Genomic DNA, 144,179 nt, shown 5'->3' with positions numbered 1-144,179 from the left:
AACATGTAGCGAAATTCCTGTGTCCGAGCTGCAGATATTGCTGCACCATTCCAGGGCTTGGTTTTAGTATGGCAGGTCTAGCCAGGACGCTTACTGGATACCGGGTGGAAATCGAACTTGTGACTCTCGCTCCGAAGGTGTGTAGTCTTATCACTAGACTACACATTACTAGATGTATGCACACCACTCAAAATCAAGACGCATGTATACTTTAATGTCTTTCTGGGTTACCTCCTTCCAACTGTCTTTGTTGTACCTGAAGTTATTTACACTCATTGTTACACAAAATGGAAGTGTAATGGAAGAAAAGAGAGAAGGCCACTAACCACAGATCATCACACACTGAGTGTACGGGTCACATACAAACACATTCATTTATACAATTAATCATTTCATTTCCAAAGGACCATCTTCTTCACATTTTTTATAAACAACCCTTTTTTAAGTTTATAAACTATTGCAGTAGTGATACTGTTACGTCTACACTCTTAACCCTGGACTCTAAACTAGACTTTATAGAGTCTGTGTGGAAACTTTCAATTAAGCAACAACTTGAAGTCGTGACAGCACGCAAACTCGTTTTAAGAGGCTGATGGCAGGAATTTCAGACAAACAAAACTGAAACATACAAAGGTGTAATCATGTTGTCAGGATTGTTTTGTTTTTATTTTCACAGAAATGAAACTCCTGGCTGACTGGATACATTTTCAATGATGAGAAGAAGTAACCAGATAACATGTTTTACTATACTTGTCCAATTTGAATGTAATTTGTGTTCACTGTAGTTGGTACTTTACATTTTTATAGATTCCTTTTTGTGGTAAAAGTTGTTAGAGTGTTCGCACAATGATTACAAATTTAAATCACATTTTAAGGCGACAACTTAATAAACTTGCCTTTTTAAAAGCAGAACTTTCAGATTAAACAGAAACCAAACACATATAATGTATTTTTTTGTCTCACACAGTCACCACAGGCATTTTATTTTCTAAGGGTAAAGAACGTTCAGAGACAACCCTTTGTTATGTACATCAGATTCATGACAGCAGGGAGAAAATGTGAGAAATGTCACAAGACACCTGCTACAACCAGTTTCACATGCATACCAGAGAAAATGACGTAAAAACAGTGAGGTGCCACCGTGAGGATCTGGGGCCGGAGAGCTTTCAGTGTGTGTCATTGAATGTGTTGTGCTTATGGGTTGGTAGATCAGGTCACCAACTAACCGGAAGCTTGGGGGTTCAATCCCAGTCTGTTCCAGTCTATATGCCAAGATAGTACCCCCATGTTGCTCTCCGATGCATCCATCAGAGTATGAATGTGTGTGAATGTTAGATAGGAATTAGAAACAGTGTAGAAGAAAGTGCTTGGGTGAATGCACAAGTTGTGTAAAACGTTTTGAGTGCTCAGATAAAGTAGAAAATCGATGTATAAGAACCCGTCCATTTGCCATAATGCATGCGACTTTTTTTTTCTGTTCAGCTTGAAAAACCAACACAGCATGTTGTGAGAATTCACTGCATCCTACCACCTGTGTAAATCATGATATACGCTATAAAAGAAAGCCACATGTCATTTGGATCTTTGGTGTTGCCTGACCACAAAGCCACAGCAAATCCAAAGAGGTCTTCTGTAATCCATAAAAAACAAGTATGTCATGTCTGTGTGTTTCGTCTTGGTTTATCCCCAATCCTGTGTCAGGTTTGGGGGTTCGTGTACTTCCTGTTTTACTTTAAAGCCTTATTATTTTTATTTGTAACTTACAGCCTCGCATCCTGTGTTCAGTGGGTTTAGTTTTACTTCCTCCTGTCTCCTCATGCTTAATTCGTACCCCTAGTGTTTCCACTTCCCCCATCACCCTTCTCCATATATATTGTGTGAGTTTCGTTTTTTTTCTTGTTAGGTCATCTGCTTATCACGCATCATGTTCTCTCAGGAAAGCTACGTTGAATTTAGTGAAAGTAGTGTTCAGGAGTAGTTCTCCAGGTTTTTTGAAGTGCATTCAAAGCTCTTCTTTTGATGTTTCTTCCTTTTCTTCTCTTCTATGTCAAGATGATCCCACGCTGCTACAATAATATAAAAATGTTGAGGTCCACAGTCTTCGGAGGCCAGTCCATGGCTGACGTGTGGTTTTCTTTTATCGTTTTGATACATGCTCAATCATCCAAATAAGGAAACCCCCAAAAGTTGATTCTGTCTATCTGGATGTAACGTTTTCATTGGGAGAAAACAAAAGAATATTATATCAAGAAGGCCCTGAGTAAAAGTGATCATCCCAGCAGGATATTTGTCCAAGCTGGGAAGGCTGCTAAAGAAACCTCGAGGTGATCCAGGAGAGAAGAAGGACAACTGCTGTCTAACCAAAAACTGTTAGTCATCCCATATGTGTCAGGAGTATCAGAACAGCTAAGACACATTTTTTCTAAACACAGAGTCTCTGTGGCTTTAAACCCCAAAACATGCCGTGCCAAACATTGGTCCACTCCAAGGATCAGGTCCCCTAATGAAGCCATTGCCAGTCAGACAATTTCCAGATAGTTTTGCATGTTGGATCAAAATGTGATGGCAGTTTTCTGAGTTTGTAATTGAGGAGGTGTTTAAGATCTCTTATTGGAGTTGAGAACTGACAGAGGAACTTTCAGAGAGATGATTACAAAATGTTTGTCAGTCCAGGAGAATGCAAACATTTCCTTTAGTGTTTAGTGTGAGTACACAACATTGTCTGTACACATAATGCAGCTGAACCTGGTTTTGGAAATGGACAGATGAAAGCAGTTTAATTTTTCTAACTAAAAGGTTTTTTAACTCTTGTTTCAGACATCAGGGCTCGAGGGGGTTCACCTAAAACATCAGGCTTTTGCAAGAATATGAGTATAAGTAGTCTTACATTGTCTATTGTAACGTGAGGGTTCACTAGATGGTTTGGAATCTCTCTGAATAATTAGGAACAGCAAGATGGAGACTGATAACTTTCTTAGCAGCCTCCTTACTCTCAGCACACAGCAACAACAACCAACACTTCCTGTGTACCGCTCTCATGAATACTTCACTGGCCTCTCAGAAGCTAGGAAATCTTATACTCAGATCAATGCACGGAAAACAAGTACCGGTAGGTAGCTATAATACATACTTATTACTGCTTTGAACATGCATGTGTAAACATTCAAATGTGTAAACATGTAAATATCAAAACACGTAACCACCAAATAGCTACGTAACCAGCTCTATAACCCTTGTAAACACCTCTTTGTATATCAATTTATATTTAAATTTACTTCTACACTTTACAGTATATATAAGAATTTTCAATTAATCAATAAAGCCCTTAGGCTTTATCTACAGTGATATTACTGTTCTGATCACAGTAATTTCATAGAAGCTAAACTGAAAGTAAACCTGTTCTACATTGTTGTTTCCTGGTTCAGGTGATTGTGCTTACTGAGGGCAAGTCATGATACAATCTCTGATTTTTAATGGAAATAAACTTGTGTGACTGGATACACTTTTAGTGATTAGAAGATGTGATCACAAAACACACTCTACTATTCTCGTTGAAATTTAAGATAATTTGTGTTCAATATACTTGTGAAATGATCAGGTAGAAAAGGGGAGGAGTTAGTGTGGTCACATGGTCAGAAATTGTTATAAAATCCTGTCAGATCTTCCAAAACGTCCCTTTTGATCAGCGACCCACCTCTGCTGCCTCGTAGGTAAGTTTCTTTGTATCCTGTTTTTATACTTATACTTTGTCACAAGGGTTAAAACGCAAATCAGAGTTTCTGTGGCAGCTTAGGCAGTGAAGTGAACAATGTAACAAACTCTATGGATCAAAAAAGCATGTTTGTTTCAGCTTTACTACTATCAAAACACAAAAAGAAAAGCAATGATTTGGTATCAGCTTATTTGGCTCATAGCTTGATGAAGTAAACCTGTTCAGTACCGTAGAGCAGTTATCTTATCTGTCTACACAGATATAGATCTCTCTGTTCCTTACTTTACAGATAGCTATATGTATACATGCATGTGCACACAGATTAATCACCTCGGGCAATTTTAAAAGAAAGCTTGATAAGACAACACTTTCCTTGCACAAGAAACTGAAACAGCTGGGAGGACAAAAACAAGAAACATCTATAAAAGTAGGGCAGATACCTGCTGCATGTAGTTTCACAGGGACACAAGAGTGAATGATGCAATAAAAATTAGATTTGACTGTGATAATATGCGACTAGAGAGGGTTCAGTGTATGGTATCTAACATGCTGTGGTAATATGTGTAATATATTTTCTATTTAGGTTGAAAAATCGTAACAACTTTTTGTGAGAATCCAGTGACGTAAATCAGCTCAAACCAACTACAACCACAACCACGATTCATCAGTCCGTTACCATGGAAAAGTATCTGTTTTTAAGCCATAGAAAGCAAGTATTTTACATCATCTCAGTTTGGATATTAACTGTAACTGTCTCTAAAATCTTTTCTTCTTTGTTTTTATTCCAAGTGTAGCATATACAATTAGGTCCCTAAGTACTTGGACAGAAACACAGTTTTTGTGAATCTCCCCTTTGTTTGATTAAAGATGTGGTTGAAGTTCAGACCTTTAGCTGTAATTAAAGTGTTTTATTAAAATTTTGCATTCAGTCATTGTTCAAATAATTGCAAACCTGACTGTATATTCTGTTTCCCCATATTAAGTTAAAATGTTAATGATCTCAATTATCTGTTACAGGTACATGGCTATACATACCAACGGTAGGTTAATAACGCTTGTTTTTATGGGCTCAAATTGTGGTCATAAATATTTTGTACTTGTAAATCAGGATTTGTATGTGTAAAAAGAATTTGTGTGTGTAAAAAAGGTTTGTGTGTGGACTTAGCCAAAAAATACGTGTGTCAATCACAAATTTAACTATCCAATCAGAGAACAGGTGGGTTTGGCTATTGGAGGGGTGCTTTATGGAGCTTCAGGTCCTTCACACATACTTTTTGGCTAAGTCCACACACAAATCTTTTCTTTACGCACACAAATTGTTTTTACACATACAAATCCTGATTTACAAGTACAAAATATTTATGACCACAATTTGAGCCCATATGTTTTCCTTTACATTTTCTTGAAACTTGGAAGTTAAAAAAAGAAAGTAGTAGTTACTTTTATCTTATTTTTTGTCTTATTTTTACTTGTCTTTTTTAATTAAAAAAAAACACTTTTAAGTTAAAGTTAAGGCACAAATCATACAATGTTTAATTAGACTTTTTTTTTTTTCAATTATACCAGCTTATTTTGAATTTGATGCCAGCAAAACATTTTGCCTATAACCTCCTGTGGTTTGTCTTCTGTCCTGGTTAAGGCTATGTAAGAAACATTCCTCTGTTCTAGTCAATTAAAAACAGTTATGATGATGAAATGGAAATCACATTGTCAGGAGATAAAGCTCATCAGCGCATCTGTTTAGACTAAGTCCAAGCTAAGAGCAAAAATGCTGTCAGGAATGCTGTCAGGTTTTTGGTCATACACCAATGAGAATCATGATTTTTTTTTTTTTTTTTTTTTTTTATGTATTTACTGGTGCTTCATTTTTGGAGAACATTTGTTGCTGGCAACAAATTCAAAGAGAGTAAATTCAGGTTTTCTTCTTTTCTTTTCTTTTTTAAAGGAAGGAAAATGCAAAATATCACTGGTAAAAAAGTTGATGTATCATATTATTAGTTTAATGTTTGTTCAAACAGTTTGCAAATTCATGGATTGTGTTTTGACTCATTTATTTACTTTCTGAGGAAAGTTGCTTATTGTGGTTTTAACTGGGATACCATATAGAAAATCTTTTTGTAATTTGGATCATCCAACCCTTTAAATAATGCAGTTACAGCAGTTGTGAATTCCTTAATCATACATCTTTTTTACTCTTTTTACAGCTAAGAAATCAGCACCCTTGTTCCATAACAAAGAAAATTACATTTTTAAACACAAGCAAAAAAAACCCACTGCATTTACCAAAATAATACCACAAATATCATTCAGTTTTAATTATCTCCATAAAGGTGACTTCAACATTCGACATGTTGTCTTTAAAAATTGGTGTGATAAATCAACTCAGGTTCATACTGTATCTAAAACAAAATCTAATAACCTCCTCAAAAGAAATTACGCAGTTTCAAATGGTTTTACCGTTCCTAAGAAATCAAAAAGAAATCATGAATATATGAAATTCTCTGAAATTCTTTTTTCTTCAAAAATTCTCAGCATACCCGGCAATCAGATTTTTTTTTTATCCGAAGTTAAAAGTTTCAATGCACAAATTTTTTCTGAGATATTGACAGCAGCTGAAGTGAAACATTTAAATGATAAACTCAATACTTGTAGAATAGAAGAGCAGAAAGAACTGAAGCTTAAGGAAGAATGTAAACCGATTCATCGACAGAATAACGAGTATGAGAAATTTTATCATTTAATAATTGAAGAAATGCAGAAAAAAATTCCAAGTGTTGATCCAAACAGATTTTTTCCATTTCTGAAAGAATACCTTCAAAGTAATGAACAAAAGCAGTATGCATTTGCTATTGTTGTCATGAAACATAGTAAAAATATCATTGTTTCTCCAGCATTTAGGCCAGATTTTAAAACCCAAAAAACCCAGAAAACAATAAAGCATAGTGAACCTTGTTTATGTGAAGCTTTGGAACCTTTTTTGCAACAGTTTGGAATTTTAGTGGAGGATATTCTGATTTATACATTCAATAGTCCTTGTTTAGGATGTTTGTGTCTACTTCTTGAAAAAGCTTATCTCTGGCGCTTTAAATATGGATTTTCCACAACTGTAGCATTCACACAATTTTATAAACAAAATTGTTTCCAAACTCTCACCTACTCATCTACCAACATGTTAGGTCCACGCGGTGTGTTTTATGAAGACAGTCAAAGATGTAAGCGTGATCACTTCAAACTGAAGTCTTTCACAGTCACACGTAAAATCTTCCAATATATCACAGAACTTAGTGAAAAAGAAGAAAAACACAGCTTCTATAAGAAAATAAAATCCTATGTGTCTGTGCTGAAAACACTGGCAAAAAATTCCTTTTGTTCACGTGAAACACATATACAACATGGTAAAGACACAATTTCTTCTTTCATATTTCCCCCAAAGATCCAAGATGCATGTAGAGTCAGTCTTTTAAGCGACTGGTGTGAACTGGTGAACGAGTCTCCCAAGGAGAAAATTACTGTGCCAAAAATTAGAAATAAAATGGCCATGAATTGCACTAATTTCACACTGGAACTTATTTACCAAAATCCTATCTCCTCTTGTGAGACCAACAGTCCTTTAAATCTTTACCATCTTCAAAATAAACCATAATTACACTCAAATTAATGAAATTAATATTAATTTTGATTAATAATAGATTAATAATAGAAAAACAATTATTAGTAATTAATTAATAATATAATATAATATAATAATAATATAATAATTATATATTATATATTTATTATATATATTATATATATATAATAATTAACCCTAAAACACTATCACTATAACACCATCACTAACGCCGGGTGATTTTTACCCAATATAATATACCCAACAAGAAGTACTTGGCATCAAAATATATCAAAATATGACAACACATTATCAATTAGAGTGGCCGTCTTTTATTTCCAACTGTGCCATGTCAAACAAAATGGAAAAAGAAGTGCCATGGGGGACCCTAAAAAATGCTCCAACATTACTGAAAAATTTTGAATTTGAGAACAAAAAATTCTTTAACAAAAAAATAATTAATGGAAAATTTTAAACTTCTCTGGTGAAGGCACAGTCTCCTCGACAAGCGAACAGGTGCAGGATAGAGAAACAAAAAATTGTACTTTGTTGTATTGGTGGGTAAAAACTAAGTGAAATTCACCCAAAACCTGCTTTACCCTCTATCACTATTGCCAGGTGAAAATCATACATGGCTGTAAAAAAAAAAAAAAAAAAAGAAAAGAAAAGAAAAGAAAAGAAAAAAAAGAGAAAAAAGCAGGCTGTACCTTCAAAGACGTCAAAGACAATGCTGAAGCTACCCAAGGACCCATGACACTCAGACAAACGCAACATATTCAAAATCATTTAAATATATTTGCTCAGGTGAAAATCACCTGGTGTTGTTCTAGAGTTAATTAATAATTAATAATAAAACCCTTTTTAAAAACATATATTAAATTATATATCATAAGATATATAATTTAATAGATATTTATATACGTCCAGAGTAACAGCCGTAGACCGCAGTTTGCCGCCTGTCAGGTAGTCAGTAATCCAGGGGAGCTGAACTCTGAGAGCAAACAGCCTGGTGACTGTAGCGTGCCGAGGGGCTCACGTGGATCTGTGGCTGACTCTGGAGCTGAGACTGGAGGTGTTCAACGAGGACTCCTACGAGGCAGCAGAGCTGATGCGCTGATCATTAATGGCCGAGGCTGCTCACACCAAAGGTGAGTTGATGAGTTATTAACTGTAACAATATCTTGTAGCTTGGAACAGAAAAATCTCATCTTTGTTCTCTGTCTTGCTGCCTCCTCCTGTTGGTTTGTGTGTTAGTGAGTGGCAGGATTCTCCAGTCCAGTGAGCACAGCTCCATCAGCTGGTGGAGTTCAGTCAACACACCTGCTCTCAACAACCAGCAGTGTGCTCAAACATCGGTTTCTCCTCCATCCTGCACGATGTTTTACACTCCAGAAGCAGTAAATCAGGATTACATCACCTCTCTGTAGAAGGAAACGTTCCTAGTGTCCTTATTTTGGATTCTTGTGTCCTTCTCAGTTCCTTCCTGGTGTGTGTGCTGGACTGGATCCTCTGGCTCTGTGCCATCTTTTACTTATAATAAAAATCATTGAAACTTTTGTCGCTTGTCTGAGTCTGCATTTAAATCCATGTGTTCTTGTTCCCCATGTCAAAGATGTGAGCCACAACCACAAACCAAACTAAATTTAGTCCATAAAGGCAAAAATTGCAAAGAGAATGGGTATGAAAAATCTATAGTAAAACAAAAGCCTGAATGTTTGTCAAAAAAGATGGAAAATTGTATGAAGTCCTCTTTGGGTGGGTGACTATAACCTACTCACGGTGGCTCTGGAGGAATAGATCCACCCAGAGGGAGCAGAGAGGCTTTTCCTAGATTGAACTAACTGTAAGAACCTCAAGTTCCTTCACTTGCCAAGAAGCTAAACCCAAGACAAGCCAGGTGGGCTCATCTTTAATATATTTAATTTCACATGTCATATTGACCATGCTGTAAGAACACAAAACCTGATGCACTCTCTCACCTATGAGTCAGATTCTTCCACTGAACCTTTGACCACGGTTCTTCCAGCCTGCTGCTTTGTGGAAGTCGTTACCTGGAAGAATGAGGAGAAGGTCAGGCAGACTCTGAGGTGTCTGTCAGGAAGAATGCAAAACTTTCTTTGATGGGCTTTGATGGACTTACAGCAGACCATTAAAACTGAGGTTAAATATTCAACCTCACTGATATGTTCAAGTACTCGGCTGTGCCTCATTACAAATTTGAGGTTCTTGCACTTTTCTACACTGCAGTTCAAGTTAAAATATTCTTCTTCTTCCTTTTGGAACACATTTAGCTTTATCTCTTCTAATAACTGGCAAAGCATTAAAGCACACCCACACAGGTTTTTCTCGTGATGATGTCAGGGATTTCAGAGAAACAAAACTGAAAGTGAGAGTATTGTACATTATTGTCTCCTGGTTCAGGTGATAATTCTCACTGAGGACTAATCAAGATGTAATATCTGGTGAGTTTTTGAATGCTTAAATGATTCAAAGTTTAATGCTGAGTGGCTTAAACAAATTAATCTGAAAATGGAAAAAGGACTGGATTGAGAATGAGTGAAAAAGCAGCCAATGACCCAAAACTTAAAAACAATTGAAAGACCTTCAGAAAGCCTGATGAACTATTATTCAAGACAACTTAAAAAAATTTACAAGAATGGCTGGTTGGCAAAATTGAAAGGAGCCAGCTGAGGTGGTTCGGGCATCTGACAAGGATGTCTGCCCGGGGCAGACCCAGGACACTCTGGAAAGGTTATATCTCTCGGCTGGCCTGGGAACGCCTTGGTGTTCCCCCGGATAAGCTGGAGGAGGTGGCTGGGGAGAGGGAGGTCTGGGCCTCTTTGCTTAGGCTGCTGCCCCCGCGACCCGGCCTCGGATAAAGCGGATGAAGATGGATGGAAATGAGGAGCAGGTCAAGACTTTTGCACAACACTGTCCTCATATCAACTGGTCGAAGGTTTCCAGCTGGTGCTACAGAACCTTTACAGAACCAGATACTTCACCACACAGAGCATCTTTACTTCCTGTCAGCTGATGAACTGGAGACCATGGAGACCAAGTACAGCAACGTGTCCCTGGCATCATTCATTAATCCTCCTCAGCAGCTGATTCTTCTTTGTAGTATATAAGGATGTCAAGAGATTTATTCTAAAGACACTTCTTCAGCTGAGAGTCAGAGAGTAGAAACACACACGCTGCAGTTTTTACTTGCAAGGGCGGTCACAGAGCTCTCACACCAGAGTGGGGGCCCTTTTGTTTTAAAATATTAATTCATGAGCTGCAGCTCGTTTGCTTAACTGACAGTCGTAGCTCTCAATTCTGCTGGTCGTTCAGTCAAACTGCTTCTGAGATCTATACAGAACTATAACACTACAAAGAGTGTGTGAGCATCACTGTCATGCTGCATTCTGTTTAAACCTGCTGATGGCAGCTTAAAAGTAAAATTTAAACTCTTTTTTTCAGACTCATTGTGGTTCACCCAGAACATTACAATGGTGTTTTGCAGAGTGTACACTAATATTGACTCACCCCAGCTCTAAAGTAGACCTTATGAAGGCAATATAACACTTTTCAGTTTGCCCACAAAGCACTTAAGAACATCCAGAGTGTTCCTGCAATGACGACAGTGATTTCAGAGAAACAAAACTGAAAGTCAGAGTGTTGTACATTAAGGTTTCCTGGTTTGAGTGCTGAGAGCTTGTAAACATGTAATGTCTGTTTTTTTTTTTTACTGAAATAAAGTCCTACATAGTAGATACGCCTTCAGTGGTTAGCAGAAGTGATCACATAACACACACAGCGCTGTTTAGAAAGCTGTGAGAGTTGTGAAAAAACCAGGAAGGAGGGGAGGAGTTAGGCTGACCACATGATCAGGAATCCTCATAAATTCTGTCCGACCTCCCAAAACTGCCCTTTTTGATCAGCGCATCAGCTCTGCTACCTCGAAGGTAAGTTTCTTTGTTTATTTGAATCTTTTCTTTGAATTATAATCCAGTCACAAGAAGGAATAATCTGACTTATTCCTTCTTGTGACTATAATTACTAGAGAAATGTCACAAGGGTTAAAGATACAAATAAGAGTTTGTGGGGCAGCTCAGACAGTCGGATGAAAAAAAAAAACCGTGGCTGAATCAGCACAAAACACTCAGGGTTAAAGCTATTAGACAAAAAGAAGCCAAACTATTAATGTAAATGTGTTAGTTTTTCATACATCTATAAATCTCTCTATATGTCTATATGAATACAGAGCTCTGTCCCTCTGTCACGATCTCTTGGTGAGTGCAGATCGTGTGAGGTTTGTACGAGGACCCAAACATAGACCGCAGGAGACAAGGTAGTGGTTAACTAAGGGCGTGCTGTTTATTTAGGCAGATTTTCAAAATGTGAACTCAGACAGGAAAAATCCAAAATAACAAAAAACTAAACCGAGAAACACCTAAACTGTGAGAACTAAATAAGTAAACACAAAAGTTGGAACACTAGAAAAATCTTGGAGGCAACACGGAAACACGAGGAGGGATTCACTGGAAGAAACACAGACAACTCCCGGGAGGAACATAACACACCGACGAAGACCAAGGCAAAACTGACACAATAAATACACACAAGAGGGTGATCGGGGAAGTGGAAACACATGGGGGGAACAGCTGGGACAAATTAAAGGTGACGAGACAGAGCGACGCAAAGCAGAACACATTGAACATGGGACGCAAGACTGTCAAAATAAAACAGGAAACACACAGGCTTGACACAGCAGCCGGCGTGAACAGGGAGGGAAAAGATGAAACACGAGGAGAGGAGCAGGGCAAGACAGGTGAGACTAAACACGGTGACACGACTAAGACACAGAGCGGGCAAAAAGAGATGAAAACATGGAGACACAAGACACACGGAGGGGCGAGAGACAAATGCAAACACACGGGGAGGAGACAAACACACAAGAGAAACCTCAGGGAATAAATCATAATAAAGGAAAAACCAAAAATCTCAATACAAATATGATACAAAGAGCAACATGCAATAAGCTCAGGATGCTCCTGACACCCTCTCTCATATAGATGTACGGACTACTCAGTATTTGGGTAAAACTACATTACATTTTGAATATGAATGGCACAACATGACTGCGTCATTTATATTCCCAACAAGTCATCTCACGGCATTCAGTTTCTTTTGTGTAAGACCTTAAGAGGAACAGAAAGTTGAGTCAGGAAACTTCTGTAAAACTGCAGGGTGGTAACCTGCTTGGACATGCAAACAACAGTGAATGATGCAAAACAACGAGGTGTGTCTGTCATGATATGGGGCTAGCAGCTTTCAGCGTCATTCAAAGTGCTGTAAGACTGTAATATTGTAACATGTAATATTGTTTTTTCTCAGGTTGAAGTCATCACATCAGCGTCCACTGAATGCACAGTCAATCAACTGTGTATCTCAGTGTATACCATCTATACCAACACCAAGTTAATGAAACTGATGTTGCTTGACCTCAAAGTCAATTCAGCATGTACCCTTGGGATCCACAAAAGGCAAGAATCTTATAACAGTTTGGATATTAACTATAACTGTTTCTAAATAGTATGCAGATCATAGGTATTGCAAAAATTGCAAAGAGAATGGGTATGAAAAATCTATAGTAAAACAAAAGCCTGAATGTTTGTCAAAAAGATGGAAAATTGTATGAAGTCCTCTTTGGGTGGGTGACTATAACCTACTCACGGTGGCTCTGGAGGAATAGATCCACCCAGAGGGAGCAGAGAGGCTTTTCCTAGATTGAACTAACTGTAAGAACCTCAAGTTCCTTCACTTGCCAAGAAGCTAAACCCAAGACAAGCCAGGTGGGCTCATCTTTAATATATTTAATTTCACATGTCATATTGACCATGCTGTAAGAACACAAAACCTGATGGTTCTTCCAGCCTGCTGCTTTGTGGAAGTCGTTACCTGGAAGAATGAGGAGAAGGTCAGGCAGACTCTGAGGTGTCTGTCAGGAAGAATGCAAAACTTTCTTTGATGGACTTTGATGGACTTACAGCAGACCATTAAAACTGAGGTTAAATATTCAGCCTCACCGATTTGTTCAAGTACTCGGCTGTGCCTCATTACAAATTTGAGGTTCTCGCACTTTTCTACACTGCAGTTCGCAGTTCAAGTTAAAATATCCTTCTTCTTTCTTTTGGAACACATTTAGCTTTATCTATTCAAATAACTGACAAAGCATTAAAGCACACCCACACAGGTTTTTCTCGTGATGATGTCAGGGATTTCAGAGAAACAAAACAGAAAGTGAGAGTGTTGTACATTATTGTTTCCTGGTTCAGGTGATAAGATCATAGGTATTGGGAGAGTTTTTCCTCTGTATACCACCACAGTGAATTAAAGCAATCAAGATGTGGTTGAAGTTCAGACGTTTAGCATTAATTTAAGGTGTTTAACAGAAGTATTGCATAACCAGAATTGCAGTCTTTTTTTACACTTTGTTATAAAATTACAAAGTTTTTTCTTACTTTTTGATCTGTTTTCATAGACTGCATTTCCTCAAATCAAGTTGAAAATAATCTCAAATCTTTGTCTTTTTTCAGGCCGAAAAGGCAAATGAGAAAGATGAGAAAGCTGGCACGTTACAGCTGCGAGGCTGTTCGCACCAAAGGTGGGTTGGAAGTGAAAAATCTAATGTAGTGTACTATTTTAAAAAACAACCGTAAAGTCAAAGTTTTTCTGGGTGTTTGGGTGTTCTAGTGGAGCGTATTATTACATGATTTACATGTTACATGCAGCCCTAGTTTTATATATAATATATATCACAGGTTCTGGTTAACAAACTGCTTCTGAATGTCACGTAGAAAGAGACAGGCGACTCAGTCGCAGACTCGGTTTGGCAGTTCAGTTCGTTTACAGTGAGTGAGCAAATGTGCCAGGGAGTTAGTGGTCCAAGGGGGTCCAACCTGTCCAATATTTACAGTGCTCTCAACCACACCACTGGTGGGGTCCAAAACCTGTGCACAGAGATACTGGGAGGTCAGGCAAAGCACAACGAGGGACAATGTCACACAAACACAGAGAAACGATAGTCAGGGTTGCAGTTCAACGATCCAGCGAAGACAGGATTCAACCTCAGCTTAATAGTGGTCTTATCAGCCAGGTGGTCAGGAACAGGTGGAGCCTCACAGGTGCGCACAATCAAAGGCGGGATGAGAGACGAGCCCAAGGACCCGGGGCAAAACACCAGACACAGAGAGCAGAGAAACCGAACCCCTGACACTGAAAATGTCTCTGTGGGACCAGAATCATTTTGTTTTTACATTTTGAAGTTGTGAGCAACATTTAATTACATAGAGAGACAAATTATTTTGAAAATTAAGCCAAATCTTATTTTGAATTTGACTCCAGCAAATTATTGTGTCTGCACTCAAGCAACTTGTTTTTTTCTTGTCCAATGAGAAGCTTTGTTTTGTTTTGTAATAGTACAAACATAGTAAAAATAGATTTTGTTTTTCAGTTTAATATCATTGGATTGTGTTTTTATTTATTTCCAAAGTGTTTTAACCTTTCGGGAAATGTTGCTTAACGTGGTCGTTGCTGCATTGTGACATCTCTTTTGTCATTTGGACAAATCAACCTTTGAATTCCAGTTTCTAGCAGCTGTGAATGTTCTCATCACGCCTTTTTTGTCCTCTCTTTCTTTAGTGAAGAGATCTGCACCCTGGCACCAGAAAATAGAAGATAAGTTCAAATTCACTTTCAAATACAAGTTATATAAATTTAAAAAATCAACCCAGATCAGCACCTTTGCTAGCAAAAAAGCGCAACAATTATATTTTGGAAATCTTTTACAAAAATCATTTGCAAATGGCAAAAAGTTTGAATTCAAAATTAAAGAAGCTGAAAACTCTACCCATAAAAATGGCCATAATAATCTTCTTGTATCCAAAAATAGTCACTTTCTCAAAAGAAAGTTGTCATTTCCGGATGATCTTGCTGTTAAACCAAAAAGAAATCCTGCCTATCCAAACTCTATCAATCCTTTCCGTTCAAAGATTCTCCACATATCTGGTAATCAAATTTTTTTTTTATCCGAAATTTTCAATACACACAATTTTTCCGAGACGTTGACAGCAGCCGAAGCAAAACATCAAAATAAAATTCTACCAAATTTACACCACAACAAATGTAATACTTGTAGTACGGAAGAGCAGCAAAAAATGAAGCTGTTTAAGGATGAAAGTGAATCGATTTGTCAACAGAATAAAAATAAAGAGAAATTTTATCATTCAATCAAAGAAATGCAGAAAACAATTCCAGAAAAAATTCCAAGTGTTGATGCAAACAGATTTTTTCCATTCCTCAAAGAGTACCTTCAGATTCATGGACATAAGCAGTATGCATTTGTTATTGTTGCCATGAAACATAGTAAAAATATCATTGTTTCTCCAGCATTTGAGCCAGATTATGAAAAAAAGGAAATTCCTGGAAAAATAAAGCACAGCGAGCCTCGTTTATGTGAAGCTTTTGAACCTTTTTTGCAACAAAATGGAAATTTAGTGGAGACTATTCTGATTTATACATTCAATAGTCCATGTTTAGGTTGTACTTCTCTACTTCTCGAAAAAGCTTATCTCTGGCGCTGTAAATATGGATTTTCCACAACTGTAGCATTCACACAATTTTACGGATTAAGTGGACAAAATTGTTTCCAAACTCTCACCTACTCATCTCCCAACATGTTAGGTCCATGCGGTGTGTTTTATGAAGACAGTCAAAGATGTAAGCGTGATCACTTCAAACTGAAGTCTTTCACAGTCAGCAGTAAAATCTTCCAATATATCACAGAACTTAGTGAAAAAGAAGAAAGACGCAGCTTCCATAAGAAAATAAAATCCTATGTGTCTGTGCTGAAAACACTGGCAAAAAACTCCTTTTGTTCACGTGAAACACATTTACAACGTGGAGAAAACACAATTTATTCTTTCGTATTTCCCCCAATGATCCAAGATGCATGTAGAGACAGTCTTTTAAGGGACTGGTTAGTACTGGTGAACGACAATGCCATGTCAAACATGAGACAAAAAATAACCCTGAATTTTAATGTTGGGTTAGTTGAAATTATTAACCAAAATCTTAAGTCCTCTTGTGGGAACAACAGACCTCTAAAGCTTTGCCACATCCCTCTGAATCTGCAATGATTGAGACGACTCTAAATCAATTATAATTAAAAGAATTTTATGTGTCTGTGCTGAAAATAATGCAAAAATTATCCTTTTGTCCACATGAAACACATTTACAACGTGGAGAAAACACAATTTCTCTTTCATATTTCCCCCAATGATCCAAGATGAATGTAGAGACAGTCTTTTAAGGGACTGGTGTGAACTGGTGAACGACAGTGAAACATTAGAGAAAAAACACATGAATTCCAATTTCATAATAGTTGTGGGAACAATAGTCCCTCTAATTTATGAAATTATATATCTATAAATCTAGAATTGGATGTATAATAAATAATGTATATTCATTTATTCTAAATAAATGAAAAAAATTAAAAACATTTTTTTTAAAATATTAAATTATATATCATAAGATATATAATTTAATAGATATTTATATACGTCCAGAGTAACAGCCGTAGACTGCAGTTTGCCGCCTGTCAGGTAGTCAGTAATCCAGGGGAGCTGAACTCTGAGAGCAAACAGCCTGGTGACTGTAGCGTGCCGAGGGGCTCACGTGGATCTGTGGCTGACTCTGGAGCTGAGACTGGAGGTGTTCAACGAGGACTCCTACGAGGTAGCAGAGCTGATGCGCTGATCATTAATGGCTGAGGCTGCTCACACCAAAGGTGGGTTAATGAGTTATAAACTGTAATAATATCTTGTAGCTTGGAACAGAAAAATCTCATCTTTGTTCTCTGTCTTGCTGCCTCCTCCTGTTGGTTTGTGTGTTAGTGAGTGGCAGGATTCTCCAGTCCAGTGAGCACAGCTCCATCAGCTGGTGGAGTTCAGTCAACAGACCTGCTCTCAACAACCAGCAGTGTGCTCAAACATCGGTTTCTCCTCCATCCTGCACGATGTTTTACACTCCAGAAGCAGTAAATCAGGATTACATCACCTCTCTGTAGAAGGAAACTCTCCTAGTGTCCTTAATTTGGATTCTTGTCTCCTTCTCAGTTCCTTCCTGGTGTGTGTGCTGGACTGGATCCTCTGGCTCTGTGCCATCTTTTACTTATAATAAAAATCATTGAAACTTGTGTCACTCGTCTGAGTCTGCATTTAAATCCATGTGTTCTTGTTCTCTGTGTCAAAGATGTGAGCCACAACCACAAACCAAACTAAATTTAGTAAAGGTGAACATTTCAAAGGGAACAGGTTTTAAAACCAAACAAAAATCCAAATTCCAGTAAAACAACAAATCTGCTAGTAACAGATACATTAATGAATTTGTAACTTATAAAAATTAGCTTGTTAATTATGAAAAAAGTCCAGCACTCCTGCAAAGTTCAATTTTTGAGCTCACAATAATAAAAACCTTCCAAATGTTATATAGTTACATTTCACAATAAAGGTATAAGACAAACCCAGCATCAGCGCTGTCAAATCTAATTAGTTCCCAGAACCCAAAAAAATTATGCAAACTCAATGCCTCAAAAAAACTAAGGCTTACTTAAAATGACTAAGTTAGGGCAACTTATTCATTCTAAACTACCCCATACTAGCAATTTATTACAAAGCAGCTGGTGCCTCCTGTTGGACACGAGACCACATCAATTGTTCTCAAACTTTTTACATCATTCCCCACATGTCAGAAAGAAATATTTTCACTCCCCATCTAAACAAAACAATGATAGAAAAGGCTAGCAGCAACTTTATTTAGATAATAAACTTATTCACAATAATTCCTTCACTAATTTTTGTTTTCAATAAACAACTTTCATTTCAAAAAACTATTTGTAATTTTTGTCACTAGACTACTTCATTAGTCTGCGCCACTTAAAGTTAAACAGAATGTGAACATTGCCAGACGTCTTCATGCATTCTTAATCATACAGCTAAGTAAATCTCCAGAAGATAATTCTGTTCATCTGGACGCAGTGTTTTCAGTGGGAGAAACATTTCGTCACTCATCCAGGTGACTTCTTCAGTCTCAGCTGACTGCAGGTTTCCCAAATCTTATAAACAGGACATTTGCATAATGACTGAAACCAGCCCACTGAAGGAACAATGGGCTGGGAGGTCAGTTCCTTCATCTTAATTATGCAAATTCTTGTGACCATTGATCAACAATCACTGATCAATGGCCATGAGTACCATTAACAGAAAGTTCACCCCACTTTGCAGTTATGTATTTGTAAAAAATGTTTGGAATCATGTATGATTTTCATTCCACTTCTCACGTGTGCACCACTTTGTGTTGGTCTTTCACGTGGAATTCCAATAAAATTGATTGATGTTTGTGGCTGTAATGTGACAAAATGTGTTAAAGTTCAAGGGGGCCGAATACTTTTGCAAGCCACTACATATAATATATAAGTTCAAACACACTCAAGGTATGCAGCAGGGCAATGATTCGAGTCCACTTCTGAATTACCTCAACAAAACAAAACATAAATAAATACATTAATAAAAAAAAAATACAATTAAAAAACAGACAAACAAAGGATTTGGAGAGGCCTAGCCAAAGTATATTCTAAAATACTGGTGGTAAAATGAAAATATATAGGGAAGAATTTAAAGTAAGAGTTTAGCAAAGACAAAGTGGGTGTACAGTCTGTTGTTGGTGTAACAACAGAGGAATAAATCAGCTGAGCCTGTCGATCTTCAGGACCAGCAACCTATACACATCTGTTTGGCTCTCTGAGGTAATGCAGAGCTCAGATGGAGCCAGTGTGGGTGAAGGGAATAGCCCAGCTTTAACAAACTTGGTGTTTAGGTGTGTTCCTTGGATCCACTGATAACATAATCAAAAACCTGTGCATCCTTACAAGTCAAATCTTACCAGTCACACCTGTTAACGGTAGCTCTTCCATATATCGGTGCATTTACTAATCAAACGGGTTAATGAGGGGTCTGGACAGTAGGCCTCAAGTGACTCTTATACTTAAAAGGCTGGTGTAATCGGTAAGAGTTATTTATATAAATAAAGATTACTACTCAGATTTCTTGTCCTATTTCACAGAAGTCCACAATGTCCATAATTTAGACTTTAATTACAGGATATTTTATTAGAGCAACTTAGTAAGGGCAAAGAAAACTCAAAATCAAATAATAATAATCAGAAAACAATAATAAAGTCAGCTGAATCGTTTTATGGGAGAGTGGACCTGGCAATCTCTCTTTGTCCATTTTGAATTGAGCTTTATAAGTTTTCATAATTTGGAATTCTGTTGCTGTTTACCTGTTTGGACTTTTGAAGTAAATATTGAGAAACTATCAAGGAGCGGAGCGTCAAGCTAAGGCTCCATTTGCAGGAAACCTACATTAGTCAAAAAACTGTAAGTTTTAAATTGCTTTGCCCTTTTACAATTTGCTGAGGTGCATGTGTATTGATTAGTTTGGAATTTTGCTGCCCATGGATGAAGTCAAAGGAGCTTGCAAAGAAAAGCGTCTGGACTTCTTTAAGTTACTTGAAGACGTTTCACCTCTCATCCGAGAAGCTTCTTCAGTTCTAAGGTCAAATGGTGGAGAGTCCCAGATATAAACCTAGTGGGAGTATCCCCAAGCAGAGGGACAAAAGGACCACCTGATGATCCTCTTAGCGATTAGAGGATCATCAGGGGGTCCTTTTGTCCAACCGTCTTAGCTGTGGGCAAAAAGATGACAGTCAATAAAATTCTAAAAGATAATTTATTGACAAATAATCAAAAGATAAAAGATAAAACAGTCCAGTGTCCCATTTATGAATCAAGTAAAACGCACAGTCCCAAGGCCAGAGCCAGCTATGCCACACTGCCAGTTGCACTCCACGTGTTGAACCTCAACAGGGTTAGAAGTTGTCTTCTGAGACCCACCACCCTGCAAGTATATAGCCAGTGGTCACTCCAGCCTCTGTGTGGCATATAATAGGCCCTGGCCTGCACAGAGAGACAAAATGACACATTCACTACAGAATTCATAGCGCAAAACCCATCCAGCCCAAACATATCAGATTTCATCACATTACATACCTGCACAGAGAGACAAAGCACAGCAGTGTTTGTAGTGTGGGCTATAAGTAGACCAGTGTATCAGTGCAGTCAAGTACACCTGCCTCTAATTAGTCCAACCCCATTACAGCCATTGGCTCACCAAAAATGTGACACACACACACAACCACTCCCAACCCAGTGCAACTTCACACAACAATATGGAGCTGAATTAACACAGGCACATTAGTCTACCATGTTACAAATACAAAGAACCATGAGCTGTGTTGTGTGACTGCTAGGCCAGCTCTCTTTCGGCCATGCCGGAAGGAGCTGTGCATTTTATAGCTTTATAGACTCTACAATAATGTCATAAATGAAATGCAGTGAATTGATTGCTTTAAAATATCAACTTAAGCTCTCAAAAGTCAACAAAAAGCATAAAATATATAACATAAACTAACTGTTAACTTCTTCAACAGGTTTGACCAGCCCACAACCCCCACCCCCCCTCACCTCCAATCATCTCCCAGTGTCACAGTGGAACAGGTCAGGATACAGGTCAAATACAACAAGCTGAAAGTCAGTGATGCTGCTCGGTTTGCAGTCCTGAATATCACGGCACAAGCAGGATTCACTGCACTGTTAATGTGAGCTGTGTTATATTGCTGCCTCTGTTCGGTGGTGTCGAGCCAAACGGACTTTAACGTGTGTTTGAACGAGCTGACGGTTCACTCGTTAAGCTGAAAGAAAGATGCTTTAATCACAGCAGTCACACATGTGTCCACTGCACCATCTGGAACTCTTCTTGTTTAGCACTCGTAATAACACAAACACTAAATCCTGCTTCTCTTGTCCTGTTTTGTAGCAGTGTGTACACCTGAGACTGTCACCTGTCTGTCTGTCCTGCACTCTCTCTCTTTTTCTTTCTCTCTGATTGTGGAATAAAAGTATGAACATGTGTTTATAAGTTACACTTGTGTTTGAATCCTGCAGCTTATCACACATTTGATTTCCATGTGTGACAACTGCAAGTGTCCAGAGTGAGGACAGACTGAGGGACCCACTGCTGCACATCATCTGTGAGGCTTTGCAGCCCTGATGATCCACCAGGACAAACTCGGCAGTGTGTGAGGAAGAGGAGGAGGAAGAGCCAGCAGCAGCTGACAGATGGAGAGAATAGACAGACTGTTCCCTGTTTGTGAAGGACTGCTAGGAAAGTTTAACAGAACTGTCTGTCCTGAATCAGTCTCATTAAGTAATATTAATATAATTATATCAGTGTTTTCAGTGTGGGAGAAAAATATCAAAATCCAAAAAACAAAAGACAAAAAAACAAACAAAGAAAAAACATACTGTGTACAAACAAGCTCTCATAAATTTTATTTAAAAAGCAGACTTCTGTTACTACTCAGTAAGATATAAACTTATGATCACATTCAGTGTCTGACAAAAACAAAAAAAGGAAGAATTTTCCAAGCTCAGGTGTAAATCCAGTCATTTAAGGTCACACGTTTTCACAGCTTTGCCATAATCAAAGTTTAACATTCAGAAACCTAAAGTCTGTATCAGCAGCAGAATGGAGCTAAAAATAAATGTTTGTTTCACTTCTATGAAGCTTTGAGTATTTTGGATCAGTAGCACTGCTGTGTTTGTTGCATCATATTGCTGTGACTGTTTATTTGCTTTATATATTCTGAGCTAAGTTGATCTATAGTGTTACATCATATTCTATAAGGATGTTATGTGTTTGTAGACTTTCTGCCCAGTTTGACCCATTTAGCAGACGTCAGCCTGTTTAAGGCTCTGATGTCTATTCTGTGTGACTTACAGCAGTTATGACATGGTCTGATTTTCTCACCCAATAAAGGAATATTTCATATATCAGTCTACTCTTCATTCTATCAGACACAGTTATCACAGCTCGTACATTTGCTTTTTACACATATATGTAAGCAATGAGCCAAATTTAGTAATGCCAACATATTAAAAGAAAAATATTTGTCTCTTATATATGATACATATATATATACACTGTCAAAGATACTTGTCTTTGAGTGAAGATTTAAGGTGATAAGACATGTAAATAACTGCAACTTGAATCTTTACTGAAGCTCAGTGTTTGACACAGAGTTCAAACTCACTGCTGTAATAGCTAATAATGATTAATATAATATTGGCCATATTATATTTACATTACCACAGTGAGATGACTTTAGTCTCATGAACAACATTAGCTAATTGTTATTTACTAGCTAATCTTAAAATGACTGTTCAGCACAGAAATGAAGAATAAAGGAGTCGTGGTGAGCCAATCACATGACCACTTAAAGAAAAAGCAACAAGGTGACATATACCAGTTTATAAATTGTGTTGATCGGCCACGTAAAACCAGAGTCATGATAAACAAGATATACGCGGCGCTTTTTCCTCAATAGTTCCGTCACGTTTACTGTCTAAAGACAGCGCAGCGAGACCTCTCTGCTTATGAGCAAAAATTAAAAAACAAAAAAACGGGAAGTTTTAGGAGTGACGGAGAGAGAGAGAGAGAGAGAGAGAGAGCAGAAAGAGAGAGAGAGCGAGTTTTGAGATGTGAGAGATTTGAGGCGACTGCTGTCTCCAGGTAGAAACAGGAGTGATACACCTGCTGCTGTCAGATCTGCAGGTATCAGGCTGTGATGTTCTTCTTTATAGTGGACAGAAATTATTTTTTTGGAGTGGCACAAATAATTTGTGTGCATCTTATTGAATGCAGAACAGCTGATTGTTCTGTAAATAGTTTGAAATGGTTATTAAAAAAATCAAGGTAAAAGGTAAATGGATGCAAATAACTTTGTTTGCAAAACTTGTGCATAGGATTTTAAAATTGACATTTATATTTGCATTTAAAGTTATGAAATATGATCACTAAACATGTTTGTGGTTGTTACAGTAAAAATATAACTTTTTCTACTCTGATTTTATGTTTTTTGTCTGATTTTAGATCAATTGTGTTAATACAGTATGTCAAAATGAAAACATAACTGTAAATTCAGACACGTGAGGTTGTGCTGAAAAGGATGATACCAAACAAAGTAAAATGTGGAGGGAAAATCAAAAGTAGTTAAAAATGGCCAATTATACCCTGGACCCCAGAGGGTTAAACGTTTTTTAAAGTAACGCAATAGTTACTTTTCAAGTAATTAATTACTTCAATTCAATTCAATTCAATTTTATTTATATAGCGCCAAATCACAACAAAAGTCGCCTCAAGGCGCTTCATAGATACAGAGAAAAACCCAACAATCATATGACCCCCTATGAGCAAGCACTTTGGCGACAGTGGGAAGGAAAAACTCCCTTTTAACAGGAAGAAACCTCCGGCAGAACCAGGCTCAGGGAGGGGCGGGGCCATCTGCTGCGACCGGTTGGGGTGAGAGAAGGAAGACAGGATAAAGACATGCTGTGGAAGAGAGACAGAGATTAATAACAGATATGATTCAATGCAGAGAGGTCTATTAATACATAGTGAGTGAGAAAGGTGACTGGAAAGGAAAAACTCAATGCATCATGGGAATCCCCCGGCAGCCTACGTCTATTGCAGCATAACTAAGGGAGGATTCAGGGTCACCTGGTCCAGCCCTGACTATATGCTTTAGCAAAAAGGAAAGTTTGAAGCCTAATCTTGAAAGTAGAGATAGTGTCTGTCTCCTGAATCCAAACTGGAAGCTGGTTCCACAGAAGAGGGGCCTGAAAACTGAAGGCTCTGCCTCCCATTCTACTTTTAAATACTCTAGGAACAACAAGTAGGCCTGCAGAGTGAGAGCGAAGTGCTCTAATAGGGTGATATGGTACTACAAGGTCATTGAGATAAGATGGGGCCTGATTATTTAAGACCTTGTATGTGAGGAGCAGGATTTTGAATTCAATTCTGGATTTAACAGGAAGCCAATGAAGGGAGGCCAAAACAGGAGAAATATGCTCTCTCTTTCTAGTCCCTGTCAGGACTCTTGCTGCAGCATTTTGGATCAGCTGAAGGCTTTTCAGCGAGTTTTTAGGACTTCCTGATAATAATGAATTACAGTCGTCCAGCCTGGAAGTAATAAATGCATGAACTAGTTTTTCAGCGTCACTCTGAGACAGGATATTTCTAATTTTAGAGATGTTGCGCAAATGGAAGAAAGCATACTTTTAGAATATCAGTTACTAACTCAGTTACTTTCTTGAAGAAGTAACTAGTAACTATAATTAATTACTTTTTCAAAGTAACTTGCCCAACACTGCTGAAAAATCACTAAAAACGAGTCAAATATTAAACACATCAAAACGCAGCAGTTCAGTCATATTCAAATTACAACTAATGGCCATAGGAAACTTTTATTAGCTGAGGAAAAAAGGAAATAAAATAAATTATTCAGGGTTTATTTTAAGCTTTTCAAAGTTTCAGTTTTAGTTCAGATTTTTCTTTTTTTTGTTGGAATGTGTTGTTAGTCAAAACTTCGAGACAATTTAAACTTCTGTTATATTGCCAAAGCACCATTCTGATGAAAACACAACATTTGACTCCCAGCTTCTAGTTTCCAGCCCCGTGTTATTTACAGTAGTAACATCTGTAAATACTTCCTCAGGAGGCTGAGGTCTTTTAACATCTGCAGGAAGCTCCTGAGGATGTTTTACCAGTCAGTGGTTGCTGGAGTACTTTTCTATGCTGTGGTGTGCTGGGGGAGCAGCACAGCAAAGAGGGACTCATCCAGGCTGGAGAAACTGATCAGGAGGGCTAGCTCTGTGGTCGGCATGAAGCTGGACACTCTGGTGACAGTGGCAGAGAAAAGGACATTAAAGAAACTGATGGACATTATGGACAATGCTGGACATCCTCTGCACACGGCCATAAACAACCAGAAGAGTCTGTTCAGTGACAGGTTGCTTCTCCCCAAGACAAGAACTAACAGACTTAAAAACTCCTTTGTCCCACACGCCATCAGACTGTTTAACTCCTCTCTGGAGGGGAGAGGGAGGGGAAACAGGAGGACAAAGGAGGGGGGAACAACTAAGCTGTAGTGCCTCTGCACCTCACTGTACAATACCTTGTGCAATACTTTTTGTAAATAGTCAACAGTGCAATAGACTCAATACTTGAAATGTGCAATTCACTTGTATTTTTTTATTCCTATTTATTCTATTTATCCCCTTTGTATATTTTATTTATATTTGTCTCTGTATTTATATATGTGTGTGTGTGTGTGTGTGTGTGTATATATATATATAACAGTTCTGTAACTGTAACTTTGGTCGTTGCTGTGCTTTTTTTGGAAGTCGAATTTCCCAGAGGAACCCACCCGAGGGATTAATAAAGTTCTATCTTATCTTATCTTATCTTATCTTATCTTATCTTATCTTATCTTATCTTATCTTATCTTAACATCTCTCACGTGAACGCGTTAGATGCTGAACACAAGTTTACGCATGTAGGTTTTTACAGGATAAACAGGTTTATTACAGTCAAGTCTGTCGCTGTACACTGACAAACACAGATACCACAGATGTTTCAGAGACATCACTTTAAAACCAAGAATGAAAATGACTTTCATTTTACTACTGTGTATATCAGCCTAACATCATAAAACATGATGAGTGATGCAGTAATGCACTTTGGTATTTTGGATATCTGAAGTATGTTAGCGTCATACTAGATCTTTTTCTGTTCCTTTCTTTATGGAGCACCTTTTTGATCTCCTTTCAAGTAAATATGGCCCCATCCAAATTCAAAAAACCAACAAGGTGGCTGCTAATACAGTGTCTAAAACCACTATATGATGATCTGTCTTTTATATACAGTTTGTGGCAGCTGTTCCCAAACTTAACAGCTTGCACACATAAAATTCATCCTCCCAGCAGAGATTATTTAAATACAGATGGTTCAACCTCATAGTCAGTGCAAAACCTATTTACTGCATACTCCTTTGGTAAGTTGTGTTTGTTTGCAGTAGTGCTGTTGCTCACGTTACCTGTGAATGCTGAACACAAGGTTACGCATGTTGGTTTTTACAGGATAAACAGGTTTATTACAGTCAAGTGTGTCGCTGTAGACAGACATAACACAGATGCCACAGATGTTTCAGAGACATCACTTTAAAACCGAGAATGAAAATGACTTTCATTTTCCTCAACACCTCAGCAGGGAGGCTGATGACATCTACTGACTGGTAAATAACCAAACTCAATCTTTAATCCTGTGTTCCTGTGTGACATTACATTTTGTATTGTATTTACTTTTGTTAAAGAATTTTATTTATTTTTCTTCTTTACTGCATCTCAAAGCTAAAAGCAGGCTGTTTCTTTGAGCTAAATCTCCTGTTTGTTGACTGTTTAAGGGAATTACATGGGAGCAACTGCGAGAGGAAAAAGCTGTGCGAGATGCACATTTGACATTAAATCAGAACATGTCGGTAAAGCATAAATGCCTGGCCCTGGATGAGAATCTCATTTACCAGTGAAACTGAATGTGTAAACAATGTCAGGTTTTACTGTTCTGGTCATAGCTGTTATTTATTAAAGTTTGTCAATGAGTTCATTAGATTTCTGTTTACTGTGCCGTCTACATCCACAGATTGAAGTGCTAATGTCTCCAAAGTCTATAATGTAGTGCAGTAACTGCAATAAGAAAGAAAATGAGGGTTTTTTTTCCAATATCACTTTATTTTTACACCAGTTTCTGTTCTGAAAAGGCAAGCAGCATAATTAAGAACGTGTCATTGGCATGAAAGCTCACGTTTATGAGAAACAAGTGGAGTGTCTACGCCCAAAAGCAAATACAATTTCCTACAAGGCATTCTTCTTTTAGACAAAGAAACTCACAGTGAACCACTGTGTCTCATCTTAATTAGTTTCACACTATCTGAACATTAAAATGATCGATTCAAAGTTTTTCCAGATCATCTATATCCAAGCAGCCTCTCCTAATAATTCTGCTCCTAAAGCACAAAAGAACGACCGAAACAAATCAAGATGGTGTCTTCTGAAGTTTGTCTTTTTACCACCAACTCCTCTCTTAATGTCGGCACATGAAGTAGGAAAATAGATCATGAAATAGCAGTGTGAGGCCGGCAGATCACATCCTCCAGTGCAAGGGGAGTTTTTGATGTCCATCACAAACATTAATGAAGAAAAATAGTTTAAATGAAAAGTGAAACTAAGTGTTGAAGACTTGTTTTTAACACAGGGATTATAAATGTGCATCCTGTGAGCCAGAACCACCAGTGGTTCCAGTTTAGCCTGCAGCATGCCTTAGCAAAGGATGGAGACGTATTTATAGCTCTTGATACATTGTTTGAATCCTAAAGACAAATAGTGGTGCTGGTTAGTCATAAAATACTGTAAACCACTGTGATCTGCAAACTGTAATGGAAGCAGTGGAAATTTATTTTATTTCAAATGTTCTTCTGACGTCACACATAAGACATCTCATACTGTGGATAATTGTTTAAGCTTTTTTAACTTAGGTCTGTTTTGACTTTTAACGAAAGACAAAAATGTTGTGTTTTATCTACAACTTGAAAAATGAAAAATGTTCAGCTGTTCATAGGCGAGATTTCGTTGTTTGCATGATGCAAAAACAGCCTTAAAGGTAATCTTCACAGACACAGTGATGAAAGGCTCTAGTGAATACTTGAGTTAAAGAATATGTCTGAGATCAGTACTTATGAAATTGATTGTATACAAGACGGGGAAAAGCCCATCCAACCCCCTGAGCATGATGAAATGCAGCACGCAGAGGTGCAAGAACAAAAGGTGAGCACAAGAAACAAACAGATGAACTGACAGCTGACAAGGAGGACGCAGGACTCTATACACATGTGTGGAATGGGTGGGGCAGACAATCACAAAGGGCCCGAGTGGAAGCTCCACTATATGTTACTGTAGGGCGGGGGTAGGGAACTCCAGGCCTCGAGAGCCGGTGTCCTGCAGGTGTTAGATGTGTCCTTGATCCAACACAGCTGATTTAAATGTTAAACTACCTCCTCAACATGTCTTGAAGTTCTCCAGAGGCCTGGTAACGAACTAATCAATTGATTCATGTGTGGTGACCCAGGGTGAGATCTAAAACCTGCAGGACACCGGCTCTCAAGGACCAACGTTCCCTACCCCTGCTGTAGGGTCTTTACCTCACAATATAAAGTACATTGAATTGAATTGAATTGAATTGAAATGAACTCCCTCATCAGTGTAGTATATATCATGCATACATAAAAGTATGCAGTACTTGGATACTTATAGCATTGTATTGCTATTATTGTCGAGACCCCCCTTATCTAAAGCTGACCTTTGCATTTGCTCGTGAGCTCTGGGTGGTAATAAAGGAAATAACTGTGATGCTCTTGTACTCCACCAGGCTGCTGCACCTGGACTTCCACAGAGCGATCTAAAAGAGGCAGACTGGAAGCAGTGCAGAGGTGCACAAAGAGACCACCTTGAAGGGAAATCAAGTCTAAAAAATAGGTATGATTTTTTTTACTTGTACGGGCAGTTTTCCACTTTGTAACCACACATTCTATTTTTTCTAAGAATGTCTTGGGCAGGAGAAGTTGGAAAAGGTTACCAAAGATATTGTAAAATATATCCTTAAGTCACTTTGCATTATATCTCTCACATTCAGTCTGAACACACCTTCATACGTCTGACTGGAAGATTTATGACTTTAGTTTGCCTAACTAGCTTGACACAGCCATGCCTCTGCTAGTAGTGTCACGAGAGCTGACATGAGATTTTAACCCTTTTTGTTGTGTGCACACGTGAGGGCACATACATATAACTTGTGGAAAACTGCCATGTAGGGCCTTTAGCAGGCTGTATGAATAAGCGAAGAGGAAGTGACATATTGAGAATATTCGACAGTACAGTGCACTCCAGGCAGTCGCTGTTTCGCAGGTTTGGGCCCTGGAGCCCTTCTTCTGTGCCTGTAGCAGCCAGACAGCTAAAACCATTCTTATAGAAGTAAGTATCGGGGTCAACTGTACTGGGATGGGGGTCGTGGACTCAGATCCCACCACCCTTTAGTCGTTCAGGGCAGCCTGTGCACTTCTTCAGCCCTACATAGCGGGGCTAATAGCCCCTTACACACATACTTTCCAAAAGGATAAAGTTTGTATCAGGTTCAGCTCAGTTTAGTTCAGTCTGTTTGAGTTTACTTCACCGCAGCACCATTACAGTCACGTTAACTGTTTTACTTTCTCTGCAGCTGATCATGGACTACGCTGAAGGTATCTTGTCACTTACCACAACCATCAAAAAGATGGCTGACACTATGAAATCCAATAAGGAGCGCTGCAGAAGGATTACAGAAAGAGTCAAAGCTGTGGAAAGGCTGGTTTTAAACATCACACAGAGTGATCCAAGCCAAATATCTGATACTGTTGATGGAGCTCTGAGGGAACTCTACGTCATCTTGAATTCTGCCAAGGATCTGATAGCAAAATTCTCACAAACCAAGTCTGTTAAGACCTTCTTCAAGGCTGGAAACATTGAAGAAAAGTTCAGCGAGGTGAACCAAAGGCTCACAGAGAACTTCCAGGTCCTTTCTGGTGCTCTGCAGATTGAGCACACCACCATGCTGCAAAAGGTGTATGAAGCTGTTTCAAAACAAAGTACTGAGGAAGAGGTTTGCAGTATGATGGCTAATACTAGTCTCACACCCCTGATGCTTCCCTCTTCTCCAGTCTCAAGTCCCACAGCTTCTATATTTCCCCCTTCTCCAGTGTCACGCCCGCTATATCCTGAGCTTCCTCCCACACCTGTGTCCAGTCCTACAGCTTCTGTGCTTCCGCCTCTTCCAGTGCCCAGTCCTATAGGTTTTATACTTCCACCTGCTCCATTGTCCAGTCCTACAGCTTCTATGAGTCAGCCTGCTCCGTTGTCAGGGTCTCTATATCCTCAGCTTCCTCCCACACCAGTGTCTAGCCCTACAAATCTTATACTTCCCTCCATGCCAGTGTCTGCACCTTTTGCAGCCCAGCCTCTCTACAATACTACAACATCTCACTTTATCGTTAACAACAACATAGCCTCCACCCCTGTCATTCAAGCCATTTCCCAGGGGTCAGTCACTGACAACACGAACACCATGCCTGTCTTCAGAACTGTTCGCTCAAAACCCACCAGCTCATGTGGTCAAGAAGCTATGTTAAACTAAAAAAAACCCACAAAGGTTTTTCTAAGGAAGTTTGTTAAACTTGTTTACAGTTAAGAATGAAACTAAACATAAGACTGCAGTCAAGGTCAATTTGGGACCATCTTGCAATGGGTTCAAATCAACCACATCATGAGCGAAGCCTTCTTTTCGATGTCAGCTACACAGTTATGCTGAGTTTTGTGACTATTTGGTCATTTTAATCTTTAAAGCGGACCCATTATCACTCATTTGTATTTGTCTGTGTTTCTCCTGATTGGCTGCCATTGTGAACAAAGTTGGTGCAGCTGGTGGCTGGGACTTCTGCCCGACACGACCTTATTAGGGTTATACCCTCTCACTGGTGTCACATGCAGCAAAGAATAGAAAAAACACATGGAGTGATTTTACAGTTATCTTTCAGTACATCTCTTAGAAGCTAAATGTAATCTTTTACTCCATTCAGTGTACCTGCATGATGGTTATGCACACCACTTACAGCTGTGAGATTTTCATTGCAATGTTTTGCAAACATCACAGGTATTACTACTTTAGAAAAATCACTGCATGGCGGATAACACATATTTTGGTGACCATTTTCCTGAAACATTTGGTACTCACTGTGTTTAACAGACACATCTTGGCCAAGTAGAATGTGACTTGTTGGTATTTCAGTGTATTTTTGCTCTCACCTGGCTGGCTGTCAAAAAGTTAATGAGATATTCTGATCAGTGTTAAACACAATTTACTATCAGCAAAATCACATACAAATAACTGACACCATTATGGAATTATGGTTCTGTGTTCAACCATCAATATCCGTACTTTCAAATCATGCAGCTTGATGGTTTGGTGGCAGAGTTATCTTCTCACATTCACACTGTCACCCACTAATCTACCAAAGTTGAAGTTGGATCATGCGCACACACAATATTCAGACATGTGAACATTCAGTTTTTCTAGTGAAACTAGATTTCTCATTTATATACTGATCAAAGAATAAATAATAAAAATGCTTTATTATTAGGAAATAAGGAGAAGCTCTGTTTTCTTAATCACATAAGGCTGGATGAGAGGACTTTCTTTTTCTTTCGCATAAGAACTTCAGAGAAATAGAAAGTTGAGTCAGGAAACGTCTATAAGATGAGGGAGGTATCCTGTTTGCACATGCAGAGAGTGAATGATGCAAAAACAATGAGGTGTGTCAGTGATGATATGAGGCTAAGAGCTTTCAGTGTCATTCACAGCTGTCGAAAACGTCAGTGTACACCCACACCATGTTCTCGAAACGCCGATGTTGCCTGACTGAAAAGTCAAAGCAAATCAACATATACTTTCTGTGATTCACAAAAAGCACACATCTTATAACATCTCAGTTTGGATATTAACTGTAATTGTTTCTAAATAGTGTGGAGTTAGTAAGTATAAGTATTTGGACATCTGTATACCATCTTTGCTTCTGTACACCACCACAGTGGATTCTAACCTAAGCAATCAAGATGTGTTTTTTTTTTTCATATACTGTATATATGATGTATAGAGGGGCTATTGAAATCTGAGACAATATTTTAAGGTGGGAATGGAGGTCACATGTTTCTCCTTTCTAAATCATCCAAAATGTAACAATAAAGACTTCTTGCTTTAGCAAAACCAAGTGGTAGTTAAAACCTAGACACTAAGATCAGTTCTGGGGCCTCCTGCTGGACACAAGAACAAATGAAAATCAGTTGATTCCAGTTTCAAAATAAACTGCTGACAGAACAGAAACACGTTTGCTCTGACAGAAAGAGAAAACCTGCGTTAGGATGTTGTGACTGGACGAACAAACCAGCTAAATAAATCATTGATGTGCTCAAAACTGTTTGTGTGTGCGTCACAGTGAAAGTGGAGAGCTTCTGTACATCGGATGTGCAGCCGTCAAAAGTCAAAAGGTCAAATTTCAGGTCAAAAAACTCTCATTGTCTGTCTTTTGTCTTCTCTGGGATCTTAATGATGTCACAGAGAAACAGTATCAGTGATATCCACAATGCCACAGGCACAGAAGCCCCCCCAACTAGTTATTTAACCCTCTGTTTATAATGGGCAACCAATGAGAATGTTGCTTTAAAGAGGGGAGGAGCTAAAACATGTCCGCTCAGCTAGGTGATGGACTGAGCAGCTGCATCAAGGCCCAGTATAAGAAAAAAGTTGATCTTGAGCTCTTATCCATGCAAAGCTACTATAGTAGATTCGACTAATAAAAATACAGACCTGGAAATGAGCAAAATAACCCCAACTCCAATATTTTTAGCTGTAAACGTATAACCTACACCTGACAGATGAAACATAACAAGAAATGCTCAGTAAAACAGGTCCTGATTGCCAAGTGAAAAACTTGGACGTGAGGTGGGACTCTGGAAAAGCAAAGTCAGCCGTGGCTCGTATTTAAGTTTGAGGCAGGGATGACCTGACCCTCCAGCTCACTTTCAAGTGTCCCCTTGTTAAGGATGGACTGACAGAACTCTGGCATGTTGACTTTGCAGGCCTTTGTCAGCACGAGGTTCAACTCTGGAAAGTAACAAACACATAAAAGTGTATTTTTTTGTGAGTGTGTGTGTACCCCTGCCGTCTGTCCATGCTGTTTATTTGTGCCCTTGGTCTCTCCCCATTCTTTTCATTGTATAGGTTTTTTTTAGTGGGTTTGTCATTCCTTTTGTTTATAAGGATCATTTGTGTTTAAGCTTCGTTTTGTTTGTAATATAGGTTGTATTGTTTCTATTTATCCTGATGTCATTTGTTATGTCCTCCACCACTCTCTGTTTGTCTTTTGCCTTCCAAGTCCTGCTTCTTAGGTTATGTTTGGCTATGGCCTCTGTGTGTCTCGTCTATATAGTATTTAGTTAATCTCCTTTTATATTCCTATTCTGTTCCTCCAGTCTTGTCATTGTGTGTGTGTGTGTGTGTGTGTGTGTGTGTGTGTGTGTGTGTGTGTGTGTGTGTGTGTGTCTTTGACCTGTGTTACATTGTTCCTCGTGTTTTGAAGTCTCCCTGTGTTTCCTACTGTGTATATCAGCCTAACATCATAAAACATGATGAGTGATGCAGTAATGCACTTTGGTATTTTGGATATCTGAAGTATGTTAGCGTCATACTAGATCTTTTTCTGTTCCTTTCTTTATGGAGCACCTTTTTGATCTCCTTTCAAGTAAATATGGCCCCATCCAAATTCAAAAAACCAACAAGGTGGCTGCTAATACAGTGTCTAAAACCACTAGATGATGATCTGTCTTTTATATACAGTTTGTGGCAGCTGTTCCCAAACTTAACAGCTTGCACACATAAAATTCATCCTCCCAGCAGAGATTATTTAAATACAGATGGTTCAACCTCATAGTCAGTGCAAAACCTATTTACTGCATACTCCTTTGGTAAGTTGTGTTTGTTTGCAGTAGTGCTGTTGCTCACGTTACCTGTGAATGCTGAACACAAGGTTACGCATGTTGGTTTTTACAGGATAAACAGGTTTATTACAGTCAAGTTTGTCGCTGTAGACAGACATAACACAGATGCCAGAAATGTTTGAGACATCACTTTAAAACCTGCAAAAATGAAATTGAGCTTCATTTTCCTCAACACCTGAGCAGGAAGGCTGATGACACACACTGACCGGTAAAGAACCAAACACAATCTTTAATCTTCTGCATGGTATTAATCTTCTCCTGTATGTCATTAGATTTTATATTGTATTTATTTTTATTAAAGAAGCTAAATCCTGCCCTTCAGTAACTTTAATATTGTCCATTTTTAATCAGTTTTGGCCTGCCAGGTTCTAGCCGGGTGTACTGAGGCAGTGCACTAGGCAGACTGAGAGATGAGACTATAATGGGCAAAGAGAAACGTGTGTATGCATTTGCCTTGATACAATTTTTGTTTTCAGGAAACATATTTTTGTCTTTATTTTTTTTCTGTCTTAATTCACCCAGCAGCAAAAAGCAGAGTTTTGCAGAGATCAGAGGCTGTAGAGACTCACTGTTTGTTGACTGTTTCAGGGAATTACACGGGAAATACTGTGAGAGGAAAAAGCTGCGTGAGACACATTTTGCATTAAATCGGAGCATTTCAATAAAGCATACATGCCTGGACCTCGATGAGAATCTGATTTCCCAGTGAAACTGAAGGTGACACCCCTGTTTTAAACTATCTGATTGTGGATACAGCTTTACAGTCCCAATTCTAGCTGTTATTTTCTAAAACTTGCCATTAAATTCTTCACATTTTTATTTACTGTGTCATCTTCTTCCACAGATTTGAAGCTTTAATGCTTCAATAATCGCTAATGTATTCCTTTTACTCTTACACCAGTCTTGGCCCTGACAAGGCAAATAGCATAATCGAGTAGCTGTCATTAAAAAAATAAAATAAAATCAGTCTTGTAATTTAAAACTCTTCATCATGTCCTGCCATGAATGCTTTCTTAATGCTTGCATTTTTTAAAGAAACGGGTAGAGTTTCTACAGTGTTAAAGGACTGATTCAGTTTTTCCATCTATATCCAAAAGGCCCGTCCTAATCCCACTTAAACAATCAGAGACAGAAACAAATCGATCACGTATTGACAGTATGAGGCCAGCAAACTTTTCACAACATAGTTTCACTTTTCATTTGAACTAAGCCTTGAAGTCTTTTTTTGAATGCAGGATGCTGTTGCACAGGATGGAAATTTCTCTCTAGCTCTAGATGTGCTGTTTGAATTCTAAAGACAAAGAACAGTTGCGCTGGTCAATTATGAAAGGATGTGCAAGTAAACGTTTCGTACTTCTGTAATCTGCTGAAATGAAAGCAAAAAATATAATTTATGACTGAAACTGCACCCAATTTTCCTGTGACATCTCACACTGTTGTTGTGGGAATAAGATGTCTTACACTGTGGTTTATTGTTTTAGCTTTTTTCAAAATTTGGGGTCTGGTTTGGGTCTGTTTTTAATCTAAACAAAACCGTTTTATCCCCAGTATGAAAAATAAGCTGTTGACAGGAGGCTGTTGTGGTTTTCATGCTAAAAAAAAACGCCTTATCTTAAAGGAATGTCTCAACTCTGTATATTTTTATACATTTTATTTATTGTTTACTCTATTTAATTTGTAAAATATGTGTACACACACACACACACACGTAGAAAAATATTTAGTATACACATCCAGAAATGCATATACTATTATATATTGTACATATATTTATTAGTTTCAGATGTAGCCATTCTTGTATTTTGCTTGTTTACATTATTGTATTTTGCACAACTCTGTTGCTTGTGAAGCTCGCACACAAGAATTTCACTCACATGTGCTGTACCAATGTACCTGCACATGTGATGTGACAATAAAAGTGATTTGATTTGGCAGTCCTCACAGACAGACCGAAGAGCCGATTCTGGTGAAGACTACTTAAATGATGTGTCTGAGATCAAAGCTTGTGATACTGATTGGTCATAAGATGGGAAAAATCCCATCAGTTGTTCAATTCAATTTGCTCCAAAGAATGACAAAAAAATATATAATCTGACTTTGCTGAAGCAACCGCAGGAAGGTAAAAAACCCACCAGCTCATGTGGTCAAGAAGCTATGTTAAACTAAAAAAAACCCACAAAGGTTTTTCTAAGGAAGTTTGTTAAACTTGTTTACAGTTAAGAATGAAACTAAACATAAGACTGCAGTCAAGGTCAATTTGGGACCATCTTGCAATGGGTTCACATCAACCACATCATGAGCGAAGCCTTCGTTTCGATGTCAGCTACACAGTTATGCTGAGTTTTGTGACTATTTGGTCATTTTAATCTTTAAAGCGGACCCATTATCACTGATTTGTATTTGTCTGTGTTTCTCCTGATTGGCTGCCATTGTGAACAAAGTTGGTGCAGCTGGTGGCTGGGACTTCTGCCCGACATGACCTTATTAGGGTTATACCCTCTCACTGGTGTCACATGCAGCAAAGAATAGAAAAAACACCATGTGAAGCATCATGAAGGCTGAGCTTTGTGCTCACAGAGATTACTTGTACTTACCCAGATCATCATTTGAAACTTTGGTTTAAAAGTTTAAAATGAGCATCCACCATCGAAACGCGATATATAAGTGGTCACATCTGACTGCAAAAAAACAAATATACAAGCAGCTAAAATGCAAATATTGATGCTCTAAGTGACAGCATGGTGTGTCTTTACATCTTTTATATACAGTCTGTGGTTACGACTTAATAAGGCAATTTTATGATTTTAAAAAATCCAGAAAGGCTAGCAGCTAATAGATAATAATAAAAAGAGTTGTGAGTACTTTGTTTTGTGAAAATATCTTCTTTGCTGAAGCCACCGCAGGAAGGTAAAAATCTCTTTAAAGAGAAATCTGTCACGGTCCTGAGTCTGTGGACTCAGTGTTTTTCTGTTTGTATTAGTTATCTTTGTTTTCATGATGTGTTTTGATTCTCTTGGGTTTGATTTCTGTCACTGTATCCCCTAGTTTAGTCCACGTCTGTTCAGTTTCCTGTTTTACTTTGAAAGTCTGTGTACTATGTCAATGTGTTGAGTTTTGCCTCCCCTTGTCTTGTCATGTCTGATGAGTCCCAGCTGTGCTCTCCTCCTGTTTCACATTCCCTAATCACCTCAGTATGTATTTAAGCCCTGTGTTTTTCCCTGCCAGTTGTTGCGTCCTCCACGTTTGTTGTGTGTGTATCCATGGTCGTCTTCCTTCAGCATCTCCTGTCTAGTTAGTTTAAGTTGTTGTTTATGCATCGTCCAAAGGTGACTCTCCAGCAAATAAAGCCGTCGTTTAAGTTAATGTTTTGTCTCCGAGTCCTGCACGTGGGTCCAGCCACTGACAGCCACACAACTCATCGTGACAAAATCTGAGAACAAAAAAACATTCAACACACATTTGCCAGACAAGAACTTTAAAAAGTATTCGAAAGGCAGTCGAGTATTTGCAGAAAGTTTGCGCAAATGCAGCACACAGAAGCGCTTAAAGAACAAAAAGTGAACTTTCAATGGCTAATATGAAAACACCCGAGTTGCACAAAGTACAAAGGGCTAAAACAAAACAGGTAAAAAAGCAAACTGATGAACTGAGAGCCGACAAGGAAAGAGTTAAGACTGTATACAGCATTGCATACAATCATAAAGAACAGTGACGAAGGAAGCAAAAACATCGGAGGGCGTACAAACGAAGTTGTTATCAAAAAACAAGGACAGATGATTAAACTGATGAGCAAGAAAAACTGCGAGAACAAATACAAGAAAACATGTGAAACAAAATATGAAGACACCCAAAAGAGAATTAATACGATGCCAGGAATGCCTCCAAAACCAGACTCAGGGTTGAGCTTTGAATACCTTGGATAACTTACCAGTTCCTCATAATAATTAAAGCGAGAATATAGTAGAAGGGTGGAGTGACAACTGTTGGTTTTAAAGGAAAAGAGAAAGAGAATGCTTGAATGGTAAATGGACTGATTCTTATATAGCGCTTTTCTACTCTCCCAGAGTGCTCAAAGCACTCTATACAACATGCCTCATTCACCCATTCAAGCACTTCTAAACACAAGTGCAAACTAATCTACATTCACACTCCGATGAACGCATCGGAGGGCAATTTGGGGTTAGTATCTTGCCCAAGGATACTTGACATGCAGACTGGGAAGACAAAGATCGAACCACCAACCTTCCGATCAGTATATGATCTGCTCTACCACCTGAGCCAAAACCACCCCATAACTTGAAACGTTGTGTACACTTTGTCCTGAAGAACTAATTTTTTTCAAAGAATACAGGCGGGCTCAAAATGTGATTTTGGCCCACAAGTCCAGCAGATGAGTGGCATCTCCACATAGATGTGGCCTATATCACACATACAAAATAAATAAATGAAAGACTGCTGTGGTTGAAACTGGAAAAAAAGTATTTCCATCTCTGACCAACTCTGACCTTTGCCTTTGCTCATGAGCTCTGGGCGGTTAGGAAATAAATAACTTATCTTCTTATGATCCACCAGGTTTCTGGGCTTGGACTTCTACAGAGGGATCTAAAAACAGCAGACTAGGAGTGCAGAAGTGCACAAGGAGACAACCTTGAAGATAAATCAAATTTTAAAAAGGTAGGATTTTTTGTTTGTATAGGCAGTTTCCCACTTCATGACCACACATTGTATTTTTCTAAGAAATTTGGGGGATTTCCCAGACAAAAGTGGAAAACGTCACATATCCTTCCAGTTACTTTGCATATAAGCTGTCACATTCAGTCTGAACACACCTTCATACGTCCAACTGAAAGATTTCTGGAGGAGGAGGAGGTGCACAAGGAGACAACTTTGAAGAGAAATCAAATCTTTAAAAAAAAAAAAAAAAAAAAGGTTTTTATTTGTATTGGTAGTTCCCATTTTGTATTCACACATTGTATTTTTCCAAGAAGGTGAAAGGGGAAAGGGTTGCAGTGGCAAAAACAAAACATATCCTTCCAGTCACTTTCAGTCTGAACACACCGTAATACGTCTGACTGGAAGGTTTATGGCGTTAATTGGCTTAACATAGGCACATCCCAGCTTATCATGAGTGCTGAAATGAGATTTTAACCCTTTTTGTTGTGTGCACATACAAACTTTATCCTTTTGGAAAATTTCAGGTTCAGCTCAGTTTAGCTCAGTCTGTTTGAGTTTACTTCACCGTAGCACCACTACAATCACGTTAACTGTTTTACTTTCTGTGCAGCTGATCATGGACTACGCTGAAAGTATCTTGTCGCTTACCAAAAAAATCAAAAAGATGGCTGACACTATGAAGTCCAATAAGGAGTACTGCAGTCGGATTGCAGACAGAGTCAAAGCTGTTGAAGGACTGGTTTTAAACATCAGACAGAGGGATCCAAGCCAAATCTCTGATACTGTCGATGGAGCTCTGAGGGAACTCTACGTCATCTTGAACTCTGCCAAGAATCTGATGGCAAAATTCTCTCAAACCAAGACTGTTAAGACCTTCTTCAAGTCTAGCAGCATTGAGGAAAAGTTCAGCGAGGTGAACCAAAGGCTCACAGAGAACTTCCAGGTCCTTTCTGGTGCTCTGCAGATTGAGCACACCACCATGCTGCAAAAGGTGTATGAAGCTGTTTCAAAACAAAGTACTGAGGAAGAGGTTTGCAGTATGATGGCTAATACTAGTCTCACAACCCCTATGTTTCCCCCTGCCCCGGTGTCAAGTCCTACAGTTCCTATGCTTCCCTTTGCCCCGATGTCAAGTCCTACAGTTCCTATGCCTCAGCCTGCACAAGTGTCAAGTCCTACAGTTCCTATGCTTCCCTTTGCCCCGATGTCAAGTCCTACAGTTCCTATGCCTCAGCCTGCACAAGTGTCAAGTCCTTCAGTTCCTATGTTTCAGCCTGCTCCAGTGTCACACCCCCAACATCCTCAGCTTCCTCCTACACCTATTTCTAGCCCTACAGGTCCTATATTTACATCCATACCAATGTCTAACCCTACAGCTGCCATGCCTGTCACCTACGTTATGTCCCCTATGTCGGTGCCTACACCTTATGTGAGACAGCCTGTCTACAATACTACAACATCCCGCTTTATCGTCACCAACAACATAGCCTCCAGACCTGTCATGCAAGCCATTTCTCAGGGGTCAGTCACTGGCATCAGAACTGTTGCTCCAATCACTCTTCCAGCCCAAAACACGCCCATTGTGTCAGCTTATGTGGTCAAGAATGCTTTTTTACGTTAAAACAAGACAAAAGTTTTGCTAATGGAATTTTCTTACATTGAATACAGTTAAGATACTGCTTTCAAGAGTGCAGTCAGGCTCAACTTAGGACCATCTTGCTCATCTTCACATCAACCACATGTTTCCTGGTTGGCTGCCCTTGTGAACACAAAGTTTGTGTAGCTGGCAGCCGGGGCTTCTGTGCCTGACATGAAAATATTATGGTTATTCTCTCTCACTGGTATCCTATGCAGCAAAGAATAGAAAAAAACTGTGTGAAACTGAGTGTTTAATTGAGCTTTGGACTTACAGGGATTACTTGTACATACCCAGATCAACATTTGAAAGTTTGGACATGTTTGAAATGAACATCCACCATTGGAACAGGATATATGACAGAAAACCTGCACGCTCTTTGGACACAGCTTGCTAATTAAGCTAGCTAGCATGAGGTGATTATTGTGCCCTCCACCCTCTCATTCACTGGATCATCCAGTGGTCACATCTGACTGCAAAAAACAAATATAGAAGCAGCCCAAATACTAACTGGCTCTAACTGACATCATGGTGTCCACATCCATCGTTTATATACAGTCTATGGTTACAGCTTAATAAGATTATTTTATATGACCTTGTGTATTTTTATGATGTATTTTGAGATATTCAGGAAGACTAGTAGCAACTTCATAATAAACAAAGATTACTGACTTTTTGGGGAAAATATCTTCTTGGATTTTGGAGAAAAAAAAAAATCACTTCTGTAGTCTCTCCTGGAAGGTCTTCAGCGTGTAGCATAGTTATGCTTGGTGACTGGGTTTCACCAACTGGTGACATCCTACCCTCTTTGTTTTAAATTTTTCACTATTAACAATAGTTTCTTTTTGATAATAATGTTTGTTACATTTGTAGTGTTTGTTTTTCTGTTGCATTTATTCTGGTGGCTCCATAGGATAGTTTGCAGGTTTGCCAGACAAGCAAAGGACTCGTTATTAAAGCCTGGGAGGATTATAAACCCCGTTGTCACATATGGCATCTGCTGCCAAAAATCTGCCAAACCAAATATGTGGAGCTACCCGCTGTAAATAAGTGAGTGGATGGAAGTAGCTTCTCTTCTTTTCTGATGCATTTGTTTTGCCATTAGATATATTTTGCTTTATTATTTTTATGTAGTTTACAACTTGTTTTGCTGGTGAGTCTATAATAAATCAAGAAATCTCCATATCGTTCTCAAAAGCTTCAAGCTGTCTGTTTTATCTGAACACTTCAGCTGAACATCCTCTCACCTCTCATCCAATTAAGGTCACTTCTGAAAATAACAGCAACATAAGTGGTTAAAATGCTAACAGGGTGGCAGAAAGACAGCAGCAGAAATACAGAGTAAGAAGCAGAGAATGGAGGCTACAGAAAACAGCTACAGCTCAAAAGGCTGTTTCTTTATGTGCAGCCAGTTTCATGAAGAATGAAATTAATGACAGAGGTAACGACATGACCAAACCAGTTTTTTAAAATGAAACTTCCTGCACAGTAAGTCGACCTGTTTTGTTGAATTGCCTCACCTGCAGTAGCGAGTTACAGGTTGTTGTGAACTGGATGCTAGAATACATTATTTTTGCTTCAACATTTGTTATTAAAGTTAATACTCTTTTTGATTATCTGTTGAGAACTTTACGTGAACCAAACTGTCAGTGAAATGCCTGATGTGTCTGGTGTAATATATCCTGAATAATGAAGAAAACTATGGATGTTTTTGTCTTTACACCACATTTGACTCTGACAAGACAGACGGCATAATTATGCATATACTTGTCATTTTCATAAATCAATCTTGTCATTTAAAACTCTTTGACATTTCCCAACATGAATGCTTCCTGTATGCTTGCATTTAGGAGAAATGGGTGGTATTTCTAGGCTCGAAGGTAAATATCATTTCCGTGAAGGCATTCTTTTCGGAAAACAAACTCACTGTAAAGAGTTTAAAGGTACAAATGTGCATGCAGCACTGTGACGTATCCTGCTTAGTTTTATACTAGTTCAACATTTAAATGTTCCAAGTTTATCGATGTAATCTATATTTAAACAGCCCCTCCTGATTACCCCCTCCTAATGCACATATAGCTCTAACAATCAGACACAGACAGTCTCACATCAGACACGAAGAGGGTATCTCCCAAAAACTGCCCTATAACCAACAAATAACTCTTCATGTCCCTGCATGAAATGGGCCTGCGAGGCCTGCAGATCATGTCTTCAAGGGAGCTCTTAGTGTCCATCACAAACGCAGGTGAAGAAAACTAGTTTCACTTTCCATATCAGAAAAGCAGATTTTGCTGATATCACTTAAGCAAATTAAGTAATAAAATATAGTTTTCTTTTTCTTTAATTGATTGATGGATTGAAGAATTTATTGCAGTTGCCTGCCAGCAAAATTAGATCTCTTTATACATATAATACACAAACATCACAATGGGGAAACAGGTCAGAACAGTTAGCACAAAGAACATAATGAAATGTATAACACAGAAGGTAATGGGCTAATGCATATAAAACGAACACTCTTCCTATTTTCAAGTTACAAAAAAGAGCTATAAGAATTATAAACCAATCAAACTATATAGAACCAACTAACATTTTGTTTATTAATCTGAATACCCTGAAATTTTATGATTTAGTTGAATATAAAATGGCACAGATAATGTATAAAGCACAAAATAACTTGCTTTGCCCGAGTACTCAGAAGCTGTTCAAAGTCAGAGAGAGTCAATATGACTTAAGGGGAACAGATTTCTTTTAAAAAAACAAGATAAGGACAAATATAAAGCAGAGATGTGTTTCTGTTAGAGGAGTTAACCTGTGGAATAGTTATGACAGTGATTTAAAAAGGTGTAATTCATTTTCCTTGTTTAAAAATATGTTTAAAAATAGAGTATTAGAAAAATATATAAATCAAGAATGAAAAGAGCAAAAAAACCAAAAAAAAAACCCTCCAAAAAAAACAACAACTCTTGATTCTTTTGCTTTGATGTAGTTACTTAACTAAGGTGGAAAGTTTTTTGTTTTTCTTGTTTGTTTTTGCTTTGATTTATTATTTGCTTCGAGCCCTGTGTACAGGAGCTCCATGCAAAAAGATCTTTTGTTAAAAGGGTTGGCGTAATAAGCAAATGCTTCAGCCGATACCTTTTGATTAGCCTTGTCTCATGCTTTCTTGCTTTGCGGTAGATCTTTGTTCTGTCTTCACTGAGATATTTGAATGCTAATCAATAAAATCAAATCAAACAAACAAGACGGTGTCACTAGGGATGGGTATCATTTAGGTTTTATCCGATACCAAACCGGTACTTTTGAAACGGTGCCGGTGCTTAAATGGTGCTCGAACCGGTGCTTAAAGAATGGAGAACACAAACTTTGTCCAAAAACCTCTCATGTTTAGCTGTTTTTTTGTAAAAAGACAAAGTACTCTTTCCAACACTATATACTAACTGAACAAATATACTAAGTGAACAGTTAGCATATCTCTGTATTTAATGACTCTAATCTGTTGCACATCCATTCAGACTCAGGCTTTCTGCATAGCCGGTTGATGCATGTCCTTCCTTACTGTCCAACCTCACATGCACATCACATTCACTATAAGGATTTTCCTTTGCCATCACTCTCATTGCCAAGTCTCCCAGTAGTGCTGTCTACTTCCTTCTTTTTCAGCCTCTTCCTTTAAATACTTTACTTCCACCACCAAGTTTCCTTGCCTTCTCTCCTCTGTCCAGAGAATACAACAAACACCTTCTTGGCAGTTTCCGTCACCACTCCAGCTGTACTTTCCCAGCACACAACAACCTTGTTGTTTATTCCTGCATGACTGCACATTCTTAATAAGATGACAGGAGAATATAGTTACTTCAGTAAAATTATTAATATGACATTAAGATAATACATTACAAGTAAGAAGCTGACATTTAAAATTCTAATTAAGTAAAAGTTTTTCATGATTATTATATTTATCTTTATTATTTTATACTTTATAAATATCATCAGCATAATACTTGGGAAAACTTTGAGTACTTTAGCAACCTAGCAGAATTGTGACAGTGAGTAGAACTGAATATGAAGTAAAAATATGAGCCTTTTTATTGTAAATATTAACATAATATTTAATTATTTGTTAAACCAACCACATTTAATGAGCAACACATTCACAAAAAGATGAGCAGCCCAAGATGTCTTAAGGAAAATAACAGGAAAGGTTTTCCACATTTATTACATCTACTGACTTTTACATCACAATCAATTTACAGATCAAGGTCGATCTATGAAGGCACAAACACTTCACCTGCAGTCTGATTTGGACATTAAACAATGCGACTGACAAAATTAGAAACTTTTATTTTACTGCATATTGATTGAGGAAGCCATATCCTTCCACTGTTTTCTAAAATATGTCTGCATTTTTCTGTGTAAAACACTTTTAGATGTTCAGAGTTAAGTGTCATGCCTGAGATACTCGCTCACAGATTTGCACTGAATTGTCAGCAGACTCTAAAGAGCATCTGGGGAATCTGCTGCTGTTACCTACAACTAGCCAATCATGAAGGCAGTCCTCTCCTCAGGGACCTGCTATTGTGGCGCCTCTACTCAGGACCAGTTTAATATCAATTCAAATAGAGACCCTCGACATCTAACTAGGTTCAGAAAGAGGTTTTGATTTGGGACTCACAAAAGGAGCTGGCTTGAAAATGAACAACTGGCACCTTCATTGCCTCAGTACAACTCATAAACACATACAATCACAGTCAACCAAATTGCACACTAATAGTGCTTTTTAAGGGTGAATAGATGGAAATCAAAACAAAATAAAATAAGACACTGAAACAAAAAGACTGACTGAATTGTCCTTTAAAGTTTGTTGAAACCCAAACAGGTGTACTGTAAGGGAAATGTCCCTGTGCAGAACCTATTACCTACTGCCCAGGAAGGACTAACAGTGCACCGGCTTATCTGAAATTCAAGGTAGGGCTTGAATCAGTTCTTCAGGCAATCCCCATAATCCGATCACATGGCTGGTCACACCATTTCACCATCATCCAGGATCTCTTTTGGACTGGGCTCAGTGGTTCTCCAGAATCCTCTCTAGCAGTTCAAAATACAATCAACACAAATAGTGCACACCAATGAATCTCCATTGCATTTTGTGCTCATTAACCTCTTTTCCTCCAAAAGGATATTATCAAATATTATCCACATACTTAAGAATCTACTTGGATTCCAAATGTATTAATAACAAATGGTATTTCTTTTAGCTTTAACAAGTAACCACAGTTACAGTCACAAATTATTTTATCACAATTATGTCACAGTAAAGAACATAAGCAGCTTAAACAGTAATAACCACTGTTTACAATGAAAGTGACATTTATCAATCTTACATCTTAACAAGCAAATGCAACTTAATTTACAGTACAAACACTTGAAATGTGCTGTTTCTATTAAAACTGAACCATTTTAATACAGACAGAGCAAGTACTTATAGTTGAATACCTCCCTGATTGTGATATGGCTTGGGGGGCAAATAGCAGCTAGCACCACACCTAGCATCGGCAGTAACATCAGTAGCTTAAAACGTTCAACACTTACACCACACTGTATAAACAACGAGACAAATAAAACGACACAAAGCTCCCGATTGTTTGTTTTCCAAAGGTTTCTGAGCTTAATCGGTTAGTAAAATAAGCTTAACAGGAAGCTAACGGAAGGATTTGACTCACCGGGAATTTCCAACACAAATAACTCGACTGATGTTATTCCCTTATTGGTCAGAGTTCGGGGCCTAATAAAACAGCAGTTTAATAGCATTGATATGTAAAAATAATTTGGTCTCATTAACTGGTTTGCAGCACCGCATACCGAGATATTTTCTGCCCGTGCTCACACACACACTTGACCGTAATTTGAGGGAAACTCTCACAGGAAGAGACAGACACTGCTTCCTGCGCACGAGACGCAAGACTGCATTAAAGCGCCCCCTTGTGACAATAGTAGGCTATAGCTTTAGATGACAAAACGGGATTTTGTAGCCCCATTACGCAACTTAAATTTAGTCCCAACTTATCACATATGATTAGGTGATGTATTTGTGAATCAATACAAGTTTGTGACATGTTCTTTTAAATGACTCAACCTAATAAATTAACAAGACACTGTGCTACATCGAGAAATATAGAAACCAGGATATTATTATTATTATTATTATTGCTGCTCAACAGTAGCCGGGGGTGGAGCTTAGCAAATGCGTCAGACGCATTTAGAATGCGTTTTGTTCAAATGAATGTTGTCATAGCATTTATGGAAACAAACACATTTTGAAGAATGCTGGCAGAGCTGGTACATGTACTTTGGATTACAGAGGAGAAAACCCAGTAAACACCAGTATGTGGGCCCCACATGGGCTATGGGGGTTCCAAGTGGGGATGGGCTTACAATGGGCATCCAATCTGGGACCCACCTGGGTTAGCCAAGTAGGACCCACTTGAGCCAGCCCAGATGGGCTATATTCTATGGGCACCATATGGGTAACATATGGGAAGTTGCATGAACAGGCAACTGAGTTTAACGATCTTAGTTAAGTATAATTATTAGTCATGTGTAAGTATAAACATGAATTAAGATGAAATAACTGATAATAAATTATGCCAGAGGCAGCATATGTATATTTAATTAATAACAAAATATACATATAAAATATATTAATATAAGTGAAACACAAAGAACAGATGCGACTTAAAATTGTAAGACGCTTAATAAAATAAAACAAATGGTTTTACATTTGAGTGGGAAAAAAATTTCACTCCATGTAGGAGTGCTTTTCGAAATCTCGCGTTATTTCATGAAATATCACGAGGTTTTCTCAAACTCGTCCCCCCATTCTGGAACATTCTTCATTTCGCGCCCTTGGACAAAGCTGACAGTTAAGCTGGCAATTTTTGGATTAAGTTCATCTTTGAGCTATGGACTTATTTTCTGCACTAACGGTAAGAACTTTTTGACTTAATTTGAATCCCTAAGTATAAATGAAATGTTTACAAAGTTATGATGCTGCAAAGTAATGTATGGCACAAGTGCTGGCGAACTTTTTCCTAGCACTCAGGCAAGGCTAAGCTAGTTTAAATTTTTAGGTAATGTTGGATTTAGCCAATTTTCACAGTTTGAAAGCATTTTCTGGTGTCCTGTATACTGCTTAACTAGCACCAAAATTAATTACTGCGTGTACTTAACATCAAGTTGTACTTAAACATTATCTTGGTTTTTCTCTATGATTAGTATTAATAAAGGACTGTATTAGACCAATTTAACAAAGTTCTAGTTTTTTAGGAGGAATATGGGAGGGTATTTTCACTATCAGAGCAACCAAAATTGCTTTGGTGTTGTCTTTATTAGCTTCATTCCTCATGGCTAAGTGAGGAGGGTAGGCCATGAGCAACTAGTCCCAAGCTTTTGCCCCTGTGTCAGGAGCATGCACAGCAGTCAGAGAGGCAGATCAGTGAGCACTCTATTTCTGTAGAAGACATAATCATCATTTTTCTTGCCATTGTTCTCATTTTTCCAGAAAAAGCAAAAAAGAAAATATAGGTATTCTTGATTTGTTTGGGGGTTTTTTTTTTATACACACTTTAGTATGCAACTTTATATGTGTAGTTGTTTTAGTGAGAACTTCATCAGAAATACTGTACTGACTCAAGAATCTGCCTCTTACTGTTGTGCAAGCTCTGTACATGAGGGAAACTGAATATTTAAGCAGAACTGGTCGGTCTTGTTAGGGCCACAGTGCCAACTCCTTTTACTATGATTGCTGTGGCCCTCCTTTTTTCCTTTTTGTAATGTATATTTGGCTAGAATCTACACATTTATTTATTTATAAAAAAGAAAAGCAATTGCTCTTTGGATGTGGTCCTAAAGATCTGTGATCTTTAAGTGTTTGTCTGATGCCTTATTTGTGCATGCGCACTGTTATTTTAATTTGTTTCATTATGGCTTAAATTTGTTTGAATTTTGTGCATGCTCCTTTATCAGCCTTCCTGCATGGACAGCTTGTGTGGTTATTGGCCAGGAGGGTTTGCAATTATCTCAAAACTTGAGATGTTTGTTGTTTTGATTATGACTATGGCTACTTATAAATTGCATAGTCACACTATTACAATAATATGTTATTAATATCTGTATATTGGTTTGATTTTGCTGTTGGACAGTGGAGTGAATAGTAGCAAGGGTTATGTGTGATTTCTTTCTTTCTTTATTTTTACAGACTTTGACATAAGAAGCAGTGTATATTTCAAAATTCATTTATATTTAAAATTTGATGCATGCCAGAAATATACTAGTAGGAATCTTTTTTTGAGTTTGTAACAATTAGAATTGTTACTTTATAAAGTGATGTCAGGGTCTTTTATTGTAATACAACAGCTTTTAAGGCTGGTGTAAGCATCACAGCAGATGTCTTTATGCCAAAGTAACTGAGGATAAAACACAGAAAAAAGGAGATTTTCCTGGAGTGGCTTTTTAAATCAGATAGCCTTAGAAATATTCTGCAGTTGAACAAAAACTGAAGAAAACCATGAATCAATATATGAACATTACCTGATGCTGCTGAAGTAAAGCAGAGCAAAGTTACAGAAATTTTTTTTAGAGGTTTTAATAGTGAACAAGGTGAGTTTTTTGCAATTTGGCACAAAAAACAACTGACAACAGCGCTAAGCACAACTGTACACTGATGTATAATAAGCAAGGGAATAATGTGGAAAACATATTTCAGATGGGGAAACTTTTCTTGAAGTATACTACGAGAGAGCTGTGCAAGAAGTATGATGTTTTGTTTTTTTGTTTTGTTTTTTTTTCAATCGTGGTGGAAACAAGACAGGAAGAGGGAATTAATGACAGTATTTATCAAATGTGAAGCGTAGTTTGGATCTTCTTTTGCTGCTGGTTCAGTTAATTTTTAATTTTGATTGGAGAGTGATGAAACCTGGAGCTTCAGAATCTGTGAGCTGTCTTTCAGAAAGCAATGGAGCAATCTCAGAGGACAAAGAGCTCAGAAAGTTGTTGAACATTTTAGTTTCGTTTCACAGTAAAATGAGTCAGAGCATCATCAGGACTTAATATTGTACTCTGATTCTTTTGAGAATAAAACACTTGAGGAAGAGCACTACGATTGCGATGAACATGCTAAAGATTATGTTATCATGAAATTTATGTTGACTAAAGGACTGATGAAACTTTGTGCTATGGCCAACAAAGAGCACCAGGTTGGGGTGTCACTTTGAACGAGCTGGGTGTGGGATATGGGGGTAATGCGCAAGCTTATTTATCTTTGGTTAAAAAGTCCCCGAAAATGCAGTCTATGCAAATTCTAACTGATTTCAGCATTCATGGTTTCTGTCAGGCAATATCTTCCTTAAAGTTTTGCAAGAAAACCAACGTCTCTCATTGAAATTAGCACGTAGAAAGCAACTGAATTGAGACAAGTTTTGCTTTACACAAGCCCAGTTCTACTGAATAATATACCAAGCCAAATGTATAGATACTTTATACTGTTATCTGTATCTACAAGAATTCTTCTAAGTCCTGATTTGTATATTGATAACTGACTGTGATTATGCAGAGGATGTTTTGAAGCAGTTTGTGAAAGATTTTGCTTTGATTTATGGTCTTGACTTTGTTGGTTATAATATACATTCTTTAATACACCTAGCTCAAGATGTACGGAAGTTTGGCCCTTTAGACAGCATTTCCTGCTTCCCATTAGAAACCTTCCTTGGTGGAATTTATTTGGATTCTGGAAGCAGATTGGGAAAGGGAAGCGGAAAAGGAGGTAATTGTGTTGAAAACACCTTAAAAGCAAAAATTTATTGAGATTATAAGAAGAAAAAAAAACCTGACAGTTTCTTTAGCAGACCCTTGCTGCTCATCAGGTTCAGATATGATTTCAAAATAGCGCTTTATAACTTGTTGACTTTTAAAAAATTGTTTTAGACTTTTTTTTTGATGCCATTATATACATTAATGTTTTTAGTTTGTAGGACTAACCAGTACCCTAAATTATGTGTTTGGATTATTATTTATTTGTGTGTGTATGTTTGTTGTATTTTGTTTGTTTTAAGGCCAGTGATCCCGTCGAGCTCTGATGAGGATTGGGACAACACTGCGGAACAGCCAGAGACCTCACCACCATCAGCAATGGAGAATAGACATTCAAGTGAAACTCACTTCCTGAACATCACTCATCCATTTGTTCAGCCGCTACAACCCTCAACTCCTTCACCTGTGGTTTCACAACCAGTTCCAAGACAACTTCTACAAGCCACCAATACGAGCATGTTTGTACGTGTTCTAACCCTCCTGGAAGACATTAAGGACACTCAGAGGGTCCACAGTCGAATGCTACAGTCTCTACTTACACAACGTGATGGACCAGTTGCTGCAGTATTACCCGAGGGTGCTGTATTTCCCATCCGGACAGTAGCAGATGTGGCAGCACTGGAGCAAAAACTGGCAGACCCTGTCTTCCTAAAAGAAGTGGTAAATAATAATGATGTAATAACAATATTCAATGATTAATGCCTCAATCAGTCTGTGTTTCATGCTAGCAGTTATGATCAAGGAAAGTTGCTGTTTGTTCGAACATGGTCAGTGCAATGAAGGAGTGGGAGGAGAGCTGAACAAAAGTTGCTATTTTTGTTAATAAAATAACTTCTCCAAACATTACCTAGTTATAAGTTGTGCCATGCCAAACCCAAAACTTAAGAAATTACTTTTGGTGAATCATTTAGCTCTTTGCATTCACATCAGACAGTGTTTGACTTTGACACCTAACTCTTTCTCAGTCAATTAGCATCAATATTATAGAGCCTAATTACTGTGTAGCTGTGCTTGCTTTCTTTTAGGTGTGACTGATGGTACTACTGTCAGTAAAATTATTGTCCTTGCGTGTCCTAAGGTTTCTGTTGTGGCAGAGATCAGAGGGAGCACTGTTGATGAAGCCACAAGAAGAATGATGGCCTTCATTATGGACAATGCTCTTTCCAGGCAATATAACTTCGTTGGGTGCCATGGAAAGCGGGAATTTCGAGGGCTTAAAGTTTTTGAAGTGCTATATGGTAAGTTCATTAGTTGTAAGATATTTTGTTGATGTTTGAATAACGGATGCTCACTACAGCTGCAGTCATTCAGAATCAACTTTTCTCTCCACCATTGTGAGCGGCTAGCTTCGCAATAACAGAAGTTTGACTTGATTGACGCGGGAATGTTCCCAGTTAGCCTAGCAGTCAGCAAGGAGGCTTCAGCGGTGCATTATGGGATCTGTAGTTTGTATATTATTAGCGCCTCATATCGCCGGGCCATGCATAACAATAATAGTACATCTATATAAAATGATCTTGCGGGCCGGATATAAATGTATGCCGGGCCGGATGTGGCCCGCAGGCCTTGACTTTGACACGTGGTTTAGATAGACTGTACAAATTGTGGAGATGAAACCATCAGCTCATGTTGTTCTGGAGGTTGGTGGCTGCTGGCAGGAATGACCACGTTTCTTTCTGGCTTGTAGCATACTTGAAGAAGTCTCTCACTAAACAGTTTTTTGGTTGCTCACAGAATGTGAATAAGCTCCAGGAACTCCAGAGCCAGCCTCTATTTTTTCCAGTGTAATTAGTAACACACTGATTTATCTGATGGCCCTATTTTTGATTTACATGAAAATTATTGGCGCCCGCCTGGCACACACCTCAAGAAGTGGAATCTGTTTTCTCCTTGGTAGATGTAGCCCTTGTTACATTTTACTATTTTGTTTTGTGTTCATTATGAGGTGCTGTACCATGCAAAAAACTGGTTAACCACTTGCCTGTTCTAAGCTCTGTGCCAATCACTGAGACAGCCCACAACACCAGTTATCATTGTAACTATGTAGACATCTTTTAAACATTTGTCTTAAATGTTTTAAGGTAAAATATTTCACATTAATTTAATTTTTGAGTGCCTACTTGGTAAATCATTTTGTAAATAGCTTTTCTGTTTCCATGAATACTCATGGTCTTCAAAGAGTTCAATGTAGGAGGTCAAACAACTTGAACAGCACAACCTCCAAAACAACTTCAGTACTATCGCAAATCTGATTTTGTTTGTGAAAATGCACTAATTTCTTTTTTTTTTTTTTTTTTCTTTCAGGACCAATGGATTGGTGAATGAGTGAGAAGCTGTGGTTTGCTGCATTTGTTTTTCCTTTAAACTGTATAACATTTATTTGTTATTGTTTTGTGTATACTGTGGACATTTTTGTCAACATGTTCTCCACACAAAAAATGTATTATATAAAAAAGCATACTGTTTTAAAATTTCATAGTAATCAGTATTAATAAAAAAGATAAACTGGCTTTGTTGTACAGGTGATTTAAATTATAGCTTACTTACATTATCCAAAATTCCATCTGGGCAAACACACTTGGGGCCACCATGGAAACTGAGGACAAAAATAGCTGGGTCTCAGGTTGGTAACCCAAGTGGGCCCCAAGTATCAGACCTGCTTCTATCCATCTGGGCCCCATACTCATTTATTGTCTGGGGCTGATTTGGGACCCATCATTAACCCATCTGGGCAAACACATTTGGGGCCATCATGGAAACTGAGGACAAAAGTAGCTGGGTGCCAGGTGGGTAACCCAAGTGGGCCCCAACCATCAGACCCGCTTCTACCCATCTGGGCCCCATACTCATTTGTTGGCTGGGCCTGATTTGGGGCCCATCCGGGTCCCATCAATAATCCATCTGGGCAAACACATTTGGGGCCACCATGGAAACTGAGGACAAAATTAGCTGGGTCCTAGGTGGGTACCCCAAGTGGGCCCCAAATATCAGATCTGCTTCTACCCATCTGGGCCCCACATATTTTTTTCAACTGGGCCTGATTTGGGGCTTATCTGGGACCCAGCATAAACCCATCTAGGAAAACACATTTGGGGCCACCATGGAAACTGAGGACAAAATTAGCTGGACCCCAGTTGGGTTTCCCAAGTGGGCCCCAAATATTAGCCCTGCTGCTCCCTATTTGGGCCCCACATATGTGTGTTGACTGGGAAAGAGAGGAAAGAAAAAAAGATTATTTTTTAAGGTAAGGACCGCTCGACAAGTGACATTTGCTAAGGTGGAATTATTAAGGGAACATGCAGTGTTCACGTTAATGTTAAACTTTTCTAAACACAGTGTGGAGGGGCTCGGAGTGGGTAATCTGGTGCGCGTGCGAGAGGTGGTCCGGATTGAGTGGTGACTGGTTGTGGTGCCTTCTCGCGCGCGTGTAAAGGGGCTCTGGGTGGCGTAATCTTGTGTGCATGCGAGAGGTGGTCCGGATTGAGTGGTGGCTGGGTGTGGCACCCTCTCGCATGCGTGCAAGAGGGGCTCGGAGTGGGTAATCTGTTGCGCGTGCGAGAGGTGGTCCGGATTGAGTGGTGGCTGGGTGTGGCACCCTCTCGCACGCGCAGGAGGGGCTCCGAGTGGGTAATCTCGTATGCCTGCGAGGATGAGCTTGAATTGTATATCATGGCGTGGGAGCAGCGCCCTTTTCGCGCATACGTTCCTGAGTGCGCGTGCGAGAGGTGTCCTGGATTGAGTGGTGGCTGGTTGTGGTGCCTTCTCGCGCGCGTGTAAAGGGGCTCTGGGTGGCGTAATCTTGTGTGCATGCGAGAGGTGGTCCGGATTGAGTGGTGGCTGGGTGTGGAACCCTCTCGCACGCGCAGGAGAGGCTCAGAGTGGGTAATCTTGTGCACCTGGATTTTATGTGGGAGCAGCGCCCTTTCGCACATTAGCGAGAGGGCGCTGCTCCCACGCGTTTTTCCTGTCCCTGCGGGAGCAACAGGAACTAAAGGAGGAGCAGGAGCGGCTGGAGAAGCGACCGGAGAAGCAGGACCTGCCGCACGAGCATGAGCAGCATTCTTCACCTGATGGAAGAGACGGGAGCAGCAGCCATCATTAATAAATGCAACATCATATCAAAATAATAAAATCAATCAGTGTCATTCATAAAGTTGAAGTTGTGTCACTTCAGTCTTCAGCACTTCCTCAAAACATGAAGAAATCCTTTCTCCTTACAAATATCTCAAGGTTTTATGACAATCTGATTCTTTGATTAAAATTCATTGTTTACGGTTATTTGTTAGGTGTGGCTGTGTGCAGGCAGGAATAGGACCCAAGGTGCAGACTCCGGAGACAGATGTGAACTCAAAACAACTTTAATGTTAAACTCAAATATAACATAACTGGAAAAATCAAAATAAACTTACACCGGAGGAATGACAGAACACACAGCTAGGAAAACGGTAGATCGCGACACGGACACAGAGAAACACAGGGCTTAAATACACAGAGGGAGTAATCAGGGAATGAATAACAGGAGGGAAATACAGCTGGGGCAAATCAGAACTGACGAGACAAAAGGAAGCGTAAACTGAACACACTAAGACAGAGACCTTCAAAGTAAAACAGGAAACACATAACATAGACTCACATGCAGGCACTACAGAGGGAACAGAGACGTGGGACCAGGGCAGACACAAACACTGACTGAACACGGGGATATAGGAACTAAGGATACATAGAGACGCGAACTAGACAAGGGGATGCAGGTGATAGGGGAGACAGAGCAACTAAAGAAGACAGAGACATAAGCCATAAGACGGAACTCAAAGAAACCAAAAACTAGAATTTATAAATAATAACATTAACTCAAAAACCCTGGGTCGACGACCCAGGCATCCTAACATTATTGGTAAATATTGACCCTTGAACCACATCTTCACACTTCAACAACACTGATACACACTGTGAATGTGTATGCCAGTGTTGGTGGTCATCTCAAGTTCACTGTACAGATAAATCCTGTGAGTCTTTGGCACACCTTTGCGTTCATTGAACGTCTTCTTCCTTTTGATCAACTGATGGTCAAGTGTGTGGTGTTCCTGTGGATAACCAATCCTCCTGACATCACCACCGCGTTGCTTTTATAGGAAAATATGTGAAAGGAAAAATGACACAACAGCAACAAAGACAAAACAATGTTTACAATTAAATACATGAAATACTTTTAGGTTCATGGTCATTCAGTTGGCCAAAGAACCCATCTACTTATACAAAAATCCATGCGCAACACAATGTTTCGAGTAAAGCACTTTTAAGCGGGGGTTAAATATACAAATAGATTAGTAAATAGTGACAAAGTAAATTTATGTTCATGTGTGTGTGTCAGTGTAATTCAATGTAGTCTGATATTTTCAACAAACTTCAATGCTCTTTGAAAATTCCCCAAAGTATGCTTGTCATGGTCCCCGTGTCTCTCTGGCTGGCTCAAGCTGGCGACAGGTTTTTCTCTCTCTCTCTCCCTCGCTCCTGTCTGCCTGGGCGGAGCTCGTTACAGGCTCTTGCTCTTGGCCCACGCACCTGTGTGATTGTCACCACCTGTTGCTGGATCTGGCTGATTCTCTCAGTTGCTATTTAATGATTAAATAGCATTGATTTAATTACCCTGAACCCCCCCTTCCTGACCAGGTTACGGTCCTTTCCTGAGTTTCCGGTGTGTTGTGGCGTTTGTGCGGAGGAGCTGCGGTGGTCATTGTGCTGAAGAGAAAGCGTGTATGTTGATTCCCCCCTCTCCCTGGAGCCCTGGACCCCCACCCAACTAACTGTACATATCTATAGCACTGAGATGTTCCCCGTTGTAAATAAACTGTCTTCTTTTATTTGCAAAGAACTCTGTCGAGTCCGTCCGGTAGCCATGACAGTGTTGTTCAGAAGAAAAAGGAAAAGATGAAATCTCTACATGGGCCAAATCTGAGTCAGGCTAGTTTGTTTATTAAGGATGTTCTTTGTTTCATACAGTAAAACAAAAACAGTTTATTATGCTTTATTTAGTGAGGAGGCAAAGATTTGGGTTTATGTTTAAAGGAGAAAAACGTTGCTAAAGTGAAGTAAAACAGACTGATAATCAAATAAAGACAGTGCGGAAACGGAACATGGTAAATGGTAAATGGCCTGCATTTGTATAGCGCTTTTCTAGTCCATAGGACCCCAAAGCGCTTTACACTACATTCAGTCATTCACCCATTCACACACACATTCACAACATGATAAATGTCAGTGTTACACATTTAAAATATACCACCATTCGTCTGTGTTTAAGTATCCTAATATCTTAGACCGTATTTAAATTCACTGAGATATTAAATGAAAACGATCCAGCACTTACGTACAGATATTTTTCACTCTAGCAGACACTTGTGTTAAACAGATCCTTTAATTTTAGTACAGGTTCTGTAATGTAAGTACAGAAAATTAAAAAGTAGCTCTTCTGAGGACATTTCTGGGGTCTCCTCCTCCTGTGTGACCAAACATAACATGTATCAGCTGCTCGCTATCGTAGATGGTGTCCAGAAACAATAGGGACTTTCTAAATAACTGCCAAACTTTCAATGGAAATCCTTTTCTTGGTGTGTCTGCGTGTGTATGAGACAAAGAGACAGTTAGAATCCATATTAATTTTATGTGAAATTAAATATTAAATTGAGTGCTTAGAGCAGTCTGAAGCCTCGGTATTTAGCTTAAAGGAAATACTTGTACAGACACAGACCTTTTATTTTTTTAGTGTGTGGCTAAAACACAGCTGACCACTTTTGCTACACTTGCTGAGAGACTGAAATCGTTATTAATCAGGAAGCCTCCATCCCCCACAGTGATTTCTACTTCTGCTTCCAGGATAAAGCAGAGTAATCCAGGCCTGTCAGAGGAGCACAGGGGACCAGGAAAGGCGTGTTTATCTGTCAGACAGAAACAGGAAGCAACGAGGAGCAGTGCCACAGTTCAAGGCGATAGAGGCGGTTTCATTTTCTTATAGCATTTAAACTCGGCACACACCTGCACAAAGACAGGAAGACAGGTAAACTAGCTTTCTGCTTTCTTCTTATCTTGCTCTCACAGCAGGTCTTTTCCCATTTGATGACTCTGTGAAGAAACAAGTTTAAACATTTACAGAAAAGCTGCACTTCCTGCTGTGTAGTGATTCTGTTGTGTGTACGTCAGGATGTGTGCGTACTCCAGGGTCGTTTTTTCTTGTTCTTTGATTTTGTTTAAACTGAACCCTCAGTGAGAATTTGAGGGAAATCTTCTCTGAGTGTCTGCTGCAGCACAGTTTTAACTCTTTCACAGAGGAAGAATGAGGGGGGAGTACATCAAAGTGTTGGACACCTGTTACTTTCAGATTTCTGTTTGAGACTGGATCAGTTTAAGAATAAACATCACGGTTCAGGTAAACAAAAATCATTGGGTATTGTGTAAGAGCGGTCAAAACAGAGAAGTTAGAGAAATCCAGAGGGACTATATTTACAGGCGCGTCTGTGGTTAAGTCTGAAAAAGTCTAAATTATTTCAGCTCTTCAATAGTTTTCATTAGCCATTTTTAAAATGATGGTTGGTTTCTTCATTTCAATTTAGTTTTAATTCATTCCAGACTCTGGAAATCGATGCATCACATTTCTCTACAAAAACGATACTAATGCTTAAGGAAAAGAGCTATGATTCTAGATCGAAGTTAGACTTGTTTGATTTTTTCTTGTTACTTCAACTCATTAAAAATAAATAATATTGTACTCAGATTTTTTTTTCAGTTTCAGTTTATTCTGTATAAACTGTCCATCCTCTCTGTCTCTTTAGCTTGTCATGGACTTTGTAGATCCCATCCTGTCCATCGCCTCACAGATCTATGACCTGGTTGAGAATGTGAAGGCCAATAAAAAGCGCTGCCGACGTGTTTGTAACCGAGTCAAAGCCTTGGAGAAGCTGGTGAAGTCCATCAAACGGACGCCTCCAGGGGTAGAGAAACCTCTGAGAGAACTGTCCGTCACTCTTCAATCAGCACAGGAACTTATCAGAAAATATGCCTCAGCCAATTTGGTGGAGCGCATCCTAAACTCCAGCAACCATGGAGACGAGTTCAACAGTGTGAACGAACGGCTCAACGATGCCTTCCAGGTGCTGTCTGGAGCTTTGCAGGTGGAGCAGGGGAACATGCTGTATGAGGTATTTAAACAGACGACCAGAGAGAAAGAAGATCAGTTGGATGGGAGGGAGGACGACGCAGAACTGAAGACATGTGAGGGGAAACTGATTATGGATTTGCTTTTGTAGAGAGATTTGAGCAGAAACAATTAACTACTTGGTCTCAAATGTGATACTTGTCCATTGTTATGCAGGGATAAGTGGACCAAGAGAGCAGGATCTTTACCAGAAAGTTTCCTAATTTTGTTTACAGCTAACAAGTGTGTGTCTATGAAGAGGACTGAAAGTCAGACCCACAATCTTAAAATGAGTTCTTGCGTGAATTGGGAGCCAGTGCAGCTGGAGCAGCAACAGATTTGGTCAGAAGCCTTTCAGCAGAGATCTGAACAACCTGCAGACAATCCAGGGAGCTTTTGCTTAGACAAGTAAACAGTGAATTACAATAATCCAAACGTGATGAAATAAGTGCATTACTAACATTTCCCCATTCTAGAGTGATATAATGGGACTTAACATTGCAATATTTCTTACATGATATAAACAAGAGTGAACCAAAGATTTATAAAGAGAGCTGGGGATTTATAATTACTAATAATTAAATGCAGAGAGGTGTATAAACATTTAGTGAGTGAAAAAAAGTGACTGAAGAAGAAACACTCAATGCATCATGGGAATCTCCCAGCAGTCCACACCTATTGCAGAATAACTAAGGGAAGATTCAGGGTCACCTGGTCCAGCCCTGACTATATGCTTTAGCAAAAAGGAAAGTTTTAAGCCTGATCTTCAAAGTAGAGATAGTGTCTGTCTCCCGAATCCAAACTGGAAGCTGGTTCCACAGAAGAGGGGCCTGAAAACTGAAGGCTCTGCCTCCCATTCTACTTTTAAATACTCTAGGAACAACAAGTAGGCCTGCAGAGTGAGAGCGAAGTGCTCTAATAGGGTGATATGGTACTACAAGGTCATTAAGATAAGATGGGGCCTGATTATTTAAGACCTTGTAAGCAGAGATGGGCAGTAACGCGTTACAAGTAACGCGTTACTGTAATCTGATTACTTTTTTCAAGTAACGAGTAAAGTAAGGAATTACTATTGCAAAAACAGTAATTAGATTACCGTTACTTTCCCGTAGGAACGCTGCGTTACTGCGTTACTAAAACCGTGATTTTTTGCGAGAATGTCTCACGACGGTGACGTAAGCAGTGCCCCGTTAGTGACAACAGCTGTGTGCAGATCAACAATGGATCATATATCGATTGTGGGAGAGAGTATGAGCATGCAGCGTTTAAAGCGTGGAAGTACTGACCTTACTTTGAGTTTGATTCCATAAAAAGTGACAAAAACATTAGTGTCTGTTGTGCGTGGGAAGAAAACTTCTTTTTACACCAAAAAAACCCCTAAACTTCCAAGGAAGCACCGAGTGCGCTACCACGTAATGGGAAATTCACAGAGAAACTCGCAGATTCTTCAACTGACCGCGGCACACCTGCACCAGGGTAAACCTCCGCCTACCTCAGTCCTGCTTTACAGGTAAAAATAGAGCAACAGGACCGCTGAGTCTTTGACTTTATTTATTTTCTGCTGTGTTTTACTTGCATCTATTTGAAAGAGTGAGTGTAAACACAAAAAACTATTTTATTTTATGTGCTGGAATGTGCAGAAAATAGGTTTAAATGTTAAACTAATTTCTTCAAGTCAGAGAATGTTGCATATAATTAAATTTTTGCTTGATGCATAAAGTTAAAAGATTAAAACTAATAAAACAAGTTTTAAAAAGGGACTTTTCCATTTGATTACATTTTGTATGATGGATTATGCAGAAAAAGTAGAATTGGGCTGAAAGATCTATCGCTTTATCACCTCTTCAGGTTGTAAATCGTGTTTTTAAAAAGTAACTAAGTAACTAAGTAATTAATTACTTTTGAAAATAAGTAATCAGTAAAGTAATGGGATTACTTTTTTGGGGAAGTAATCAGTAATTAGTTACTGATTACTTTTTTCAAGTAACTTGACCAACACTGCTTGTAAGTGAGGAGCAGGATTTTGAATTCTGGATTTAACAGGGAGCCAATGAAGGGGAAATCTGCTCTCTCTTTCTAGTCCCTGTCAGGACTAAAAAGTCCAGCCTGGAAGTAATAAATGCATGAACTAGTTTTTCAGCGTCACTCTGAGACAGGATATTTCTCATTTTAGAGATGTTGCGCAAATGGAAGAAAGCAGTCTTACATGTTTGTTTAATATGTGCATTGAAGGACATGTCCTGGTAAAAAGTGACTCCAAGGTTCCTCACAGTGTTACTGGAGGCCAAGGTAATGCCATCCAGAGCAAGAATCTGCTTAGATACCATATTTCTAAGACTTTCTGGGCCGAGTAAAATAACCTCAGTTTTATCTGAAATCAGAGGCAACAAATTAGAGGTCATCTATAATTAACCTTAGTGTGTGAAGAAGAACTTATATGAACAAAGTTGAGCCTTTTAGATGGTTATAATTCAAATTGGCATGTGTCAGTTATACTGCATTTGTCCAAAACGGCTGTAAGCTGCTTAGCTACAGCCTTTTTATAAAATCTTAGCAATAAACTGTAATTTTGAGATTGGTCTTTATCTGCCAAGAAGTGAAGGGCCAAGCTTGTTTGTTTTGGGTTTTTTTTTTTTTATCTGTGGATGACAGCATTCTTAAAATAAGGAGGGATTTGGCCAGAGAGCAGTGAGGTGCTGATTATAGTGAGCACTCAGGGACCACTAGCCTGAAAGACATTTTTCAACAAAGACACAGATAAAATGTTGAGAACAGGAAGTTGTTTTTTTCTTTCAAGAAAAAACATTTTCACAATATTTGAGGTAAAGCAGGAGTAACGATATCAGTAATGTTGTCAAATTAGATCCTAGAGTTTGGATGGGGAATCAGAGTATGGCTTTCTCTGTTTGCTCTTCAGTGCTCCTGGACTACATGAAGGATCAGCAAGAGAAAACCAACACCATGCTGAAACAGTTTGAGCATCTTAAAGTCAACGTGGAAAAAGTCGTGGAGATGTGTGAGTGCAGCACATATAGAGTTTCATTACGGATAGAAACAACTAAATCTGAAAAAACAAAGGCCCACCTGACCCCGTCAAAATCAGATGAATTTCACATCTACAGACCCTTAGAGTATATAGGGATGGGTCAGCCTCATAGGGTAACGTGAATTTATTTATTTAAAAGGGACAGCGCAGTTTAACATAGTTCAAGTGCAAGCCATGAAACTGATGTGCCGCACAGGTTTATAGCTACTGCTAATTTTCAACAATTGTCCCTTGTTGGGCTTACAATCTAAATAGATACATTTTACAATAAAACATACATTTTCATAAAACCAAATTACATCATAAATACAATTACAGCTACTCGACAATAATTTTAAATGAAATTAAAATCATTAGTTAAAATGACTACATCTTTGATTTCCCTTTAACCACACGTTAACCTTCAATGTAAAAGATCTAATGTCTGTAATCAATTTGATATCGGTTGGAAGTGTGCTCCACAGATGGCGAGCCTTTATAGAAAAAGCTGACTGACCGAATGTAGATCTGCGATATAATATCTTGCAGTTGCCGTTCACCTTACTCCTAGTAATACGAATACTTATGAAGTATTTAATTTACTTCATAAGTAAATTAAATATTCAGATGAAAAAACCATTTAAGCTCTTTTAAAAAGAGTGATTAAAAACTTCACATCCATGTCACAAATTAACAACTTGTCCTGTATTCAGGACAATTTTTCCATAACTAACTTTGGCCATTGGGCTCTATCAGTGTCTGACTAAACTGCAGCAGTTTAATGTCTGTGATGCAGAGAAACAAAAACAACGACTGGGAATCTGGATTTTTAATCACTGGAGGAAACTCCCAAAAGGCTCATACCACCATGAATTTGGGCAAACAAAACAAACAAAATAAACAAACTGCTGAACTGTGAATGGTTTATGTTTTGGTTTTTTTGCCTGTTTTATATTGTCTGTTTTACCTTTTTATTATTTGTTATGTGTAGCACTTTGTGAATCTGTCTAGAAAGGTGCTACATAAATAAAAAAAAATGCATTATTTATATAATTTACTGACAAGTTTTTTTTCTTCTTTTTACAGTGAATAAGCCCAGCATCACTAGTGTGGACATCCGAATGATTAAACCACAGGAGCTAAAGTACAAACATCCCAAAAAGCCCTTCATGGAAACAGCAACCTCAGAGGTCTACAAAGGAGAATATCGTGGATTCACAGTTGCCATCAAGAGATATATCGACCCTGTGAACACCAACCTAGGGTCTGTGCCACAGTTCAGCTGCATACTGAGAAAAAAAATGATTTTTTTTTTTTTTACATAAAATAAGCAGTTCTATATAGTCAGAAGCCACCAATGAACTTAAATTCATTTGCAGACTTTGTTTATTCAGAAATACATTAAAACATTGGCTAGAAGAGAAATCTGTCTCCTAGAAACAAGGATTAAAGAATAATTTGATATGAAGGAGTTTAAACTAAACTTAAATTTGAGCTCAAACATTAGAATACTGTTTACGTGTATTTACATCGGTATGTATTCATTGACACCATAAAGGTTTTTTTTTTACCATTTGCAGAAAGGTGCAGTCCATTTTCAACAAAGAAGTCGACACCATGAAGAGATTTGAGTCGCCCAACATCCTGCGAATGTTTGGTATCAGTATCCTGGGTGAGAATGGTGAGTTGAATGTAGCCTGTCAGTAACGTTGCAGACAGACAGAGGTGGTAAAACTTAGAGTCTAAGTCTTTACTTTGTCCCAGCTGATGTTTGGGAATATATGGTCTCATACAAATGTTCTTATTGAAGGATTCTGGTGGCATCCTCTAGGTCATTTGGTGCCAGTAGGTACCCATGTCATTGCTATCTGTCAGAGCTGATGAGTCTCCTGCAGGGAACAGTGCCATGGAGCTTGCACAAGCACTTTGTAACAAAACCACAGCAGACCCGATGATGTTTGCGTGCTTTTTAGCATTAACTTTATTTACACAGTCGGTCACTGTTTGCAGGAACCTGAGGTGAAGAGACAACTATCTGACAAGGACTCAGGGAGAAGACGCAGACTATATACAGGAACAGGGATAACAAGGCATTCGTAAACTCAATCAAGACATTGTGCTTGTTTGGCAGAGCATATGATAAAGACTGAATCGTTCTTGTGGTCCTGTGTCTGTTTAAAAAAACAACAACAAGAGACAAGGAACAATTGGACCGTCCAATTTCCTAATATGCCACAGTTCCTTGTAGCATGTTAAGACATTGGACGGTCAGTGGCTATACTAAAGTTATCTTATGTTATAATGTTTTTATTATAGCATGCTGATGTCAGTTTTCATGTCCCTGTATATTGTTGTGATATCTGGGTAAGGTAAAGTTTTTGCTGATTTTTGCATTTGGTGTGGCCTTGACCTGATTTTCATCTAAACAAATAGACAGACAGGCAAACAAATAAGGAAATAAGCCAATGGGACTGATTACATACCCCCTCCCTTTTGGGGGAGAACAAAAAAGAGAAGTAAAAACAAAGAAAGTCACATGAGAAGCTACAGTCCCCTTAAAAAACAAGTTTTCACAGAACTCTGTGCAGTCCTATAAAGACTTTCTGTAAAAATAAAACAGGAAGTAAAACAGGAAGTAAAATGAAGCAATTTTTCAAAATTATGAAGGAAGTGAAAATTAGAGATTACAACAAAAGATGGGGAAAAGTTTGCTATGAACTTTTAATAACTTGTCCTTGTGACTACCTGTAGGACCCAACCCTCAGTTCTTCATCATCATGGAGTACTGCGAGAAAGGAAGTCTTCGTCAGGTTCTGGACTCTGACTGCAGGCTGTCCTGGATCAGGAAAGCTCGTATGTGTTTCGATGCAGCACAAGGACTCTATCGGTCAGTGTTTCTGCTTTATTGACAAATTATTATATTATAAATAATTATTATAATTGCTTTTTTTTTAATCTTAGAAAGCACATTTAAAAAAAGTCCAAACCAAACAGCAGGTGAGTCGCTGAGCCTGAGATGAGAATGTGTAGTTTATGCACTAATGTTTTTAACTGTCATATTTTAGACTACACAATACAGAAGAAAAATCTAAGGTGCACGGGTGCATCAACAGCAGCAAGTTCTTGGTGGCTGAAGGCTACACCGTCAAGGTACTGAGGGCAGTGCATGCTGGGATTCCTTGCAGTCCAAATTGAACAGCAGCAGCACTGATGATGTTGTTGTTCTTTTTAGCTCGGAGGTTTTGAGCTGGCAAAAACAGAGACGTCTCTGAAAAAGGTGAAGAAATCTACCAATGACGACGCAATCAGGTCCCTGTGCTACTACTCTCCCGAGAGGCTCAACAACATCAACCATCCTTACAGCAAAGAGTGTGAGATGTACAGGTGAGCACCAGCCTGGGATATGCTTCCACTCACACCAGCATTAAATGAGTTTTTGTTCAGCTGAAATGATGTGAAAAAGTTTTAGCACACTTACTGATTTATTATTTTTGGAATATTTGTCACAATGGCATGTTTAAAATTTTATATTAGACAAAGATAAGTTGAGCAAATCCAAAATGGTGTTTAAGTATGTCACGGTCTTGGTTACGAATGACGGAAGAAGGGAGCGGGAGATCGACAGACGGTTTGGTGTTACGGCTGCAGTGAGGCAGACACTGTACCGGTCTGTCGTGGTGAAGAAAGAGCTGAGTATAAAAGCGAAGCTCTCAATTTACCGGTTGATCTACGTCCCTTCCCTCACCTATGGTCACAAGCTGTGGGTAGTAACCGAAAGAACTGTAGTAACTGGATACAAGCAGCAGAAATGGGCTTCCTCTGGCCTCTCCCTGAGAGATTGGGTGAGAAGTTCAGCCATCTGGGAGGGGCTCAGAGTGGAGCTGCTGCTCCTCCACATTAAATAGACCCAGTTGAGGTGGTTCAGGCATCTGACACAGATGCCTCCCGTGTGGCTCGTCGGCAGTGTTGGGCAAGTTACTCATAAAAAGTAATTAATTATAGTTACAAGTTACTTCTTCAAAAAAAGTAACTGAGTTGCAATATTCTGAAAGTAATTAATTACTTGAAAAGTAACAATTGCGTTACTTTAAAAAACGTTTAACCCTCTGGGGTCCAGGGTATAATTGGCCATTTTTAACTACTTTTGATGTTCCCTCCACGTTTTACCTTGTTTGGTGTCATTGTTTTCAGCACAACCTCACGTGTCTGAATTTACAGTTATGTTTTCATTTTGACATACTGTATTAACACAATTGATCTAAAATCAGACAAAAAACATAAACTCAGAGTAGAAAAAGTTATATTTTTACTGTAACAACCACAAACATGTTTAATGATCATATTTCATAACTTTAAATGCAAATATAAATGTCAATTTTAAAATCCTATGCACAAGTTTTGCAAACAACAAAGTTATTTGCATCCATTTACCTTTTACCTTGATTTTTTTAATAACCATTTCAAACTATTTACAGAACAATCAGCTGTTCTTCAATAAGATGCCACAAATTATTTGTGCCACTCCAAAAATTTGTGTCCACTATAAAGGAGAACATCACAGCCTGATTCCTGCAGGTCTGACAGCAGCAGGTGTATCACTCCTGTTTCTACCTGGAGACAGCAGTCGCCTCATTGTTCTGACACACAACACAAAACTATCCACAACACTACACACTAACTACACAAGACAACACATTAACTACACACCCCAAACACGCTAAACGTCACAGATTTCTCACATCTCAAAACTCGCTCTCTCTCTTTTTCTGCTCTCTCTCTCTCCGTCACTCCTAAAACTTCCCGTTTTTTTGTTTTTTAATTTTTGCTCATAAGCAGAGAGTGCTCGCCGCGCTGTCTTTAGACAGTAAACGTGACGAAACTATTGAGAAAAAAGCGCCGCGTATATCTTGTTTATCATGACTCTGGTTTTACGTGGCCGATCAATTTATAAACTGGTATAAATCACCTTGTTGCTTTGTCTTTAAGTGGTCATGTGATTGGCTCACCACGACTACTTTATTCTTCCTCAGTCAAACAGCAGCATTCATGCGAATGTTTTGCCCCCTTATGTCCAGCTGTTGTGCTAGACAGTGATCGTGATTACCGTCCGCGGGAGCGCGCAGCTGCTTAAAGCTGTAGCGCCCAGATTACTTACAGCTACTTCCGTGCAACTGATATAAGATGTGGTGAGCTGAACACAGCTTCAACCGTCTGTTTGTTGAAAAATAGTAACAGACCGCATTTTCTTGTTAGTAACTGTAACGGCGTTGTAACGATAGGAATAGTAATTAGTTAGATTACTCGTTATTGAAAAAAGTAACGCCGTTACTTGTAACGCCGTTATTCCCATCACTGCTTGTCGGTGAGGTGTTCCGGGCATGTCTCATGGGGAGGAGGCCCCATGGCAGACCCAGGAAAAGCTGGAGAGCTTATATCTCTTGGCTGGCCTGGGAACAGCTTGGTGTTCCCCTGGAAGAGCTGGTGGAAGCGGTTGGGGAGAAGGAGGTCTGGGCTTCTCTGCTTAGGCTGCTGCCCCTGCAACCCAGCCTCAGATAAGCGAAAGGGGATGGATGGATGATAGAAACTAAACTGAAACTAAACATAAAAATTTGAAACTAAACTGAAACAAGCAAACTCACTCTGGAAACTAAATGAAATTAAACTGAACTAAATAGAAACCAAATAGAAAAACTATAATATCCCTGATTTACAAGGTGGACCTGCTGGTGTGTTTCCACAACATCATCCTGCTGCATAACCTGGGTGAGTTTTAGGGCATGAACTGATCATGCCCAAATGCTTTAGAAAACGTTCCTTCTAAAATGTTCCTATTTTCATTGTTGTCTTTCAGCTTTGGAATCGTCCTGTGGGAAGTCGCAACCCGTAAGAAACCCTTTGAAGGTTTGTATCTGCTGAAAATCAACTTGTATTATCCTGGTATTAAACACTTCAAATAAGGCAGGTGGACTTCATTTTCTTTTGGGAAGACATTTGAACTGTATTCCAAGATGCTTATTCTGCTCTAAAAGCTGATTGAGCTACTATCTTAATGTCTCTGTATTACTGTAAGGGCTTTACTTAAAAATATACAAGGTGAAGGTGATTGCTGTGGTAATTTGGAGCTATATAAATAAAATTTAATTGAATCGAATTGAATAAATAATGGCACGGCATGGTAATGTCTCACAGAGCTGTCACACCTTGGCACATGTGACAGCAGTGGCCCAGGCCTTGATTCATACCTTGGTTCATGTGAAGTTTAATGACTCACATGCATACAGAAGTGAAATGTCTTCGCAAACCAAAATGAAATCCCATCGACTTCATTTTGAGTGCCTAACACTACCATGAACCTGAATCACTGAGAACTTGTGCAGTCAGGCATCCGTACCAAGTTGTCTGTACATGTTTTCCAGGTTTTTCAGATGAAGAAATTTATAGGAAGGTGTTAGAAGAGAAGTGCAAAGAGCCGCTTCCCGATGACTGTCATGCAGAACTGGGCCAGCTAATAAACGAGTGCCGAGACTTCGATAGCTTCCAGAGGCCTTCAGCTGGAGGTGATAATAATAATAATGACTCCATCAGTATGTTCAGTTATCTTTCTGTGACTGTCGGGGTTCAGTTTACTAAATTTCTAACAATATTTTGTCTTCTGTAGTACTGGTGGATAGACTGCGCAGTGTGGTGGCACAGTTAGAGGACCAATGAAACTCTTCATCTGCCTTTCTGCTGGCCAGGCTCATCCTCAGGGGAGGAAATGCAGCTTTGAATAAAACTGGACTTTAACTTGTGGGCCACTAAATTGTATTTATATTCTACCTTTAGGGTACCTGGGTCGTTGACACAGTGATTTCAGTTTTGTACCTTTTTATTAGTGTTCTCATCTTAGTTTATTTTTGTGAAGATTTTGGTTTTTGTTTTGCATTTCTATTTTTTCCCCAGTTCTTCTTGGTGTGTGTTTATGTGGTTCTCAAGTTTTGGCTTCCTTATTCCCTCTATTCTGTGTCCAGTCAGGCTCTGTGTCTGCCCTGATCCCACGTCTCTGTTCCCTCTGTTGCAGTGCCTGCTTGTGAGTCTGTGTCTGTAAGTTCAGTCTGTGTTTCCTGTTTTACTTTGAAAGTCTGTGTCTCATGTTAATGTGTCTGGTTTTGCTTCCTTTGTCTCGTTAGGCCTGATTTGCCCCAGCTGTGTTTCCTTTCTGTTTCCCATTCCCTGATTGCTCCCTCTGTGTATTTAAGCCCTGTGTTTCTCTTTGTCCGGGTTGCGATCTACCCTCGTTTCATGCTGTGTGTTCCGTCCGTCCGTCCGCCCGCCCGCCCGCTCGCTCGCTCGCTCGCTCGCTCGCTCGAGCTAGCGTAGTGATGGGTAGATGAGGCCTTGTGAAGTGTTTCAGCACATTCCCCAAACTGTATCAATACTGTGTCGACACAGTGTTGCTATTTTGCTCCATACTGACACCTGCTGGACCTTAAATATCATTGCAGGCAACTTACTTGAGACTCACAACAGACACTGATTCAATGACCTAGTCATATTTGTATACACTGTCCATGGAATCATTTTATATCTTTTACATTGCAAATATTGTAGACATCTTTAAATATATTGTGAATCACATTAAGCGAAAATTAAAACGAAAGTATTATGAATGTAATGTTACCCATTTAAATGTAATTGACTCTTCAGAAAATTGACTATTCAGAAAAATAAGTTTATCCAATGTTTTTGCATTCAGTCTATTGCGTTTTTTGGACACCATCTTCCTAGCTTTGGAAAAACACGCTCACAGGGCACAGATAAAGCTGGGGTACACAAAAACTGTAAAGCCAGGTGGAAAAGGTTCAGATAAGATGTCCTCCTAGTCCCCCAGTACGTTAAAGGATCCTCTGATCTTGGAATGTTCCTCTCCAACATTCTCCACAATACTAAGGGGTTGGCTGTCCTTTATAATAAAATTCAGGACTGCCTGGTCAAAAACAGTCTTCCTAGATGCTTGATTTCAAAATAATAAAACACATATTTAAAAAAAAAATATATATATATGATGATAATGCTGCTCAATGTCTATATAGGACAACCTGTGTTCATTCTCGGTGTGTTTGTCTCCTCATTTTCATGTTTGGCTCTGTAATGCCTAAACATTGAGGAGGTGCTTTTGTTTGTGTAAGAAGCTCCGCAGAACAGATGCGACATTTAACCTGCATAAAATGAAGTAAATATTTTACACTGCAGGTCACATTGCTGTTTTTCCTGTTCTGATAGATTACACTGAAACAAAGACAGACAAACAGTTACCTTATTTGCAGTTAAAAGATCAAAATGACCCCACACAGCAGAAACATTTCTTTTTCTTTCGGGCTCCGTTTTTTTATGGAGAGATATGTTGTTGTTGTTGTTGTTGTTGTTGTTTTTTACCCTTGCGAGAGTAATTTTGTGGGGGTTTTTGTTGGCGACTCATTCCGTTGGCAGATGCGGATGCGGTACCTTTTAAACACATTTTGGCGAGTTGGCAATGAGCGATACAGCAGCTGTATCGATCACGTGACTTTTTCTTAAAGTGACGCGCGCACCGATACAGGTTTGCTCTGTGAGCTTGATACAAGCGTCGGTGTGTCAGTGTTGCTAGACCCATCACTAGGTTATTGTTATTTTCAGTTTAGTATTTGTATTCTCAGTTTTGCTAGTTCTCTGTTTGCCATGTAGCAATAAATCTGAGTTTGAGTTTACTTTCTGCCTCTGTGTGTCTGTGCACTGGGTCCTCCTTACCACCACTCCTGCCTGCACACAGCCTTCAGTTGACAGCATAGCTGGACTGGCCATCGGGCATACCGGGCATTTGCCCGGTGGGCCGCTGGCGATTTTTTGTTTTTATGGGCGGATGGATTTATTTATTTATTTTATTTTATTTTTTTTAGGAAGGGTATATATAATGAAAGGTGTTGGATTGGCCAATTGGTCATGATCGACTCTGGGCTGGACCAATTACAGCCGAGGAGGCTGGCTGCACCCTCCCCCTTCTTTAGCAATCACGTGATTTTCGCGCATTGCATGCCGGGAACTCGTGGCAAAACAATCCAAGTACCGCATCAAATGCAAACATTTGCAGCACCGCAAAACGTTCATTCTCCGGTTCCAATACCTTCTTTTTTTTCTTTGCCGCACAAAAAAGGAATGTACAAAACAAAAGGAGAACAATGCCGGTCCGTACAAAGACAGACTCGACGAAAAGACAAAGAAAAGATACGAGGAAAAAATCAAAGGAGTGAAAGAGTGGACAAAAGACGTCAGCGTGCTGCCCAACTTTCACCACGCTCAGATTTATAATTATACGCTTCTTGGAGTGAGTGCATACACTCATGAACTTTAGTAACTTCAGGTCACTGCAACAAGCCCAGGTACAGTTTACCGACGGATGGGTACAGGACCTTGAAATGCACCGTGTAGAACGAAAGACTATTGTACGTATCATAAGTTTACCAGTCTCACAAATCGTCTTCATAAATACACATTCGTTAACCGTTTATTAATAGGACCTTTGAGCTCAACGGTAATTAATTAGTAGTGGAAATAATTTCTGGTAGTGTAACAGTGTTTATGTGGTATTATTCCACTTGCCACAAATATCAGTGTAATGGGGAAACAGCGCCCCCCCTCTCGGTGTGGCTGGCTGCAGTAATCGCTGCCAGTCTGCCGTAGCTATACGAGAGGTGAGTTGTATTGTTCCGCACACAATATAGCTAAGTAGTACAGACACATAAAACATGTTTGATTAGCTGACGAGCACCGAGTGTAATAAGTGCTTAGTGGACACATGTCCAACACCAGTTTTATGTACTTTTCATTTGTTTATTAATGTGTGAAACTGTATGCTAAAGCGGAATGCTAATGAGATGTTTTGCCGTAGTGTGCTGTGCGGAGTGGTGTGTGGCGAGCCTGTGCACTGATAATACACCGTTGTTTCCATTCAGGTACATCATTTGTTGTTGCTGTTATTTTATTGTATATTAGAAATTGTAATATTGCTGCAGTAATCGCTGCCAGTCTGCCGTAGCCATACGAGAGTGTGCTGTGCGGAGTGGTGTATGGCGAGCCTGTGCACTGATAATACACAGTTGTTTCCATTTAGGAAATAAAGTGGCAACGATCGATCAGAGACTCCTTGTCTTTTTAAAAACACTACACAACGCAGAGTCGAGGAGTCTGTTTGGGCCGAACTGTTGCAGCGGGATGAAGCAGAAACCGGTTACAGTAGCATTACAGAAATGTAGCAGTGACAATAATATTTTATATTGTAATCGCAATGGACAATAAGTGATACAAAACAACTGTTTTATCCTGTGAATAAAAGTATATGTTTTTGTCAGTGTACCATGGTAATAACAGGAGTGAAACGCAATATTGTGTCAGGACAATTCACTATTTATGCACAATAAATAAAGGAGCATAGCGCGACAATTTCTGTTCAGCGCCAGACTTGCTTGTAACCTATATCACCAATTATGTTAAGAAAAATGACGTATTAACTACTACAAAACTCTGACCTTTGTGGGAATGCTTGGAGCAGACTAACATGTGAGCTGGAGTGTTCTGAGACGTTATATTTGGTATATCCAGACCATCCATCGGCTCTTACTTCGGAAACATGGCTTAAAAAATTTCACTTCAACGACGTAATCCGATAAAAAAAAACCGATCTCTTTACCCGTCGGCTTCCTGTGGCTGTCATGCGACCGGCTATTGCAGTTAATAATACAACAGCTTCTTGCCATTTTTTGGGTTTCTTTTTTATCGCTGTGTAACTGAGTTCAATTGAAAGCCTGCGTGCGCTAGTACCTCTTGCCACAAGTTCCCAGAATCCTTTGCGGTTTTATCCCTGAATGACGTCACATTTTCAATCTTTATCCTGGTGGGCCGGTCTCTAGTCAAAATGCCCGGGCCGATTTTTTGTCCCAGTCCAGCCTTGGTTGACAGAAGATCGCGACCAGAACATGGACCCCCGCAGACATTTTCACCTCGGAGTACAACGCTGAGATGAAGCGGATGGTGAGCCTGCTCGACCGCATCGCCCAATCCCCAGATTTAAGGACCATGGCAGTCGGGCTGAGTGCAGTAGATGCCGTCATTTGACATAACGTCTGTTGTCCTGGTGCAGCCACAACAACTTGGTGTTGAACGCCCAGACGACAATGGAGAGACTGCAGCATGTTGTGCGCTCTGCTGAGAAGGTGATTGGCTCCAGACTCCCATCTGTGCAGGACCTGTATACCTCTAGGACACTGGGGCGTGCAGCTTCACAGCTGACCCTTCTCACCGTAGACACAGTCTGACCTGCTCCCCTCAGGCAGGAGGGTCCAGTCCATTCGGACCAGAACCTCTCGTCATAAGAACAATTTCTTCCCCTCTGCTGTTGGACTGATGAACAATAACCATAAGACTGTTCCCACCACAAACACATGACCCTATACTGTGTTCTCTGCATCTGTTCCATTTTTGCACTGATCACCACCTGCATTCATGTACGTATCAATCTGCTTAGCATTTTTTTTTATTTAAGTGTTTGTCTTATAGTATGTTTCACACAAGGTACCGCAGCAATTTCTTAATGTTGTAAGTCTGTTAAACATCTGGAAATAAAGCCTTTCTGATTCTGATTCAGCTGCACTTCTACACTAAAAGTTTTGGTAAAATGCTCCCACCTAGTGGTGAAAGTTCTCATCATCATTTACAGACAGTTTTAAAAAAATGCACCTTTTTAAATACAGAAAATATTTTGACCTTTGATAAGTTATATAACGGGACTCGCAGACGAATTACTAAAAAAAAGTAACTTAGTATTACTTTTAGTGACAAAAAGCAATAGTTATTTGTTTTTTTTCATGTCACGCGGATGTTGATGTACTCGGAGCTGCTCAGTCCTGCAGTTTGTCAAAGCCGGGCCTTCAGGCACACAAGATTTGTAATGTGTTTTTCTGACCCAAGACACCTGCAGTCCCTTCAAACAGTAAGCATGTCTATTAATGCTCACTCTTTCTAAATATTTAGCAGCAATGATATTTTAAGCCGTGTTTAAAACTTTTATTTAGTTCACTCCTGAGTGTTTTGCATTTAATAAAGATCTTTTTAGATTTTTAGCTCGATACCAGTTTCAATCTTTGAAATAAGAAGGATACTTAAGCGTATCACCCCAGTCACCCCTCAGGCGTTCTCGTACCCGTTAGTGCATGAACTTGCATTAGAGAACTCTACTTTTCCTACCACAGTCTGTATGTGTCATCTACAACTTTATGTACTTTATGCGCTTTCACAGTGGTCACACTATCTTGCAAATTTCTAAGACTTTGTTCAACATTGACAGTGTCTTTTAACTCAAACAGGTAGACTTCTGCCACTCCTCTGGGGTGAAGCCCTCCAAATGCAGAATCTTCTGTGCTGCAGGTATAAAAACACCCATTCCAGTCTTTTTGTCAGCTATGAAAAAGTAATATTTTTCAAGTGGAGAACGGCATGAATGTTTCATTTTACACCTTACGCAAATATCTTGGTGGTGCATTGGATAATTGCATTTAGAACGGAGGTGAGTTTGATAAGCTCCAAAATTGCTGTGTGCAACAGGCTGTCTGTCTCGTCGTGGTGCTGAAAAGTTGGTTCCTGGGGCTGGAGATTCAAGGGACCGCAGACTTTTTTAAGTGCTATTTGTCCAGAGTTTTGGCAACCCAGTCGAGATCCGCTGGCTCTCAGACATTGGTACAGAAGACATTACTTCTTTTTTTTTTTCCTCCAGAGAATCTTGCACTCAACCTGATGTTTTTCTTTTCTTTTCAGAAATGTAGATCTATCTAGTCATCATCAGGTTTTATATCACTTGAGTGTATGAGGAATATGTAGTTTCATTTAATAATGGATTCTTTGAATTGTACATAAATATGAATTTTACTCATGGCTGGTAAAAATGATTTGTATGCATATGCAGAATAAAATGTTCTTATGGATACTTTTATTAAAGCTGTACCGGGCACCAAACATAACTACCAAAAAGACAAAAACAAAACAAGTCACGGATTTATTCAAAATCTGAGTAGTGGTATGCTTTTAATCCGTTTTTTGACAATTTGACTCTGTTTCACATACCATCAACTTAAAAATGACTTTCCTGGCTCTTTGAACACTCTCTAACATGGGCTATTGTTTGCAAAGACCAAAAGTTTTTCGGTGTGTGACATGATTTCCTTTACGGAAAGACATGAAAATTAAGGAAGATACATGAAAAATACACACTCCTTGTTTTTTGACTTCTGAGTCATGACTTACATCCTGAAAGATCTGTTTAAACTGTAAGGATCCAGGGAGGTTCCTCTAATTCACAGAATAGGGGTGAAAACTTCACATTCTTTTTCTTGTTGATGTAAAAACAAATGAGAATTAAAACCCTGTGTTGCCTCGGGGCTTTTGAGTCACCGAGATATTTGAAAATATTCCTTCACACACTCCCCTGCTGCCGATACTGTAGTAATACAGCGAGATGATTGTTTATCTTATTGTCATCTGTGTTTCAAAGACATTATGTTCTGATTTTATGGAGTTGCATTTTGCCCTACCCTTTCAAGAGTATTGTTAAAGTTTATAGTTATAGTATGTTTTTATAAATATATTTATAAAAGACCTGGGCTGCTTGCTGAAAAATGGGACCAGGGTTTCCCCCACACTGAGGTGTGGCTTGTAGTAAACAACAGGTTCAGCTTGATTCACATAACGGGGGTTGAAAACATTCTTTGTCTTACCGATGTAACAGACAAAAACAATGAATACTAAGGACCTTGATGAGCAGAGCTTTTGAATGGAGTCCTTTAATGCAGTTTCATTACACACATAAGATAAGATAAAGATGTTTTAAGATGTGTGGTTATCTGCAGAGACCACGTTGTAGAGCAGGGGTCCCCAATCCCAGTCCACGAGGGCCGATGTCCCTGCAGGTTTTAGCTCTCACCCTGGGTCAATACACCTGAATCACATGATTAGCTCATTACCAGGCCTCTGGAGAACTGCAAGACATGTTGAGAAGGTAATTTATCCATTTAAATCAGCTGTGGTGGGACACATCTAAAACCTGCAGGGACACTGGCCCTTGTAGACTGGGATTGGGGACTCCTATTTGGACAAAGAAGACAGATGGTATGAAAGAGGAGTGAAAGAAGCCATCTATGTCCACTGTGAACACAATCTTTGGACAGAGATGGTGGTTTACCACACCAACTGTCTGCCATCTACAATCCAGTTTTGAGATGCCTTCCCAGGTGCCACTCACATTCTGAGCCTTTTGACCTCAGGAAATCACATGATCGGGTGGATCTAGGTCACACAGCAGGTTTCCCCCAAAACCTTGGCTGATTGTGACCTACACACATTTTCACACCTTGGCTCATGTGATTAGGTAAACAGACCATCAGGGGGTCCATGTCTCTCTCCACCATTTGACCTTAGAACTGAAGAAGCTTCTGGGATGAGAGGTGAAACTATGTATTAGGTGCTTTTTTTCCTGAACACCAGCAGGAGACTGACTGAGAGAAATGCCTTTAGTCATCCACTTTGAGCATTCTGAACATTGAACATGGAATGTTCAAATCCATAATTTATTATTTTTTATAAATAAGTTAGAAACGATCTTCGTTTTATATTTTCATTTTGCTTTTCTTACTACATTAGTATAACCACTGAATCGCTGATTCCACACGCTGACGCACGTGTGCAGGTGAAGAAGCCGAAACTTTCCTATTACTACTTTTAAATGCAAAATTTTTCCACATAATAATATAATACAGCGTTTCGTTATCTTTTGCTTTTTTATTTTCTATTTTCATTTAAATTTGGAAAACAATTTCAGGTCAGAAGGATAAAATTTGATACTCTGAAATCACACATCGACGATCCTCTGTTGACCGGAAGATAATCGTCTTATTTACAAACGATCTTCGGCAGTGACGTCGCGGCAGGCTGGAGCGGGCGGAGCGGACTGGCGCCGGGAGATTCGAGCTCTGAAGGCGGGTTTGCCTGACTGCATTAACCGCTGTGAGAAGAAGTAGTAACTCGTCAACACAGCAGCTGGACCCTCTAGATTTGCTTCTTCGACTTGCTTCTGCCATGTTGCTAACTACTGTGGAAGTTGAGACCGGGATCGGCAGCTGTTAAACCCTCACAGGTAGGTAGGGTTCGATCCTAACCGCGCCGCGACGACTACCCGAGCACAGCACAGCCAAGCTGGCTAACAGCGCTAATAACGAGCCTACTAACGTTTACTTTTCTTTTTTGTGTACGTACAATGGTTACCATTACCTTTGGTAATACGCCAATATGTTTAAGCACTAAGCATAAGAGTAAATTTACATTAAAGCGTTTTTACTGAATCGCTCCACTCCAATGCTAGCTAACTTTAGCTCCGTGGTTATCTGGAGGTAAAACGGAAATCACAGAAAACAACAGGTGTTCTCTCCAGATTGTAAAACGTTGCTCTTGTGCCGATAAGTAACAGTCAAGGTGAAGCTGAGTGGAGTTTGAATAGCAGTGACTGTTGGCGGTTTTCTTGCTCCGAGGCCTCTATGACCTCGGGCTTTAGTTCGGGGCTCAACCGAAGAAGGCGCCTGCGTCTCCCGGGGAGCGCAGCGAAGAGTATCCGCTGGAACGACATGGTAGAGACTTTTCAGGAATGGTTTTTCAGCTGTTTGTTGATAATGACTGCTTTAACTGTAGGTTATCCATATTTTAGCTTAGTGATGCTTTTAAAATCAGACCTAACGCGTTGTTCCAATCCTCCTCATGTCCACAACCGACTTTAAGTTTTTGCCAGGTTAGGATGCAGATAGATCTTTTTGCGTTACCTAAGTTTCCCACCACAGTCTTGTAGTCTTCCTCATCACTCTTTCTGTTACATCCCACTGCTGCAGAATAATCAGACAATTTCTGAAGGTGGCAGGTCTCTGTGCAGTAGCTGAAGTCTGTGGTGGAGAGGCGCTGGTCCCTGCAGGGACCAGGGTTGCTGACTAGGGCTGGGCCATATTATACCGTTCACGGTAATACCGGTATAATGTTAGGCAACGATAGGAAAATGAAATATCGCGATAGAATGGGAGTAAAACGCGCATGCGCAGTGCCTTTGTTTTCATACGCACATGGCCGATTGTTGAGTGAAACAGATGAACCAGAATTGGTTTGTAAAAATGGTGCAACCTCAGTGATGTGGAACTGGTTTGGTGTTTGTCCGTCAGATACACAACAAAGCACATTTTTTTGCAGAACATGCAAGCGGCCGTTGTTATTGTCATATTTGTCGGACTAAGATGCTCTTAAATCTGGGAGTAATCTGGGTCCTAAACTCCGTATGCTTCAGGTCAAACAACACTGCAGCATCACTTAGAGTTAAAAACTGTCTAAATTCTTTCATCTTTAATAAAACGATCAGCATTGCTGCTTTACCAGGTGTAACTATAAAGTTTAACTTCCAGGCATCCATGAAAACAAAAGTTATTACATTTAACGGAGTTAGAAGTTAGCAGGAAGCTAGCGGAAGTTAGCTCGCTAGTTTCGCTAGTTACCTAAGCATGATATTGCATGTTCTGACTGAGAGATTTCTGAAAAAAACCAAACGTACAGCTCTGCTACCACTTCCAACATAAATGAAGACAGGAAACTAAACAGCAGTGACGTTTGTAGGGTTACTGAAGTTGGGCTAGCTGGTATATAATGATGTGCTACGTGATCGCTAGCGACACAGCTATGTTAGCATAACATAAACAGTGAAGCTGGAGGACGAACACTAACACTTTTCCACTTATAAAAGTTAACGTGAAGGTTCCTCATGGTTAGAGACAAATGCAATCGCATGGCAGGATGCTGTAAAAGGACCAAACTTCAGTCAGGAGAACAACTGAGATAATCCATCCACAATACGAGGTTAGTCATTAATATACTGCAACAACATGGGAATAGAGCAGCTGCAGAGAATTCAACATTAATGAATCAATGGTACAGAAGTGGAGGAAGCAAGAAGAATGAGTTTAATAAAGTTTGATTTATCTGACTGCTTTGTTTCCTTTAATGTGCCTTATAATCCCGTGCACCTTATGGTCCGAAAAATGCGTACTGCACACTGCAGTTTAATGTTGCAAAGGACCTCTTTTTAACCATATAACCATATTATACATGGTTATGCTCAGGATATGTCAGCCCATTTCTACTGGAAATGCCTTTTGGTTAAACTTTCAGCAAGGAATTTGCATTTGCACTGTTACATTTTTATAAAGCTTTAATGTACATAAAAACCAGCTTCTTGTTTAAGTGAAAATAAATGGAAGGTTGTCTTTTTGCGCTAGTAATGTTGTGGAGTTGTATTTTGTCTCGCATCAATTATATCGTCGGTTATATCGTTATCGCAAATTTTCAAATATATATCGTGATAAATATTTTTGGCCATATCACCCTGCTCTATTGCTGACCACACTGTCTCTCACATACTGTATGTGTCCATCTCCCTCATCTAAGCTTATCGCCTAGTAGAGTTGGACAGATGGTGTTAAAGTCACTGGAGAAGTTAAAAAATATTATTTAAAAAAACAAACTTTTTTTTTCTTGAACTGTGCTTGTTAGCTTGTCCAGGTGGGTGTAGAGATAGTTGAGCAGGTAGAGACTGGCTGAAGGGGGTCATAAACGGGCTGATCATGGACCTGAGCTGATTTGTGCTGATAGTGCCACAGGTCTGTCTTGGGCAAAGCCACAAGGTATGTGACCTCTGTGACCTCTTCCACTGCATGGGGACCTTTTCCATATTCGGGCTTGTCCGAAGATGCAATGGAACCACATAACTGGGTAGCGCAAGCTCTGAGGACTACTGGCCCCATCTGACTCTGCATCTGGTCAGCAGTGTGGTGACAGATGGGGGGAGGAGTTGTAAAATTCGGAAAACACAGTGAGCCTGTGAGGAGGGGCAAAAATGGGGGAGGGTTGAAGGTGTATGGGAGGAAGGCTCAGTGTGGGGAAGGAGGGAGCTGCAGCCACAGGTTTTAAGCTGTTAAAGAGCAGAATTGGTTCACAGATTTGGTTTGGCTCACACCACTACTCCTGGGTAGCCTCTCCACTCCAGACTTCACTCATGATGTGCTGCTTCCACTCCATATTCTTTCTGTAGTTTCTGTTGGCATGCATTTGTTTTCACTTCCCTTTGACTTGTTCATACGTTCTCCCTGCTGAAGGCTATATTCTTTGTTTTAAGCAGGACATTTGTTACCCCCCCCTTCCTTGTTTGGATAAAACTTGACAGTCTCTGTAGTTGAGATCTCCTCATTCCAAGTTATCGCAGGCAGCCTCTGTGTTTTTTTTTTTTTGTTTTTTTTTTAATTAATTCTTTCCTTCTTTTTCTGTGCCTCTTTAAAGTGGCCCCCATAGACAAAGCACATACAAACTCCAAAAAGCACGCGCAAACTCCAAAACACAACGGAAGTGCTCCAGAACGCTAGGGACAGTGTTGAGCTCGATTTGTAAAATAAAGTGCAAGTTTGTTGCAAACGCTTGGAGTTGGATACCGGCAGAAAACACCTGCAAGAATAGAACAACCACGCTTTATAAGAAAGGTAATGTGCAAACTGTTGTTTGTTTGATATGTTTTTAATTACTATGAACACTTGGTTTATGGTGGAGTCAAATCTGACGTTAGCTAACAGTCAGTGTGCTTTGCTCAGAGAGAAGCTCAACACTGCCCCTAGCGTCCTGGAGCACTTCCGCTTTGTTTTGGAGTTTGTACGTGCTTTGTCTCTAGGGGCCACCGTACCTCTTGACTAGCGGGACGTACCTGAGGGTGAGGAGAACCGAGCTGTGATCTGTTTCCAATGGACAACCTGGTCAGGTGCACGAGAGGCACTAGAGATTTGCTTGTTTACTGTCCAGTGTGCAGGGATGAGTCAGATTAAACATGTGAAAGGTTTTGTTGTGGAATTTGGCTTTTTAGGGTTTTATAAAGAATAAAGTTTGCAGGGATCACCCAGTGGAAACTTCTAAAGCAGAAGGGAAATAAGGATTATTGTTTAAAGCCGGTGGGTTTAATGAGCCACACAGCGCAAACTAGGGCTGATGTATATTAGGGGTGCAACGATACTCATATCGATATTGAACCGTTCGATACAGTGCTTTCGGTTCGGTATGCATATGTATCGAACAATACAAAAGTTTTTATTTATTTTATCAACTTTTCTTCTGATGATGCTGTCTGTGTTGAGTGCTCAGTGGATCTGCGTTTGACTACTCCGCCTAGGCTGCACTGTCGAGTGCAGATCCACTGAGCGCAGCGCAAGCTAGCAAGACAGAAGCTAAGCTCGTTGCAACATGGCAACTGCCTCAATGCTACCCGAAATTGAACCTCCCCCACCCTCATTCAGATCTGGCGTTTGGAACTATCTTGGTCTTTATGTGAAGCATGACCCTGAAGGTAAGCGCGTCATGGACAAAAGTAAAACAGTATGTCGGATGTGCCATGCAATGCTCAATTGGTGGGAACTAGTACATTAGCGCAGTTTGCTTGTTAACGTGTTGACGCCGTCCAGCCCCATGCATGGGGCGATCCGCGGTAACTCGTTAACGGAGTTTTGCGGCGTTATGGCGTTAATGTCATTTTAACGAGATTAACGTTGACAGCACAACGAATATGACTGCACATTTACTCCGACATCATCCTAGTGCAAAGACAAGCAGACAAAAACAACAAGCACACATGCTACAAACTTTACCCGAGTCATTTAGACAGCCGTTAGCACAGGATTCTCCTTATGGGGACCTGATATGTTTAATATGCTGCTGAGAATATAGCCCAGAAGAAGCGTATAGTGTAGCTTTTATTTTGGAAAGGGCCATTTCTCTGTAATAAACTCTCTTTTCCAAAGATGAGATAAATCTATCTCGATCAGATAGATTTATTTATTTTTAATTATTTTGTTGTTTCAGCAACATTAAATTTAAAAACTGTACTTTTGAGTTAAAATATATATTTATAATTTTAATAAATGAGAAATTAAAAAGGCATGAACATCGAAAAACTGAAAGTTTGTGGAAGGCGCAGTTTTTGGCTTTCCTCATATTCCAAAACGTGCTTAGTTTTGAGGTGATAAAACAAATGACTTGTATTCCCTTTCTTCGCTATTACTGTCGCCCGGCATAATTTGCAAATGATATTTTTCTGCTCAACCTCTGACTGCTTAAACCCAAACCAGGTCCATGTGACCAACGTTGCACCGGTCTTCTTTATGCGCACCACCTCCTCCACCCCACCTGTAAGCTCCATGATAGCTTGCAGCCACTGCGATGCTTTCAACCAAAACAGGCGCATCAACATGAGCTATCGCGGTACAGCGATACAGTAAAAATCTCTACCATTGGCCAAATTCATATAGTTTCTACTGTATACCGTTTACCCTACACTTAGCCGTTTGGACGAGTTTACACATCAGCCACGATTAGTCTGCATGTAGTTGCTGAACAGAAAATAATGTAGTTTCCTGTCTTGTTTTTTTGGCTTTTTGATACACATAATGCTACCCTGCAGATGGAGGCCATGGAGGTAGACTCTCCTGTGGAGCTGCAGGGGATTGGGCAGCCAGAGGGTGGCGTTGCAGCTCCTGCAGGCGATGCTGAGAATGCCAACGCTGCTCTCGTCATGTCCGACTCTGGCAGCAGCACTGAAGTAGATGACGATGATGATGATGGCAGCGCCGAGGGACAGGCAGCAGCTTATACTCCTCCAAGGCTTCCTGCCACTTGGGCGTTTAGTCAGAGGGCGGTGGGCGGGGCTACATCTACGCCGCCAATACGAAGGAGAGTCAGGTAAGCTGGACAGCACAGAAGAAACATCACATGTGCTTTGTGTGCTTCATCAAGGTGATAAACCTGTGTTTGTGGTGCAGGCAGGGCCTCAGAGTGCACTATCCGAGCCAGACTGCAGCGCCTTCTAGAGGCTTTCCAGACTTCCTGCTGCGAGCGCCGGCTGCCAGCACAGCAGAGCCAGAGTCGGGCAGCGCCACTGAGATAAGTGAGTCTGAGGATGAGGCAGAGGGTGAAGAAGAGAGCACGGCTGCTGCTGCAGAGCCCATCGACCCTGTGCCACCTGCTGGGTCTGACCTCAGCGTCACTGTCCAACCTGCTCAACCACAGGAAGCCGCTACGACCAGTGAGTTTCAGCTGAATCCATTTCAAGAAATCACCCTGATTAAAGCTTTATCATAAAGCTGCAGCTGGGCTTATGATACATGAAGGTAACCAATGAGTGTCCATGATGATTTTTATGTCCGTTCAGACTCCAGTGGCACGGCAGAAGCCGAGGGGGCAGAAGCTCAAGTCCAGGGTGTTCAGGTAGCTTTCAGACATTTTTCTTTTGTGCTTTCTTGTGCTTTTTACACATGTAAAACTATTTTTTTATATATTTTAAAATTGTTTTTAGGATAACTTTATTAAAAAATTCTTTGGTTGTAAAAAAAGAAAAATCTCAGCATTAGTATGCAGTTACTGCTGAAGAAAAGTCGCTTTCCTTATGTTTGCTGTGATGTTTGGTGTCTTCTTAAAGTGTGCTTGGCTTTACCACACACAGAGTGAGTTGGTCCTCAGTTGGTGGAGGGGCCTGGTCTGGTCACCGACCATGGGGTACCAGCCCTCGCTTCATCCTCTCTTAATTGGGTTCACAAGCTCTGTGAACTTGTAGTTATCATCTGCAGTGACCTATAACCACCATGACACGGATGGATTACGCTAAATTGTGTCTTTTAGCTGTTTTCCAAAGTGGTCTCACTGTCTTCATTCTAGCACCCACAAAAACCAGGGTTTCTTTATTGCATCAAAAACAAAACAAGAAAAATATGTTTACCATCATCATTTTGTAACAAGTGTAGTCTTGTACAGTATTCCTTGACTGGAAATTGTCCTCGGAGAAGACCAGCTCCGTACAACACCAAGTCACTGATGCGTTCTTTGATAAGTGTGCAGTTGGTGTTAAATTTCCTTCCACAACAGTAAAGTCTTACAAATCCAACTTCTGCTTAAATATTAATAATTAATTAATTAAAGGAAGACATAATGTCAAGAATTTATGTCAAAACTATTTATGCATTATGTGGAAAATATATCAACTCAAGCCTCACGTGGGTGCTGATGCGTTTCTGTAATGCCACTTTCCACAACAAGGTGGTGCAACAAGTCAGTGTAACCTTACTTTGAGCCTTTGAAACACATCGACAGGCTAAAAAGAACTCGCATTCACTGATAAAACGCTGTCCCCAGTTTGTTTGTTTGTTTTTGGTTTTTTTAGGATATTTACAAAAACGATCATTAACTGTTGATCCTCCCTGCTTCCAGGTGTCCTCAGCAGTTCTGTCTCCCAGTGACGAGAATGAAGGTGACACCTGCACCATCTGCTTCGAAGCGTGGACGACAGCCGGCGAGCACAGACTCGCCGCTCTGCGGTGTGGTCACCTCTTCGGTTACACCTGTATCCAGCGCTGGCTGAAAGCTCAGAGCCCTTCTGCTAAATGTCCGCAGGTGAGAAGGAAGAAAAATCCCATCGACCACCGGTGGAAGATTGAAGGTTAAAATATATTTGGGGGTTGTTTTTATTTTTATTTTTTTGTGATTTTAGTGCAACAAGAAAGCAAAGCGTTCCGACATCGTGCTCCTGTATGCTCCAAAACTGAGAGCGCTTGACAACACGGAGCAAGAGAGCTTAAAGAAGTGAGTGATCGCCTTCTCTGCTCTCTGCACCATATCCGTTTAGCTGTGCTAACGAGGAACGCTGCTCTCCTCCAGCGGGACGAATCCTAAGTGAACTCTGTTTATAAATTGTTAAATATTTGCTTAAGAAATGAAAGATAAACCATTAAAGAATCATCACTTGAAATTGACAACAGCTGTCTCACTCCATACCTGCAGGTGCAAGTAAATTCTATATGTATTAATATTTAAAAGGATAATGTCTTACATTGGACACTGATAGATCAAATGAAAGAATCTGTAATCTGCAAACAGGGACTCTAAAAGATCTCTAGGTAGAGTGGTCGCCCCATGATCGGAAGGTCGGGGGTTCAAATCCACTGAGCTACTCTGAGGTACCCCTGAGCACGGTACCATCCCTACACACTGCTCCCCGGGCGCCTGCTTAGTGGCTGCCCACTGCTTCACTGAGTGACTGGGTCAAATGCAGAGAAAGTAATTTCCCCACGGGATCAATAAAGTATACACTATTATTATTATTGTTATTATCTTATTGGGTCATTCCTCCACCCGACCCCCACAAAACTGGGATGCTGAACACAATGTCACGTCTGTCACTGTTATGGTTTCACTTCGGCTGTAAGACCACCTCTCGATTAAGTCACAGATTGTTCATTGAGAGATGTTGCAACAGTTTGAAAAACATGAGAATTTGTGGAAAACACTCGGATTTTGACTTCTTCTCTTCCTGTATCAGCGCTGTAGTGGCCACACCTGTTGTTCAGGAGAACACTGCAGTGCCTACCTGCAGGTTAGCAGCTAGCATAAACAAGCGACTGTAAGATGATGTTGCGGTGGCATGCAAAGCGAACAGTGCAGAGGGTGTACTGGATTCTTAATGGCATCAGCAGAAAAGTTGCTTTACCATCATGTTAAAAAAAATCTAATTACAGTGACGGATCACAGAACCTGCAGCCAGCTCACAGTTGCCTGTTTGACAAGCCTGAAAATGAAACTTAGGTCACGATGACAAAGCAAAAGAATGAATCTTTCAGTTTTTTCTTGCACACTTTTTCCCAGTCTGCATTCACAGGCCTGCTGTCAAAATGGCAAAAATTATGAATAATTGTCTAAAGCCAGCTTCAGCTGTCCTTGTTTGTGCTGTTCTTGTTAGATTTCAGTAGATCAGGATCAGTAACAATATAGTGACATGTTAGGTGGATTTAGTCTGTGGGTTGTTAGTCCCATGACTGATTCCCAACAACGTGTTTGTAGGTCTCTGGAGCAGGAGCAGTCGCTGAGGAGGAAGGCTGAACTGGAGTCGGCTCAGTACAAAATCAAACTGCAGGTCGTCACCAACAAATACGGACAAGCACAGCAGGAGCTGCAGGTATTTCATGTGTTTTTGTTTAAACACAATCAAAGTGCGTAAGTCTCCCTCTGCTTTAGTTTAGTGAAGAATGTGATGCTAATAATCTGCCTTCTCTCCCTCGTACAGGAGCTGAGAGCCCTCATAACCGAGACGAGCAGGAACCTCTTTTCTTCCACGTCCTCGTCCTCCTCCCATGTCCTGAGCCTGTCTCAGAGGGCGGACGGCTCCAGGTCAGCTCAGTACAGCTTCTCCAAAGCGGTGCTGGTGTCTCAGGCCGGAGGCTGCAGGGTTTTATCGTACTGTGAACCTTTGAGCTGCCTGCTGGCCTCTCAGCCGTCGCCTCACACCACGCTGGTGCCCGGTGAGACATCCTTCTTTCCACTTGACAAGTGTGATTCTTTATCGCTCACACCAGACACGAAGAACAGTTTCACCCCGCATTAGTTGTGTAAATGTAGTCGCGTTAGACATGCACACATAATGAGAGAAGTTCCACTAATAGATCACCCGAGTTAGTGTGTGTGTGTGTGTGTGTGTGTGTGTGTGTGTGTGTGTGTGTGTGTGTGTGTGTGTGTGTGTGTGTGTGTGTGTGTGTGTGTTTTGAATCACTCAACTTCCCCTTTTTCCTCTTTTCCTCCATTCAGGGTGCGGGGTAAAGAAGGTCAGTGTGGTGAACATGAGGGCGAGTCAGTACGTTCCCATCCACAGCAAACAGATCCGAGGTCTGTCCTTCAACAGGCAGAACGACAGCCTGCTGCTGTCTGCTGCATTGGACAACACTATCAAACTGACCAGGTACGAGCACGTCAGCATCTCCAGCCTCACAGAGGGTTGAGTCGTGCGCGCCTGTGAGTTAATGTGTTGTTGTTTTGTTCCAGCCTGCTGACCAACACGGTGGTTCAGACCTATAATGCGGGTAAACCAGTGTGGAGCTGCTGCTGGTGTTTGGACAACAGTAACTACATCTACGCCGGCCTGAGCAACGGCTCTGTGCTCATCTACGACACGAGAGACACCAGCACGCACGTGCAGGAGCTCGTGCCGCTGCGCTCCAGGTACGCAAAAAACATACGAAGGCAGAGCGAGCAAGACCAAAAGTTTTATTAAACCACAGTTTCACAAATTCACTCAACTTAAAAACTTTGAATTGTGGGTGTGTGATGTTTCCAGATGTCCGGTGGCATCTCTGTGTTACGTCCCGAGGGCAGCGTCCAGCTCGTTCCCATGTGGGGGGCTCCTTGCTGGCTCTCTGGAGGGCGGGTGTTTCTGGGAGCAGGTGAACGAGGCCACCTACAGGCCCCACGTCCTGCCCCTGGAGACCTCTGGCTGCACCGACATCCAGGTGGAGACGGAGAGTCGACACTGTCTCGTCACCTATAGGCCCGGTAAGACCCTGACCCCTCAGTTCCTGATAGAACACCACGTATGTAGGTAAAAGATGGAGGCGGTGTCACGTGATCTAAACTTTACACCCTCTCATGGCACCTTTTGAGTAACCATCGTCTGTCCTGCAGGACGCTCCAATCCGTCTCTGCGCTGTGTCCTCATGGCGCTGACTCGAACCCCTCAGCAGGAGTCGAGTGAGCTGCCCAGCTGTTCCTGCGAGCCGGTGCAGACGTTCAATGCCGGCTCGTCCTGCAAACTGCTCACCAAGAACGCCGTCTTCAGGAGTCCGGACGGAGGCGGGACGCTGGTCTGCGCCGGGGACGAGGCCTCCAACTCCACTATGGTCAGTCCTTTTACATTTGTCTGTTATTTGAAAGAGCAAATTATTATTTTATATTTTGATAAATGATCAGCTTTTATTTGAATGAATTTAGTATTTTTTATTCATATTTGTTTTATATAAAATATTTGTGGTTTGCTTCGTTAAATTATTTTTGCATTCTAAATTAATTGAAATGTATAAATATAAATACCATATCATTTTTGTTGGTTTTTTTTGTGTAATTTCAATTATTTTAAATATAATTTAATAATTACATGTATTAAATGATGTATTAAAATAAATAAATGTATTAAATTAAAGAAATATATTAAATGGTTTTATTTATTAAATGTAATAATTATTCAATTCCCAATTACATTTTGTAATATTTAGTAACATCAAGTGTCCGAGAGTTTATGTTCTTTAACCCTTTAAAGCCGGTCGGAGCAGCACGCTCCGTTTTGCGTAACTATTTTTAAATCCTGGTAGCTCTGCAACCGCGTAAGCTAGCGCAATCATTTTTTTTTTGCATATGAAACCGGAGGAGTTGTACTTACATCTTATGCCATCAGCTTGTCCTAGGTCACGATTTCCTTCCACATAAAGCTTTGCAAAAACTGCATAAAAAGCACTTGCAGCAACAAAAACATAATATTCCAGATGCTTTGCTGATCGGATCAGCTGTTCATAAGAACGTATTCCTACGTTAGAATAGACGTCAGCGTGAACTATTGCATGTCCGCCATGACCTGCCCGAAACCGGAAGTGACGTCATTTTCGCGGAAATGTAGTTTTGTTTTTTTGTTGTTTTTTTTTACCATCAGGGCCTTGTGAGCCTACACTGGTGTTTTTAAAAGTTATGTTTGACTTTATGACTTTCTGTGTCGTTTCTGGGATGCTTAGGACTCAAATTGCACTGCTGGAAATAGTTTATTTTGATGCATATGCTGTTTTTTTTGCAAATATGCATTATAATATTTATATTTGTTTTTCCTGCAGTATATACAAATTGGTGTATTTCAAAAATAAAACTATGAAGACACTTAAAATAAATTTCCTGTGGTGGGAAACTATTTTGTGCAACTTTTTTGTATTTACAGTTTTGAGGGATAAGCCTCTTAAATTTCTCTAAGTAGAAATATATGTTAAAAAAACAAAAACGATTTTCAATTTTTTGTAGTTTATTGCACTTTATTGCAATTTATGTAATACACTTAATGCATACATATTATTAAAATTTAGGCTGTAATGATTGTATAGCAACTTGAAATGCTCCCAAAAATGGCTCCACAGCATGTAAAAATATAATATAAGCTCTGGCGGACTTGGTTCTATGGTAGGTCTTAAAGGGTTAAATATTCCTTAAAAATTAAGGAAAATCAGTGATTCTCTTTTAACCCAGATTTTTTTTTTTGATTGAATAATTTTTAAATGTAATTTTTATTTTTATGAAATATTAGCCCAAATTCTTTTTAATTGTGCTCGTATTTTGAGCACAGTTATTTTAATTGCTTGGTAAAGGTGTGCAAACTGTGGGTGTTCACAACAACCTGCTAAGAACTAAAGAAATCACAAAGGTGGTTTTTGGTGCAACGCCTTCTTTAGATCCCATTTCACCTCCACAGGCCAGAGGTTGCCACAGCGTCTCTGACTGACACTGAGGCCTTAGCTAATCACTCACTCACTTAACACCTTACTTATGTGCTTGCATATTTAGTTACTGACCTACTTACACAATTAATTATTTACTTAATGACTCACAGTCACACTTACTGAGACTTGCTTATTTGATAGTTTAGATAATTTTTTTTCTTGAATGTTTCTTTTTAAACTTTATATATGATCATTTCTGATGAGTCAGTTTCCAGTTTTGACTTTGCCAAAGGTGTTCTGATGTTGTCTTTAGATTTTAAAATTGTATTAATATTCTTATTTTTTTCTTGAATATTAAGCTTGAAGCTTAAATGTTTCCTTCTGTCTGATTTGTCATCTCGTTCTCCTTTTCCTCCTCAGGTGTGGGACGCCAGCAGCGGCGGTCTGCGCCAGAAGCTTCCAGCCGACCTCCCGGTGCTGGACATCAGCCCGTTTTCTGTGAACGGCGAGCACTTTTTGGCATCGCTTACGGAGAAAATGCTGAAGCTCTACAAGTGGGAGTGAAGTGGGAGGAGTGGGTGAATGCGACAAGAGCAGAAAACCAAGAGACAAACCTCAGTCCCACGAGGAAAGGACGCCATCTGTGAGGAACTGTGGGAAATGTAATGCTGCTAAACTTTTACCTGTGCGTTTACACCGCTGAACAGGTTACCGCGAGTGATCGGACTGAGGAAGCGTTTCACACTCATCGCTTCTTCTTTTTGAAGTGATTCAAATTACGCAGGCGGATCATTTCTGTTCAACATATGAGTGTGATTTCAGGAGCCAAAGATCAGATTAATAATGTCTGTGTGTGAAAGAAAACATGAATGTAGGCCAAACTTGTCTATCTTTGTCATGAAAGTGAGTTCGGTTAGTTCAAGCAGGACTTTCCAACACTTGATGCTAAATTTATCAGATTTTCAGAGTTTCCCCAAAAATTCAACATAAGCCCCCCTTTTCTTTTCTTTTTTTGTCCGCCTTTTAAAAATTTCAGGTTTTCATTTCTGTCAAACTCTGTCCATCTCTGTGGCTCGTTATCGGAGTCAGATTTTATTTAGCCCTCTGACACGGATCACAAAGTGCCAAAGTAATCTGCTGTCGTTTAAAAGTTTACTTTCTTTGTCTTTTTAAAGGAAGTTGTATATATGTATATTTGCCACCAGTTGTTTGTGTACGCCTTCAAAAGTTAATAATAAAAATGTGTTATTTTTAAATAAAGTCAAAATGTTGGATTTAAACTGCTGTGTAATTCATTTATTTTTTTAACGTGTGTTCATATGTAGTATTTTTATTTTTTTCCCCCCAAATAATCTCAAGGGATTATCAGCTGTAGAAAAATTTCTTCTCCATTGGATTATCAGAGAACAGATCAGCTAAAATTATGATCTAGACTGATTTATGCTGAGGATCAAAGATGGATGCTGAACAGAAACTAGATTTAGTTTCAGATTGTGAGACTTTGAGTGTAAAATTGACCTGTGAATAGGTGTTGGTAGTTTCTACTGTTTCCCTGCTCTTTGACATTTGGTCTCTCAGCGTGACTATGGCGCTTACGATGGAGACTGACCACCAGATCAGTTGTTAGAGCCTCCTACATGAGATTAATGTGCTGACTAGAACTCTGTGGCCTGTCACTGTGGGATGGTTCAGTCTAGAAACTTTCAGTTTTTCTGCCAGCTGAGCAAATCAGCTAGATGCTGCCTTCATGGACTGCTCGTACATCTTATCTTCTTAAAAGCTTTTTGTTGGGGGAAAAAAAAAAAAAAAACTCCGACAAACGCTCCTCTCTTAAGGGATTTTTCTTTCTGTTTTTTTTTATTGTTTAAAAAAAAACTGGCCACTTCAAAACTATGACAATATACATAATTTGTCAGTTTTGAACCAAAAGTCTTGCAAACTGTAAAAAACTGGCTACATATAACCAGTGTTGGGACTAACCATTATTAAGTAATGTGTTACAGTAACTACGTTATTATTGTGGTAACGAGCACGGTAACTAGTTGTTATGCCAAAATTAGGAACGCGTTAGTCGTTACTGGGATTACCGCGATAGTCACCACACGACTATCGTGGAGCTTCCACAGATTAGCCACAAGTAGTGGAGGAGGGAAAGGGGAGGCAAGAGGAGAGTCGCCGGTCCAAGTGTGAACTGAACTTCAGGTAAGAAGTTATGACCTGCAGTCTCTCTGGGTCAGATATAAACCAAGTTTAGGTGGAATTTATTTTCATTATGCTGACTTTTCCGTACTGCATACTAGCTAGCATGACGGAGTTTCTATACAGCTGGGTGGGTGCTATGATGTTACTGATGTTGAACTTTATTTTGTTCATAAGGTTAATTATTAGAGTTTCCAACCGTCCTGTAAAAAACAGAATCGTCTGGTATTCAGAGAAAATATTATGCATTCCTATTGAGCTGAAAAGGAACAGTTTGTCCCGTAATTCAGCTACAATGAAAAAGACACAAAGCTGCAGTTATTCTGTGTCTTTGCTGCACAGCTGCCTCTTCTTCTCTCATTCTCTCCCCTCCCTCTCCTGTTTCTACTTCAATCATGAAACTGATCAATGATCAGCTGATCGGCTTTTCTCTCTTGTTTGTTTATCACCCACTTTGCGCCAGAAAGAGGAAACCAGCGGATGTCGCGGTAAACAACAGCAGCACGTTTAAGTTTAATAAGCTGCTGTTAGAATATATTTAATATTAATTTCTAGTATCAGCTGATGTTTGCTGGAGCCACAGCTGTAAACCTGCTGGTCATGATATCGGTTTGAATATGTGATGAGAGTGAAACATGAAGATGAAACCAGGAGATGTCCTTACTGAATCATCAGAGATGGGCAGGTGATGGAGAAACAGGTTTACCTTTTAGGTGACATGAATGAGTTGAAGGGAAGTTATGAACTGTTTCTGAGAGACAAATAACACCAGGATCCTTTTCTAAGCAGCTGACAGCTGGTAACTGTGCAGGGGCGGGTCTAGCAAAGTGTTGCCAGGGGTCCATGTAGGGCATTAACAGGGAAAGGGGGGCACAAAGAAATACTTTTCTTTCTTATTCTCATTTAAAATGTCTCACTTTTAAAAAATAATTATCTGAATCTTACAAACGATTGATAGATTGATGCATATATACCATCAGAACAATGAACATCACTGTCACAACAGTGTTTGTTTTCATTCAAAGGCTTTATGATTTTTCCTATAATGGTGGGCCGGTCTCTAGTCAAAATGTCCGGGCCAATTTTCTGTCCCAGTCCAGCTCTGTATGCAGCTCATCTGCAGTCTGGTGTTGCCTACATCTTCCTATTCAGAAGGCAGAATTTCTGAGTTCTGAGTACAATCGAAAGCACCACGACTGCAGTTTTTGTGTTGGATGTAAAAAAGAGCACATGACGCTGTGACGTAGGCTAGAATCATGGCGGTGGTCAACGACGGTCCAGGCGTGGGATTTCTCTCGTGGAAATATCCACATTATTTTTTTTTTTCTATTGGTAGGTGGCACAGTGCACTGTGGCAAGTAAGCAAGCTAGAAGACTGGCAAAGCTATGGAAGCAACACATTAACAAGAGAATTCTGAGTAAAACCAAAGTTACTTTCCCTAGTAACTAGTTACTTTGAAAGTAACGAGTAACTTGAAGTAACTGAGTTACTTTTGATAGAAGTAACTAGTAATGTAACTAAGTTACTCATTTAAAGTAACTTACCCAACACTGCATATAACAGTTCCTTTGTTTTGAAGAAAGTACACTGAACTACACCTACATTCTGCTTCAGACATTTATCAACCACATCATTCTGCTTTCAGTCATCCTAAACCCACGCTCATTTATCTGTGACTTATTGATTTATATTGCACAGACAGTAAGAACGGCATGCATGCAACATCATTTCAATGCACGTTTGACTACTGTTTGTCCTTGTGTTATTCCTAAAATCTTAACTTTCTTATTAAAAAATATCCAGTCTGAACTCAGAGCTTGATTGATCCTGGGTGCCACATCACTTAAGTTTAAGTGGTTTCTTGTGTGCAGTACCACAGCTTTGGACACAGCTTATAATTTTTTACATGTTTTCAGCTGTTCTTAAAGGTGCATGTAATAAGAAAACAACATTAAAAAAAAAAAACCTCTGCCACTAGCATTTTAGTTGAAATTCCTACTCTAATTATTTAATTATTCTTTAATTATTTTTGAATTACCGGCTTAAGCTTATCATTTCTAATTAGTTAATGTTTTTATGTGTTTACCTTAAAGGAAACCGCAGAGTCGCTTTGTCGCGCTATCCTTAGCACAGGGATAGGGTAAAATGGAGGCAGATGATCGTATATGGTGACCCTTAAACGGAGCAGCCAAAAGAAGAGTTCTGTTAATAAAGAGATCCACCATACCACTCCTGAGGGCTGAAAATGCCCAGCTGATGATATTTAATGATATTTGAGAAACACTGAGGTTTTGTTTCCGTTTCAATGCACACTTCGAAAAGTCTGCATGAAAATACCAATTACAATTATTTATTTCCATAACATCCAATATAACACTTTCATTTTAAGACATGAATCAGTTGAAAGTCCAAACTTACCATTACATGTGTGTTTCAGGTTCACACATCAGAGTGACTGAGAACGTCGTGCTGTGTTCTTTCCTGAAATAAAAAGCATCCCCTGAAAACAGCCTGGATCCATCTCCGTTCTCAGGCTGATATGAATTTGAAATCAAATAAGTTATTGTGAGCTTAACAAATGCAGCAGTCTTGTGACTGAAAGGTCTTTAATCATAACATACTTCCAGGCAGAGGAAACATGACCAAATGTGCAGCTTTAATCCGGACTGGGAGGTGTAAACAGATCTCACCAATTAAACTGGAACAGTAGTAACTGAACTGCTCTGAACCACACTGTATGATGTTTAGACATCAAGTTTACACGCAGTGTTCACAGGTTTTAATTTAACTAATTAACTTTATAAAAGATTAAACTTTACACTAAACTAATATCATAAAGAATGCCAGGAAGAGACATTTCCATGGCTGGATGACTCACAGCATGAACACACGAGGACTTATTCAATATTTATGAACTATTCACTAGAAGAAAACAATCTGTCTGGAACTTTATCCTCAGTGCCCATATTTCCGACAGCTCCTGAAAGCAGCAGCAGGCTGACTGGCTCTGTGAAGATGGCGGACTGCATACGTGTTCCTCTGCTCCTGCTCTTGATGTGCATCTTTTTGTTTGTACATCCGAGTCAAGCTCAAAACAAAGCTATTTCCAAACTTATTGCCGGTGTCGATAAAATGCAGAACCCAGTTGGAGGTCCGGGGCTCGAGGCGGGGAACCCTGGAGTCGATGAGAGGAACCAAGGCGCCGGGGCCTCGCTGTCTCGGAGGCGCTCTACCGGCTGGAAGTTGGCTGAGGAGGCGGTGTGCAGAGACGACCTGACCCGGCTTTGCCCCAAACACTCCTGGAACAATAACCTGGCGGTGTTGGAGTGTCTCCAGGACAGGAAAGAGGTATATTCGCGGGAATGGTAGCTTTAATCCCGGAGAAAGAGGCAGGGTGTGCCTGCAGAACGAGCTAAAGCTAGCTGCTAGCAACCAGACAACGTCACGCCAAACGCCAGGCAAAATTACAGCAATTTATGATTTTTTGTATCGTTTTTAATGTAACACCCAGTGCATGAGAGGACTCAAAACATTTTCATAGTCGTTGAAGTTTAGTTTTCAATTCGGCGTGCTACAGTGCCAGGAATGCAAGGAACTGTGTCTCAACTGAATGCTTCAAATTGGAAAAGTGAGACGTGGATAAGAAAAAAAGAAACTGGTTACCATTTAAATAAAAGTTGGACTATTAACAGGCCGAATTTATCTGAATATATTACCGACTCAGATTAACTATAAACTTGGATCAGAGTACCTATAGGGATTTAATATTGGGCTAAAACTGGTGGATTGTTGGTGCTCTACGGAGTAGTTAAAACACCACGTATGTTTCGGATTAGCTAGCGGTTAAATGTCAAATTATCAAAGAAAAATGCTCCTTTGCTGGTATAACAGTCCGCAGAAACCCAGCGGCACTCTGGCGTGGACAGATGGGTAACCGAGTAACTTTTTAAACCGAGTGACTTTACATTAAAGCTGTTAACTGTTCGGCAGCAGTTGTCGCTAGCTCTGGTAGCCTTGGCGAAATGCTAACCCAGATAACGTTACCAAACCTGCTGCTGGGTGATTTTAAGCTTTTTTTACTTTTAATTTCAGACCCCGATGGTGATTGATAGGGGTGTTGTCCACCTAGTGTGCGGTTGTTATGTGTTAAAGATTGATGTGAGACAGACTGAAGTGTTAGGACTTATTTTGTCTGATGGTTTCCCCCCTGGGGAAGGCTGTTGGTGGCCTCTCTGTGCAGCCCCGTTATTCTCTGTGGTTTTGGGGGTTGTGAGTGTTGACTTGGCGCTGTTAAAGGTACCTTTTGTAATTACCCCCTGGAAATGTGATTTCAGCTTTGACCACAAGAGGCAGCGTTTTATGTTGGGATGTTCTTAGATGTGCACCAATCTAAGAATAAACTTTTTTTGTTTTTTTGTTGTTGTTTTTTTTTACAGTAAAAGTCATTTAAATCTAACCTTGTACTCTTGCAGTAGCAGAGGAAGCTTGTGCTGAAAAGGAACCCAAAAATGCTTTACAGTACAGTGAGATATTAAATTGTGATGTTATCTTTAGTTCTAATAGAAATAAAAGTATATGTATTTTTATATATGTGTATCAATATGAAGATAACAAAACGGTTAATAAAACTCTGTAAGAAAGGTTTTCTTTTAGATTATCACAGTGGCTGGAATTATGTACATCTGATGACTTTAATGACTGGCCTGGTTAAACAGGGAAGGTACCTGGTTTGACTAGCTGCACTGATGTCTAATCAGAGCAACACATTGACATTATGGATAGACGGTAGGATGATAGTTTTAGTAAAATTAGGATAAATAATAAATCTCCTCACCTTTGGTCTTTGAGAAAATGTGGGCATCTTACCACAGCTGTTTATGTCCTGCAAATAAATCCCTCTTTCATTCTCAGGAAGCTGTATGCCTTTATAAAACAATATGTAGAAAAAAAGTAATGAGCTTTTTAACTTTATAATGCATTTTCACTTTCCAGGCAGTTGTTGGCTCTGGTTGTACATAATTTAAAGCATTTTACAAAAGGGGCATAAGAACTATTCATTACAGTGGACATTACGAGGCCCTAATTTGCGAACCTATTCACCTATGAAATTAACTTAACTGGAGATCTACCAATACATTCTTTTCATCCATCCATCCATTCGCTTCCGCTTATCCTTTTCAGGGTCGCGGGGGCGCTGGAGCCCATCTCAGCTGTCATAGGGCGAAAGGCGGGGTACACCCTGGACAGGTCGCCAGTCTGTCGCAGGGCTAACACATAGGGACAGACAACCATTCACACTCACATTCACACCTAGTGGCAATTTGAATTATCCAATTAACCTATCCCCACAAGCTGCATGTCTTTGGACGGTGGGAGGAAGCCGGAGTACCCGGAGAGAACCCACGCAAACACGGGGAGAACATGCAAACTCCACACAGAAAGACCCCGGCCTGATGGTGGAATTGAACTCAGGACCTTCTTGCTGTGACGCAACAGTGCTAACCACCGTGCTGCCCCACATTCTTTTCAAGTCCAGTTAAAAATATGGATATCTTGCCTTTGTGTACCTTGTCATACTGAGTACCAGACACCCTTCAGAGGAAACTCATTTCAGCTGCTTGTGTCCTCTGTCTCATCCTTTTAGTCTTTACCCACAGCTCGTGGCTGTAAAGAGTAGGAAGATAATCAGTAAATCCAGAGCTTTGCCTTCACAAAGATATTTGTTCCTCTGCATGGAGCCTGACTGTGTACACCACTGTAAAAAATGAAGCATCTGAGAATACACATTTATTTTTATTAGTAAATGGTAGAGCTGGGCGATATAACGATAACGATATGTATCGCAATATAACTTTTACTCGATAGAGAAATTAAGCTATCGCGATAGACCTCGCCGCTCTTGTCCTCTTAAAAAAAAAAAAGGTCAGCCAATCCAAATCAAGTAGCGCAGAGCCGAACCAATCACAGCCGCAGCGTCACGTCGCGTAACTTGTTACGTACAGCACAAGTGCCAAGCCGCACGTGTGTTTGTTTGGGAAGCAGCCAGCGGGTAATGGAGCCAGCGCGTAATGGAGGAAATGAGTGTGCCGACTAGAAAAATCAACCGAGCGTGACCGAAGAGAAAACAGATGATGGTTCCAATGCCGGAGAGATTGTCGAACGGAAGAGCCATAGAAGTTCCGTAGTGTGAAGGTATTTCGGCTATTTCAAGTCTGACAAAAAACAGAGTAGCGTGCACTGTAAATTGTGCCGAAAGCAAGTCTGGAAATACAATAAACTGGTGCATGCGTCACACTGTGCGCCGCGTTATTGTTTCGGTGAAATGAATTTCTACAATACTGTTACTGTTAATTCTACTCTCTGCAGTGTTTAAATGCTTACATATACACACAGTTACTGTCCCTCCACACATACGACTCGGTTCTGCTTCTATGCCCCAGCTTTGTTTACTTTTTCCCACCGAGGCTTCTAGACTTCTGATTGGCCAACATTTCTGCACGGTTAGGAATCTAGCGCCACCTGCTGCTTTGGCATGTTCATAGCAGCGTTTTCCTTCATTTCTGCCTTTATGTGTGGACGGGATTATTTTTTAAAACGAAAACGGAAAATCTCCGTTTTCAAAAATACCCGTGTACGTGTGGACGTAGCCTCAGTCTCTGACTGGAAGCGCTAATTCGTCATTCGGCTTTTGTCAGACTAAAGTAACTGTTAAAACTGTTTGAAAAGCTCAGCTATACAACAAGGAGAGATTGAGAATTTCCTTTTAGTTCTCAGTTTATTTGATATTGACAAAAGTTAGTCAGTTTTGTCTGTTCTTCTGTAAAACAAACTAAGATTTATTTTTAGAATTAATATTTTGTTTCTAAGTGGAATTGACAATTTAGTCTGTTTCATTTGTTCTATTTTGAAACTTAAACGCTTTAGCGGCTGCCTTTTGTGTAGTTTGCAATATTTGCCTTTATTTATCTGAAAAAGTCTCATGTTCCTTAAGTACATCTACCCTGTTGAACTTATTATGGGAAATAAATATTTAAATCAAAACAAGCTGCTGATTATTTCACATTTTACTTGTGAGCAACGGCACATTTAAATCTTACAAATATAGTTATTTGGCTTATATCGTGATAGATATCGTTATCGCCTGAAATGAAAAAAACATATCGTGATATGAAAAAATCTCATATCGCCCAGCTCTAGTAAATGGTAAATAGCACAGCTCTCAGGTCTCTTTTCAGCTCAGTGTGAGAGCCTCTCACTGTCCTTGTTTCCTTTCCTTGTATCCTCATGCATCGATCAGTGCATGAGCACATTCAGCATCTAATACTGAAAAGCGTGTTTGTGTGTGTTTGTCTTTTGGATAATGCCAAGCAAAGACCACAGTCCAAGCATCACTATTTCTTTATGTTACCACCCACATTTTGATTTCTGAAGGACATTAATGCAGAAACATTTACCTCACAAATATCACTTTTTTATCATTGCTGTCACAAATCCCTCCCCCAAATAATTAGATAATAAAAAAGTATAAAAATAACAACAACATAGAATTGATTTGAATCGACTGGTCTGTTGTCGTGATGCTCAGTCGATTCTTTTGAGCTGGGATCAGATTGATGTCAGATATAAATAAATGTTGGATCGGTTAAATATTCAGTCAGGGGGAGATTTCAGGCCGGAGGAGGTAAGAGGTGGAGAAGGCTGAACTGTGGATGAAGGAGAGTGGCCGTAGGTCTGATGCAATTGGAGGCAGAGGTCGGACGGCTCGACGAACATGAAATGTGTTGGAGCTGTGTGGTCAGTTTGAAAATGTAGGTGCTGCCCTGTTCAGTCTGTTCGTCCTTCTTTATTTTAGTGCAGCTGAAGCAACATCCTAATTAAACTTTCCCTAATACTCAACTTCTGTAATAATGAAGTTATTTACAGTTGGGTCTGTAATTTTGGGCACATTTGACACATTTTTCGTAAAGCAAGCAATCAAAATGTGATTATATTGTGATTATATATTATATTGAACGTTTTACAGTCTCTAATGAGTCTGAATCATTTATAAAACTCATAAAACCTCTAAAATTGCCTCTTAAATGTTCATTATTTTTAGAAATCTTACTGGTTATCATAAAAATTATATGCACATTAAAAATATCTTTAATAAGATCTTTAGCTTTGCTGCCAGTGGTGCAGCAGATGGTTTAAACGTAATCAGGTTGATGTAGTTGAACTTGTGGTGGCTTCAGATTGATTTGGGAGACTGTTAGCACTGAGTCACGTTCATGGTCGCTTTTATTCATCTTCATCCAGATGTGTTCCAGAGAGAGTTGTTTTAAGGAATGTGTACTTCAGCTGCTTTGTTTAAGCTCATTCGACAGCTCCTTATGAGAGACCTGTTGGTGTGGCAGCTTCTGGCTGCTCGCTCTCTCAGTTAAGCTCATTAGCTGTTTGTCTTCAGCAGATCTGCAGCAGACAGAGGCCTCTCTCTGTACGCCACAACAGCAGCTTAGAGCAGCTAAGACGGGTCCTCTCGCTGTGCCCATTATCTGCTTACTCACAATCACAAGACTGCGCCCTCTCGGCTGGTAAAAGTCATCCTGAAATCCTTTGTTTGTAGCCTGCTTATGAAAAATGTAGGGCAGTGAGCTGCTTATAGGTAGATTTTTAAGTGGACAGGATTTGGGAGGTGGTAAAAAATGAATTTATGAAGGCGTTTTAATATTGAGTGTCAGTACAGATGGCCTGCATTCACCCAGAAGGCTGTGGTATTGTTGTCTTCTTGTTACTCATGTTCATCTACTGTTAAGGCCATTTACATGTAAAAATGTTCCAGTTCTAGCTTCTCTAAAGGGCTGCTTTTCACTGCAAATAATCTCTTTTGGGGTTTTAGACCCTGGGCATGAATTACCACATCACCAGGTTAGTAATTGTTTGTGGTCATTTTTCAAGAAAAAAATGTGAAAAATTCAGAGTTGAACCTTTTACTCCTGTTTATCTTTTGGCTTTTGACTCTTTTCTGACAGAACAAAATGTCAGATTGCTCCTCGTTTCGAAATAATAAAAGTTATGGATAGCACTTTCTTAACGTTTTCAGACAGAAATTTAAAAGTATGTTAAGAAATACCAGAAATTTTAAAACATGTTTAAAAAAAATAAGTAAAAAGAGAAGAGATGAGAACGACACGAGAAGTGAGGAAGGAATGAAAACGAGCCCTCGCTGTTCTAAATGGCGGCAGGTTGATGATATTTTCTGTCTCGGCGCCATCTGCAGCGATTTCTGGAGGATTTTATTTAATTTGCATCAAGACCTTTCCATTCCTTTTTAATGTCACTGAGAACAGTGTTTAAGGTCATGACTTAAATTAATGTGATAGATGAAACAGTTTGTGTTTGTAGTGGGTGGAAAAAGACAAACTCGCACAGTCAGAGGATTAGACGCTTGTTTGATCTCAGCTGAAGTCTTTTGTTTTGTTTGCTCTGACTTCCTGTGAATGTTAATACCCATCTTTGCTTGGAATAATTTCTTTGTGCATCTGGACCAGCTGATTGGTTCTTCACTTCTTCTGTTTTGGAGTGGGTGGGGGTTGTTTTTGTCAAATTAATGCTCAGAACTCAATCTGTGGGCTAAGACAGTTTATGGAGGTTTACTTGTGTAGAAAATGTTATTTTTAGGCCTAAATTTCCCCACTGTTGCTGTACAGGATGTTTGATTCACTGTAAAATATGAAGCTTGTTGGGCCTTACATGTTTACTACTGCAGTATTTTTGCAGTTTAACAGGGAAAAGGGAGAAAATCATTAAGTGATTGACCTAAGATTCAGAGATTAAAAAAGTAAGCATTAAGACATAAAATACTGCAGGCTTTGGGGCATTAACACAGTACTATCATGAAAAATCAGTGAGTGCTACCCGTCCCCCTTGGAATCAGAAGCAAAATGCAAAATTTTACCTTCACAGTATTTGGTGCTGTTTATTTGTTTCTATCATGTTTGAACACTCATAGCTTCATAAGGACAGGAGGTATCTACATGAGATTTTCAGGGCTGAAAAACAAATTTAATCTCTTTAAAATCCGCAAACAAATCAGTTTTGGTTCAGCATAGTTTGTGCTGTAAATATGACCCTCTTTGGTCAGCTGGGATATTGTGATAGACTTTGGGTTTCCCAGTCATTTCTTGCAGGGATATTTTTGTCCCGTTCTCACTCCGCTGAGCGGACAAAGCAAATGACAGGAGGGGAAGTCGGCCTCCCGAACCCTCAGTGAGTCTCAGTTCTGCTGTTTTCACGCTATGAGATGAACGCAGTCAGAACGAGCTTTTTTGGGGGCGGTGACAGCGGTGGAGAGGGGTTCTGATATCTTGCCTCTCTACGCCCACTCTGCATGCCCTGTAGCCTGCCCACATCATGTGTATAAGGCCCAGCTGGCACTCTGCAGGTGTGAGAGTGAGATTGAGAGCTGCTTTTAGACTCGGTGCATTTTTGTGTCTCCGTCCTGCCCACTGTCAGGGCTGCTGCTGGTGGTTGTGGTTTTGTGTACGTGGTGCAGAGGGAGTCCAGAGGGCGGAGGCCCCAGAGAGCGAAGGCTCTGCTCCGGCCTGTCCGCTGAGCCTCGTCTTGTTCCTCCGCCCAGCTCCATAATTACTAATTGGCACATTAAGGCTGCAGGAGCTGTGTTTACAACTGGAGTGCTGTGTTTGATGAGTTGGCAAAGATCAGAAGCTCCACAGAATCCAATCAGTGCATTTTTGAATTTATTAATTAAAAAACTAAAATTATTGTCAGGATTAGATGTTATTAGCAGTGATGCAAACACTGTACTACAGAGCTGTCCACTTTCCTATCCTCACACCAGAGAGCAGTTTTTGTTTCTTTCCATAAAATCAAATTTATAGAACTGTAACAATATTTCCCCCTTTAATAATCTTTGAACCATTCATCTTCCATACTGACATATCATTTAAACAACGGTAAAACACTTGTCTTTAACCCGGCTGTGGTGGCACAACACAAGTAAATAAAGCAAATAAAGCAGTGATACCTCAGCATCTCTGAAACTGAATTACCGCCTCTGTGCAGCTACTTTAATCTGATCTTTGATTATCCTAAACAAAGCGTGCAGGTATTTACTTTGTGTGAACACTACGTTATAAATACTGAGAAGGTACTCAACTGGCAGATAAAACAACGTCGTCAGCTTGACATCAAAGTTAGAGCCAGTGCTTCTCCATATTAAAGCTGGGGTCTGACTCGGGTATCTCCCAGGTGTATTTCTGGCATATTCTACTGAGAGGAGGCTCCAGGGTGGATCCAGGGCATGCTGGTTAGATTACATCTCTTGCCTGGTTTGGGAACACCTTGTCCTCCACCTAGAATAGCTGGAGATAAATAGCTGAGGTAGCTGTGGGTGTGTCTGCATGGACCTGGATATGCAGCCGAAGATGAAAATGTCGATTTAATATCAATAAGTAGAAAAATGCTGAATATTGGCCCCAATAATTGGCCTAACAGTACCACTAGCTTTATCTGATTTAGATATCCATTTACTTCCAGGGTTTTATAATGCAGCACAAATAAAAAGCAGACTAATGGAATAAAGTTCACCGATGTTCTTGGAGCTGGTCTGTAATTGGACCTGTCGGATAAATAAAGCAGCGATACCTCAGCATCTCTGAAACTGAATTACCGCCTCTGTGCAGCGACTTTAATGTGATCTTTGATTATCCCAAACAAAGCGGGCAGGTTTTACTTTGTGTGGATATTTTGTTCCTCAGCCAAGAAGGAGGAAAAAGGTTGCTAAGAAACATCATCCGGTGTTTCTGCGACGCTACTTTCAGGTTCAGCATTGACATTTGTCTAAAAATGATATTTCCTACTGTTGTGTTCACACCAACAGTGATAATATCTTTATGAACGCACGCGTGCATGTGTAGGCAGCGAGCACTCTGCTTGTTATCAGAAGCTTTGCGGTTTCCTACTGTTGTCTGCATTAGGATGTCATATTTAAGTAGACGTGATGAATGTTGGTGTTTATGAGGGAGCACGCCTCTGCCACATGCTTTATGACAAATATAATTGAGCGACGGGGCTGCGCAGTTTATTTAAAATCAAAATTTAAAGAAAAGGATGACTTTGTGCTCTTGTTTCGTCGTTTACTTTTGGATTTCCTTTACAGCTGTATGGTTTTGCTTAGCCCCGCCCCCCTCCCATCAGCTACGGTGGGTTTATTTCAGCTCAAGACGACATGACAGGAAGAGAGAACGATATGTGTTTAGTGTAAGCAGCTAATGTGGCCAACAATAACATCTGTTGGCTTCTCTTCTACTTTATGTGGTCACATGAATGACATTTTAATGCAACCAGATTCACAATAAAGCCATTCTCACTTTGTGTGTTTCTTATCCAACAACAGTGCTTAGCATGAAATAATGGCAGTCACCTCCTGTCAACACTAGAATGACTATTTGGATAAAAAGTTTGAAGTCACATGAGGCTAAAGTTTCCTGTTCTTTAAGCAGTGTTTATGAATACTTCTCCAGGCTTCTTAAAGGACATCCAAAGCTTCTTTTTTTTTTTTTTTTTTTTTTTTGGATGCTGGCTTTTGTTCTGTTCTCTGTCAAAATGATCCCACACAGTGCTTTAATATTGTTGAGGTCCAGGCTCTGGGAAGGCCAATCCATGACTGTTCCACTTTGCAATTTTATCCAGGTATACTCCATTGACAGTGTGTTTGGGATCATTGTGATGTTTAAAAATGTAGCTGTGACCAGTCGCAAGCGTTCCTGATGGTATTGCTTAGAGTCTGCATCGTGTTTTATAGATAGCTGTAAACCGGGGGTGGCCAACTCCAGGCCTCGAGGGTCGGTGTCCTGCAGGTTTTAGATGTGTCCTCGAAATAAATGCAAAAGAACCAAGTTTTGTGTAAATACTGTGGTGTTATTCTGGCTTTTGGAATATAATTTAGAAAACTAATTGTTCAACAGTTATGGCTGAAGCATGACAAAGGAAATTTTAATAGGTGCAATTTCCTGTTTTTTAAAGCTCCTCACTGTGTGATGAGGTGTCAGTGTGTGAAATTGGAGGTAGTGGTAACGCACACATCAGTCACACTCCTGGCCCAAATACTCTCCGACTGCTTGTTTGGTCTAGACAAAAACAAGAGTGCACATCCTCTGCAGATAGCCATTTTAAAAATGTGAGAGAAGAAGCTAAAGCTTTAAAGTGGTTGTTTGCACTGGTTAATCTTTAACTGGCCAATAAAAATCCACCACACACAGCTTACAGGATGCAGTTCCTTGTTTGCTCAGGCTGACTGTTTCGATCTGTTTGCTTTTCTTCTTGGTTGGCTCATGTCCACTGAAGGGTTTCGTTTGTAACACTTCCTCCTGCTGCGCTTTCTTCACGCACAGCCTGCTTTTGCTGATTCTTGTTTTCTCTCAGGAGTGTATGCAAATGTGTTGAGTTTTAGTTAAACATTAATTTTTTCTTGTTTCCAGTAAACAGACTACTTTCCTCCCCTCCCCTGTTGTCTATATTTTAAGCTAAATAACTGAGAAGGTGTCAGAAATGGCCATGTCCCCCCTCCGGATTCTCCTTTTCTCTCACATGATGTCATTTTTCTCCTATCTTTTTCTCTCACCCGTTTCCAATTATAGCTCAGCCTCACACCAGCTTCCCCAAGACAAAGGAGGAGAGCTGATTAAGTTTAATTTAGCTGCAGCTGTTAAATGGGAAGGCAGCTTTAGCAAATTGTTCACATTTGGCGAGCGGAGCCTTAAAGCTGGCAAACAAAAAGGCTGAACATCTCAAATATGTGAATGGGTGTGTCTGAGGAGTGAGAGGGTTTATTTACTCTGGTGTTAGATCACAGTTGTAATGCGTGTTCAGCGAGTCTGCAAACTCAGAGATGGATTCGTGGAACAATCGGGATTCAGGTCAGCTGCATGTGAACAGTTTGGCTTTTTGAAGCGATCAGATCCTGAGATAAAGCTGCGCAGATGTCCACATGACTCACATTTTGTTCTGCAACAGTGTGATGGGATACTTAGCTGTTCACTCCACCTTTGGACTGAGCGTGTGCAAATGAGGGTTTTTTTTCCTGTAGGCTAGAAATGGAGGGGGAAAAGTGGAAAAACAAAAGTCCAGCAGTGTTTGATGTGGCGTCAGGCTGTCCAACTCCCTCCAGGTTTCTCCACCCAGCTTTGTACTGCTGTATGTTGACACACTCAACTTTCCAACAAAGCACTGATGGTCAGGAAGTGGGAGAAATATTGAAGTCTTAAGGGCTCAAAAAAGAAGGCAGCTGGACTGCTTCAGGGTGACTTCACAAGACTGCCACGACCTGGATGACTGAGCAGCTCCAAAGACGAGAAATATTAAACTAAACTATTTTCTTTTCTTTCTAGTTTGGCAGCATTCATAACATATAGATAAATTAAACTCAGCTGCTTGTAAAGCTAATTTCTTGCGTGTGCTTTCACTATTATGATCTGACAACAAGAACTGTAAGCTCTTACATCGTTCTGTTGTGTCCAAAACAAAAATGGATATAGATTTAAAGAAAATCATGTACTCTCTGGGCAATATTTACTTTAATTTTGTATATATTCATTTTGTTTTCTTTTTTTCCTTTAAAAACTTTAGTGCTGTAAAAATGAGAACAGTAGCATTTTGAGACTTTGATCTTGGTAATACTTTATTTAAAGATGGAGCAGGTTTTGGGTTTAACATGAAACAAAGGCAGATATGAAATGTAAAAGTGAGATCAGAGATCAGATGTGACATATTTGGATGCAAACTGTAATGTGATATTTGGTTTTGTCATATATCACAGTCATTTCCTAAATGCTGACAATACAACGGCAGTTTAACTCGAACCCTTTATGTGAACCGCACATCTCGGCAGAGGGGATTTTTCGGCCTGTGTTCAGACTGCAGTACGTTGTGAATGGTTTGCGTTACTGTGATACGCCGAGTATCCCCGAAAAGCTCATTTTCACTTCCTTCTGAAAACCAATTTAATTTTGTCTCTACCAGAGAGGGTAACAGAGGTACAGTCGTTTAAAAAGGGTTTGTGAAATGAGCCCGCTGACGGGTTCAAAAAAAAAAAAAAAAAAAAGGGTTAAGCATAGTTTTAAAGATAAGACATTTTGCGAAAGTTTGACCTTATTTGACCTTGAAGAAGAGGTCAGACGTCCAAAGTAATGTGGTATTTAGGATCGCCACATATCATTCCCTGTATCCCCAATCTGATTTACCAAAAAAATACAAAGTAGAAAAGTGGCATGTGTGGGCTTCTTTAAAACATGTATTTTAAGGGCAAACACTGTGATAAATGGCTAACAGCATGGCTGACAAGGCAGTAACCAGCGCGGTTTCACAGTCATTTTCCTCCTCACGAGACGAGCATTAACCCTGCGCTGGCGATAATGCTCATCTCAGCCGTCCGAAATGAGCCTCCAGAAAGCAGCGGGTGATGTTTTGCCTCATCCATCTTTCCCCTCTCTGGGGACTGAACTCTGCGATGTGAGAGAGAGGGGGGGACATCGCTCTCACTTAGCTTTTTTTAATTGGTGTCAGTTTGTAGATGCTGCTTGTTTTTCTCGTCCTGCTGTTCTGCGTCAGTCTGGTTCCCATTTACAAACGGAGTCCTCCCAGTGCTCTTTAAAACTCAACGGTACTATCGTGTACCGTCTCCCCCTCCCCCTCTTCACACTGCACTGTTTTTGTGAAGAGCATTGTCACACCAGTGTGTAAAATACGTTGTAAAAAGAGCACACAAACACACTGGCAGTTTATTCCTAGCTGACTGTGGCTACCATGTGGTAAATGGTCAGAAAGTCTTTGGTCATCTGCAGAGCTGTTATTTCACAGACCCACACAGTGAGTTTTCCTCTGGTCGAGGGTGGGGGCAGGAAGTCGGGGGAGGGGTCACCTCGGGTCAAAGCAGAGCTGCAGGAAAATGCCTCGGTGACCGCACTGAAGCAAGAAGCTGAATGCCTGAACGCACCATCCCACAACACACAAGACTGCAGTGGATTATGGGATGTTATAGATTGCAAAATTTCAGTAATTAGGTGTCCTCTCTGTTTAGTCTCAAATATTCAGACCCAATAATTAAACTTTCTGAAGAAGCTAAACTTTTTTTTTTCTCTTCCTCTTTCAGGACTCTGAAATCGCTACAGATTGCAACCATGTAAGTGTGTGGGTTTTTTTTCTTCTCTCTCTACCCTCACACTCCACCTCCTAGCATGCACTATGATGTCTTATAATTTTATGACGCAATGATTTTCCACTAAAAGTATGCACAAGTTTTGTAATGATTCATATAAACAACCGATAGCCAACATCGGTACTACTGCTTTTTTTTTTTTTCCCCCCCGCTATCCAGAAGTTTGTCTCATTAATGAATGTCTGTCACATTAAATAACAGAAAGACTTTATAATATAAAATGATTGACATGTTAAAATGTTGTTTTTATTTTTTATTTGTCCTGTTTTTCTTTCTTGGGTTTTTTCTCCACTCTGTCCTTATTGGTGTAATTGTCATACCTCGTATCTTCTCTCCCCCAGCTGCTGTGGAACTATAAGCTGAACCTGACCACAGACCCAAAGTTTGAGTCTGTAGCGGTGGAGGTGTGCAAGACGACCATCTCTGAGGTCAGTCGCTAAAAACAAATCTCTGCAGCTCAACTTGATGGTCTTCATTCAAGCCTCCAAACGATTAAAAGAACATCAGATAAACTGGCAAATTTAGAAGTTTTAAGACTGCTGTGATTTTGGAGTAGACTTTAAAATCAGGAACTAGAGCTGTCAGCACAATGTTAAGAAACTGCAGCCAGTTTTTATGTCCAAAATGTCAAAGAGATGTCAGAGGAATCGGGGCCGGGGCTGGTCGGTACTTATGTGTAATACTACAAGGTGGTGGAGTTAGTCAGTGTAACCTTTATTGACCAGTTAAGTCATTAACCCTTTAAAACCGGTCGGAGCGGGCACGCTCTGTTTTGCGTTACTATTTTTAAATCCTTGTAGAACTGGAACCTCGTAAGCTAGCGCAATAATTTTTTTGCATATGAAACCGGAGGAGTTGTACTTACATCTTATGGCATCAGCTTGTCCTCGGTCACGGTTTCCTTCCACATATGGCTTTGCAAAAACTGCATAAAAAGCACTTGCAGCAACAAAAATATAATATTCCAGAAACACGCTTTGCCGATCCGATCAGCTGTTCATAACACTTCCTACGTTGGAATAGACGTCAGCGCGATCTATTGCATTTCCGCCATTACTTGCCAGAAACCGGAAGTGACGTCATTTTCGCGGAAAATGTAGTTGTTGTTTTTTTACCTTCGGGGCATTATAAGCCTATACTGGTGTTTTTAAAAGGTATGTTTGACTTTATGCTTTTCTGAATAGTTTCTGGGATGTTTAGAACTCATATTGCACTGCTGGAAATAGTTTATTTTGATGCATATGCTGTTTTTTTTTTTTTGCAAATTTGCATTATAATATTTATTTTCGTTTTTCCTGCAGTATATAAAAATTGGTGTATCTCAAAAATAAAACTATGAAGACCATCAAAGTAAATTTCCTGTTGTTGGAAACTATTTTGTGCAACTTTTTTGTATTTACAGTTTTGAGGGATAAACCTCTTAAATTTCTCTAACTAGAAATATATGGTAAAAAACCAAAAACGATTTTCAATTTTTTGTACTTTATTACCCTTTTTTTGCACTTTATGTAGTTTCTATGGACTTAATGCATACATATTCTTAAAATTTGGGCTATAACGGTTGTATTGATGTATTGCAACTTGAAATGCTCCCACAAATGGCTCCACAGCATGTAAAAATATAAAGATAAGTTCTGGCAGACTTGGTTCTATGGTAGGTCTTAAAGGGTTAAAGCCACTTTTCCAGATTAGTACCTACTCGGATCGGCAGGTTTTCACTTACAATTGAGTAACACGTAATGTGAGTGGTCGTCATGGCAACGCTGCCGAGCGTCCTATGACGTAATTAGTATGTGACACGAACGCTACAACATAGGTGGACGTTGACGATATCCCTGCTGCTCGGTCTGTGGCTTTCCGTCAGACTCGGGGAGCACGGTGTGTTGCCGGGTTTCAAAAATGGCAGTTTTGATTTTCGTGAACGAGGCGTCACTCGATGAGTTCAGCCAATCGGTGGACTCAAACGAAAGCAAATGTGTGAATCCATTTTTTTTTTTTTTTTTCTTCCTCCTTTCATCGTCTGCTCGTGTTCAATGCTTTCATTGCCATCGCAGTAGTTTTGTGTTTGTTGGTCTCTGTGCTTTGGGACAAAATCATAGATCATAAAATTTCAGCTGGTTCCTGATCTGGAAGTGATGGGCATGTTGGAAAATATGAGTGGTTAATTGGATTTTATTTATTTAGTTTTAATTAATGGCTGCAGAGGGACAAACACATTTTTCTGCCATTGAAAAGTTGTCACACAGCACTGAGGAAAAACTGCTTACAGATATTTCTTTTCAGTCCGGGTGGTTTTCCTATGGAAGGGCAAAATCTGTTCACGACCCTCACCAATGTAAACCTTTAGCATGAATTACAGTAAAAGGTCCAAATCTAGAAACGATTGGAGTGCAGTACCAGGTAGCACGAAGAAAAGCGCACAGATACAAATGGAGAACTTTTAAAAATGTATTTATTTTTTTCAATGAAAATCACAATTTCTAGATTTTTGTAGGAAAAAGGACATTGGTACATTCAAGTGTAAAAATAAAGCTGAGTTAATCAGAAGTGTTCAGACCTCGTTGTTCTGGACAGGTGACACGAGGTGCTTTTAAAGGCAGGTTTATGTTTCAGCTCTCACCGAAGTGTCGCCTTCGCTTTTCTCCATTCAGATTAAAGAATGTGCCGCGGAGGAGCTGGGGAAAGGTTACCTGGTTTCCTGCCTTGTAGATCACCGTGGCAACATCACCGACTACCAGTGCAACCAGTACATCACCAAGATGACCACCATTGTTTTCAGTGACTACCGGCTGATCTGCGGCTTCATGGGCAAGTGTCGCGATGACATCAACACGCTGAAATGTGGCAGCATCAGCACCGGAGAGAAGGTGAGGAGAAGGGATGTCGGACTTCAGAGAAAGAAGCTTGTTGTGTTTGACTAGTGCTGCTTGGTTATTGGTGGAGTAACATCTGTGTCGCTGACTCGTTGTTTTTGGCTCTTATTTACACTCATGTTGTTAGATGTATAAATAATGGGTTTGTATTCAGAACATTTGCTTGATTAGATAATTCTCTACTTTATTTTTCTTCTATTTTTTTTAGGAGATGGAGATGAGATTGTAGTCAGTAATGTTCTGCACATTGTTATATTGCCCATTAACTTGAGTCAATACCTACGAACCAATAATCTGCCATGTTTGTTGTTGTTTTTTTTGGGGGGGGGGAAATCATGCATTTCATTTGTATGAGCTGTTAAAAATGAATGTTATTAGTTTTTAATGTTTATTTCAACTTGTTTTTTCAGTTTGTACCCAACAGGTGCTTGCTTAGGATACTAATGTGAACCTATATCGTGACAATTATTGAAAACATTCAATACAATACAAAAAAGTTAAAATATTGACGCGAGCTCTAGTCACAGGTTCATATAAATCGAAGCCCTAACTGTTATAAATTTGGTTGAATTAGACAAGATCTTGCAGGAGAAACTATAGCTGGTTGTCAGGAATCTTATGTTGATGTGTCCAAAGAAACTGCAGCACCAAATGGACTGCTGCACACACCACAGTTGAAGTAGTTTGTGCTGAATGAGCGCTCCCAGATGCCTCAGGATGTGTTTCTGATGCTGGAGGGTGAATTTGTGGTGCACGACTTGATGAATGTTTCAAATGGAAATCTCACAGTTGTTGCAGGTTTACAGCAGAGGTTTAAAAATGGCGGCCTCTCTGGAGGTGTGTCGATGTGTCAGAGAAGATGACATGAGATCTAACTACGCCGTAGCTGTACATCGAAGATTGTTTATAGTGCTGCTCATATTCTTACTGACCTGCTGGATTTTGGTCGGAGAGCAGATAAAACTCAAAGTGGACTGAGCTCAAATGAGAGAAGAGGAGTTTGTAGCAGCTTGTCAGCGAGCAGAGCGAATCGATCTTCCACTGAACGTGTTTCCCTGCCGCAGAGCTCCATAAGCTCCTCAGACACACACTTATTATCACGTTGGCACGATTAGAGCTCAGAGAGGATGATTTATCTGTGGGCGGGAGTGCTTTTAGTTTCATTATCAGAAATTTGTCACAGTGGCTCTGAGTGGAAATCGGACAGACCATGTTGGCGCTTTAACTTCTCGCACACTGAAACGACACGAGGCAGGATTGTTTATGAACTGATTCTCAAAATGAGAAAATGTGTTATTAACTCAGCTTTAACTTGATGTTAAACTTTAAAATCAAGCTTCAGCTCTCTACTTTGTGAAATTAATCAGAAATTTGTCTTCCACCTGTTGTTAAAACTAGATGGTTGAGATGAAACGACTGTTTGCACTCTCCTAGATTCCTGAATATAAAAAGATAAAGCCCATCTGGACTCTTATCTAGTCCTTGATCTCACAGGCTTAAAAGACAAAGGAGGAAACAAAAACTGAGGAAAAGGAGCGCGCGCAGTAGCGAGTAAAGCCATTGTTTTATAGATGAGGTGTTTATGTGGATTTGGACGGGAAAGCAAACCCTGAGCCTCCTGAGCATTTAGCTGACAAAGAACAAACGTTTTCCAAGAGCAGAAGCACAAAAGGTCGCTGAAACTGTGTTTAATTTATTTATTTTCTGCAGCTGACCTCTGTATTTGGTGATATCTCACTATACGAAGCGGCCCGGCTTCTTGTAGATAGCTTGTTGATATCATTTCTTGGCTTATCTTTAGAACTGACAAAGGAGATGAGGTTGGTGTGTGTCATTGAGAACTGCATGACCCAATGTGCATGTTCTCTTTGACACATTACATAATAGATGGAATAAATAAAAATAAACTGGTGCTGTTCAATTCAGTTTACACCAACTCCAATCAACTTTGAATAAGTATAAAGGAGACGTTTCAAATGCACCAACTTGTTTTGACCACCCACCTTTCCCACTGACTGATATGAGCCTTTACCCACAATGCATTTCTTTAAGTTGCATTGTGAGTTTCTGTTCCTCACAGGCAGGAAACTGCTGCACTTGTAATAATTCATGATATTGGGGCACAAAGCTGGAAAAAGTGTAGATATCTGCTGGACTAATGAAGTAATAATGTTAAAATAGCTGCTGTCTGGAAACGAATCCTTGTCGTACCGGAGCTGAGCCACACCGGCAGTAGTAACTGTGGTACCTTTGCCCTCCTCACAGGACGTCCACTCTCAGGGCGAGGTGATCGCCTGTTTGGAAAAAGGTTTGGTTCGTGAAGTCGAGGACCAGGCGGGGGCGCACGTCATCAGGGAGGAATGTAAAAAGGCCATCATGAGAGTCGCCGAGCTCTCCTCCGACGACTTCCACCTGGACCGCTACCTCTACTTCTCCTGCAGAGACGACAGAGAACGCTTCTGTGAAAACGTAAGAATCCTTTATTCTAGAGCTCAGAGGATTCTTTTATTCAATTATTTTAAATTGATCAGTAATACTCTTAAATGTCACATTCTGGAAACACTTTCTAACGTTCTCTTCTCCCGATCTACCTTTTTTTTTTTTTTAAATATTCTATATCCTATTTAAAAAAAAAAAAAAAAAAACTGCAAAATTTGTATTATTTGTAAGCTGAAGTACCATCCAACTAGGGTCTTCTCAAATTAACGTCCCTTTGTTTCAAGATGAGCTAAAATGTGTTTCTCTGAATGTGCAGATTAGCCGAGACTATATGACGTTAGCACGAGAAGTTAACGATCAGAAAAATCCAGATGTTTTTATTTACTTTGAAAGTTAGAAGACAAACCTTTAAACTGTGAGGGAGAAATTACTTTGTGAACATTCAAATTAAAATGAACTAACAGTACCTGACAGTATCAACTACCCAACTACATTATTAAATATTATAATGGAAGACATTATTCATTTGTTACTCGCTCAAAAAAAAAGTTCTTCAGTGGATCCAAAGTGATAAACTATAAAGAAAGATTGCGGTTTTCCCACGTTGGTTTCTTTTCACTGACTCCTGAACTGAATTGAAAGTTCACGTTAAAGACGTCATAGTTATCTCTGACTGCAGGCTCGTTTGTGGTTCCTGGGAGATTTAAAATTAGAATGTGAGGTAGAGCCTTCAGCTTTCAGGCCCGTGTGCTCCGAACCCAGCTCCCAGTTTGGATTCAGCTGCTCTACTTTTTAAGATTAACCTTCAGTCTTTCTGTTTTTTGGTAAAGCCTATAGTTGGTTAGTTAGTTGCTGCCTTCTGTGTCACATGGGATAAAGAGAAGTTGTAGTTGTTACCTAACATTAGTAAAGCACCTTAAAATGACTGAATTTGAAAGTTGATGAACTTTTTCCTTTTCTTTTTTTTTTTTTCCAGACTCTGGCTGGGGAAGGAAGAGTTTACAAATGCCTCTTCAATCACAAGTTTGAGGATTCCATGTCTGAGAGGGTGAGTGCCATTTACGGTGTCCACATTTTATTTATAGAGATTTTTTTTCCTCTACAAAATACTTAAAATGAACCTTTTCCATCTCCTGGTGATGGGGAAAAAGTCTTATAGTGATGATGGTTACAGAACAATGAAGTGTACAAATTGTGATGGATACGGCCTTCCTGCAGATTAAAAATCAGACTCGTTGAGCATTCAGTTGTGTAATAAGTGTCTGTGTATGTTGTGTGTCATCAGTGCCGCGAGGCGCTGACCACCAGACAGAAACTGATTGCTCAGGACTACAAGGTCAGCTACTCGCTGGCCAAAGCCTGCAAGTCGGACCTGAGGAAGTACCACTGCAACGTGGACACCAGCATGCCCCGAGCGAGGGAAGCTCGCCTGTCCTACCTTCTGCTGTGTCTGGAGTCAGCCGTCCATCGAGGTGAGCAGACCTTTATCTGTCGCTCTTGGCTCCAGCAACTAATTAATGTCCCTTTTTGTTTGTGTGGCACTCAGAGGCCACTGAGAGCTCAATTACATGTCAGTCATTGCTCTGTTTCTCCACTACGAACCCGCTCCTGTTTATTTTGCTGAAGACTAGTCTGAGGCAGACAAAGTAAAACTGTCGAGTTTGTGTGAGGGTAGAAGGTTAGTTTCATTTAACCTCAGAAGTCAGTTTCCAGGTTGGTTCCTCGAGTTGTTTTTGTGAAATGTGTTTGAATATTTTGTGCTTAAACGAGATACCACAGCTACAGTGTGTGTGTGTTTTTCAGGTCGTGTGGTCAGCGGCGAGTGTCAGGGTGAGATGATGGATTACAGGCGGATGCTGATGGAGGATTTCTCTCTGAGTCCTGAGATCGTGCTGCACTGTCGCAGTGAGATTGAGAGTCACTGCTCCGGTCTGCACCGCAAAGGACGAACGCTGCACTGCCTAATGAGGGTCGGCCGAGGAGACATGGGCGCCATCGATCCCAGCTGTCAGAAGGCGGTGAGATGGCATTTATAATATTCACTGTATGGTTACAGAAACATTTACATAGATATCACTGTACAGATTTACCTGCATGAACACAACTGTTTGACCGTCCCACAGCCATATTCCTACATGTCCCAGAATGTCGTGTAATGTCTTGCGCTCACTTTTTGATTTTATTATGATATTTTTTCCGTCCACAGCTGCAAACGTTGATCCAGGAAGCCGACCCCGGGGCCGACTACCGCATCGATCGGGCGCTTAACGAGGCCTGTGAGTCCGTCATCCAGACCGCATGCAAACACATCCGCAGCGGCGACCCCATGTGAGTCCTCGTGGAGGGAGAGGGATCCAGCAAATAGAAATCCTAAAATTTGACACAGTAGAAAGTGCAATGATCCCACCTGCTGTATGATCATGTGGATAAAAACCTGAAGAAGAACCGACCGTTCAAGGTCTTATGGCTGCTGCGCCGTGTGGCTGAGATGTGAATGCGTTTGTGTTTCCTGATCCTGCAGGATCCTGTCGTGTCTCATGGAACATCTGTACACTGAGAAGATGGTGGAGGACTGCGAGCACAGACTGCTGGAGCTGCAGTACTTCATCGCCAGAGACTGGAAGTAAGTCCTGCCGACAGGCTGAAGAAAGTCTATTTTCGACATTAATGAGGTTCAGATGATCATCTTCAATTTAGTATATCAGTTTATTGGTATTTGGTAATTGATCATTTTAGTTGTATTGCTTTTTAACAAGGCTGCTGTAAAAGTATTCTTGGTTAGTTGATTGCCTCCATTTAATACTGCGACCATAGATGGTATAAAAACACTTGTTAGTAAAGTGCTGATTGGAAGCCTTGAGAGTTTTGCTGTTGCCATCTGCTTTGAAGTGAAAGTTGACAAGTGAGGATCTGAAGTGAACCTGAACTTAGGGAGGCATTTAGACGGGGTGGTTTTTCTCATAGATGTCTGTGGGACTGGAAGGATTTTTACAACCACAAGCACCGCCCCCCTGGTGTTTTTTTTTTTTTTTTTTTTTTTTTTAAAGTAGGTTTAAGACAGTTCTGCATTGGTTTTACGTTTCAGAGCCAGGATCTTCGTCTATCTTTTATTCTGTCTGTGCTTTAGTCCCAAAGAGACAGCTGCAGGTATTAATCTGCCTGTTACATCCTGTGTCGCTGCTTAGGTTGGATCCGATCCTGTACAAGAAATGTCAGTCCGATGCATCCCGACTCTGCCACACTCACGGCTGGAATGAGACCAGCGAGTTGATGCCACCTGGTGCCATTTTCTCATGCCTGTACCGCCACGCCTACCGCTCTCTGGAGCAGGGACGAAGGGTGAGTCTCTGCCGTTGATTTAATCTAATGATTAAATGTGAAGGTTACAGCACTTGGAGATCTCCAAGTGCTGTTTTAGATTTGTTAATAGAACAGTTTGTTTCAGGAGAGGTAACTGTAAAGCACAAAAACCTGGCTTATAGGGCATTCATGGAGCTCTATTTACATTAGGAAAGTAGACTAATTTTATAAAGAGACTGTGCACTGTGGCTCAGTGAAGTGTTGCCTTAATTGTGTGACTGCTTACAGTATTGCAATTAGTACAGTGTACATTTTGTTTTCAAATGACCACTGCAGTTTTTTGGACTAATTTGGACATTTTTATGCCAAATAAGCGATTTACAGGGGGAACGTTTTGTATACTCTCAGTGGCTTGAAAGGCCTCTGAATTCAAATTAGTTAAAAAAGTGCATTTTTCTACAGTTTAGGCTTTTTAAATAAAAGGTCATTTAAATGTTCCTTGCTTTAAGTTTTCTGTGTCTGCACAGTTGTTTCTGTTTTTGTTCTCAAGGTTGTGACTTATCTGTAGGCTCAGCCTAAAAGTGCAGATACAGAAGTTAAACCCTTGTTTAGTCTGATGAATTTCTGCCAAATGTGAAAAATACTGGAAATGTTTGCAGTTTGAAGGAGGTGAAGACAGCTGTGACGAATTCAGATGAAGTGACTTTAATCTTTATTTAATATAAACACACAAAGTTGCTTTAAGCCTGAACTGACAACAACTTGCATGTGTGAAGAGGTAAATGTAAGGTGCCAAATATATACAGGAAGTCTCTGACCACAGAATGCTCTCGTAGTTCCCCAGTGGGGAGTCTGAAGCGGAAAACCATGGTTCGATGGTGAGTACCTCTTACTGCTGCTGATCTCATGATGCTGCTCACAGAATCGCATCTTGGATGATTACTGGTGGTTTGTAGAGGAGAAGTGATTGTGTTGGATAATTCCCACCCACTCTCAGTGCATGTGGGAGCTGGCTTTTAATTGCTGAAGTGAGCTGCTGAACCCTGAAGTGAAGAATCAATATGACAATCCACTTACGGAAAACTTGGTGATGCTGATGATTCAGCTGCAGCAAAATTAAGCCTTTGATTTAAACAAGCAGTGTAGGAAACGCTGGCTGTGTTTAAGGTGATACTCCACCCAAAATGTGTTTTTTTCCAGTCCTGCTGAGGCTTGTAACAAGTTGTGTGAAATTAGTTAAACACCCTATGATGTTACAGAGAGAACCTTGCTAATCTAATTATCCTCTGTGTAGCATCTGGCAGTGGTGGGGAGGAAGAATTCCCTTTTGACAGGAAGAAACGTCCATGAAAACCAGGAAGTTGTAAAACGCTGCAGTACCTGGAATGTCCACTTGAGGCTTGAGTGTAGAGTCGGTCCCCATAGACTAAACATGTTGTAAACATGTTTACAGCCTGCTGCAAAAAATGTTTTGGCCTATATGGGAAGTTTCACACACCTTGAGCAGGTGTCTGTGCTCCAGCGGTCATTAATATCAATGCATTTTAGTAACCTGGGAATGTGCAGCTGCATTACAAGTACAGACTGGAGAAATACAGTGTGACAAAATCATTAATAGCTTTTTAAAGAGCTCAAAAATCGCAAAGACCTGTATACAGTGCAACGCTGATAATGAAGACTTGATTAGTAGAAAGGCAATGCTGCTCTCCGCCATTGTCGTCTTTGTTAATGAGAAATAAATGGCGAAAAACAAGTGCCACAAAAGTATTAACGTTTAATGTCAATATCACACTCACATTTTATCTGTTAATACTGAATTAAACGTACAAATCTAAAGGCTTTTGAGGATTAAATGTGAAGGACAGACACACTGAAAATCTTGGGTGGAGTATCATTTTACAGTGTCCGTGATTAACAGCAGCCGATACTTTGGTGGGTAATTTGATGACGATGTCGTCATCGTCGTCCTCCTGCAGCTCTCCCGGGACTGCAAGGTGGAGGTGCAGAGGATTCTCCACCAGAGGGCCCTGGATGTGAAGCTGGACCCTGAGCTGCAGAGGCGCTGCATGACTGACCTGGGAAAGTGGTGCAGCGAGAAAACGGACGCCGGGCAGGAGCTGGAGTGCCTGCAGGACCACCTGGACGACCTGGTTGCTGACTGCAAGGAGGTGGTGGGAAACCTGACCGAGCTGGAGTCAGAGGTTAGCTTGTCTCCGCACACTGCAGTTTCTTTAAAGCGTGCAACGTGCAAAACATTAGGCACAAACATGAGACAACTGATGTTTCCAAGGTTCCTTTGAGGCATTAAAGGTATTAAAATCAAAGGAAGTAAGGGCTTGAAATGAGTTTTGCATAAATTTTCTGTATGTAGTTAAAGATGATTAAGGATGATTAAAAAAAAGACTTGGCCCTTTTTTATAGGTGTTTACAAACCAGTTTCCAGTTGTCTGAAAAGTTGTATTATTTGCACTGAATTACTGGCAGGCAGCAGGTGGGGCATCAACCTGATAATTAACTTCTCAGTATAGTACGCAGACATTTGGACTGAAATAGTGAGTTTGAGTCCCACTCTGATAAAAGCAGGTAAACCTGAACTGGCTGAAGTCATTTTGAGTTTGTGATTTCCGTCTGCAGGATATTCAGATTGAGGCGCTGCTGATGAGAGCTTGTGATCCCATCATTCAGGCCCACTGCCATGTAAGTATGAACTGATGAGCACATCTTCCTTCAAACTTCAATTCTTTGGACATTTTCTGTGTTTTGGTTGAATATACTAAGTTTGGTTGAGACTCTACAACAGCCTCCAAGCAAACTGATGTTCCTGTGACTGAAGCTGCGACGCGTAACGTTTTTCCTTAGCAGGTCAGAGACGCCATATACTCAACAATGGAATTGAAGCATGATGCACAAAAAGCTGAAGGCCTGCCAAGGAGGATATTTTGCAGTCTAGTTAAATTAAAAAAAATTCATCTGTAACAGCAAAATCAAATTTTCTCTTGTGGACAGTCCCCGTGCTCTTATTTTGAAAATTCTCTGCAAACCAGCAGTCCTTTCACAGCTCATGTTTTCCTTCCAGTAGGTTCATCTTTTCACAGTTGTGAGACAGTCATTTCCAAAGCTGCCCTCTTATTTATTGCCACAGTGTTGTCTGGTTTATTAATATATATGTGCTTCTCCTTTTGTGCCCCCCTGAAGTTACAACTTCTGAGGGGTTATTTGTTTGTTTTTAGGATGTTGGGGGCTGGACTGAAATGGTCCCTGACCTGGGTTTTCCCATGTGTGGTCTAAGTTCTTGACCACAAAACAAAATTTCAAAGTTTCTGTGTTTGGTCAAAGCTGGCGCCACACGAAGAGCTCGCTGTACTTTGCTAAAATGCTCATGAACAAGTTCTCGTCACACTGAGAGGTTATTTTTGATCAGATGAATAAGACGTTGATTTTTATTTTTTAACTCACTTGAACCATCTTGCATCTATGCAGTGTGCAGGAAATTATTAAGGCACTTTAGAGGAGAAGCACATTTTTCACAGCTCTTTCAAAGCATCTTCTGCTAAATACAGCATGTTGATTACTTTTGTCAGTTTCAACATATTTCAGAGGAAGTCGTCGATGAGTTCAGTCTTCCTTCTCCTTTTCTCTGTGCGCCTGGCAGGAGGTGGCTGATAACCAGATCGACTCTGGTGATCTGATGGAGTGTTTGGTTCAGAACAAACACCAGAAGGAGATGAATGAGAAGTGTGCCGTGGGAGTGACACACTTCCAGCTGGTGAGCAGACTGATGGAAATGTGTTGGTGCAGGAGTAGAAGAAGAATGAGCTCCTAATGTTTTGTTATGCAAAATCTTATCAGTTTAGAAAGGCTGTAATATTCCTGCAGCTTCTTGAAATCATTAATAACCAACTGCTCTGACTGCCCTTCCGCCTGTCCACAGATTCAGGTTAAAGATTTCCGTTTTTCCTACAAGTTCAAGACAGCCTGCAAGGAAGACGTCCTCAAACTGTGTCCCAACATCAAGAAGAAGTAAGGCAAATACAGACTTGAGCAAAATCAGCCATAGAAGATATCACAAATACAAAAAGCACCAGTATGTCCAACAGTTGATTGGATATGTGACCATACAATCTGAATCTACTGTCTGATTGGGTTGTTTTTCTAAACATACCCTCAGTTTTTAGGTGTTTGTGTTAGTGGTGTCCAGTCAGATACAGTCCTGTTAGACCTGCAGAGGTTTCCAGCTCTCTGTGTTTCAGAGTGTGACCGATGGCTGAATTATACTGTGAGCTGCCAGCAGCCTTTTTCCATCCAGCAGTCCAAACACTGAGGACAGTTTCACATGTAGGATATTTTTTAAAGGAAATTATCTGGATTCACAAGCCTTAGAACTCCGCACTGCTCTGTGATCACTTCTAAGTTGTTGTTTCTGGGTTTGAGAATGTAAATGTTGTAGAAACCTAAGATTGTAACACTGCAGTTGGTGGAAATGTATATTTATGCATTGATGTTGACCACTCAAAGCTCCTTGAACTGCATGCTACATTCACACAGATCTTTATTCTATGCATTGGAGAAATTTATCTGCATTGCATAATTAGCTATGGTGATACTCGTGTCCATTGGATGTCTGTGAAAATCATAACTCCCAAGTTATGATGATGGAAAAAGAGCTTTTCAGGTTTGCAAGCATGAACCTGTGGATGGATCTTTACTGGTTTCCTGTAGTTTAAGTCTGCAGATCACTGAGGGTCTCTCAAGCAGTCCGCTGCTTACTGGGCCTTCTCACCTCTGTCACCTGGCAGGCATGCTGCAGGCCAGCAGGGGTCTGCAGTTAATATTGAAAGATGGGTTTTAGACAGGCTAATCTGAACCTAGTGCTGGATTTGCAGACCACTTCAGGGTCTGTTGCATAGTTTTTCTTTCTACATACAATACAGGTTGAAAAGTGGGCTTCAACAGGAAGTTCACCGAGGGGGAAAATTACAGCACTAGATTGCAGCGAACTGAATTCTGTCATCTTACTCCTCCTGACTGAAGTATGTAGTCTAGCTACGGTGGCTGCTGTAGGACAAATAGCTTTGGCTGCCATCCATCTGTAGTGAGTGTCGGCTGCCAGTTTGCTGTTTACATCAACTGGTGTCTATTCACTCTGGAGGAGGCTGTAGAACGAGTGTGTGTAAGATCGGTCGATGAGTAAGAGAAGCTCTCTTCTGACCGATAACAGCGACACTGAGGTGAACTGTTGAGCTTACTCCTCTGTGGGTAAGCTCAGCCGGTGTTAGTGAAGTTGTGGAGTGGATCTAACATTGTTGGATGTGGACACTTGTAATTAGACATGAATGTTTTTTATTTTGCTTTTTTTTTTTTTAAAATAAACTCAGAAAATGACTGACTGCACCTTTTAAAGATGAAAGAAGCACTAAGAGAAGTACAGGCAGCAGCTTCAGTGGAAAACTAATTATTTAAACCTCTGTTTCACTTTGAAGCTGCTGAAGCCCACTTTGGTTGTTCTAAATATGTTGACACTGCCCCCTGGTGACAGTGCATAGCTACAACATGTAGCTGTAGCTTGGTGTGTAAGCTTTGGGTCAGATGAATTCACACCCATGCTGGCCACTAAACTCCACTCTGTCCATCTCCAGCTGTGGTTTTCCCCAAAAATGTATTTGGTGTAATTTGCTTAATTGAGCTTCACTGTTACTCAGCAGTTTATCCTAAGACAGATCTTTCTACTTCATTTTTTTCTTTAATTAAAACTTTGAATTGGACACTTTCTGCTTTTCCTGCTTTACTTTTTTCTCATCTGCTGATCATACTGAATCTGACTGGTCGGGTGAACCTCTGTGACTTCCTGTCGTTGTCAGGGTGGATGTCGTGATCTGCCTCAGCACCACGGTGAGAAACGACACCCTGCAGGACGCCAAGGAGCAGCGAGTGTCTGTCAAGTGTCGTAAACAGCTGCGGGTGGAGGAGGTGGAGATGGTATGTTCTCTGACTCTCTGTCACAGTCGGGCAGTGTAACGTCCTCAGGTTTGCTGTTGGTTAGCGAGAAACCGCCCAGAAACGTATGAAACAGCCCAACATGCTGTTAAAAGAAAATGATTTTAGAACCTTTATTTTTAGGCTAAGTATGTTTGGTTTTCTGTGAGTTTATAAAAGAGATTTAACCCGTGTTTGTAAAAACAGTTAAAATATATTTCTTTATCAGGACGCATGTGCAGATGGTTCTAGTTCACAGCAACAGCAGCTGCAGTTTTATAACATCTTTTTGTGCAGTTCACAGCACATCACACATGACTGACAAACCCAATAAGACACAAGAAAATGAACAAAACGGTTATCTCTCTCTCTCTCTCTCTCTCTCTCTCTCTCTCTCTCTCTCTCTCTCTCTCTCTCGATATAGATATAGATATAGATATATAGATAGACAGATATATAGATAGAAAACATGCAGCACAAAGACTTAAGAAGTCAAAATCTTAAGATGGAATAACACTTGGATACCCTGATGTCAGTAGGTGCGTATTGAAATGTAAATAGAGTAAACTGAGATGAGCGGATCTAGTTTATGTTCCTTTCACTTTTCCAAACCTGGAGTAAAAAGTAGCAGCAAACGGCATCGTCTAAGGTTCCTTCTGGGAGCATCTGGTGTTTTTTCTCTTTTCAGGTGTGCTTTGTTGAAGCGAGCAGAGATCCTTCGTGTCTTTAAAGTTTTTATTTTGTGTCTGTTTCCTTTAAATTCTCCAAATCTACCTCAAACGTCTGCAGTCAGAGGACATCCGTCTGGAACCGGAGCTGTACAACTCCTGCAAGACCGACATCAACAGGCTGTGTCAGAACGTGGCCTTTGGGAATGCACAGGTCAACACACACACACACACACACACACACACACACACACACACACTAGTTAATGAGTATGAAGGATCCTCCTGAGTTGAACCCAGAACGTTATTTTTGCCGTTCGCATCTCTTCTGATATAATTAAAAACAACCTGTAAACACTCTGTGGACCATGTTAGAACCAAACTTTAGCCGCCACCGCCACAGTGCAGACAAAAGTGTTTCCTTAACACTGAACGAATGAAGTGTTAAGAAAGAGCCGGCAGCTTTAAAACCTAAAACAATTTTACTGCCAGTAGATTTTACCTGTAACTTTTGTTGATAAATCCGTAAAATACAAAGTACGAATGTAAGGAGTTGAAGAAAATTTTTAAACAGTCTGAACTGTACAAAAAAGAATTTATTTATTCATTTATGTCTTTATTGGCTTCATCTCTGCAGGTTATCGAGTGTCTGAAGGAGAACAAGCGTAAGCTGAGTTCGCAATGCCACCAGAAGGTCTTCAAGCTGCAGGAGGTGGAGATGGTTGATTCTGAACTTGACTATCAGCTGATGAGAGTCTGCAAGAACATGATCAGAGTAAGCAAGAGAAGAAAAACAAGATCAGTTTCCTTCACTCTGAATTGTGGACATGAATCTTAGGATCAGGATTATTTCTTAGCGAGTAATTCAGACCATGTAGCAGTGTGTTAATGGCTAACCTTATGTTGTGGATGGATCATCTCAGACATTCTCTTGGCTGAAGTCTTTTCATCATCACAATCTTGTTTCTGGGTTATGATGGTGTTTGTCTCTGCCCATCGGGAACGCTTATCCTCCATCTTCTCTGTGCTGTTTTGTAATTTGACGAAAAATAAAACAGTTTTTCATCAAATGACCAGAAACATCACAGACTCGTTATATGATCCTCTGGTGTCGGTGGCCCCACGGAGGATTTCTTTTGGTTAAATATGGGCCTGGGGGGGTGGGCGTTTCTTTAATTGTGGGTCCACGAGGGTTTGATGTTTGTTATTGTGATTGAGCCGAATGTAACGGGCTGTTTGATGTGTTCAGCGCTTCTGTACAGAGTCAGAGGGGAAGAACGTTCTTCAGTGTTTGAAGCAGAACAAGAACAGCGAGATGATGGATCCCAAATGCAAGCAGATGATAACCAAGCGACAGATCACCCAGAACACAGGTACACACACACACACACACACACACACACACACACACACACACACACACACACACACACACACACGAAATGGAAATGAAATGGAAAGATTAATTAGAATAAAGCAGCTCAAGTCTAAATAAGCCGAGGTGAGAGAACAGATGAAGTGTTGCTTGTTAGCATGAGATCAGATTTTCATCTGTTATGCGTTTGTTTCCAGACTACAGGCTGAACCCGGTGCTGAGGAAGGCCTGCAAAGCCGACATCCCGAAGTTCTGTGACTCCATCCTAAAAAAGGCCAAGGATGAAACCGAGCTGGAGGGTCAGGTCATCTCCTGCCTCAAACTTAAATACGCTGACCAGGTGAGAGCCACGGCTGACTTTACCAAACCACAGTGTTAGATTAGTTTCACACCTCACATCCAGGTTTTACTGGCTCTAGGGACGCTGCTTCACTGAGCAAAAACATTCAAACTGATTTTATTTCAACAAATATGGACCTGTAATTTATTTGTTTCATCTGTTAGGTGTTGATCATACACTTACAGCTAAGAATAGTTGGGTCGGGGGTTATTCTGCTCATTTCCAGATCTGTACTTTTATTCTTTGTCTCCAGTGAAGTAGCTTTAGTGCAGCTCCTCAGTTCATCCTCTGACTGAGACTAGCTGTTTAAGTCCCTCCCCCTTAAATCAGCTTTCTTCTTATTGGTTGCCCATTGTAAACAGAAGGTTTGAACAACCTCTATACCTGTGACATTATTTCTGATATGTCCTCATTGTCTGGGATCATTAGGATCCCAGAGAAGACAAAAGACTCTGAGCTTTTGGCTGCTGAATAATTATTTGAAACTTCAGAAATGTTTAATTTGAGCAACCCCGGATCTGCAAGAGAGTGTTGCTCTCTATCCACACAACTTTTAATCAATCACAATAAGATGAGAAGCGTTGGTGAGTCCGCCTGTAGATGGTGAAGGAGTTATTTGTGGAATAAAAGTTTATTTTTGTGTGTGTGGCAGCGTTTGTCTCCTGACTGCGAGGATCAGATCCGGGTCATCCTGCAGGAGTCGGCGTTGGACTACAGACTGGACCCTCAGCTGCAGATCCAGTGTGCAGAAGAGGTTTGCTGCTCTCCACTTTCACTGTGACACACAGTTTATTCTTCCCATCACTCCATCCTAACTCAGGTGTTCATTTTGTGCCCGAGCACATGCGTCATAATTATTCTTATTGGGTAAATATTAAGGAATAAAAACGGCTGACATTCACTGTGATGTAGTCATGTCTCCAGCAGGAGGTGCCAGCTGCTTGGTAATAAATTACTGCACAGATATCAGCTGTACTTTTACGTTCTACTTGCTTCTGGGTTCTTTTGGATCATTTAGAGGGGGCAAACATGGATATGACCTTCCTGTGCACCTTTACATTTGAAGGCATGCATGCAAAAAGCAGCTAAATATGTTCATGAAAACAACACAAGTGCTAAAATTAAACAAAGAGTAAAAATATGAATCTCTTTCATGCACACGTGTTGCTCCTACGCTTCGTTCTGTCAGAAGATGTCGAACAAAAGATGACTGGATCGTGACTGAGGCAACAGATTTAAGAGAGAAATATCATCAGAGTTTAAAAATATGGATTATTGAAGCGCTGCTGAGAAGCCAGAATGTGACTCACAGTGAGCAGGCAGGAGCTCAGAGGGGCTCTGACAGCATTAATGGCTTTTTATTGATTATTGTGTGTTTGCAGATCTCCAGTCTGTGTACAGAGGAGGCAGCAGCTCAGGAGCAGACAGGACAGGTGGAGGAATGTCTGAAAATCAACCTGCTGAAGCTCAAGAAGGAAGGATGTAAGAAGGTAAAACGAGCTCACCGCTGCCTTCACTGACCACTCAGACAAACAGACCATCATTTGGATTTCAGTTTCAGCTGTAGACGCAAAGTAACAGTTTCTTTTATTATTTCATTTTCATTTACAAACTCTTATTCTTATGATAGAAATCAAGCATACCTCTTTGAGTTACAGTGATGTAACTGTGGCTATTTTCTGGCATCAATGTTTAAATGAATCTTTTATAAAGAAAAGGAGGAATCGCACTACAGAATCAACTCTCATGATCCTTTCTTTCTAGAAGCTTTTCTAACAACACATTTATGCTCCTCCTCTCCCGCTCCCTCCTCTCCCACGCTGACCCCGCAGGAGGTGTTGAACATGCTGAAGGAGAGTAAGGCGGACATCTATGTCGACCCCGTCCTTCACACGGCCTGCGCTCTGGACATCAAACACCACTGTGCTGCCATCCCACCCGGCAAAGGACGCCGTGAGTCAAACTCACTCAGAAGTCATGTGACTCAGACACGAAAAACAAACATCCCACTTTTTATTTCAACGACTGGCTGCTATTCAGCGGCCGTCAGAACAAAAGAAGGGCAAACTTTGCATTGCAGGAGTCAGCAAAATTAATGTTATTTATTTTTAATCAGGTAGAGAAAAGGTAGCAGAAACAAACTGCTTCTTCTGCATAATACACAGAAACTACAATCCATCCATCCAAATTCTGTTTGTCTTTCAGTTTATTTATATCTAATGGAAGTTTTGTGTCCCATCAGAAATGTCGTGCCTGATGGAAGCGCTGCAGGACAAACGTATCCGTCTGCAGCCCGAGTGCAAGAAGAGACTTCAGGATCGCATCGATATGTGGAGCTACGCTGCCAAGGTACACGCACCGAGCAGGGAAACACCTGTGACACACGTGCGCACATTTGAGGAGGGTGGAGGTCTGCAGGTGCTATCAATCAAGTTCAGCATAACAAGGACCGAGTTACATGATTTGGCTTCACTTAATCTATCGCAGGATCTTCCAAGAGTGGGAGTGCTATTTTCCAGAGCTCTGACTGGTGGTGATTTTGTATGTCTTGCTCTCTTATCGTCACATTACCTGCTCCAGAGTAAGTTAGGCCTGCAGCATAGGTTGCTATGTTAGTGGTCATTAAAACCAGCTTTAAACCTGCTTTAAACCTGAAAACACAAGATTAAACCTGAAGTTGTCGCCTTTGACCTTTTTGAGTCAGTTTTAAGAGACTTTTATTTTGAAATTGATTACTTTAATTCAACATGCTGTTACCTCATAATTGGGCGATTGAACACATTTTTATTTTTTATTGAAATATTTTTGAATAAGTAATTTGCACAAAAGTTTAAAGGTGCTTTTATTTTTTCCTCTGAAATGACACAGGCTTTTAATTCTTTCTCTCTGCCGTCCACCAGGTGGCGCCTGCTGAGGGACTTGGGGACTTGGCCATGCAGGTGATGACATCGCCGTCCAAGAACTACATCCTGACCGTGATCTGTGCCGGTGTGGCGCTGCTCTTCATGATGGGGCTGTTCTGCGGCAGGTTCACCAAGCGAGTCACTCAGGAGCTCAAGGACAGGTAGACTCCGCCCCCCCCTCTGGGGTCAGGACATATTTAACGACCGCAACTGAAAAAGACCTCCTCGCCATTTCACCCCTGATGCTCCTGAAAGTCCGCCGCATCGTCTTTACTTTCCTCCTGCAAGCTTTTTCACCCTCTCTCACAGCTGGGGCCATCTACATGGGAATGACATTACCCACAATCCTAGCTGTCAGAGATTTTCACACATTCTTATCTGATATATCTGGAGGGTTTTTTTGTTTGTTTTTTAACTCTTTCTCTTTTTGCTGTTGGTTTAAGGGGCAAGGATAGGGAGGGGAATTGGTAAGAATGTGGGGTCGGAGGTCAACGGTTATAAGTCAAGGTGAAAAAATGAAATGCGTAGGTGTAAATGTGTAGAATGCAGGGTGGGCAAATGCTCATGTGTAATAGAGCAGTTTAATGACTCCAGTATTTTATTGATAAGAGTGTGTGTTGCTGTGAAGGTATGTGTGTGTGAGCGCGAGTGTGTGTTGCTGTGAGGGTGTGTGTGAGATCCTTATGCCGCTTAACTTGTTCAAATGGCGGATAAAAGTTTCTTATCTCCTGCACACAGCTGGTTCCCAGAAGTAGTTTGAACTGTCTTTATGCCGCCAGATTGTTTTCTCCTTCTGCTTGAACAGGTTTTTGGAGTTTATTACACTTTTTTCCCCCCCTTCTTTTTTTTGTGCTGATTCATATTAGATTTTATCGCCAAGGGACTGCCAAGTGGGCGGTGCCAGCCAGCCCTCGACCGAGCCACAGATAAAGAGGCGAGGGTGGGGCCACAGAGTTGCACCTCACACACTTTGGCCAACTCGCTACAACCGGAATCGCTTGTGGTTATTTTACTTGGGTTTTTTTGTTTGTTTTCTCCAGATGGAGAAACCTCATCAATCCGGTGTCTTATTTTCCCACAGCACAGCCTGTGTCATAAATGCACCGTGTGTGTCCACCTGCTGCTCCCATCATTGCCATCTCGGGTGGGATTTTTTTTTTTTTTTTTTTTTTTTAAACATCACTCTGCTCAGACTGGGATGGAAACCAGACGTTTTGATTGCCGCCCATCGCCGCGCAGAGTGGCTGTCGGTTTTGTGCTGGTTGGCACGAAAAAGCTGAGAAGCAATGCAGGAAAAAAATAAAGACAAAAAAGAAACAATTCTAGATTACTATAGAGATGTGAACATTTTTGTGTAAAAATGATACTGGAATCATTGCACATCTTTCGTTCTTTTTTTTTTTTTTTTTTTTTTAAATATCTATAAATATATATATATTGTTTTGTCATAGCCTTATTTATTTGTTTACTTTTTTTTTTTTTTTCATCTATTATTTGAATGTTCTCTGGTTGCCTTTTCTCCAGCGAGACTCCCTTCTTCCTGCAGGGGGGGTGGGAGGAGGGAGAGGAGAGGCAGGGCGGGGGGAGGCAGCAAAGGTGTGAACACCTCCAGGTGTCGAACTCCTTGAGGAACTAGTGGATTTTCACGTGGGACAGTGCGGATTTTGAAATGCTGCATGCCTCCAGCTCCGTGTTTTTATTCTTGGGCTTGACCAGAGTCACTTTGCATGATTCCTGGTTCCAAATAATCTTTATTTGCTTCCTACTGGTTGACTGTTCCTCCTAAGAAAGAGGTCTGAGCAGCAGATGGGGGTAAGGCTTGTGTGCCTGAGATGACCGGATTAAGGATATCTTCTCTTTTTCTCTCTCTCATCATACAGATCCAGGATGTAGAGCAGCCTGAAGCCTGAGCTTTCCAGTTACTGTACATACACTGGCCTCGTTATTAGAAACATTGTAATTTTTTTTTTTTTTTTTTTTAAATTTTAACATGAACATCCATCAGTTCAACAGAAGTTGTGTAGGTTCACCTGAGGCAGTGTCGAGCAGCAGAATGCAGTTCCGCCATTGTCAACTTGATGCCGACTCCAGCATGAGTCAGTGTTCAAGGTTACCGCAGAAATAAAAATGTTTAAAGCTTGTCACAAAAATCATTTTGATCTCTGTAGATGGTTTCTCCTTCATAGCTGCACTCTGGGTAAATTCATTCGTAGCTCACCTGGTCCAACTTTGTGAAGACTTAAAGTTGGGTGAGGGTGCTTTGAGGGTGTGCCGACACTGGCAACTAATTGGAATCACTGAGCTCTGGAACGTGTTTCGGGTGTCTTCTCCTTTGATGATGATGATGATGATGATGATAATGATGATGATAATGAATATGACTTTGACGTGCAGGTAATTCTTCTAACAAACCATCCAACAGGTCTCTGCTTTAGTAATCGTGGCATTGTCTTTATTTTTTTCGCTTGTTACTTGCCACTAATGACTCTGTTACTGTAAAGTTGTCTCAACAGCATTTAACAAAGCATGAGATATTGCCAGGTGCATACCAGTTTTTACCACGAGATGGGGCAACAAGGCAAGAGATTAAGAGCATGTTCTTAGTCTCTTAAGGGAAGGCAGAAATATTTCAGTACACCCCCTGGAAGAATTCTGCCCCCTGGTGGTGAAAGTGTTACAAATGTTACCTTTAACACTAACTGGCAGGTTATGCACACTCACACAGTTTACAACTCTCCCCTCTCGTCCAGATACGGTCACTCTGGCTCTGTAAAAGCATATACACAGACATATATAGTCTGTGGTTCTGTAGAGGAGGACGGATTGCTCGGAGGGCGTGTTTGCGACGCTCAGCCTGCAGGTCGATGCCCGAGGAGGCGTTCAGTCTCATATAAACACGTGTGAGCAAACACTAAATCGAGGGCCTCTCCTCTCCCTGCGTGAGCTGATCACATGTACATGTGTATGATACTGAGTGACGATAACTTACTGTAAACTACATGTACCGTTCCCCTTCTAACTGTTGAAGCTTGGCGTGGTGAGCGCTGCCCTCTCTGCTTGTAAATGAGACGTTCTGCTTCATTGAAATGCCTTTTTTCCATCAGATTTTGTTTGTTTTTAAATCGAAGTGTGCCTAACCGCCGCCCCGCTGTACAGGACATCCCAGACGACCTGTTGCACCCAACAGAGGGTGACGTGTGGCGTATTTGACCGATCTTTTTGTAAAACTCTCTTGTTTGTTTGTTTGAATCCATTGAGCTCCTGATTGGTTTGGGGTTTTTTTTGTCCACTTTTTTTCTTTTGTTGTTGTTGTACAGATGAAAAATTGGACAGTTTGTTAATGATAATAATAAAGTCTGCAAGGTTTCTACTCCACTGTTTCTTTATTTCAAATCCGGCTCAACCAGAATTTACGCTGTGAAATGTAATATCTGTACATGTGGTAATACTTGAGCCCTGCACTAAATGTAGTGCTTTTTTTTTTGTGCATCTATATAAACTTTGAGGAAATGTTTGATTCCAAGTGGGACAGATGTTTGTTTCTACAGTGAGGTATTTGTGTGACATCTGGATGTAAATGAATAGGAGCCAGAGCGGGTGTCCATGTATATGGCATATGTATATGTGTCTGCTTTTATAATATGGAAAAATTGAGATTTGCTAAAAATGCACTTCGGTTGCTGAAGTGATATTTATGTGGCATCAATGAGTAAGTTTAAGATGCCTTCAGAACAGACCCTTACATTTAGGAAATAAGTTTCCTATTCTTTAGGTAATTATGGTAAAACTTTTCTTTGTTTTCACATCAGTTTGTGGGGCTTCAGCTCAGTTTTTTTTTGAAGCTTAAAAAAAAATCCCAATTTAATTTTGAAAGGTTAAAAGTTCTCATCTTAAGAAACCGCTGTGTCCAAAAATCTGCGTGTAGTGTTGGAAGAGACCAGCTCGAGCAAAGTGTGGATCGGGCTGTACTTGCATGTAGTTCCAATTTATACCACAAGGTGGCCCAACTATTTAAACTAGTGTTTGTGTAACCAGGCACATCATTAAAAACACTTTATATACCACACTGCCTCGGAGACTAATCAAAGCCTCGTGAGACTAAAACTGTCCTCCGTGGTTGAAAGTTTGAGTTTGCAGTGGGCGATCACAAAAAATCAAAACCATGTGGTGGCGTCCTTCGTTGTCAGACTGCAGCTCTCAAGCAAAATCCCGTCAGTGGCCTCAAACATCAACATCCAGACAGTTGCAGTGCTGTGGCTTCACTCTCATCTCCAACTATAGACTCTCTCGGTTGCTCGCTGCACAATGCAGTACAAAGTTAAGCCCCAAAACGTGAATGAATGCAGTGAAACTTCCTCTGAATTAAAGGACATGTTTTGCGGTTGTGCAAACTAAATCACACACAGTACCTTTTACGTTACAGCCCACCATTGTTTTAGGCGTTTTGCTGTAATCTGGCTTCCCCTCTGCAGCCTGCGGCTCCAGTGTTTTTCACTCTGGTCTTTCCTGCTTCTATTTGTGAACAGCACTCGCTCCATTATCCAGAACAATAGACCTTCACTCACAGAATGAAATGGTGCACAAAAGCCGGAGCGCCCAACAGTGATGCAGCCATGAATCCACCCGCTTTCCCTTCAAACTGGGTGGGGCCGAGCACTGTCTAAACTGAAATACTGGGTGACATCACCTGTGTGTGCATCAGTGAAGGCCTGAACGAACACATCCAGGTGCTTTGATACACTCTCACAACTGAGAGTAGATCTTTACTTCCCCTAAGAACAGTTTTCTTCTGACTTTCACACTAAGCTTTATTAGGTAGGGCAACGTTTTAGGCGGACATGGATGTACCTGAACCATGAAAACAAAGTATTTTGAGTGCCTAACTCTATCCTGCAGATGAACCTGGAAGCAAAGAGCATAAAGGTCAGAGTGGGATGTGAATAAGCGTGATAGCCTTAAACTTGCTCTGCCTAGTTTCCCTCCCTGACACAGGCTTGTGAGTCGTCAGTGGTGGACCACTTTTCCTGAAACACTGATATCTTTTCTAAATCTCCTGAACAAACCTGGCTGATGTGAGGTGCGTGACTCTCGAGCTTGGCGGTGTTTTGATTCGTGGTGACTTCCTTGTTGTTGCTAAGCAGCATTCATCTGGCCATTGCTGCAAAGACTAACAGAATTTCCACGAGGACGATAAATGTGATTTACGTATTTTCTCAATTTACCGAGCATTTCCTCATCTTTGCATTAAACTTGCTAAAACTACAATAACCAACTGCTTTGAATTAATGAGACCTTTAAAACCGCCTGCATATTTCTGGAGAGTTTTTGATACGTTACTAAGCTGAGACCACAACAAGGTACTTAAAGATGTGAACGTATGAAGTGATTCCAATTAAACTAAAGGGGGGAAAATAATCAAATGCAGGGAACGTTGTATTCCATCATGATATTCCCCTTGTCTCATGGTGGGGCTGATCTGGCAGTGTGGATGCTTCTCCTCAAACATCTGTGTTCTGCGCTGTGCTCTCTGTACTCTGTGAGACTCTCTGCAGGCATGCAGGGTAAACATACATGTCTGCGTTTGTGCTGCCTGTTTTTATGTGTTCTGTCTGACCCGTGGAGGCTTCGGGCCGTCTCGCAGAGCCGTGTTAAATTCTTCAGCCCTGCAGACCGAAACGCATGGAAGTCATAGACTGCACAAAAGACAAACTACAGTTTATGTTTTTAACATTTCAAGACAAAAAACATACCTTCCATTATTTACAGCTTTTAACTCGGCACATGTTAAAGGCTGACGCGATGTCGAGGTAAATGTGTTTATTCTGTAGTTTGGGGAAAATCATAATACAAAGTTTGCAAACAGTATCAGCAAAGACCTTGAAGTTTTAATACAGAGTAAAAATGCTGAGCCTGCACAGCCACGGTGTATCAGCACCTCTGATGACGTTATCATCAGGTAAATCACCGCAGGTTTTTCCAGAATCCTTCACCTTGCAAAGCCTGATGAATCATGAAATAATTGCCATATAAATTATTTTACTTTATTCCATTCAGCGTTTTGGGGCAATTTATTTAGGAACAAAAATCGTCACACTGATGATGTAGAGGTCTCAAAAACTCATGTCAAATACGTTACAGGGTTAAATGCTTCTCAGTATTTGAATCATTGGAAAATCCAATAAAACGATTGCTTAGACAATTTACAGACGGTTAGATGTGCTAAGCTGTGTTCGGGGTTAAATGATGTCTTTTCATTATGCTGGATACATTTTTATGGTCTTACAGAGCTTCAAAAATGTTTTATGAAGGGAACATTTAACTAACTCGTTCCCAGAAGACAATATCTCGTTCCAGGTGTTCTCATTTCCCACAAGAGGATAACTTCTTTTCACAATACAATTACCCTTAAAAACAAAATCACACCAATACCTCCTGAGAACATTCAACATTATGCACTCCACACTGTATATAAATGCCACTTGTTTTGCACATATTCAACTCTGTATATTTTATATATTTTATTATTATTATTATTATTATTATTTTTTATTATTATTATTATTTTTTACTATTTAATTTGTAAAAATGTGTATACACACACACACACACACGTAGGAAAATATTTAGTATACACATCCAGAAATGCATACACTATTATATATTGTACATATATTTATTAGTTTCAGGTTGGCCATTCTTGTATTTTGCTCGTTTGTGTTGTTGTGTTTGCACATCTCTGTTGCTTGTGGGGCTCGCACACAAGAATTTCACTCGCATGTGCTGTGCCAGTGTGCCTGCACATGTGATGTGACAATAAAAGTGATTTGATTTGATTTGATTTGAGAACAAGATAATGAACTTGTTCCTGGAATTCATTTAACTTGTTCAAATGGCGGATAAAAGTTTCTTATCTCCTGCACACAGCTGGTTCCCAGAAGTAGTTTGATTCCTGCACACGAGTGAAGCTTGAGGTTTAGTTTGTCATCGCTGAAGTCAAGGTTGCTATCATGTGGTTAAAGTTAGGAAACAGAGTCACTGTTTTCATGAGATCCACAACATCCTCAGCACAAGAAAATATTAAAACACAAAATGCCTCATTTTTCTTACAGAGTTTGAGAAAACAGAACTTTTGAATAAGTGATGATATCAGCTTCAGTTGTTTGAACATGTTACATAAACCTTTGTGCTTCCTTTCATGTTCATTTAGCTCAACTAGCTGGAACTAGCTCCTGACCTGAATCAGTGGAAGTAAGATGATGGATGGTTGAATGGATGTGTTGTTTATGGTTTTTATTGTTCCAGTGAATGGACTGGAAAACAATAACCACAGTTGTAAACATAAAAAAACAAATGTGGGCGACACATCCCTGCATGTGTTTTAAAATTGAAAGTGACATGAACTTTGACCTGTAGTTTTTCAGAGGTGATGGAAGGACTTTCTCAAACATATAATTTGCGCAACCTTTAATTAACTGGTTTGGCTGAATTTGTGCTCCAGTTCGCTGACTTTTGTTTTGCGTCCAGGGTCACTGAATTTCCTCATTTCCAGCTCCATATTTTAATGATGGCATCCGTAGAGTAGCTCTATATGACTGAAGGAAGGTTTTGTATAAACATGTGTGTAAAAAGCAGTATTAAACCTTTTAATATGAACTAAACCAATAAGGAGAATGTACAGGTTGTACTCTAACATCCATACTTAGAATGGTGCACTAAGTAGTGCCAGTGTAGCGTAGCATCCTAGCAGTCTAAGTCCAAGTTAGTGTTAGCTTTCTACAGAAGTGACTTTGGTAGAGAACAGACTCTTAAAAACGAACATGTAACAAACATTAGATTAGTTAGAATGTTTTTTGTTTTTTTTTTTAAAGATTGTTTTTCAATACAAAATAATTTAAAATATTGAAGAATGTGATGCTACTTCTACATGTGCTCACCTCATTATCTGAAACTTATCTGGTTGTGTTCAAAAACAACATATTACACATATGTCAAGAAAATGATGTAAGGCAGAGCAGGCCCACTTCAAAATCCTAAATACTAACTATTAGGTCTTCTTGGATCTGGCTATGTTATGCTCTATATACAAAATTCATATTTTTGAAAAGAACTAGAAAATTACAGTTAGTCACCTACAAAGAGGTCAAAAACACTCAGTGGTTCCACGTCCACTCTTCATCCTGCCCTGAAACGTCTTCATCAGTACAGTCAGAGTTCAGCTTATCTCCTCCTACAAACCCCGGGTAACCGTCATCGCTTCCTTTCTAAAACTCGTACGGAGACACGAACAGGGTGACCTTGGTGAGGTAGCGGCCCAGCAGGGTGTTGTGCTCCAGCTCGCTCATCTCCACCTCGGCTTCTAGCGTGGCCGGCCCCTTGATGGGCGTCACCAGGAGGAGGGTGCCCGTCTGTCTGCCCGAGCGCTGCACACTAAAGTGGCCCCGGCCGCGACCGCCGGCGAGGCCGAATCGCAGCGTGTCGCCCAGCACGCGAGTGGCAGACACCCGGAAGAGGATGCGCGGGGCGGACATGTTGGACACTACAGAAAGGAAGTGGAAGGAGATGGAGTTTGGTGCCTGAGTGCATGGCTTGTCTCCCAGCATGCACGGGTTCCTCTCACACCGCCTGAAAGAACACAAAGAGGGTAAACATTATTGGTTTTCAGTTATTCACAGGTTTTAGTCATTCTTATGGAACAACCGGCCTGCTCTCTGTCCTAATCTAAGATGAACAAGTACAAAAAACAGCAGACCGAGGCCTCAGGGCTTCAGCTGCCCTCAGCAGCACTGAATTGGATAAATGGAAGAACAAGATTTCAACATACTCAATTACAGAAGGACAACTAACTAACATGTGATCAAAAAGATTTTCTAAAACTGGCTCACTTCTCCTTAAGACCATCTTTTTGGACATGTCCAGACAGCTTTCAGAGTAGCGTCTACTTTTAAAGCACTACATGGACCCTGTGATGTCACCTCACACTTGAGGGTTATTGCAATCATAAAGAGTCCACCGTTCCCAAGCCTGAATGTGGCCTCATACATTCACATGCACTGCTTAAAAAATCAAAGATCCAAATCAAATCAGTTTTATTTATATAGCACTTTGGTCCACAGTTGTTGTTTTTAAAAGTACTGTACAATAGAATAATCAGGTAACATTTAAAAGGAAAGGAAAATAATAAGAATAAAATAATGACAGACTCCTACAGAATTAAAAGCCAAGGAGTAAAAATGGGTCTTTAAAATGCACGAAAACCCAGGAATGTCCTGATGTGCCTTCCTGAAGGAGTCGGATTACCTGTGAAACCTCTGTGAGGTCCACGTATCGCCTCAAGCTAAACCATTCCTGTTTTCGAGTTTTCTCATGGTTGCCCCTCTACTGCACCTGTCGTTAAAGCAACTGACACAACCAGCGTTTCTTAACTGACTAGATCGAGCTCACAGAAGGACTTGATGCTAAACTCTAATAAAAAAGTGTCATGTGTTAGTGCTACTTATATGATAAGTTAGCTGATACAAATTTCAAAACTCATCATTTAATTTGTTTTTGATTGAAATTGAATATTACTTAAACTCTCTTAAATTGACTTCCAATAAAAAAGGTTTATCATTGATTGAAATTCATTCAGAAATAATCCTTCTTACTTCATTGTACTGTATATTGTTACTGTTATTTGCCCTGTATGTCTACTGTACAAACTGAACTGGAATGACTGACTGTTCGCTTTATCATTTCAAATAAAGTTCGAAAAAAAAGTTAGCTGATACAGCAAACCAGACAAAACATGATGATTAGAACGAGAGAGCGAGAGAGAAGAAACCTGTTTGGATGCTTGACATGATCTGAAAAAGGTGATTTAGCTGTAATTTGAGAGAAGTGCAGATTATTAGTTAGAGAAAATTAATCAAACTTTTCAAGCTATCGTTCTGTCTTTGTGATGACTCTTTTGAGGGCACCCATTGGTTTTGAATAACTCTTTTCACTTCCTGTAAAATGCTTTTATATTCATCACTCTGTGACGTATATCTTTTTAATCCAGTTTAATCTGATTAGCTTCAGCATGCTAATGCCTCCTACCACGTAAAGCTACACTTCATGGTTAGCTTGTGAGTCATAGTTAGCAAAAAAACATCTGAGGTCAGTCTTGGGTCAAAAACATCTTCTACATCTCCAACAAAGTGTGGTTGCGGGTTGGAACGCATTCTTGTATTCTTCATCTTCATCGACTTCCTGTCTCCTCTATAGTAGAATCCAGTCTGATTGTTTATGGTTCTCCAGAGACGCCATGATTGTTTAGTCATCCCCAGAGTAATCTGTTAAAATCCTGAAATGATCCTAGTCTCCTGAAATGATACCCTGCTCTTGTACTCATGGGTAAGGACCTGCTTTTCTCAGAAATTGACACAAACACTGAAAGTGAACACATGATTTTGTTTGTTATATGCTGGAGAGAGTGCAGGCGTACTCTGCACCCTCCCAGATTCAGAGTTAGGTTTGGGACGGTGTTTTTTAGACATACATGGCTGAAATGTTTGACAGAGTTAGTGTTTTCTGTCATATATGTTCTGTCCCAGTAGTGAACGTTCATATTAAACATAACAAAAGTTGAGTGATAATAACTCAGCATATATACAAGTAACCTCTGTGAGCCAAAAGCTCAGATGGTCTGAAACATGGACTGCCACTAAACTCACAGTTTATATGTATATTTTTTCTCTAAGTGGTCAGAGAGAGTTATCCTAGGAGTTCAATTTTCAATTATATTTTGATAGAGCGCCAAATCACAAAAACAATTGCCTTAATGCGCTTTATATTGTAAAGGTAAAGACCCTACAATAATACATACAGAGAAAACACCAACAATCATATGACCCTATGAGCAAGCGCTTTGGTGACAGTGGGAAGGAAAAACTCCCTTTTAACAGGAAGAAACCTCCGACAGGAATAGGCTCAGGAAGGGGCGGGGCCATCTTCTGCAGCCGGTTGGGGGTTGGGGTGAGTTAAAACAGCTCATTTCAGACAGAGCGTGAATGAATGAAAGATTTATTTTGAACTGTGAATCATGCAAATCTTAAAAAAATATTTTAGATAAGATTTGACCTCGAGAGGCTTTTGTTAATGTTAATATTTGACGCATTTGTAAAATGGTATCAAGGGTTGATATTTGTTAAAGGTTTTGTATCAAAGTTAGAAATTCTTTTGTGATGGCACTAATGTGAGGAATTTCACTACATACAGTCTTTTATCCTTCCTCTGCTGCCTTTTGTTCTAGTCTTATGCAAAATGATTCTTAGTTTTTAATTGATGTGTTAAAATTTTATAGTTAAAATACTTCAGAGTAACGTTTCCACTGCAAATCTTCTCAGAAAATATTTTGCAGAACCCTTGAACTAAGCCAAACACCCTGGAGAGCCTGTGTGCCTGCAATTTTCATGTTTTTTGTGACCAAAATACAGGAAACAGATGATACAACAGCTGTTTTCTGCAAACGTTTGTGTTGAATTTGTGGCTTGCTAAATCATCTTTATCCAAGTCCCTCTTTAGCTAGTGAGTCCAACAAAAGGCTCGCTCAGATTACATGCCTTTGACATCCTCTTTCAAATTGAAGATGAATGATGGGCAACTTTTACAGTAAGTTCTCCCAATAGTTTATTTTTTCTTTTGGTGGTTTTCCCCACAAAGAAGTGATCAGGTCAATCCTCATATTATTTGCTTTTCATGCAATTACTGTATTGACTGTATTTGTCTTGCAGTTTCTTGGGTTTGACTGGGGGAATTTTTGCAATTTGGCATCTCCGTGATTCCAGGTGTGGAAAAAGTACTTGAACAATCTGCTGTGGTAAACACGTCCAGTGCTGTAAACACGTTTCAAGGTTCTTGACCGATCAGCTAACTGGAGCCTGAAAACTCAGCAGTTCATCTGAGGCCAAACCTCAGCCTGACTCTCAGCCCAGATTCTACCAGAGCTAAGAGATGGGTGGAGGAGGGAAGTGGTTAACTGTGAGGTCGAGGTCATTGTTTGTCAAATATTTCTTTATCGCTGTCCCTGTCATTGACTTTATGTCTGATTCTTTTTCTTCTGAGGTGACAGGTTTATGGTTTTGATTGTGTCTTTGTGTTTCTGGGTGCTGTTTAATTGCACTCTCGATGTGTGATTTAAATTGAGTGTAGTTCAGGGCAGTCATTCTTTTGACTGCTTGTTCGCTAGTTTCAAATTCAGACTGTCAGTTTTGTTTTCATCCACAGTTGTTGGACAAATAGACGAAGTCCATAGAACTTGGAGAGTTTCCAGATGTTTTGCAACTGTCTGGATTGCCTCAAACAGCATGTGGACTGATTTTTGACCAATGGGACAAATATCACACCACTGAGCTCATTTGAATCACAGACAGATTGTTTTGGTTTTGGGGATCAAATCACACTCTAACCTTTCTTTATTCGAGTTAATATTAGTGAGTCCCACTCACACAGACTTAGAGACTGGTTGGCAATCATTTGGCAACCATCGGTTGATAGGAAAAAGTGTCTAGCACTCGACCCACTGCTGAGTGGTTGCTTCTAGTGTGAAACTGGTTGCAAACAGGTATTTGGTGCTGTACCAAAAACCTTTTTATTATTGTTAAGGCACCACAGGTTGCCATGGTCACCAGTACTTTGCATGGAAGATGCCAGTTTGTCTGTCCACCATCAAAAACTACTTGCCAAGTAGTGCTGAAACTGTGAAAAGTGAGCTGCAAACTGGAAACTCAGACTGTTTGCCTTTAAAGTAAATAGTGAGATTCGCAAACTTTCAGATTGTACAAACTAAAGGTTTATGTGGAGATATGGAGACACAAACGGGACACAGAAGGTAAGATAGAAGAGAACAGCTCAGAGGAAGGTTGAGGAGAAAAAGGTCGGTAAGTACTCTTACATGGACGATGTTTTGATGTACGTGGCGTTTTTCAAGCGAGGACACTCCACCGTCACGCACTGGAAACCTCCGTAGGTGTTCACACACAGCTGGTCTGCTGTGCAGTTGTGCATCCGGTTTTCACACTCGTCAATGTCTGAATGCGAAAGGTCAAAGGTGAGAGGTACAACTACAAGGGCGCAGCCATCTTAAACATTCCCCAAATAGAACAGGATGACCTCTGAACTCTGACCTGTGCAGCTGCGGCCGTCTCTGGTCAGGTCGTACCCGGACGGACAGATGCAGTGGAAGCTGCCGGGTGTGTTCACGCACTGATGGACGCAGAGCAGGCCAGGCTGACCGAGGGGAAACAGATGGCACTCGTCGATATCTGAAACAGACACAAGCAAAATTCTAGTTGATTAATCGGTCGGTTGATTGAAAGAAAATTTACATCCAACAATTTTGGTTCTCAAGCGAAGACATTGAAAATCGATTTTTTTAACTGCTGAGAATGATCAGCGTTTTGTTAATGTGGTGGTTATTGGTATGGACTGATCACCTGTGCAGATGTTGTTGTCACGGCCTGATATGGTGAAGCCCACGTCACAGGTGCAGCGGGTGGAGCCCAGGAAGTGTGTGCAGTGAGAGGGTCGTACTGAAGAGGAGGGAGAGGATGACGTGGGTGACTGGTGAGAAAGTGAAGTTGCTGAAGAGGATGCTGACAGAGCAGCAGAAGCAGGAAATGATGACGAAGAGGAGGCGGAGGAGGAGGGAGAAGCGGGAGAGAAGGAGGGGAGGGAGTTGGCGGTGCTGTTGAGGTCTGAAAAGAAAAACCAGGTTTAAAAAAACAGAAGCACAAAACTTTGAAGCAGAACTGTGATTGACCTCCGGAGACTCACGTCTGCACATGGGCTGCTGACCGCTCCACTTCAGAGACTCCAGACACACTCGGGTCCGAGGACCAATCAGCTCATAGCCGGACTTGCACAGGAAGTGGACCTCGTGTCCGATGCCAAATACCCTGCCCAGTCTGCGGCCGTGAGCGGGGGGATCCGGTTTGGGGCAGGATGCTGCAAGGCAAAACATTTCTGTCTGAGATAATCTTAATCCACCTGCTGGACCTCAGAAAAGTTATACACCAGCTCAAACCCTGTGGTCATCTGGAACAGACACCAGGAACTGACGGTGCTCCAGTGTGTCAGCCTCCCCTGCAGCTCCGCCACAAACCATGCCCCGCCACAGGGACACTACACCAAAAACTCCTCCCACTTTTACCATTTATTTTTTTACCTATTTTAAAGACGGCCATGGTGCTGTTGTGCAGGGTGCTAATCTTCTTCTTTAGGGAGCGCAGGCTCTGCTGGTAGGACGTCTCATGGACCGCCAGCATCTTCTCCACCTGCCGCAGCGAGTTCAGCAGATCGTGAGTGGATGGACACTCCTGTGGGGGCGGGACGAGGAGGGGTTAGAGAAGGCCTTCCTCCATCTAATCTTTGTCTTTTTTGGCACTTTTATAATAAGCTGAGTAAATTCTGGGGCCAGAACACCAAAACCATGAGCTGACTCAAGCTCAAATGTGCACGGTGGATGTGGGTGTATACTTCTAAATGCCTCCTATCACAATAAATATTCATTAATTACTATTAATTCTATCTTTAGGCCCAAATATGAAAACACAAAGTTTTTCCAAGGTTGTAATAATTTGTTTGGCTAGAGGCAGAAGATGACCATCACATTCTGTTTGCAGGTGTGAGGTCTGCACACAGAGGTGAGGTTTTTCAGAGCTGCATTTAAGCCTGGGTGAAAACTGAACCAGAAGCGGCCGCTCGCCTCACAATCACTGTTGAAACACAGCTTAACTCGGCGCTGCTGCCACACAGCGAACCTGTGGTTTGTGTTTTCGGTGTTTGGAGGCGTTCCTTTGGTTTCTTACAGGCAGTGAAGACTAAGGAGGGTGAACCTGAGCTCTGCGTGCTGAGCTGCAGCTACTATGTATTTAAACAGACTTTGGTGTTGGTGTGAGTAATCAAACTCTAATGACAATAAAAACAAGAATTTGTTCGTGCACTTTGATTGATTTGACCAGGGCTAAGGGTGTGTCATAGTCGTTGAATTTCTTTTTTTTAATTTTAGTTTTTTGGACATTATTTAACGGTACACAAGATTAAAAAGTTCAAAGAGCTCCACTTGATTTAAATTTACCTGAATCAAATTCAAGGTCATGCTCCTGTGCACCTTTGCTCTGAGCAGAACTCCTAATGTGTCGTCTTATACTTTCTGCTTCTAGCTGGACCTTCTCCAACATGTCAGAAAGATGAATCTTCAATTTGATCTTAATTTTTTGAAGCACACAAAGCTACAGTTTGAAGATATGTGTTTGTGATGCCTGAAATTCCAGGTCAGGTCATTTCTGCTGAATGTTCTGACTCAGAAACATCTGGATATTACAGATGCTGAGAAACATGTGTCCCTGCTGCTCTTTGCCTTCAGGTTGGAAAACTGGATTCTTGAAAACTGCTCAGTCTTAGTTGGAGACCGAGCTCTCATCATCAGCGATGATTGTCTGCATAAATGTTTAATTGAGTTTGAAAAACGAGTTGATGTTTATGTTTAGCATAGAAGAATCTAAAAATATCAGCCATGCTTGAAGCTCTCAGGACTTGCAAGAGAAGATGATTATGAACATCATATGGCCAAATTTACAGAGCTAAATGGATTTTTCTTTGTTATATCTATAATCATAGTGTGTGGTACTGCACTATGCTTCAATAAATAATCTCAAATATATTTTTAATATAAAAAAGATCACGATCTTTCTCTTGATCAGATCATGTTCCAACTTTTTTGACTCTCTAAGAAATAAAACCTGGATATAAAATCATTTTGATGTCAACTTTTACTCAAAAAACATTTAGACCCAAAATGCTGACTTAAGTAATTAGATTACATGTAAATCTACCATGAAATTTTGTTACATGAGTACAATGTAAAAAAAAAAATTAAACTTACTTCATTTTGCTTGATTTTTTTATTTGAACTTTATATGAACTTTTGATTTCATATATTTCATTTTCATTTTACTCAAAATTGTTCCTTCAGTGTCCTACTAATTAGAGAGGGGTCAGCTGACATGTTAAACATGCATTATTTTAGCTTTAGGGGATGACTTTTTTTTTCAGGAATATCATCTCCAAGACTGGGAACATTAAAGTGTTATAGCCTAAAAGCTATAAAAGTAAAATGCAAACATGATAAGAACTATTCTTATGTATTTTATTTAAGAAAAACAGTCGTAATTTTTTTAATTACATTGAATTCGATTGAATACATACATTATATTGAATTAGTCTTATGAGACCTTCGGTCCAAATATAGATGATTTCACGTTTTTCTTATTTTTTTAAAAAGCATGACCAGGTCAGACACCGGTACCAACCTGAGCAGAAGAAGAATAAATCTGATGAAGGCTGATCATCATCATCGTCAGCGTAATGACCCCAGCAGCCTTCATCCTGGAAAAAAACTCCATCCTCATGATGATCCGTCTTCAGCTCCTCTGCTGCGTCCTCAGAACTGAACCATCTCTTCTCCTGCTCTTTCTTTTCAAGGGCACTTGCCAAATTTCTCCTGCGCTCCCTCACAACCCTCCCTCCACCTCCACCTTCACCTCCACCCACCTCCCTGTCAGGCATGTTGGAGGTGGAAGCTGAAGCCAGAGGAGGAGGAGGAGGAGAAGAAGGAGGGCCCACATCTGGAACATGCTGTCCATTCTTTCTTTTTTTTTATAAACCATCAGCAAATCCAGAAATAGACTTAAATTATAAGGAGAAGTCAGCTGGCAGTGGTGTCTTTTAATCATCCCCCGTTGTTGGGGAGTATTTCAGATTCGCTCTCCAGCTCAGGAATGTGGCTCTTGCTCCAATTACAGTCACTATAAAGCCCCACTTTTTTTGAAACCCCAAACTCGCCTCGTTGCAGCATAATGTCATGTTGCTCCTAAATGACAAGGCAGCGATATCTGAGGCAGAAGCCCCCGCCTCGGTTATCCCCCACTCAGAAAGAGAAAAAAAAGAGGTGTAGAGATCCTGGAAGAGATGTTAGAAAAGACCCTGCAGCTGCTACAAGTCCAAACTTCAACTTAAACTCAGAGTCATATATAAGGTATGATAATGGCAGAGTATGCATGCACACTATA

The 144,179-nt window shown here is 40.2% G+C and overlaps 4 protein-coding genes and 3 long non-coding RNA genes across 13 annotated transcripts; 5 read left to right on the top strand and 2 right to left on the bottom strand.

Annotated features, from left to right (window-relative positions):
* Nucleotides 1-11,242: 11,242 nt before the first annotated feature.
* LOC308392052 lies at nucleotides 11,243-17,556 on the top strand. The gene is made up of 5 exons (XR_013970752.1): nucleotides 11,243-11,269; nucleotides 12,702-12,850; nucleotides 13,904-13,971; nucleotides 15,009-17,154; nucleotides 17,261-17,556. It is a non-coding gene; the product is annotated as an uncharacterized lncRNA (long non-coding RNA).
* A 29,642-nt stretch (nucleotides 17,557-47,198) lies between these two features.
* LOC308392059 lies at nucleotides 47,199-52,843 on the top strand. Its single transcript, XR_013970755.1, has 4 exons — nucleotides 47,199-47,310; nucleotides 50,434-50,851; nucleotides 51,270-51,429; nucleotides 52,496-52,843. It is a non-coding gene; the product is annotated as an uncharacterized lncRNA (long non-coding RNA).
* A 1,634-nt stretch (nucleotides 52,844-54,477) lies between these two features.
* LOC308392468 (mixed lineage kinase domain-like protein) lies at nucleotides 54,478-72,656 on the top strand. The gene is made up of 13 exons (XM_080875534.1): nucleotides 54,478-55,085; nucleotides 57,065-57,245; nucleotides 57,515-57,614; nucleotides 58,018-58,456; nucleotides 61,297-61,395; nucleotides 62,491-62,668; nucleotides 62,985-63,085; nucleotides 64,156-64,291; nucleotides 64,470-64,554; nucleotides 64,637-64,788; nucleotides 67,256-67,305; nucleotides 67,821-67,961; nucleotides 68,063-72,656. The coding sequence occupies exons 4-13, from the start codon at nucleotides 58,024-58,026 to the stop codon at nucleotides 68,110-68,112; spliced, it is 1,425 nt and encodes a 474-aa protein (XP_080731660.1). The 5' UTR covers nucleotides 54,478-55,085; nucleotides 57,065-57,245; nucleotides 57,515-57,614; nucleotides 58,018-58,023; the 3' UTR covers nucleotides 68,113-72,656.
* Nucleotides 72,657-76,374: 3,718 nt separating this feature from the next.
* Nucleotides 76,375-90,082, top strand: rfwd3 (ring finger and WD repeat domain 3). 2 transcript variants are annotated; one of them, XM_080874883.1, is made up of 13 exons: nucleotides 76,375-76,597; nucleotides 81,980-82,257; nucleotides 82,338-82,600; nucleotides 82,727-82,782; nucleotides 83,779-83,961; nucleotides 84,059-84,150; nucleotides 85,405-85,519; nucleotides 85,628-85,862; nucleotides 86,146-86,296; nucleotides 86,380-86,556; nucleotides 86,672-86,886; nucleotides 87,016-87,230; nucleotides 89,223-90,082. In XM_080874883.1, exons 2-13 carry the CDS (start codon nucleotides 81,980-81,982, stop codon nucleotides 89,364-89,366), a joined length of 2,124 nt encoding a protein of 707 aa, XP_080731009.1. In that variant the 5' UTR covers nucleotides 76,375-76,597; the 3' UTR covers nucleotides 89,367-90,082. The 2 variants fall into 2 exon arrangements, with proteins under 2 accessions (XP_080731009.1, XP_080731010.1); XM_080874884.1 differs by lacking the exon at nucleotides 76,375-76,597 and adding an exon at nucleotides 79,802-80,018.
* LOC308392037 lies at nucleotides 87,133-93,846 on the bottom strand. Its single transcript, XR_013970749.1, has 3 exons — nucleotides 93,421-93,846; nucleotides 93,089-93,176; nucleotides 87,133-87,250 (listed from the first exon to the last, which is right to left on the bottom strand). It is a non-coding gene; the product is annotated as an uncharacterized lncRNA (long non-coding RNA).
* A 136-nt stretch (nucleotides 93,847-93,982) lies between these two features.
* LOC308392034 (Golgi apparatus protein 1-like) lies at nucleotides 93,983-129,084 on the top strand. Of its 6 annotated transcripts, XM_080874879.1 has the most exons (27): nucleotides 93,983-94,350; nucleotides 107,153-107,182; nucleotides 107,560-107,646; nucleotides 109,870-110,085; nucleotides 112,357-112,560; nucleotides 113,507-113,578; nucleotides 113,816-114,002; nucleotides 114,334-114,548; nucleotides 114,737-114,858; nucleotides 115,052-115,153; nucleotides 115,716-115,869; nucleotides 117,807-118,031; nucleotides 118,465-118,527; nucleotides 119,483-119,596; nucleotides 119,762-119,850; nucleotides 121,689-121,806; nucleotides 122,593-122,685; nucleotides 123,109-123,246; nucleotides 123,721-123,844; nucleotides 124,044-124,186; nucleotides 124,839-124,940; nucleotides 125,569-125,676; nucleotides 126,019-126,139; nucleotides 126,429-126,535; nucleotides 127,087-127,250; nucleotides 127,956-128,029; nucleotides 128,130-129,084. In XM_080874879.1, exons 1-26 carry the CDS (start codon nucleotides 94,018-94,020, stop codon nucleotides 128,017-128,019), a joined length of 3,495 nt encoding a protein of 1,164 aa, XP_080731005.1. In that variant the 5' UTR covers nucleotides 93,983-94,017; the 3' UTR covers nucleotides 128,020-128,029; nucleotides 128,130-129,084. The 6 variants fall into 6 exon arrangements, 5 of the variants coding, with proteins under 5 accessions (XP_080731005.1, XP_080731006.1, XP_080731004.1 ...); XR_013970747.1 differs by having other exon boundaries at nucleotides 127,087-128,029; XM_080874880.1 differs by lacking the exon at nucleotides 127,956-128,029 and having other exon boundaries at nucleotides 128,970-129,084.
* A 3,828-nt stretch (nucleotides 129,085-132,912) lies between these two features.
* LOC308392007 (fibulin-7-like) lies at nucleotides 132,913-143,569 on the bottom strand. The gene is made up of 7 exons (XM_080874851.1): nucleotides 143,421-143,569; nucleotides 141,275-141,425; nucleotides 140,884-141,054; nucleotides 140,544-140,804; nucleotides 140,235-140,372; nucleotides 140,003-140,138; nucleotides 132,913-135,711 (listed from the first exon to the last, which is right to left on the bottom strand). The coding sequence occupies exons 1-7, from the start codon at nucleotides 143,517-143,519 to the stop codon at nucleotides 135,351-135,353; spliced, it is 1,317 nt and encodes a 438-aa protein (XP_080730977.1). The 5' UTR covers nucleotides 143,520-143,569; the 3' UTR covers nucleotides 132,913-135,350.
* Nucleotides 143,570-144,179: the final 610 nt, after the last annotated feature.

Source organism: Rhamphochromis sp. 'chilingali' (genome assembly GCF_963969265.1).
Source record: "Rhamphochromis sp. 'chilingali' genome assembly, chromosome: 2".
Taxonomy (NCBI): domain Eukaryota; kingdom Metazoa; phylum Chordata; class Actinopteri; order Cichliformes; family Cichlidae; genus Rhamphochromis; species Rhamphochromis sp. 'chilingali'.
The sequence above is the reverse complement of the archived record's forward strand: the minus strand, read 5'-3'. Positions and strand labels throughout refer to the sequence as shown.

Coding starts and splice junctions, on each gene's coding strand:
- LOC308392468 (XM_080875534.1), top strand. CDS start 58,024: ATGGACTTTGTAGATCCCATCCTGTCCATCGCCTCACAGATCTATGAC. Junction 61,396..62,490: donor GGAAAAAGTCGTGGAGATGT/GTGAGTGCAGCA, acceptor TTCTTTTTACAG/TGAATAAGCCCAGCATCACT. Junction 67,306..67,820: donor CCGTAAGAAACCCTTTGAAG/GTTTGTATCTGC, acceptor CATGTTTTCCAG/GTTTTTCAGATGAAGAAATT.
- rfwd3 (XM_080874883.1), top strand. CDS start 81,980: ATGGAGGCCATGGAGGTAGACTCTCCTGTGGAGCTGCAGGGGATTGGG. Junction 86,297..86,379: donor AACACTATCAAACTGACCAG/GTACGAGCACGT, acceptor GTTTTGTTCCAG/CCTGCTGACCAACACGGTGG. Junction 87,231..89,222: donor AGGCCTCCAACTCCACTATG/GTCAGTCCTTTT, acceptor TTTCCTCCTCAG/GTGTGGGACGCCAGCAGCGG.
- LOC308392034 (XM_080874879.1), top strand. CDS start 94,018: ATGGCGGACTGCATACGTGTTCCTCTGCTCCTGCTCTTGATGTGCATC. Junction 126,140..126,428: donor CCCACCCGGCAAAGGACGCC/GTGAGTCAAACT, acceptor GTGTCCCATCAG/AAATGTCGTGCCTGATGGAA. Junction 126,536..127,086: donor TGTGGAGCTACGCTGCCAAG/GTACACGCACCG, acceptor GCCGTCCACCAG/GTGGCGCCTGCTGAGGGACT.
- LOC308392007 (XM_080874851.1), bottom strand. CDS start 143,519: ATGAGGATGGAGTTTTTTTCCAGGATGAAGGCTGCTGGGGTCATTACG. Junction 141,055..141,274: donor CATGGCCGTCTTTAAAATAG/GTAAAAAAATAA, acceptor TTTGCCTTGCAG/CATCCTGCCCCAAACCGGAT. Junction 140,139..140,234: donor AGACGGCCGCAGCTGCACAG/GTCAGAGTTCAG, acceptor TTTCGCATTCAG/ACATTGACGAGTGTGAAAAC.